Source organism: Aythya fuligula, chromosome 8 (genome assembly GCF_009819795.1).
Source record: "Aythya fuligula isolate bAytFul2 chromosome 8, bAytFul2.pri, whole genome shotgun sequence".
NCBI classification, from domain to species: Eukaryota; Metazoa; Chordata; class Aves; order Anseriformes; family Anatidae; genus Aythya; species Aythya fuligula.
The window spans coordinates 8,939,033-9,077,429 of NC_045566.1; the positions used below are offsets into that span (position 1 = coordinate 8,939,033).

The 138,397-nt window shown below is 47.9% G+C and overlaps 8 protein-coding genes across 9 annotated transcripts; 6 read left to right on the plus strand and 2 right to left on the minus strand.

Annotated features, from left to right (window-relative positions):
- Positions 1–352: 352 nt before the first annotated feature.
- CMPK1 (cytidine/uridine monophosphate kinase 1) lies at positions 353–13,882 on the minus strand. The gene is made up of 6 exons (XM_032192383.1): positions 13,779–13,882; positions 5,932–6,078; positions 4,891–5,043; positions 3,356–3,432; positions 3,180–3,276; positions 353–2,692 (listed from the first exon to the last, which is right to left on the minus strand). The coding sequence occupies exons 1-6, from the start codon at positions 13,851–13,853 to the stop codon at positions 2,651–2,653; spliced, it is 591 nt and encodes a 196-aa protein (XP_032048274.1). The 5' UTR covers positions 13,854–13,882; the 3' UTR covers positions 353–2,650.
- A 759-nt stretch (positions 13,883–14,641) lies between these two features.
- STIL (STIL centriolar assembly protein) lies at positions 14,642–32,980 on the plus strand. The gene is made up of 15 exons (XM_032192812.1): positions 14,642–14,733; positions 16,408–16,523; positions 16,627–16,814; positions 17,817–18,064; positions 18,870–18,953; positions 19,112–19,198; positions 20,853–21,000; positions 22,123–22,232; positions 23,065–23,179; positions 23,993–25,048; positions 26,386–26,551; positions 27,356–27,581; positions 29,541–29,730; positions 30,329–30,579; positions 31,549–32,980. The coding sequence occupies exons 1-15, from the start codon at positions 14,642–14,644 to the stop codon at positions 32,372–32,374; spliced, it is 3,903 nt and encodes a 1,300-aa protein (XP_032048703.1). The 3' UTR covers positions 32,375–32,980.
- Positions 32,981–36,340: 3,360 nt separating this feature from the next.
- Positions 36,341–44,061, plus strand: TAL1 (TAL bHLH transcription factor 1, erythroid differentiation factor). Its single transcript, XM_032192555.1, has 4 exons — positions 36,341–36,402; positions 39,073–39,504; positions 40,137–40,228; positions 43,639–44,061. The coding sequence occupies exons 1-4, from the start codon at positions 36,389–36,391 to the stop codon at positions 44,055–44,057; spliced, it is 957 nt and encodes a 318-aa protein (XP_032048446.1). The 5' UTR covers positions 36,341–36,388; the 3' UTR covers positions 44,058–44,061.
- Positions 44,062–57,434: 13,373 nt separating this feature from the next.
- PDZK1IP1 (PDZK1 interacting protein 1) lies at positions 57,435–62,977 on the plus strand. Its single transcript, XM_032191872.1, has 4 exons — positions 57,435–57,501; positions 61,199–61,307; positions 62,552–62,650; positions 62,905–62,977. Exons 1-4 carry the CDS (start codon positions 57,435–57,437, stop codon positions 62,975–62,977), a joined length of 348 nt encoding a protein of 115 aa, XP_032047763.1.
- A 12,601-nt stretch (positions 62,978–75,578) lies between these two features.
- On the minus strand, positions 75,579–85,227 carry LOC116492196 (cytochrome P450 4B1). The gene is made up of 12 exons (XM_032192753.1): positions 84,984–85,227; positions 81,504–81,648; positions 80,640–80,684; positions 80,295–80,422; positions 79,334–79,458; positions 78,875–79,026; positions 78,061–78,167; positions 77,443–77,633; positions 76,996–77,129; positions 76,838–76,902; positions 76,244–76,326; positions 75,579–76,076 (listed from the first exon to the last, which is right to left on the minus strand). Exons 1-12 carry the CDS (start codon positions 85,161–85,163, stop codon positions 75,908–75,910), a joined length of 1,524 nt encoding a protein of 507 aa, XP_032048644.1. The 5' UTR covers positions 85,164–85,227; the 3' UTR covers positions 75,579–75,907.
- A 1,596-nt stretch (positions 85,228–86,823) lies between these two features.
- EFCAB14 (EF-hand calcium binding domain 14) lies at positions 86,824–104,853 on the plus strand. The gene is made up of 11 exons (XM_032192133.1): positions 86,824–87,202; positions 87,516–87,664; positions 90,979–91,124; positions 92,942–93,040; positions 95,769–95,879; positions 96,775–96,855; positions 97,728–97,919; positions 98,586–98,666; positions 99,986–100,097; positions 100,724–100,855; positions 101,682–104,853. Exons 1-11 carry the CDS (start codon positions 87,018–87,020, stop codon positions 101,855–101,857), a joined length of 1,464 nt encoding a protein of 487 aa, XP_032048024.1. The 5' UTR covers positions 86,824–87,017; the 3' UTR covers positions 101,858–104,853.
- Positions 104,854–104,982: 129 nt separating this feature from the next.
- On the plus strand, positions 104,983–114,378 carry ATPAF1 (ATP synthase mitochondrial F1 complex assembly factor 1). 2 transcript variants are annotated; one of them, XM_032192772.1, is made up of 9 exons: positions 104,983–105,197; positions 105,764–105,872; positions 106,442–106,492; positions 107,165–107,227; positions 108,553–108,603; positions 110,468–110,515; positions 112,110–112,205; positions 112,755–112,862; positions 113,784–114,378. In XM_032192772.1, the coding sequence occupies exons 1-9, from the start codon at positions 104,983–104,985 to the stop codon at positions 113,976–113,978; spliced, it is 936 nt and encodes a 311-aa protein (XP_032048663.1). In that variant the 3' UTR covers positions 113,979–114,378. The 2 variants fall into 2 exon arrangements, with proteins under 2 accessions (XP_032048663.1, XP_032048664.1); XM_032192773.1 differs by lacking the exon at positions 104,983–105,197 and adding an exon at positions 105,480–105,671.
- A 10,852-nt stretch (positions 114,379–125,230) lies between these two features.
- Positions 125,231–134,407, plus strand: MOB3C (MOB kinase activator 3C). Its single transcript, XM_032192542.1, has 3 exons — positions 125,231–125,693; positions 130,985–131,187; positions 134,044–134,407. The coding sequence occupies exons 1-3, from the start codon at positions 125,273–125,275 to the stop codon at positions 134,071–134,073; spliced, it is 654 nt and encodes a 217-aa protein (XP_032048433.1). The 5' UTR covers positions 125,231–125,272; the 3' UTR covers positions 134,074–134,407.
- Positions 134,408–138,397: the final 3,990 nt, after the last annotated feature.

The following is a 138,397-nucleotide window of genomic DNA, read 5'->3' on the forward strand; positions in this document are numbered from 1 at the left end:
TAAATCTCTAACAGTAGCCACACAATAGGATCAGGTTTCCTGGTCCACTTCCCAAGTCCCATTTCTTTCACAGACGTTCCAAACGAATTACTGCTGCAGAACTGTAAGAATGTAGTAACTTGACAAACCTATATAATCAAGAAAAGGTCAAGAAATCAAGAAAGATTAGGGAAATGCCTGCGGAGTTCTCATCTCTTCAGGACTTCAGTTCTGATGCTGAAAGCTGAACCTTTATAGACATATCCGTGTGTGTTTGTCCATGCAAGATATATGAAGTGTACATATATATTAGCAATGTTATAAGGGATGTTTTTCATAAATATGTACAGAGAAATTAAGCCAAGCACTCCTATTAAGCCACAGAACAAAGTTTATTCGATCTTCTCAAATTCTGTGTACAGTTTTGCTGCTAAGTGGGCACAACACATTGGCATATTACCTTTAATCTTCATTTCAATTTTAAATCCAACTTGAAAGGTTTTGTAACATTTAATGGCATCTTCAATAAATAAAAGGACAAAAATAACTAGTCTTTGTACAGACATTACAATCCACTCCAAATTCAGTATTGCCAAAACATTTGTCTTTAAAAAAAAAACAACAAAAAGAAACAACTTGCTCTAAAGGGTTTTTTGTTTGTTTTAGCACTTAAATACATAGAAAAGTATATGATGAGAAAAAACAGATATTCTATCCTCAGCAGAATTTGTAAGAGCCAGTAACTGAGAAACAAAGATAATTAAATCTCTAAGGAGATTAAAGAATCCTGCCTGAAGTCTTGAAAAAAGTCCTGATTTTAGCCTTCACATCAGAAGTGTAGTTTCACTGGGTCCTATCCTATGTCAGCATACTTAAACAATAAGAATTACATTCCATGATTTACTTATTTATTTTAAAGGAAAATTCATAAAGCAAAAGCATTAGCCTCCCATACTAACAGAAGTAATCATGGTCCATATATTCTGCAATAGTAAACAGGTATTTGTGCTCAGTCCTTTGTTTGAACTACCACCATACTGGAAAAGACCCTGTAGTTTACCCTTTATTTCTGTATCCACCTCTTCCCCAGTCCAACAGTAGCAGGAACCTCAGTAAAACGAGTATTCATGCAATACAAACCTGCCTGCACACATCAGAGCACAGGATGAGGACCAACAAAACTAATTTTAATTAGAACTTGGCTTAATTTAAAGCTTTCTTTAAATATAGAAAGTCAGCAATAAAGAAAAGCTGAATCCTCAGATTTTCTAACTGCAATTCCCTGTAATTTGCAGCCCATCACAAACCAATACTAATGTCAGTTAATGTAGCAAGAAGAATCCTATCACTAAAATTAGTTAAAACACCCATCCTCAAGCCTTCTTGGGGCTTCTTCAGTGAAAGCTCAGGGTGTGCAAGGAATGCATGGTTGGGCCCCTATGCACGCTAATCTTATGGGGGGAGGTTACTTTAAACAAAAGGTAGAATTACATCACATCTGTACAAACGCTTAAAATACCGTTTTTCAGCTAGTTATCTGCTTCTCCCAACTATTATTGCTGCTGACTATACTAATGCAAGAGAATGTGATAAAGCAGGACCCAATCTGTTTAAGAGAATGGGACTTTTTCTGCAGATATTTTCCCTTCAGCTGACCACATAATAACAAAAGTGCAATCATTTACAAACTTTTCAAAGCAACTATTAAAATTATATACTTTTAGGGAAACAAATTCGTAAGTTTAACCATAAAAATATTTCCCCAAGTAATAAACCTTAAAGCATTCAGTAACACAGTATTTCAGTAATACAGGAAATCCCTTCCACTTGTTACAAAAGACAGAACTATTAGAAGATTTTGCTTAATGTACACTATTTAAGAGTTTTGCACCTTGTGAAGGTCATGCCATAATTAAGAACTAAACTATCATTCAAAATAAATGAGAATGGAAAACTGACCTGACTTTGAAATGATATTCTCAACTTTTTGGAAACGAAGACAAGGCAAAGCCCAGGGTCGAGTCATCCAGATAGTCAGGAACTTACAAGACAGTTTACACCCAGAATCATAAGACAGCACCACTTTCCATAAACTACTTTGTATGCCTATTGCTGAACAGCATATTAAATAGTTTTGTGAGAACTGCTAGAACAGATTCTCATACTAACTGTAGATTTACTTACAGAATACACGTTTGGGGGCAACAGGGAACTCTGTGACAAAAATTATACTCTGAAAAAAATGTTTCCTCAAATTGGTCCAAACATCCGAAAGATAAACACGGGCACACAGGTCCCTCATTGCTTAATGTTGTTGTTTAGTTGATCCTTAAGAAAGACAGGTGCATGACAATAAAGAAGGGCCGCCCATGACAGGCACAGAACTGTGACAGTACAGTCTCTTCAGAGATGTGTTTTAACTACGATTTTGCCACATGAGCAACTGAACTTATACTAATGGAGAACCCTGAAACTTGTATACTATAGCCACGAGAAATTATTTCCTATCAAAAAAACAGATCCGTTTGTAATTAACTGCTTTTTCAATCATCAATCAATATGTGAAAAAACAATAAAAAAACCTTTTAAAACAATTACAAAGAGTGGACTGCAGTAGCAGCTATTCAAGCAAGATTCAAGCACAAGTTTAAACGAACTTTCAAGCTGGGAATTAGCCTTCTTTGTCAAAAATTTGTACAACTTTTTCAAAAACCTAAAAAGAGAGAGATTAAAACATTATTAATTTTATGAAGTGTTAGGTAAACAGTCACTTCAAGTTAATCCAGCACACAATAATTGATAGTATTTAAAGATGTTTTTCTTAAAATTTTCATAGTGATTCTTCAGTAGAAAAATTGGCACCAACTCTGGGAAAGCGGGACATAAGAACAATAATAAATATTTCAGAAAAGCAAGATCTCATGAAAGTGAAAAAGCCAAGAAACTGCTGAACACAGAAACAATAAAAATCTTTTTAGTCTGGCTCATGTTCAAGCAGAACAAATTGATTTCTTAGTTATTCCTATCTCAATTAGTTCTTTACAAGTCAAAATGAAAGTTCCGCAACCTCCTTCAGTAATAAACTCATTCAGAAATCACTGCCTAATTAGCTTCACTGACCATACATACAACCAAGAAGAATGCCATAAATATGTAGCCCACACACTGCCATCCCTGTGTTTTCAGGCTTACATACTTACTTCATCAACAGATTTAGAGGCATCCACTTTTCTGACTTTTCCCATTCTCTCATATAAGTCTATTATAGGCTTAGTAGACTGCAGATATGTATGAATTCTAGGAGAAAGCAAAGAATGCATTTATTTACATAATAACAGTAAAACAGAAGAGAACTAAAAAGTTTTGGATATAGTACCTTTTTTCCAGACTCTCTCGATTATCATCGCTTCTACCACTGCTCTTGCCTCTTTCAAGACAGCGACCAATACATATCTACAAAAGACATCAAAAGGATGATCATAACCGCAAACACAATGTGCTTACCTGAAAAGCAGGAGCAAAAAAAAATAAATTATGAATTAGTAACAAATCTAGATAGTCCAGACATACAAAATATTGTCCAGATCAGATATATTTAAGCCAGACTTCACATAGGGAGTTAAGATTATTCCACAGAAAAAGGATGACAGCTCTATATTTCACCAGTTTATTAAGATGCGAGTTCTTAAAATGGAATTAGGGTCAGTGGAAGCAAAAGCAACATCAAGTTCTGTGGTGTGAATAAGACTCCAACTTGAGATATTTAAAGAAAATGATCTGATTTTCATGGATGTGTTCTGATCTGAAAAGCACAATGTCAGACTAGACTACCAATATATGCTTACACTGAAAAAGAGTTGGTGTGTTCTCTCAAAAATTTATGTAAGATGACACGTTAATTTATTCGAAGTTATATTATTTTTACTTGTCATTGCCATAAGAAGATTTAAAAAGCAAAGTCTCAGGAAAAATTACAAAACCATACTTAAAAGCTGCCCGTTGAACTGTTAGTTTTGAAGCCTAAAGTTAAGTAAGCAATGCTGACACGTGTACACCTCATGAGTGTATTTACCTTATGCATGCAAGAGGACAATAGTTAGGTGACTTTTTTTTCCTACAAAGTACATCTATAGTAAAAATTAGAATCTCAAAATTAACACACCCCCAATGAAAGTTTTCACTTAACCTTTTATTTTCTTTATTAAGCAGAAAAATAGACCCACACTTGTTGAGACTAAAAAACTTTGCAATTAAGAAAAAAATAGCAATATTTCTTAGAAAACTGGGAGAAAGGAGGAAAGCCAGATTAAGATGTTATTTTACGATCAGTTTTTATCCCTCAAGGGCACTGTCATATTAAAGAGACAGCATATCATGGCATTTGTTTAATTAATATAATGTATCATTGTCAAAAAGCCCTTATAATTAATGACTTGCTGAATACAACTTTGATTATGAGGTATCCTACAGCACAGCTCACAACTATGAAAATTAAGACTTACGCTGTCAGCACTTTAGAATTAAAGCAAACATTGCTACCAAACAAGTAGACTAAAATCTTTAAGAGTAAACAGAGCAATGTTTTCTGAACATGAATCAAATGATTGTTTAATATATTTAAAGCTTTTATAAACGCTCCAGAATGCAATTCTTTGAAGTGCTTCTTCAGTAAAATTTATTTGCAGACGATTGTACCAAGTGTAATTATTCACTTGCTATTGCAAAAGCCTGCAGTTCTTCATCTGCAGAAACAAGTTGCCAAAATGCCTGAAACTCACAAATCAAGTTTTCCTTCTACTCCAACACCAGTCCCTTGATATTGAAAGATTCACTACCCAACTGAGTTTTATCGTTCTTCAGTGAATCTCACAACATAGCAAGAAAAGAAGTTAGGCTAACACACTTCATTACCTCGTTGTCGCAATCAAAAAACAGAACAAAAGAAACATCCGCCTTTCCATCCATAGTCTTATTCCAGCCTTGAAGATTATCTTCATTTCTGGGAAATCCATCAATCAAGAACTTGTTCTTCTGAGAATTAGCAGCCATTGTTTGATCCATAGCCTGCCAGAAGAGAATTCATTTCAAGATCCCCTGCACATGCAATTATCTAGCAACTTGCTCAATCACCCCCAAAGTGTTCATATGGCAAATTAATAAGTATTTCTCTTAGAGTTATTGCAGATTTACAGAGTGGGTTTTTTTTGTGTGTCACCTTCAATGTGTTCTATTTATTTCACTGATGAAACAATAGAGCCTCCTTTTAAACTGAATACACCATTTTATAAAGCTCAGTATCTCAAACTTTTAAAGCTGGGCCTGTTTGTTATATTCTGCAATATTGTGTAACAGCACATACCAGCGTAAGATGCCAAACTGTCCCTGGTCTAGAATTAAGCCTAATGGAAAAAACTCCAGAGAAAATTAGTTGCATGAGCAACAGAAATTTTTTTCTGTCACAAAGGAGATGCCCTGATTATTTTCCTGGACATCTAAATAAGGATGAACACTGGAGTTTCTCCTTCCACAGAAACATTAGCAGGTGCTCTTCCCCTTTCCTTCACCTGGCTGTCTATTTTGTTAAAACTTACAGAAACTTAATAACTTTAATGCCTTCACCCTACACTCTCATATGACTGATCTGACCACTAAGCCCTACAGCGTGCTACGGGAAGTGAGAAATACAGAACTTCATTTGTTTCCCTAGGAGAACCCAAAAAGAAAAATTTAAATTCTCACAGATCCCTAGGTATCAGAGGCCATCACCCACTGCCTCCCAGCCAGCAGCATGACTAATTGCCGAGAGGAGCACAGCATGCAGCGTGCACCTGTGTCTGCTATTCCATACTGCTCATACTACATTGGAGAATGGGCAGTTCTTGAAGAATACTGCCACTGCTTTGTCACTTAGTCTGCAAGAGCGAGCTAGAAAGGAAATAGCCCTTTCCTCACCCTCTTCAACAAGCTGATTGTTATTTCAACTGGTACGATTTCTCCCTCCTTAATGTAGTTCTCAATGAGTTCTCCATACTGTGAGCCCGGCCTTTTTCGTTCGTCTCGAAGGAGGTCGCCAGCAGAAAGGTGTGTGTAGCCGTATTTCTGAAACATGCAAAAAACAGGCAGATGTCCTTGAATTAGTACACATGCAAGGTTACATCAGTCAACACTATCAGTGACATTTATCCTTGTATTACAACAGAAAAATATCAGAAATAGCAGCTTGCTAGTGGCAAATCTGTTCCATCTTCAGGACACACAGCAAGAGAGATTCTTGGGCTAAATGGTTCACATGGCCTTGGTCAGATATTTGCATCCTGTTTTCAAAGGTAACATCCCATTTGGAAATGAGAAAGTCTCAAAGTGCCCGAGGCACTTCTTGAAACATTGCACTGTGCATGAGACATTTAACAAGCACCAAACTTGATAGAAGCTACACCCCATCCTACACAATTCCAGTACCTCACTTCTCCACACGGTAAAGCCAGATTTGACCTACTGACTGACGGCCTCTTCAAAATTTTAAGACTGTCTTTCATTGCTAGGTTTACACAACAGGTAAATCAAAAAAAAAAAAAAAACAACAACAAAAGCACACAAACCAATTCCTGTTTCTTTGCAGCTGGAGGCACGCTTTAAGCACAGCAGTGTCCTTATTTTCTAGTTGTAGGTCTGACAGCAACTTCCTCCTCTGCCTTGGTCGCATCACTTATAACTGCATCTAAGAGTGCAGGTGCACAGATACCTTGAACCAACAGAAAGCACTGCTGCCAGCAAACAGTCCTGCCCACACGCTGCTCCAAACCCAGCCCCGCACACCTGCCCTGTGTTCGTCCTTCCCCAGAAAGGAGGTGACCAGAGGGCTGCCCTTGGGGGAGGCTCAGATGCAGGCTGTGAGCAGATTAATCGGTCCATGGGAGATCTTACCAAAGAGAAACATGTTGTTATAAGGGAAAATTCAGATCACAAAACAATCACTTGCTCAGCTCATTTAACATCACAAGAAAACTAACCAAGTGTACTCCTTGAACAAATATAGTCCTTAAAAACAGATGTAAAGACATCTCTTTAACGAATGCTTAAGCTAAACAGGCAATAAAGACACCTCCTGGGCGATTACCCAAGCTATCTATATACCCAAGACAGAGTACACCTATACATACTTGTCCTGAAGTTTTTGCTACAAAACAAAAGCAGCAGCAAATTAGTTCAGGGTTATCAGCTCGGCTGCAGCAACATCTGAAGCAAATTTCAAAAATGGTGCCTGAGCAGCATAATAATGTGCCTAAATGCTTTTTCAGGCTGTGAACTTGGGATTTAAAAACTTGGCTACTGGACTAAGTACAACAGAAATATTACACAACCCACTAAGTGGCTTTAAAAACATTTCAGTTGCTTTCCAATTTCACCCACAAAAGCGTGGAAAGTTAGTTCTGCATAGTCATAATTTAAGAAGGGATATAATTACCTAAATCTCCAAAACTCTACACATCTGGAAAGAAAAGGAAACAAGATTTTGCTTTAAGTAACTGTGAAGAAAAACCTCCACAAATATCTTCTGTAAGCTCTCTGTACTCCTGCTTTCATGTGCATTGCATTTGGACATGCCTATTTAACTGCAAATCTACATATTAACTATGGACTACAGAAGCCGTAAACCCAAGTAAATCTTTTCTCTTAAGCAGGAAACCTTACTCTGCTGAACCCCAAATTAACATGCAGTCCTTGGTGAAGTAAAGACCGATGATGTTTTTCACATTAAGTTTCAACGAAGAAGAAAACAGGAGGAAAAATATAATCCCTTCTGTTTTAGAGGATTACCAAACCATTTAATTTTCCTTGGCATGTCCCTTTTCATGCATGAAAAGAAACTTGAGTCAGACAATTTTTGGAATTCTCTATCCTTTGCAGCAGCAAACTAAATTATTTTTTAACGGCTGAACGGGAAAGTAAAAGATAGAAGTGTTTTAAAGTGCTGCTGTATAAATAGAGTTGTTTTAGATAATAGTAAATTGTCTTCTGGAGTAACCTTCAGAACGGATTAACCAGGCAATAAGGAAAACAAACTTCTCCTTCAGTGGCAAAACATCTATTTGTTAACTGCTCTGAGCGCAAGAGCCAAAGACAACATGTCAGTTTAAACAACACAAACAAGCACAGAGAAAGGCCTGACTGCGAGTCTATATGCAGCAGGCTGCAGGGACGTGGTGCTCATGCTGCTCTTGCCAGTTTTAATCAAGCCATGTGCCCAGGACACAAAGTTTTCTTTCATCTTCGGCGAGACAAACCCTCAGCAAGCATCCTGAAGCAGACAAAACCTTAACTTTCCCCAAGAGCTCGCAAAAGAGATTGTAATGTTACTGCACCACCAGGGTAAACGCTCTCACGCCTTGCAAGTTCGCATTGTGCCAGCACTTTCCAGCAGCGCCAAGCCCATCGCGATGCAATCCCCAGGATGGAACCTGTTGCAACCACTTCTCTGAAATCAGAAAGAGAGGGCTGTGACTTCCAAACAATGAAAAAGCAGTTCCTCCAATTCTCCCAGGAGAATGCATACATTCTTTTAGAATAGATCCATAACATTAGCTGACGGCTGAAAGGTCGGCTTAAAATAGCAACCAGGTTAAACAAACAAAAAAATAAAATACTTGGATGCCATGCACCTAAGATCTAGACAGACTTCTAGACCTTGGAAAATAAACAATTCACTATTCTAAAACATATTTCATAGATAATGTTTTCCACTATGCTAGCTGACAGGCACACCCTTCTAGAAGAAAAAAAAAGAAGAAATCAGCAGAGAGCTACCATATAAGCTGCTCTCATTGTTTTCAAAACTGTTTTCACATTTGGAGAACCATAACCCCAGTCTCTACCAGAAAATCTGTTTTCAGTGTAGGTACCTTCCTCCCTCGCTTTCAAAAAGCAGACTGAAGTGGAAAGGCAAGTTCAAGTTTCTAGCAATCCCACCTGAGAGGTGGTACTTAGAACAGCCCTTAATGATGCTCTGCAAGAGAGCGAAGCACAGCTTGCTTGTTCATCGCACAAAGGCTTGGGAAATCAGGCTCCACTCAGCAGGGCAAACTGGGACGCACAATCTGGATGTGCCACATCTCCAAATGAAACCCCAAGCCTGCCGCCTCTCCAGAACGCCCTTCTCTTCCCTGCACCACTGCCACTTGATCTGTCATCTGCCAGCCAGGATCTGCAACATCCGCCTGCAGCCAGCACAAGCCTTACGTTGTGTTTGCTGAAAGGTGAGTAGATTCACATGAACTGCAAATGAGAGCAGAGGGCTCGTATCCGTGCCACACCTGAACGTGGCAGAGCTCAGCCTGGCCGCTCCCTCAGCACAGTATGAAGGAACCAGGAGTGTGGATCAGCTGCTGCTGGGACCCCGTGCTGGAGCTTTCACGGGGCACGAGGTTTGCTTCCGATTCAGCCCCGTGTGGTCCACCGCTCTGCTACACAGTTTGGAAGTTCCTTGAGTGCGCAGGAGCCAAGAAAGAAGCTAGAGCAACACAAATTACTGCTCTGACCTTGAATCCTATCTTGGCTTATCGTTGTTAATCTGCAAATGAAAGTCAAAGGGCTGAACAAATAAAAAAACAAACTTTTATTGCCCTAGTTCTGGCCTGTCATATCTTCTGGCAACTTTCAGTTGCTTCGTAAGGTTGCCCATTTTCTCAGATAGCCTCTTCAAGAGCTAGTAAAGAAATAAAAATAGAACCGCGTAAAGCAGGCAGCCTTCATGGTGTGGGGTTTTGGGTTTGTTTGTTTTGCTTAAACCTAAAAAAGTTTTGTCTGCCCCGTTGGCAATCTGCACATAGAAGCAGAACTTTGAGGTATAAATCATCGTGCAGTAGCAGCCCTTCTGTCTGCATATTCCAGTAAAAAAATTAAAAAAAGATTTCCCTAGCTAGAGATATATTCTTGCTTCTGGGGGAAAACAAAACAAAACACAAGGCAAAACAAAACAAAAAGCACAAAACCCACACTAATAAAAACAAAACACACAAAGGAGATCCCACTGATAGCGCCTCCGGGGGAGCAGGGGGCAAACAGAACACCCCAGTGCTTCAGGAACGCAGAGCTGAACAAAAGACACCCAGGATGGCTGGGAAAGTCCTAAATTCAATGCCCAGTGAGCGAGCCTGGGTTCTGTAAAATGGAAGCATATAGGGAATTTTATTTTTTTTTTTGAGGGGGGTTAAATGATCTCTCACCATGTTTCACAACAGCGCCACGGTTCAGAAATATGAACTGACATTCCAGCAAACAATTATGAGAACTCGGAGCTAACTGGACTACTAGTACGTGGCACTCTTGGAAGAGATTTTGAAAACTGAGTTTAGAGCAAACAACTCTGAAAACGCTTTTATTTCAAGAAAGTTACTGCTGTCTCTCTGCAGACTTCCAGAGGACAATTAACACATGACAGCAAAAACTAAATCTGCTGCTGCTGCTTCCAGAGGAGTGTTTCTGATACACTGCCTTCTTCTTTGCAGTTTTCTTTTCCTCTGAGAATCTCTATCACACATCCCAAAACAACTTAGCACCTTTTCCCCCTTGGATTCTCATTTACGATCTTGCAGAAAGAAGAGGCTCAGCATCCCACCTTGTGGGCTGAATTTTAAACAGAAATATCCAGCTTAGGGCTGCGGTGAGAATTAATTACATTTTGCGTATGCAGGGAGGGGTGTTTTGCATACCCCAAATCCCTGCAGAGTCACCTTGCCAAAAAAACAAAGAAACAACAACAAAAACAGCTGACATCTTGCTTGAAATAAAGACAGATTATTTAGTTATGCTTTTTTCCCCTCTCCCAAAGGATCTTTGTGTTTCAGGCAAAGGTTGTAAAGATTTAAAGTTTAAGTTAATGAAATCATATTTTGTGCAGATTTGAGGAATGTGGTATTTTTCCTTGACTGTACCATAACTACTTCATTAGCAAAGTTCAAAAGTCAGTAATAAAACATTAATTTTGTCCTATATACGCATAATGACCTCACAATCACAAAAGATAAATGCTGTGGAAAGCATGAAGGTTAGATCTCAAGAACATGCACTCAGATGCCTTCATCCAACTACCTGCTCCAACATCTGCCCCATAGAGAGCCCTGCCGCATCCCAGCGATGTCGAACGCTACCTCAGGCAGCCGTGGAAGGCTGTGGGAGTTAATCTGCAGGGCGGGGAGAGAGCAGGCACTTAAGAGGGAATTCTGCTTCATCCCCTCCCAAACAGGAGGAATAGAGCAGCATTTCTACTGGATTTACATTTCAGTGACAATTTTGTGAGCCTAGGGAATACACGCACAAGTCTCCCCTCCGTATCAGAGGAAACCAGCCTCCTTCAGCTGTCTCTTCAAACCTTATCTGCAAAGATAAAGAAACCTAATCACTTACCTGCTGCTCCCTTTTGTACACTGTGTCAATACCCATTTTCACTTGCTATTACAAGTTCTTCCCTCAAATCACTTCCCCATTTTAGTCCAAACTTGATACAAATACACGCCCGGTCCGTAATGAGGGGCTGCGATCTGAACAGCCACGATGCAGGCTGGTACTTAGGAAATCCACATCTTACCTGTAATGACTGATGGCTATCTCCCTTCTCTGGGAGGGTAAAACACAGTCAGCGAAGCAATTACAACACTTTTTGAGAAATTGTTCCCAGGTAGTACTTAATGCCAGCTCCACAAACCACCTACAGGGGCTTGTGGTTTTGAATAAAGTCATTTGAAGCTAAAAATCATACCGGGTCACACCTCAGCAAAGCGAGGCCTCTCCACGTGACGTGCTCCGTCCCACATCTCCAGCATGTACAGCAACTGAGAAGTATTTATAGCTCATACTGACTTTTTGTTGAGCACAAACTTCAGGTTTAGAGCAAGATACGGGATCGGATTCGTTCCTAATGTAAACTAATATTAATCAGCCCATTTATACAACAAGGATGAATGAGGTTTATTATTACTTAGCTGCAGCCCCTTTTCTCTGCGGCAAGCTGCCAACGGGGTTTAAAATCCAAACAAAAATACACTTTCAACCTGAAGGCAGCACTGAGTGCATGAAGGCCATTCAACTGCCTGCGTTAGGGCTCTCTGGGGGGCTGTGAGGGCCAGGCCAAGGGTGTGAGCTTAAAAAAAAAATCTGGTGCTCAACAGTGCCTTGATTGCGTTTCATCCATACTTCCCTGTTCATGCTCTCTCTTTCTGAAGTTTTCCAACAGACTCCCCCGAGCCCAGCCCTCACTGGAGCCACCCCAGACCTTCCCTCCCTCAAGGCTTAGCCAGCAAGTCCTGCAGAGTTGCCCAAGGGAGTGGGAGAGCCAGACGCTGCTGTCAGCAGCCCCTTGTGCTTCCTGCAGTCAGCCCACTGCACAGGCCGTCAGTAACGTCTTTCCACGCAGCAAACAGGATTAGCAGAATTACAGCAAGTTCCCATTTATTATCTTTTGGACTTCTCTTTCTAGGCTTAGAAAGAAAATAAATACAGTACAAGCAAAGTTAGTTTTCCGTTTTTAGCTGCAACTACAATTAGGGTAGCAGTGATTCATTTGAATCCTTCCTCCTGAAGTGGTCTTTATCCAATTACCGCAGCCTATCAAGCCAGAGGCATTCATACTTCTGAACACAGGGCAGCAGCCACAGGAGGTTCTTCAGCCCCGAGGCTATGCTAATGGTTTGGTGAAAGCCATTAATGACAGCTTAAAAAATTTCCCTACAGTTTAAGCTCATTTGTTTGCTACGTTCCAGGGACTGAATTTGACCTTACCAAAACGGCTTTATGAGCGCTATGAACATTTCATCCCACCGCTTAATTTAAGGAATAAGCCAGTTTGAAGAGTCCATAATTTGAGGTTAAGATCCTTCAGAACTGAAGTCTGAATGGCATTTTTCAGTCTGCACCAAATTTGCCTAACCCAGTTATAGGTACCAAGGCCTGGGTGTGATGGCAGCACGCAGAAACTGCAACAGCACTGCCAGGGCATCGCCAGAACTGAAGACCTATTAAATGTGCCTGTGCTGGAATTTATGGTTGGGTGCTTTGTCCTTTTTCCCTCCACAATCAGCAGATTCAGAAACACGGGCATTACTACAGTTCTGTCATTTTTATTCATTGGGGCATGGATACATCTTGATCCTTCAAGGCTTTCCATGAAAAAAAAATAAAATGCATGTGCTCAGGGAACAAAAATGCCTCAAAGCCAACACGCACACGTCCGGAAGCATCAACTACTTCTGTAATTACCCACCTGAGCGCTACGCAATTATAATCTGATTGTTTGTTTTTTAGGCGGAGAATATTGCACTGTGCAAGAGTCACCCTTTCCTCTTCAGCATCTGTTCTATCTCAAAGGACTGTAAAAATGTATTTGGAAGAAGAGAATCGTGAAGAGCAGAGCAGAACGCCTCGTCATCCTGTGCCACCAGCTTGGGGCTCTTTGAAATAAGAGGAGACGAGGTTAGCTTCTGGGGGGGCAGGACACGTTCTGACCTCTACCATAGCGTAGCACTGAGCCAAATTTCAGCCTAACGCTGTTCCTTGGGCGCTACCCGAGGCGGCAGAGGGCCACACGGCCAACCCCTGCCACGTCTCCCCGCCGGCAGGGCCGTGCCCAGCACCACAGCCCCGGCCCCAGCACCCAGCCCAGCCCGCCCTCGGCAATGGGGGGGGGGGTGCAGCCTACAACCCCCAGCGTGCCCCGCGGCCGCGCCCGCAGGAGCCCCCCGCAGCCGTGCCGCGGGGCACGCTGGGAAGTGTAGTCCCCCCCCTCCCCCAGAGCCCACCGCCCTCACCTCGACGATGCGAGCGCACTGCGTCCCCTTGCCCGCCCCGGGCCCGCCGAGGACGAAAACGACGACGGGCTTCATGAGGAGGAGGAGGCGGCGGCGGCGGAGCAGCAGCAGGACAGCGGCGGCGGGGCGGCGACCGAGCGGAGAGCGGCGGCGGCGACGGCAGCCGAGACCGGGGGCGGCTGAGGGCGGCTCGCGGGCGGTGCGAGGCTGAGGCGGAGCCGGCGCTGAGGTGGCCCCGCCGCGGGGAAAGCGCTTCCGGGCGCCTCAGCGCCCCGCAGCACCCGGCGTGCCCCGCGCGGCCCGAGCTGCCGGTAGCCGCCGGTGGGGGCAGCAGGCCGCGCTCCGCCAGGCCCGGCCCCCAACATGGCGCCCGTCCCCTATCGTCGCCATGGCAACGGCGCCGCGCCGCAGGGCGCATGCGCGCCCCCTCTCCCCAACCGTTTCTTCGCCCGTTTTTAAATCCCCCCCGCCCTGCGCGCGCGCGCTGGCGGTTGGCTCGGCGGGGAGGGGGCGCGCCGCGATCGGGAGGGAGGCGGCGCCGTCCCATTGGCTGGCGGAGGGCGGAGGGGGCGGGAGCGCGGCCGGTTCTGCCTTCCCATTGGCTGGCGGCGGGCGCGGGGCGAGCGGCGGGAGCGGCGGCGGCGTCTCCCCTCAGGCAGCGCCCTCAGGGCCGGCGGCGGACCCCGGCCCGCAGGTACCGCGGGGAGCCCACGGGGAAACGGGGGGCTCCGGGGCAACAATTTGTTGTTTTTTTCTTAACAAGTGAGTCCTTTGCTTCTTCTGAAAAACGCTAACTGAAAATGGGGGTGAACTCGGCGCTTTACTTTGTCTCTTTGCCGTCTTCGCAGCGCTGCCGCAGGAGGATGGTTCCCTTCAGCTTCCCGCTGGCCAGGTGCGCGCTCTGGGACCCGGCGCCCATGGGTGACGCCGTGGGTTCGCACATCGCCTACTACAGGTACGGAGAGGCCTTCTTAGGCAGCTGGTGGCTGACATAACGCGACAATGACGCGATTCAAAGCTTCATTTCATCTTCTGAGTATAGTGTATAAAAAACACAAAGGAGAAAGAAACAACCAGTGTGTTTGTAATAAGCATATAGGATTTTTCATTGAAAAGAGTTAAGTGTTTAAGAAGTTTCTCTTTCTGTGGGGTAATTGCAGTCAGGTGGGTTGGAGGTACCTTCGTCTAAACCACAACTGCATTCTGTTCGCTTCCTACATGGAAAGGTGTAGAAGTAACTGCATGCTTGTAGCTTTCTTTAACTTGCTTTTCCTTATCTCTAAATATCCAAAGGAAAGTATTTTTTTGGCAAACTAAATGCAGATAGCGTGCTTCAAGTAAAACTCGAAGCTAAGTGTTTTGCTTGCTTCAGAAATCAGGGTTCAAATACCAAAAGTTTTTATTTATTTATTTACTTATTTATTTGTTGTTAGAATGTGTCTGGAGGAAAATCTGGAGCACTTGTGAACTTGTAGGGCGGGATATTCCAAACCTGACTTTTAAAATCAACAGAGAGCAAAAATTGATCTTTGTTACTTAAGACAATTTTCATACAGATATATCTACAGCAAGATCTTCAGTATTCACACAAGTATATGAAGATCATTGTGACAGGAGAAGGATATAACCCATTTACTTCATATATGGGTAATCTTGGTAAAGAGGTGGGCAGCCCTTACACACAGGTCAGAGCAGCCTCCACATCTCCTTTCTACATAGTGCTTTGTGAGTTTAAATTTAAATCTCCAAGTTTTAGCCAAGTTTAAAATTAATTACTTTAATTTTTATGAAGGCACTTTACTTCTCTAATCTTGATAAGAGGATATGAGTCATCTTCACAGTGTTCACATAAATCAGTAGCTTCTCTTTGAACTTTCTCCAAGTCAATAACAGATAAGCTATGATGAGCTAAAATAATGTTGATATACTTAGTAACCCAAATTCCAAACTTTTTACCATTTTACCTTTTTTTAATGAGTTGTGATTTTATAAGTTACATAATTCTTCTCCTGACATTGCTGTGTCTTTGAGCTCAGGCTGCTGTAGCTTTTAAATCCGCATTCAGTGCTGGGCTAAAATGATAGGGCACCCTGTCAAACTTAGTTAAGCTTTGTTTACTCTCTTTGTTTATTTACTCTCTAGATTTATGAAACTTGAGTTCTGTGTTTTAGCCTTAATGTTTCTAACTTGTACACCTTATATTAAAATAATTCACTATCATGCATCTTAGTTCTATAACAATGTTGCTCTTAAGCTGAAAAGGCTCTTCTCTCTTCTTGTTATTTATTCTCCAGGGGGAAAAAAATGTTTCCACTCTGACCTTAGTTTGCAGGATTAATCAAGCCAAAATATTTTTGTTAAGATAATCGTATAAAGCATTCTGTGAATCTATTCTAGTTAAAGTGTGTTCTTGAACGTGAATGATTGATTGGGGTGATGCACAGAACAAGAGATAAAATCCCATGAATATTTTATGCAATATTACTAACTTTTATCTTTTTGCTGTTTAGAGCTTTGGGCTGCTTCTGTATATTTTCTTTTCAAAGGAGGATAAAAGATCCGTAGGCTAGCACAATAAAGCGCGTTAAAAAAAATTCGTGCTTTAAACTTGGTTGTTGTCTCTCTTTAGAAATCCAAAATTATTTCTGATGGAGAAAACCTTGCGACTTGCCTATCGCCATGCTAAGCAGAGTGAAAAGAAATTATTTGCCTGTTTTTTACTTGGGACTCTTGCAGTGGATGAAGGTAACTTTAAATATCAAGTAGACAGACAATAGCAGTTGGTTGAATAAGCCTTTATCAAGGAGCCTGAGTTGTTGCTCTTGGACTCTTTTTGTTTATTTTCAAGATGGGGAAGGCATAAAGCTAACAATAGACCGTTTTGATCCTGGCCGAGAAGTTGCTGGTGGATCGGGCAAAGTTCCAACTGCATCTCTTCCTGGAGACTTTCTGATTCGGTGTACAGTTAGTGCCTGGGGACCTTCTTCAGGCAGCATTATAGTCCACAGTGCTGAAGATATCAGCTTGGCTTTTAAGGTAGGCAGCTGCTGGCAGCTTTTGGGTTTCTTAATAAACTGCCATCTAGGCAGGAGATTGGACTATGTACAGGTCTTAATTTCCAACCCCACCAATTTAAACCAAAACTAGAAAAGTAGTGCCTGGAGGAAAACTACTTAGTTGGTGATGTCAAATGAGCTACTTGAGTGTCACTGAAAAGCACACTGAAAACTACTCAGAATCGGTGGTCTTCACAGAAGTTCAGGGATTATGCTTTCTTTTATCTTCGACTAAAATCTTGCTGTCTCACTGTAAGTTTTCAGCTGGTCTGACCATGAAAAAGAGCAACATGACTGTGATAGCAACACACTTATTTAAACAAGCAAGAACAGCTTTTTCTTTCAAATCTATCACGAGTGAGTTGTGGTATTTGCATTAAAGTTCATTAAAAGTATTGCTAAGCAAGTGACTTGCAAGAAAACCTGTAAAGGCTATGTAGGCTGGTAGGTATAGCTGAAATGTGTAAACTATTCTGTGCTCTGTGGATAAATAATCCAGAAAAAACACCTATTTCTGTAATCATTTGCCTGTAGTTACTGCAGTGATACATTCAACTATGTATTTTTTCATACAAATAGCACTTTACATTGTTTTTCTCATGGTGATACATCCGCATGTCAAAATATAAATTTCTTGAATGCACGTAGGAAAGCTTCAATGGTCCACTTTGAGCCTTCTAGTTGCTGTTAATTTATTAATTTTTATATAATTTAAGTATCCCCAGGTTTCTGAATATATTATAAAGCAAGGCTAGCAAATGCATTTAAGATGTGTTTAATTTCAAATATATTTTACATTATTATTCATTATATTCAGAATAGCCATGAGCTTTGGAGGCATGGCTTATCTTTTTTCATACGGTGCCTACTGCAGCACTGGCTAATGAATAATTTGAGTTCTTACTGCAGTAAAAATGGAATCGTAGTAGTAATATGAAGACAACTTTGTATGGTTTAACTTTTTTCTTTCCCTTACTTGTAGGATCTGCAGCACAGCCTGTGCAGTAAAGATTCACTGGACCTGTCTAAACTGCTCACTGTTAGAGCTCACATTGTTTTCACAGAAAACCTGGATAATCTAAATTTCAGTTTTCACTGGGCTTCTATTACCACAGCAAATATCTTGGAATACACCCCTGTGAAATCTGTCCCAATTATTCCCACAGCCCTAGCAAGAAATTTGAATGGTCCTATGAATATTGCACAAGTGCAAGGAACTTATAAATGCGGGTAAGTAAAGAATGACGCTAAAACACCTTAAGTGGCCTGTATGCCTTAGAAGAGGAAGGTAGGAGGCATCTCAGTGCTTTGCTTTTTAATAAAGTAACTGACATGAAAAGAACATGATTTCTGGTACCTAGAAAAACAGTACATTGTAAACAAGCAGGAAATGGGATCAGGTAAAAACCTTAAGTCGTTCAAGTAGGAGCTCTTGCTTTTGACCTCAGTAGAAGCACCTTCCTGCTGGGGCAGGCTGAGGCATGTCTAGTCAACAAAACAGCTACAAACAGCATCCAGCTTGTGTAACGATAGCAGTGCTGGCCCTAGAACGAACATCAGATGAATGTGAACAAAAGCTCTTTCTGTTAACCGTGCTTATAAGGATGGTGTTGGGGAATTGTCATTCTGACTGGTAACTGCTTTAATAAGATGAACTAAGGATAGAGCAAGAAAATAATCTGAAGCAACTGAATGCCATTTTATTTGGTGAGAGACCTTGTGAATGCCTTCCTGACAGTTATTCAAATTTAACATGACTTGCACTTCTAGTTCATTGTAACTACCAGAATATTAAGCAAATGTGCTTGATAATTTTTTGATTGACACAGGGAATTAGTGAAAAGCAGTAAGTATGGAGAAAGAATGGGTTTGACTTTTTTTTTTTTTTCTCAGACTTCCTTCTTGCAGTACTTTCTAAACTTTCATCATTCTTTTCAGGATTTTTCTGAAAGACTGATTTCCAAAATATTAATACTACTAATGGTGATGATAATAAAACAAACAACAAAAAAACACAACTTCTGCTTTGTTTCAGCTACCTTACTATGGACCAGACGAGAAAACTACTTTTGCTGCTTGAGTCTGATCCGAAGGCATATGCTCTGCCGTTAGTTGGAGTGTAAGTGTAGATTCATAAACATAGATTTGTGTTAATAAATAGATAAATATCTATTAATATATTAATACACATATTGGTTTGAGTGGTATTTGAGGGAATATGTAGTGGAAACTTGCTAATGTAGCAGTCTCTAATCGGATATTTCTTCTTGCTTGTAGTTGGCTGAGTGGAGTTACTCATATCAGTAGTCCTCAAGTTTGGGCATGCTGCCTGCGATACTTATTCAGTTCTTCAGTTCAAGAAAGGCAAGTCACTTGTCTACAAAACACAGAAACTATGCGATGCCTAAAAACGTATCTCCCAGAAATGTGTGGTAAATGGGTTCGAGGATATTTGGGGGAATTCTGTGATGTATGAGTTGTATAGGAGGTGGGTCTGTCTGTTTTAGTTGTTCTTCCTGGTTTTGACTTCTGCCTCAAATCTCTTGAAAACTATAACTGAAGCGTTAGCTAGCTGGGCCAATATCCCAAAGAAACAAGAAGGTAAATATTTACTGTCATTAAGGTCACTGCATTCTTCAGTTTAAATAAGATCTGGCAAGCAGGAAACACTTACATAAGGAGTGGTGTGTTTAGCTGTTGGGTTTTTTTGAACTTTTCTTATGGGTGCTTTTTGGCATGTGGTTTCTCCCCGCTTGTATCTAACCAACACATTGAAGCACACAGATTTGCAGCTAGTTCTGTCTTGTAATGACTTCCTGCTAAGTAGTCTATTTTTGTAGTTTTTTGCATTCTGATTTTTTTTCAGTGTCATGTTAGTAAATAATCATCCCTCGTTTTCTATATCTTTTCACCTGTAATATTGGCCAAGTTCTATTTTGTATGGAAGCTGGAAGGAGGGAGTTCAGGTCTTTATAGTTTTAAAATGTTCTTCTGGTAAATTAAACCTTAGAATATGCAGTATATGCATAAGAATTTCTTATGCTGTTATTCATACTTGCTTTTAAATTACAAAATGAAAACACATTTGGTGAACAGATGTTTGTAATTACTGAATAGACTTTTTTCCTTAAGCAATTTAAAGACACACAAATGCAGATAAGACCCCAATTAGATTATTAGATTTGGCAGTCAAGTTAGATGCTTGACTCTCATTAACTTTCACTGATTCTATCTTGGAAGTGGATTAGGTTGATTTGATGAACCATACAAAGAGAATTAACCTCTGTAGGCTAACTGTACAATCTGTACATCATATATTTTTAACTCTTAAGTTGTGAGAATCGTTTTAAAGTTGTATGGGAATGTGCTTTTTGAGCATCTTGTTCTTACTGCTTTCTCTATCCCAGATAGAACTGGAAAGAATAAAATAAAAGTATTCTGAAAGCAGCAGTACCTTTTTCCTGGAAATGCACATTGTTTTCGTTATCCTTGATCTTACTTCTGTGCTAATATTGACTGCTGTGTTGCACTGTCCCCTATCCATATAAAAACCAAAACGAACCAAACAAAAAACACCTTCAGTATACCTTTTATTTAAAAAATCTGTTTTTAATATTGATGAGCATTTTTAGAATTCTGAGGAATGATGAATGCTACATGTCTTTATAATCTCTTCTACTGAATTATGAAAAAAAACAACACTATAATTTTTATAATGTTTTCTTCTATACTATTATTGAAGACTTCTAGGATTTCATTTAAAGTACTAAGTGATCCTGAAGGGTTGAACTAGAAAGTATAAAAATTATTCTCACTGTTTCTCTACTTTGCTTTGATTCTTGCATACGGCATCAGTTGTAAGTCCCTCTGTGTTCTGTCTATGGCTCAGTACCACTCAAAATACAGTAAGTCACCAGACTGATAAATTGTTTGATTATTTGCCCAATATATTGAGAACCTGATGGTCTTCTTCCTGTTTCTTATTTTTTTAAGATATGTACTTTTGTTTCTGTTTTAGGGTTTTCTCAGAATCTGGGAGGTTTCTTGTTGTGCTTTATTCATTGACACACAAAGATCCAGAGTTTTATGAGTGTGTTCCATGCCGTGGACAGACTGAATTAGGGTTTCAGCTGTTAACTTGCAATGAAACTGTACACCTCTTTAAAGTAAGTGGCTTGGCTCCTTACTGCATCATGGTAGATTTAAAAAATCAACTTTAGTGTAAGTACTTAAAGGAGGGGTCACTATAATGTGACCCAAATGAAACTGCAGCGTTTAAAAATGATGTAGCTGTTTAAAGTTAGATGTGGGTTTTTTGGTTGTTCTTTTTATTATTTTTTTTCCCAGTGATTTATTGTAATTTGTGTCTCAGAGTGAGAGCACCACCCAAGTCAGGAACTGCTCACTTTTCCAGTGGCATTTAAGAGTCTGTCTTTTAAAAAATAGCATGCTGTGTTGGAATTTGCTAGTGTTCTTTCTTATTCTGATTTCCTATAGCATTTATTAATCTGGTATACTGTGCTGGATGCTTCCATTGACTGCTGTGGGTGATGCATGTTTGTATTTTCTTTCTGGAGAGCAAAGCTAAGAATGCAAAATGGAGTTCAGTGGCTGCTAACCTGCAGAGCTCTTCCTGTGATGCAGTAACAAAGCAGAAGCAATTCCATCTTTTTGCAAAGTAACTGTTTGAAAGAATGGGTTGCAGAGTCTGGGGAAAAAATAAAAGGTTTGCAGAAATCCTAGGAATATCGTTTTTTTTTAAATGTTTTCTTGGGTGTGTGCAGAACCTGAGGCTGAGTTGTTCATTTGCTCAGTACATGCTTCTGGGCTCTGGTAGAGAAGCAGTTAATGTTACATGTCCTGTGCTGTTCTACTGTGTGCTTTCTCCAGAAAAAGCTTTCTGAAGATGGCAAGACTTCAGTAACAGAGCCTTGCTTCTGTTGTTTCCAGGATTTTCCTAGCTGTATGTGAATCAGCATAGAACAGTTACTGTTTCTTCTGATGGTAAAGGCTTGTGGAAGAGCATCTAAGCAGTTACAGCAAGGAAGCATCTGCTCATGGCTATAATTAGGCCAACTACTTTACAGAGTAGCTGGGGGAACAGCGTTAAACAGGAAGGGAAGCTGCCTGCCTCCTTGTAGTGGTAAAAGAATTGAGAATTGAAAGTACAGGCCAAGCAACAAATAATCAGATATAAACTTCCTTAAAACTATGTCTTTGGGAGCAGTACCTCAGTAATCAAAAGTTGAAATCTGCGTGCTTCACAAATACATAAAATTCCATTTCAGAATGTTGAACCTTCGGACAAGATCCCTATCCGGTTTGAGTTGAGTGCAGAAAACCAAAACGCAGAAACTGAGTTCTTCAGCAGAATCTGCAAGAAACTTCCTATTAGAAGGTAAATCTTTCAGGTGTCAGCTGTGCACAAAAATCAGATATTTTTCAGATGAGATGTTTTTGATCTCTGCTGTGCAGGATGGCAGACTAACTCTGACTACAGTGATGATCTTGCATTAAAATCTGAATGGGCTTGTGTTTATTCATAGAGTTTATGTTCAAGTAAGATGGTTAAGCTGACCCTATAGCCAGAGAAAAATACTAATAGTTCTACTCTTCTTACTAGTGGTTGTAATTTATACAGCAGATATTCCTACAAATGTTTCTTTACTGATGGAGCTTAGTATTTTCACTGTATTAAGTTTTCCGTGTCCTTTGATCCAAATCTCTAGCTGAAATCTACTTAGGTTGGTAAAAATTCAGTTTTGCTTCTGATGTTTCAGAGCTGAAACCTAGATAGGTTGAAACTTAGATTTTTGGGACTTATATATAACCTGACTTATCCATCAAATTTTTGGTTATCTGTGGCTGTAAGACAGCCTTCAATCTCCTTTAAACAATCTTTGCTTTATTACTTTCTGTTTTTCTAACATAAATCAGTGCTTCAGTGTTAGAATGTCACTTAAATACTGTGGAGAGAGAGGATTAGTATCTTTTGGGGCAATTAAAAAAAAAAAAAAAAAAAAAAGGCAGCAAATGCATTTTCATTGCTTGGTCCCAGAGCTGTTTTCCATGCGAACTCCCTGGCTAACCAGGGAGGTGTATAACTATTTCTAGGAAAAAATGATGCTGGTATTTCACTGTAGACTGCACAGTGACAAACATGAAGATTCATATTAGTGCTGCCAAAACAGACAAGTAAAGATTTCTGTTTGACTAATGATGTTTGTTAGTCCTCCCCACGGCTGTTCACCTAGTAAGCTGTCTGCAAGTGATCACGACTCCGGTGTGGAAGATGAGGATTTATCCCCAAGACCCATTCCAAGCCCACACCCAGTGAGTCAACAGGTAACTAAGTAAATAATTGCTCTGGGCATCTCAGGTTTTAGAAGATGTGATACTTTAAGCAGCGAAGCTCATTGTAAGGGGGTCAGAAAACATAAAGCTTCTGTCTCAAAGTGCTAGCAGGAGGAAAAAAAAATGAAGAAGTGGACTGAGAGTCTTAGCTCTGTCTCTAGTCAGCCTGCCTTTGTGCCAGGGCTGTAGACACCGATTCCTGCATATGCTAGCATTTGGGAGCGGAGACAATAGGTTCTACTTAAGGAACCTGTCTAATATTATATGGAATAGCCATGGTGTCTAAGGTTAAGAATGGTGCTGCAAACTCCCTTTCTTGTATATTTCTGGGTTAATATATTTATTTATTTATTTTAAACTCAAGTGTGTACAAATATAATGAAATACCTGCAACAGAACATATCTGGTAATCCACAACTGTCACATCCTTATTGACCTCCTTATGGGGTCTGTTACATACTGGGTCTAACAATAATAAGAGGGAATATGTAGCCTGTCTCCGGAAGGGGAAGGATTCCTACTCCAGATTGATATAGAGCTTTTGTTTCGTAGACATGGCTATTAAGCTATGAGAAAGCAGTACTGTTGTATAAGAATTATCCTGGAGATCTTTTTTTCTATACCTGGATTCTCTAAGCTTTAAAAAGGTATTCCATATACAGTTGATTTGGAGCCAATAACAGTCAGATACTGGATCTAACTGGAAAAACTGTCTTGGAGAAACACTAGGAAAATTCTGCATGTGAAGAGCAGGAAGCTCACTTTAAAATGCTGTCTTAAACTTGCTTGTGTAATTGTCTTCAGGTTACCAGGATCTTTCCTTCAGTTCCTGAACTGTCCCTTGTTTTGGATGGGAGCTTTATGGAATCAGGCCAGTTGCCTAAGCCTGTGGGGACTTCAAGTGCTAAAAGTCTACCTCGAGCGCTACATCAGCCTATTAAAAAGAAATGGTGCTTGGGATCTATGTATTACCCCAGCCAGTACTCTGACGACAAACAAAACTTGCCTGATAATGTAGGAGATCCCTCTCTGAGGCAATTACCAAACCATTTGAATCAGAAAATTCCACCTTCAAGGCCTTCCAGGGGCAAGCAAGCTCAACTCCAGCAGCAGTTGCACTGTAAGAATGCCTGTCCTCAATCAAGAAAAAGTTCTGGATCTTCTCCTTCGACTCCTTGTAGTGGGCCTTCCCCAGAGGCGTCTGAGCATCAACCCAGAAGGCCACCACAAAGGCTTGCATTAAATCCCGATGGAGCTGCACAGCAGGGAGAGCCTCCAGTTCGAAGAACCTCGGTGTCCAGTTCCAGGCAACTTCCCGCTGTTACACAGCCAGTCCTCTACAACTCTGCTTTTCCACCGCAGAGCTGCAGAAGGCCACCAGAACTGCAGATGCCAGTTCAAGTTCCACCTTGCTGTCCAACCAGCGCATGCAACTGTCAGTTTCCTGCTTCTGTCCAATATAATCCAGTAAACTCCTGGCAAGGAATTGGTAAAATGAGCCCCACGCGTGGAGCAGAAGTCCCGTCAGAGATGGCTCAGCAAAATCCATGTACAGTGCTCCATCAAAATATCATTTGTCCAAATATTTGCTGCAATCCAGGATATACCACGAGTAACCCCATAAGCATGGGATGCCATGGGAAAATGGGGAACTGTTCTCTTGAAAATAGCTTGTCACATGGGATAAGACCACCTTCAAGTGCAGGCCCTTCTAGTCCACAGTTTTGTGGAGCCCACTCACCATGCCTGCACGCGCCTGCTTCTAAAGCAGGATCAGATAATGGGATGATGGGACTATCTCCAGATGCTTACAGGGTTCTTACAGAACAAGACAGACAACTCAAATTACTTCAAGCTCAGGTTTGTTGAAATGTCTGCCTTCTCCTCTGCCCTCTTGGTGGTTATACTTTGATAGTTTCCCCACCAGAGGAATTAAACTAAGTGTTTGTTCTCATGAGGACAAGAAAGCTCGTCATACCACGTCCGGTTTAGGGGTGGAATTAGCTCTGCTAATTGATGTCACTTAAAACAATGGAAACTTTTGACTTTGCTAATTAAGCTTTGTATTTTTGTCATAATTCCAAAACATGAAGGTTTGTTTCCCTTTCAGCAGACTTTTATAATGCAAATTGATGTGACTTCTATATAAATACTTTGTATATATATATATATATATATATGTATGCTTTTCTATGTTAAAAATTTGTGTGTATATGTGTGTGTGTATCCAGGCTAGAGACAGACTATAGACTTTGGCATTAACGTAAGCATACAGGTGAAGCACAGAACATTGTCACGTGTTACTTCACCCACCTTTAAAGCCTACAGCTTCCTGAGCTGTTGAGGCTCTTGATTAGAAAACTTTAACAGTCTGTTTGCAGTAAACTGGCAGGATTCACCAGGTGTTTGTTGCTGGGCTGGAAAATTGGGTTTTACTGGACTCACTAAGTTTTGTTTTGATACCAAGTCAAGTTCCTTGAAAGTACCTGCCTCGAGTTACACTTCTGCAGGGTGTGATTTAGGACTGAAGGGCTAATGTTTGAATTCTGCTGGTGATGAATTGATGGGAATAGTACAACTGTAGGCAATACATATTTTTCCTACCTAAACTAGAAAATTTAAGCTGAAATCTGCTATAGATACGGTTCCTGCTTGTAAAATCAAGCTCTTGAAGCATGAAGGAGGGAAACCACTCCGTATGGTATAAATACTTTGGAGTTGTGAATTAATCAACAAACGGTGGATAGAAATACTGGAGTAAAGATTGCCTGGGCAACCCTAATTTTATCATTTAAGTGCTTGTATTTGTGATTTAATACAAAGCTGGTTTAACACGGTGTAGGGACAGTTGGCATATTAAAAGCTTGGCTGGTAAGTGAGCAATAGGCTTCGTATATGAATGAAGGGGACAGAAAATACTTCCAACAAGTGTGGTGTAAATAAGCTTTCCTCAAGTTTTCTTGGTGTACTTCTGCCAGCATGCATAAAACCTCTTATTTGTTAGCTCTGCCAGTGTCAAAATTGATGTTTTGATTTATGCTGCATGCACGGCTAAGAACTGGGATGTTAATCAGACTTCTGTGGCAACACAGCCTGGATTTGAATCCAGATCTTAGAGGATTCAAATTTAATAATTCATTTCTGCCTCTTTATTATATTTTCCTGTACAAACGATACCATTCTGATAACTGTTACAGATCCAACGCTTATTGGAAGCACAGGCTCGTCAGGCTTGTTCCTCCGAAACAGCCTCATCTAGCAATGCTCAGCAGCCTGAGAAGCAAGGGGAACTTGTTACTATGGAAACTCAGCCCTCACCAGCTTTGCCCATGAGGAAAAGTGTGAGCATTGCTGTGAGCACAGGTAACACTTTATTCCTTAAGAACAGACTGGCATTGCTTTTTCTGGATATTTCTGTGATTTTGTCTGTAGAGAGAAGGGAATGTATTGCAGAAATGTTGAATGCTGGCAAACATATGCCTGGATACCAAAACCAGCCAAGTTTGGTTTGTTTGTGTTTGTGAGTTTAGGCTGGAGTTACTTTGGTCTTTGGGCTGCAAAGACTGTGATTGCCATCACTGGAGGAGTTATTTTTCCAATAGCTTTAGCAAGGTCTTATATTTTTAATTATTATTTGTTCTAAGAAAATATACACATCTTTTTTATTATTATTAATACACTATTTTGAAAAGTAGTAACTATTACCCTATCTGGTGTTCTATTAAATTCAATATTGATACCATGCTTTCTGTAACTCATGGAGGTCTGTGCATGGAGGGGAGACTGCATTCTTTTTAATTTTAGCAAATTATGCAGGTGTAACTGTAAGGTTACATATTAACGTATCAATTCCTGTTTAATCCATAGAAAAATCTTGGTTATTGTAGGAATTTGGTAAATTTTCCAACAGGTTCAAGGGCAGTATATTAAAACACTTCAATACAACCATTTATTTTCTTCAAGTATGCTTTGGGAGCATACTTTGTAACGAAGCACTTGAACAATGTTTTGGCAACTCCTATCTGTTCTAAACCTTAAATCAGTTTTGAAATGGTGAAAAAAACCTGAATGTGAGCAAATGATTCCTCTAGCTTTACAAAACCAAACGCTCTCAAAAGATAGTAATGACTTTCCTAAATGGGTAAAAATCTTATTCTTCTCTTCTAGGTGCTAGCTTATTTTGGGATGCACCCTCAGAAAAACAGGATGACTCCATACCACAAGGAAAGAAAGAGGATGCAGAGATTTCTAAGGAAGACATAAACATTTCAATTAATGCTGAGCAAGATGCAAGTAACACAAGTATTGCTTCTTCTTTAAAGGTGGTTGACATGCCCAGCTTTGTAGACAGTATTCATCTCGTGGAAGAAGGAGCTAATCAGAATACTCTCCAGTAAGTAACCAGAAATATCTCCTGTTCACATAAGCTGAACTACCTTGCAGAAGTTACTACTTTTTGTAATTTTTCATAATTCTTTTCAAGAATTATGAAAATGGTCACCTGACTTCAGTTGTGTTCCTTCCCTTCTTCTTTGTTGTGTGTTTTTTTGTTTGTTTGTTTGTTTTTAATTATGCTTTGAATTGTATGGCTTGCCAAAACACAGTTGTCTTCAGAGTTTGTATTTATCAATCATACACATTTAGCTGGTTTACCTATCAGCAAGAGCTGATGGCAAGAGCATTTAGCTTGGAAAAGCACGTACGGGGCTGGCAGCATTCCCTTTCTTACCTTAACTCCTGAGCAGAAAGGGGACACTGCTGTAGTTATTTGCTTTCCTACAGTGATTTTTCCTTTTCAGCATTCAGAACCATTTCAGTTCTGAGAGGCTTATGATTATGTGACTGATTATGATATGGCCTCTGAATTTCTCCGCATTTTGCACCTAATTACATTGTGTATGCAAGTGCCACGTTCATTGATATTAACTACATTATTTTTAAGGTCAGATTCTTCAAGTAGCAATAACTAATCTCAGTCTAATTTAGAAATATTTTTAGTTATCTATATGGATGTTATTTTTACACAGGGAACAGCTCAACAATTTGACACTTAATAATCTAATATTCCCTGAGTATAAAAAGCCAAAGGAGGGGGAATATCCTTCCAGTTAAATTAGGTTTCTAAAATAATCATATTGGGAAAGATGGATTATAATTAGGCCAAAATTTAAATGTTCATAGTCCTTGATTACAATATTATCTACAAATACGTAACACTACCAGTAATGCTACTGATTCAAATCACTGTTTTCAATATTATATTTTAAAGAAATGCCATCTGAAGTTTCTCTTCAACTTGGGTACATAAATCTGTGAAATTGTTTTCTAAGTGTCTTATGGCAGGAACACAGAGTATCACTCAGACTTCTTTGAAGAGGAGGGGGACATTTTTGGGACTGATAAATAATTGTTAGTATAACAGTAACTGATAACCTACATTGACTATCTAGTATGTCACGTGATTTAAATCTTATCGCTTTCAACACAGGCAATTGATCGTTTGGGTTCTGAAATTCCATTATCTTAACACTTGTCTCTTGAGAAGGGACGGGAAGGGGAAGGAGGGTCACTTAACGATCTCTTTGGGATGATAGTACTACTGATGTGTCTGGTCTCAAAAGGTTTATGCAATGTACACATCAGACAGCAGCGGATGCAGAGCATCGTTTAACTCATTCTAGAATATTACCCTTTATATCTGTAAACTTCAGGGCACATTATGATTTCTTTTACATTTGTTATTACAGAGAAACATTTCAACTAGGGGTGTTTGTTCTCAGTTCATTATATTTGGTCTGCATTCTGTATGTGTGTACTTATAACTCTTTGAGAAGTTCTTCCAATGTGGTCTTTAAACTTCAACAGGACTTTTTTTTAAAACCAAGGTGAATAAATGGTAACAAAAGATACCTTCTGAATAAGTCATGTTTCAGAACATATGGAAAATATGACTCATAAAGGCTTTAAGTGTCCATAAAGATATTGAAAACGTAAGACTAACTCCAAAATTTTAATGACTTATTTTATCTGCTTTAAGGGTAAGTCAGTGTCAATGAGTTTTAACAAATCCAGAGAAGCCAATGATGTTTTCAAATCATCATTTGAAAAACTATTGAGGCTGCTGTAGTCTTACCCTGCAGGCTGTGTTTCTTCAGTCCTCAAAAGGTTTTTGCTCCTTTTTGCAGTCATTTTCTTTCAAAGTTTCAGGCAGAAAACAACCAAGAAATGTTAGACTCTATCTCCAGTGGTCTGTTTTCTCCTTTTCTGGTATTCATAGACAGGCACCGGTAGCGATGCCTTTTGTTTTCTGTTTCAAAGAAATATATCTGCTTATGTCAATGGTTTCTTTCAGAAACGAAAACGTTTCCCAAGCACTTGTTCACAATTCATCCTCGCAAGAACGTCCGAGCATGTGCTTACAGGAAGAGCCAACAGAGGGAGCCAGCAACCATGTGGTGGTAACAAGTGAGCAAAACGAGCCACCCACCTCCTTGTTGCCCCGGCGTCCATCGGAGGATCAGAAGCTCTACCAGCACTTGCTGGTAATTCATTGAAATTTCATATTCAAATCTGAATGCAACAGTTCCAACAACACACTGCTGAAGTCATGATTGGCTTGACTGAAAACCCCATGCAATTTTCTAGTTTGTATGATATGCTTTACAGAAAAGTTCCAGGTGTGCAGATCTTCCTTTTAAGATCTAAATGGCTATTCCTCATTCTTCTGTGCATACATGGAGTACTGTCTACTGCCTAATATATAATTCTGTAGTTAAAAGATGATATCAGTTAACTTTTCCCAATTAATGCCCTTTAAAATAGCACAGCACTTTACCCTCAAGTCTCTTCAAGGATGGAGGCTTTAATCTTGAAGCAGAATGTCATGTTTAAATTCAGCACAGACTCTTACAGAAAGCTTACAGAAATGTAAGGTAGCACAGTGTTCCTGTACACTGATGTGAGTTTACGTGATTGCATCTGAACTGAATCTGAGTTTGGCTTGTCTGTCAAACAAGCCGTTAACCCATCTAGTTGTGTAGTAAATTACAAAAGAACAAAACAATTTGCTTTCGTGACAACTCCTGCACGTCATGATAATTTTGGCAATGTGGTCCCTTCCCTGCCCCCTTTTTTCTCTAGGGCCAAGTAAACCATCTCTTAAAGTCCTCAGAAGAGCAAGATCACTTGCCAGTAAAAACAGGATTTGTTAATGATGGTCCTAAGTATCAGAGTGGTGATGATGCAACAGAACAGAACTCGGAGGCTGACATGGGAGTGGTGGATAGAGAGAGTGTGATTAGCGCTACGCTCAAGCAACTGAGGAGTCTTGGAGTGACAATTGAATCACCCAGCAAAATGAAGAAAAATACACACAAAGTGGAGAATGCCAGGTAAAATACTGGTTATGTTGAGTAGTAACTTCTAGACGTACCAAGACTGAGTCCAGGTGTCTGGCTACTTCAGGGCTGACCCAAAGTTAAAATATATCATTAAGAGCTGCATTTCTGGAGGAGTGTGTTTGAGACATGGGTCTTGTTCATGTAGCTGCTTATGGATAGGGCTGACTGCCTGATACACCTCTACTTTCATCCTTACTGTGTTCTTGATACTATTGTGTAAGTGTTAGGTAAACCAAAACTCAGTCTCCTAATTAATCTTCTCTTCAGCTGTGTATCAAAAACTATTTCCAGTCACACAGTTTCTGAGCTCTATTCTGTCATTTTCACTTTAATTTCATCAGATACTTTTCCAGAATTTCTTTGCTTCCTTCTTGGCTGCAGTTTGTTGGTGTTCTTCTAGTCAATAATATGCTGATAAGTGAACCTGTAAGACAAAATGAGAATTCTTGATTTTTTTTTCTTCAAAGTTGGGGCAGGGGATGGGATTCTTCTTTCTGCCACATTCATGGTTGATAAATAATTCAGAGCAAAGGTCTCCAGCTCAGCAGAGAAAGAAACAACAGTGAAAGCCTGATTTCTGGTGGTGCATTTGGTAATTTCTCATTTGCTGATGAAAGTCGACAATAGCTCAAATCTGCTTTAGAAAACAATCAGCTCTGAAATCTGCTAGTAGAGGTTGGTTCTTCCTGGTAGCAGGGCTGTGGTCAGTATTGAATCAGAAGGGAATATCATCAGTTCTCCAAGACACTGTTTGAACACTGTCAGCGTGACTGGCTGGAGAGCTGCTCTGCAGGACGTGCAGGACGTCTGGCCTCAGCACTGAGCAGCCTGCTCAAGCTGTGGTGCTCAGGAGAAAGGAGAAATCAATGTGGAGAGCGAAATGAATAGATCAGATTATACTGTGAAATGCATATTTCTTTTCCTGTAACGCTAAACTAACTTTTTGCTGCTTTATTTCAGCATCCTAGCATGCATAAATCCTGAAGCAGTGATTCCTGGACTAAATTACATGTCGTTTGCCAACGTCAGCATGTATGGCTTAACTCCCAACGTAGTTGATCTGAGCATGGAAGCAAACGCTATAGCACTCAAGTATCTCAGTGAAAATCAGTTATCTAGACTTTCTCTCAGTCGCTCAGGCCCAAATCCTCCTCCCGATTTCTCTTTCCAAGACGCCTCACATGCAAATGTGGACAAGAGCATGGTGGGCCTTAGCCTAATTTCACCAAACAATATGTCCTTTGCCACCAAGAAGTACATGAAACGATACGGACTGATACAGGGCAATGACAGTAGTGAGGATGAAGAGGAACTGCACGTTCAAGGTGGCAGCTGTGGCACTGACAAAAGTGAAAACGCGCTGCACAACTGCACCCCTGTGTCGGATGGCTTCAACCACTGGACTGAATTATCCAAAAGAATTGATGAAGGACTCCCTGCTCATCTGAAAAGTCGCAGCAGAGAGTTGACTGCTAATGCTCCTCTGCCAGAATTAAACGGTCCTATGATAAGAAACATTACAAACGATTTTTTTCCTCCCAGAGCAGAACAAGCAAATGACAACTCGGTTGAGATTTTGAAGGATTTAAAATCAAACCACAAATTGTTACCTGGGAAGGTTGAATTCACTGAACAACCTGGCAGGAGATATGAAGGAGATATTAAAGTTTTCCCTGGAAATCTGCATACTTCAGCCCTTGACACATTACACCAGTCACACAGCATGAACTCGGTTGGCACCATTCTTGATGTAAAACAACTCAGGCAACTGCCAAAGTTGTTCTGAACATCTCCAGAGATAACTGGCAGATGCTGTTTCAAATCGAAGTGGGACCCCTCTGTAAAAGACTGCAGGAAACCAAGGATTAAGCTGTCTTTTATGAGGTCTCTTTGTTGTAGCAACATTAAAATTTGCAGAACTGAGCTTTCAGCCCAGTTTGAGAGCCACCTCTAGAAGCCTGGTCGAGTCAGTGCTGGTCAGCATTGAAGTATGTTTGCACTCGTGTTTACAGTTCAGCGTAATTTTAAAGTATCCAGGAGGTGAATCGACTTGAAGCCTTAATGAAGCTTTAATAATGATGCTTATTTAAATGCTCTTCTGTTGAATTTTTTAACTACTGACTTTTACGTGTGTGTGCCAACTGTGAGCCGTCGCTGTGGTGTGGCAGAGCAGGGGCAGCAGAGCTAAAGCACTAACTTCTAGAAGTCTGCTGAAACGTTTGGATTCCTGTGTGTGGGGTTGCGCTGGGTGGGAAGGGAAATATAACCATGGTTTTACTTTGCATGAAGTTATTTTGAATTCAGACAGGAAGGCACATGTAACAGACTCTGTATCATGAAATTTTATAAAGAAATCGGGGAAAACTAGCACTTTCATAACTTTTGTGATTTTTTTTTTCTGAATGAATGTTTTCTATTTATTTAATAACTACGAATTGCTCATAAAGGTCAAAGATTTCATTAAAAAAATAAAAAATCTCCAGTTGTTTGGTGTAGCCTTAATTTAAAACTTTTGGTCACTGTTCAGAATGACTAACGAAGTATGAGGATGTCACCTGGTAATAACTCTTCAGGAATCCCAGTGTTAGGCGGAAGGGTAAGCAAAATAAATAAATTATTCTTCATTAACACAGATCAGTCTGAAAGCTTTACAGCATATTATTGGGATTGCTATTATGGGATTATGGAAACTGAGGAATTCAGCTATTGATTTTCTGTTCAGACTTGGACTTCTGTACAGATGTTTAGGTGTAATAGGTACTCCTGGGATTGTGGTGCTGGTTGCGTTCCTCCTGGCTCAGGAAGCCCCAGGTGCCCAGCGCTGGCTTTGACAGCTCGGCTTCCTCTGGCAAGTCCTAAGGACGTGGCTCCACCAGCGTCACTGCAGCTAACGCAGCTCCCTTCTGACCTCCTGGTCTTGGAAATGAGACCGTGGCGGTGGAAGTTGCAATTTATTCCAGTTCCCACCATCCGTAACGGGGAGGACGGGGCCGAATGACATAGTGCCATCTGTTTTCTCCCTGGCTGTGGTGCATCAGCACGCTTCGGGCTTAATGGGAGTCTGAACAAACTTTGTTTTTATGATGGCATTGTCTCAACACGAGTTCAGCCTACGGTGCTGACCTCGTCTTTCCTGCTCCAAGGGTGTTAAAGCAGAAATTAAAGCAACCTCCACCAAAGTCCCAGGCTTTTCCCGTTCAGAGCTGAAGGGCTGGGGTGGCTTTGTTAGCTTATGGGATGTTTGATTATAGACTAATTGCTAATTAATTTATTACAGTAAGAGTTCCAGCACCTACCACCTTTATGGGCTAAGAATCAGGCTTGAATTAAGCCACTATTTTTTTTCAGAGCAAAGCTGAGCTGCCTGGGTATAGAGAGAGGAAGGCGGCAGCTTCATGCTGTGTCAGAATTTCTCCTCACAGCAGCCTCTTCCATCACCAAGACTATTCGCTTCCTTTCAGGAAAGCAGCTACTACTTTTCCGTGCCGGGAAGAAGGGGAGGCTTTCCCACTCCGAAGCGCTACTGGGTCAGGCACGAGCTTACAATCCAGCAGCCTGGTTTCTGCTGAAGTAGCCAAAAAATAGTTAATGTTTTTGGACATTCCACTGGGATGAATGAGGCAATTCATACCTCTGAGCTATTGTTGTAGGGTTTTGTTCTTTGTTTCCTATTGTAAAATGTCTGGAAACACAGGAAGATGACAGTTGTATTGGTTAATATTTTGAAGACTTTCTTCAAATGCTTGCAGGCGAGGAGCAATTTGAAAACAAAAGCCTCGCTGCTTGCACGCAGCTCGGGACGAGGGTGTGGTATTAAATTAAGTTACGCAAATCGTGTATGATCCTGGACAGCGAGCTGAGCCACTGAAACGTTCAGTTACTGCCCGAAAAAAATAAACCACCCTTCCCTAAAACCGCTTTTCCTTTCGCAGTGTAGGGCTGGGAGGTTTTGGGATGCCTGCTGCCTGCTTCCCAAAGCACCCACTGCAGCTCCGGGTCCAAATCCTCGCAGTTTGCTGGGTTTGCTCTGAGCCTCGGGAGATGCAGCGGGGAGGGGGCAGCCCCTTAGAGCTGTTATTTCCCCTATTATTTCCATCTCCCCTTCATCCTACCAAAACCCAAACACCTCCAGGTTTTGCTGCGCAGCTCCTGGCCCTCCTCGAAGCCCGGCAGGTGCCGGGGGGCTCGGGGAGGGACCCGGGGGGGCTCCGCTCGCAGCCGGGCAGGAGGAGGCAATGCTCCCCCCGGGTCTGGGGGCCCAGAAGATGCTCGGCTTCCTAATCTGCGCGGCCCAGCCCCGGCTGTTCTATCTTTAACGCTTCCTGTTGGTTAGAGGAGCCGGCTTGCAAATGCTCGTGTTTCCTGGCTGGAGGCACGGCGGGCTCCCCGCTTGTCGTGACCGACCCTGCCCGGCAGCCTCACGCACCGTGCCGGCAGCGTGCCGGCTCCCCGCATCGTGCCGGTTCCCTCTATCGTGCCGGCTCCCCCGTATATCGTGACAGCACCCCCCCTATCATACCGTGACGGCCTCCGCCACCCGAGCTCTTCCCCCGGGGGCGGGTGGATGGAGGGGTGGAGGGTGGGAGTGGGGGGGTGCCGGGGCGAAACCTCTCCCACGGCCGCATCCAGAGCGGGAGGCTGAGGGGAAGGAGTGAAAGGAAGAAAAACAGCCCCGCGATTTCCCGCACCCCCCCGGCCGGGGCCGTGCAGGTGGCGGGCACACAATAGCGACCCCACCGCCCCCCGGCCCCCGCCGCCCCCCGGCAGGTGCGGCCGCACCGGGCTCCGGCCCCGGGGTCCCCGCAGAAAGGATCGGGGCCCTTCCCGTTACGCCTCCGTCCCCGGTCCCGGCCCCCCCGTTCCTCATTTTCAGCGATTTCGTTGATTTTCCGCCGCCCGCCTCCCCCAGCGCATGGAGAGCCGCCCGTCCCCGACGGGGCGCGCTGCCGGTGCCGAGCCCCGCGCACCCCCGGGGCTCCTTCCCCCCTTCCCCGAGCCCTTCTCCTCGGGGCTTGGCACAAATCCCCGCCGCTCACATCCCAAATTTCCCAAGGCCGAGCTCCCCGCGGCTTCCCCATCCCCATCCCCCAGCATTAAGAAGGAGCCGGCCCCAATTTTAGCCAAGACACGGAGGGGAGGAAGGTGGGGACGGGGCCACTGCTCTCCAAAACGTCTCCTCTCCGCGTGCTTTATTTACCTCCTCTTGTCCCAGAGCAGCCCACACCCCTTCCCTCTCTCTCTCAGCATCTCCAACAATTTATTTTGGCTCATTAAATTTAATTAAGAACGGAGTAGGTGTTCCATATTTAATCAAAAAAAAAAAAAATGCAGGGGCATAATAACCTCCAAGAGGACTAAAATAAAGAATTGCTATTCAGATGCGGGCAGGCACAGTGCAATTTTTTATTACTCCTTTTTTTTTTTTTTTTTTTTTTTTTTTTTCCTCCCAGTGTCTTTTTAAGAGCATCTAAGCACACACACATAAAAAGCTAGAAGGCATGCATTCCGGAGTTATTCCTATGCATATCCCTGCAATAATTTTCCGCTTTCCTTCGATAAAATTGCCAAATAATAATGAATCATTTCATAAATAATGGGTTTAGAAGCTTATCAGGGCAGGCGGGCCACTGCTGGGGTTTTATCTCTCTCGGCCACATTGCAGTAGTGTTCCGCTCTCCATACTAAATAGGAAACTGGACGTGATGTGGAATTAGAGCCTACCCAGCTGAAGCCACCCAACACTTACTACAAATATAGCCGCGCCGCGTAGGCCACAAAATGGCTCCACTCACTTTTCCCAATGAAAAGCAAATGGTGAGTGGGGAGGGATCCGGCCCTACAGCCGGGCCGGGGCTGCTTGGGAAGGTTTTGGGGGTTTGGATTTATTTGTGGGGTGCTCGGGGGTTTCTACACCTTGCCAGGGACAGGGGAGGGGGGAGGAAAAAAAAAAAGAAAAGCTCGGCTTTTCCGCGGTTGTGTGTATTTATTTTTTTTAATCGTTTTGTTCTTCTTTGATGCGGGTGGGTGAGGAGGGCAGCAGCCTTCCCTGTGAAATTGGGGTGCGAGCCCCCCGCGCCCCCCAGGCTGCTGCAGCAAGGAGCGGGGGCTCCGCACCCCCCGGGCCCGCTGCCCCCGGGCTCTCCGGGGGGGCCCGGCCGACGGATGGGGCCTTTTTCCCCCCACACCACCCCGTTCCCTTTTCCCCCACCGTTTTGGGGTGATTTCTCCCAAAAAGGGTAAAGGGAGAGGTGCGTTTTGGGGCTGGAAATTTCCTGCCGATCCGCGGCTGGAAAACAAAAGGAGTTTGAAGAGCAGAAACGAGCGGGCGGGGAATTAATGCCCCCCCCCCCCCCGCCCGGCTCCATTTTCTCGATGCAATTCCACCCCAACGAACGCAAAACGCCGGATTTTTTTACTGTCATTTTTAATTTTTCTTTATTTATCGCTTTGTTTCTGATCTCGTTTTTGACGAAAACGGGAGGCGAGGCCGCCGGGCTGGCTTTATTTCGTTGCTTAACGAAAGGAAAAGCTCCCTGCTCGCCATCCCGGTGCCGGGGGGGGGGAACGGCGCTCGCCTTCCTGTTGATCCGCGGCGGGGCCGGGCGGGCAGCGCGGCCTCTCCCGGTCCCCATCCCGCTCCCGGTCCTTATCCCGGTCCCTGTCCCCGTCCCGCTCCCGGTCCCTGTCCCCCCGCACCTGCCACCCGCCGCTCCTTGCGAGCCCACGGGCATAAAACCACCCCCGGCCCCGTTTGGGATTTTCTCCCAGGGAAACCGGGCTCTTAACGTGTCCCAAAACCCACCCAATTCATCCCAAATATCGTGCTGATTTTTCCTCCGTTTTTATATTACACCTATTTTATTTTTCTTATTTTTATTTCTTATTTTTCCCCGCCGAGGCCGGCTGCGGCTGCCCGCCCGGGGGTGCCGTCCCCTCCCTGCACCCCTCTCCCCACCGGGCTCCGGCTCTCCCCGACCCCACGAGATCCACCCTCTCCTTTTTTTCTCCCCCCCCCTCCTCCTTTCTCTTCCTCCCAGGATTTAGCAGTTTTATCCCGATGCGGGTGTCCTTCCTCTCTGTAAAGTCGTAAGTACCTTGAGGTGGGAGGAGTAAATTCAGCCTGACACCGAGAGCGCTTTTGTTGAAACAGGAGAGACTTGCGGTGTCCCTACTTAAATATGACACATGTGAGTAATCTCTTCCCATACAATATCGGAATCGGCAATTAGATTTTCTTTCGAGAGGGCTGGCGGGGAGGGGGCTGGAGGGAAGGCAGAAAGCTCGTGCTTTGGGTTGATATTTATTTATTTTTTTTTTTTTTTGGAGATGGAGAGATATGGAGGGGAAAAAAAAAATAATGTTTTCTCTCTCAATTGGGGTTGAATCAGCCCAAAGGAAACGAAAAAAAAAAAAAAAATAATGCCCCACGCCAAAGCTGCAAGAAGGTCGGGGACGGGACGCGCGGTGCCGCAGCTCGGCGAAACCCGTTATTTATGGGGGGAAAAAAAAAAAAAACAACGAGGAGGGCGTATGGGGGCGAAGCAGCGCGGAACCGGTCGCGATATGGCTCCCCGCCCTCGGCTCGGGGTGCCCTGTCGCGACAGGAGTCGTTGGAGGGGCGGCAGCAGACAATGCCGGGGGGGGGGGAAGGCAGCGCCTCGCAGGGCGCCTGGCCCCTTCCTCCTTCCTGCCTCCCCGGCCAGGGGGGATTCGCTCCCCGCTGCCTGCCCTTAACCCACTCCCCCCCCCAAATCGCCACGCCAGCTTTGTTTCCGTCTTCAAAATGAACGATTATTAAAAAATAATAATAATAATACAGAGAGACGGGAAAAAAAAATAAAATAAATAAGGAGACGTCGCCGTGCAGGCCGGGCCGCGGTGTGTCCGGCCCTAGTGGCAGACCCTGCGGGCAGAAATCCCCCAAAAAAGGCAGAAATCCCCCCAAAATGGGGGGAGCGAACCTCACACCGCCCGTTTTGGCCGCGCAGCTCCCCAAATCCTGCGCCCCTCCCGCCCCGGGCGGGGCCCCCTCCGCGCGGCACGGAGCGGGTCTGCGAGGCGGGGGAGGGGGCAGAACGACACCCCCGATTATGGGGTTTTTGGGGGGCAAAAGGGGGGTCCTGGGGTGTGTGCGGGGCCGGGGCGCTCCGTGACGTCAGAGCCATGCATCGCTGCGTGGGGCCGGGGCGCTCCGTGACGTCAGAGCGCAGCATCCTTGCGCGCCGTCGGGGCGGGATTAGGGGACCCCCCTTTTTCCCCTTTTCCCCCCATTTTTCCCTTCCCCCTTGTGCCCCTCCTTTCCCCTTGCCCCACTCCTTTTTTCCCTTGACCCTAATTTAATTTTTTTTCCTCGCCTCCCTCCCTTTTTCCCTAGCCCCCCTCCTTTCCCCCTTTGCCCCTCCTTTTTCCCCCGGTCCCCCCCATTTTCCTTTACCCCCCCTCCCCTCCCCAAGGGGCCTCACTCACCGCCGCCTCTCCCCGCAGGACGATGGACAGGCCGCCCGCCCCGCCGCCCCCCAGTGACCCCCGCGATGCCCGCCCCCCCCGGCGGCACGACTCGGAAGCGGAGCCCACGACCGAGCCCGACGGCAGCCGGGGGGGCATGGAGGCGCCGCCGGAGCCCCAGCTGCTGCTCAATGGGGCGGCCAAGGAGGCGGGCCGGCCCTCCCCCGGGCCCCCCGCCGCCGCCGCCGTGCCCGTCATCGAGCTGGTGCGCCGGGGGGGCTCCCTGGACATAAAAAGCCGGGAGGCGGCGGGGGAGGCGATGCAGAGAGCTCCGGGCTCCGAGCCGTGCCGAGCCGCCGAAGCCGCCTGCGAAGCCCGCATGGTGCAGCTGAGCCCCCCCGCGCTCCCGCTGCAGCCCCCCGGCAGGGCCATGCTCTACAACCTGGGGCAGCCGCTGGGAGCCATCGGCAGGTTCGTGCCCCCCCCAGCTTGCGCCCCTATTTCTCTTTTTTGGGGTGTCCCACGCAGCGGTTCCCCCAGGGGAGCCCCCCGGGGCTGGGGAAGGAGGGAGGGATGGAGAAAGGGAAGGGGGGGGGCTCGGCTTAGTCATCGCGGGTTTGCCTGCTGGTAACTTCGCAAGAAAGAGGGGGGGAAAAAAAAAATCTAAACGAAAAACTGTCGTTCCTAGAAAACAGCAAAAAAAAATCCACGGCAGAAATACCGCAGGCAGAGCAGCCATTCGGGCGGTTTTGCGGGGGGGGAGGAAAAGGGTCTGATAAATGCTTTCAAGAACTGGGGTGCCCCCCGGGGATAAACGCGGGGTACAGAGACTGGTCCCAGGGCTGTGGGGCCAGAGGGGAGCCCCCTTCCCCCCTCCATGCGACTCGGCGACACGCGGGTGCGCCCCGACGGGGCGTACGGCGCCGGCCGCTGGGGGGGTTGTGATCAGCGACCCCCCTGCCCTCTGCCCGGCCCGGCTGCGTGTCCCAGCTCCGTGCAGCCCCTTCCTCCCTCCTCACGCCCCGGGCTGGGCTTCGTGAGCCTCGGGCATCCCCCGGGAGCTGCTGGTTTCTCTCACCGCCTCCTCTGCTTCTTGTTTGCAGCGGGTTTTTCGGCGAGCCCGACTCCTTCTCCATGTACGGCGGCAACCGGGTGAAGAGGAGGCCCTCGCCCTACGAGATGGAGATCACCGACGGTGAGCACCGGGGGGGCCGCTCCTGGCTGGGGGGCAGCGGCTGGACGGGGGGGGATCCCCTGCAGGTTGCCCCCTGCCCCGGGTAAGGCTCCGCGCAGAGTCCGGGGCTGGTGACCCAGCAGCAGTTTGTGCCGTGGGGGTTTAATTCAGCAAAGAGGTCCAGCCTGTGGTTAATTACCCTGCCTAATTACCCCGCTGTCCCGCAGACCGCTTTGAGATTCAGTCCGAAGGGAGCCGCTGTGCTCGTCTTTGTTGGAGCGCGGGGGCTGGATCGGGCCAGCGCAGTGCCCGGCTCTGCGTGCAAAGCCTGTCAGCCACCAGCCTTCAAAAGGCAGAGCTCAGCAAGGTCCGAGCTGCCCCCAAATTGCCGGGGAGCAGAGGGGAAAGGGGCGCGGGGTCAGCACCGCAATCATCCCGCAGCTGCCGGCACCGTGCTGCAGCCCGCTGCAGTCCCCTGCCTGGTCCTGGGGGGTCCCAAGGAGCGGGGATCCCCTTTGTGCTGGGGGGGAAGGTGGCAAGGGAAAGGCAGGGCAGGATTTGGCCACCTGGGCTGGGCAGCCAGCAGGGCTTGCAGCAGCCCGCATGGAGCAGGAGGATGCAAGCACACAAGGATGCTTGCACAAACCAACTGGGTGTGCGAGGCTGACACATCCACCTGCCTGTGGGTCGCCTTCTCCCTAGCAAATGTAAATGCTGTGTGTCAGCCGATGGACAATTCGCCATCCTTCCCTCCAGCTCCCTGTCCCCTTCTTCCCAATCCCAAATCAGACAAATCATAATCCACAGCGCTCTAAAATGACACAGCGCAGAATGATGGGCTCACTGCGTTATCTGCATTCATTGCTGCTTCTGTCCCCTTCCAGCTTTCCTTCCTCTTCCATCTGTCCAGCACATTCAGTCCATCCTGGTGCAGGAGCTGTGTCCCCAGGTGGCTCAGCCCCGCACCACAACCTCGTTTTGTTGGGTTTGGGCAGAGGCTGAGTGCTCGCGGCGAGGTCCCTCACATCCTGGTGCCTGCTTCGCCCTCCGGTGCCGTTATTAAATTAGGTGTTAAGGACTACAGAGATGTTTGGTTGTAACCGAGTTGTTGGCTCTGTGCTCACCAGGTAATGCAGGTCTGTAGTTTGGGCCTGATCCTGCAGATTCTGGCTCGTGGATTTGCAGCAAGGAGGTTTTGGTGCTGAGCATATGGGGAATGGGGACAGCAGCGTGCAGTGACTGTGCCACTCTTACAAAACAGATCTACACAGAGGCATAAATGTAAAAAAAAAAAGCCCTATCTGTGAGAATATTCTGTAGCTTTGGAAGCTCATCTTTCTGCCATTTTTTTTCCTCAGATTTGTAATTGCAATTAAAAAAGCATCGATCAATCAATTGGAACAAAATCCAGGCAGAAATTCTCAGCCAACCGCTTGGATTAATTATGAGGCGAGCTCCTTCATGAGAAATGAATCTCTTCCATTTTATTACAGCTATGGGGCATTTTAAATTTCTGCATTGCTTGACACGCTTTGACCAAAGCCTGGGCTCCTTTTAAAATACGTGTTTAATTCAGTTACTGGCCTTGATGTGGGATCAAAAATTGTGCTGGTGCCAGAATTTATGTTAGGGTCTTGAGCTTGTTTTGAGTGCCTCCAGATGAAATGAAGATGGCTTTCTATCTCGCTTCAAAATTTTAGGAACAGGAGCTTCTTAGCAGGCAGCCTTCAGTGAATGAGATGCAGGTTTGGTGCCTGTGAAGAGTGAGATTTTTTGAAAATTAACATTATCCACATTATTTTTTTCTCATACTCTATGTTCCTAAAAAGATTTTAAGCTGCATCTCCTTCTAGATGCAAGGCTGTTTGCTTGGTTTTGTCTGGGAAGAGCGTTGTAGTGTAGGAATTGTTGCATTTCCATAGGAGATGGCAGCATGTTCTCCAGCAGAGCTGGGTGCTGCAGGTGGTTGAGGTCCCCTCAGTCCCCACCACCTTCCCCATCACCCTGGGGCACAGAGGGCAAGAGACTTCTCCCTTCCCTGAGCTGTTGCATGTTAATTCCTTTGAAAGGCTGCTTGAGAGGGGAAAATTGGCTTTACCAAGGCATGAAACTGGGATCTTAGCAGCTGGAGATGAGTTTCTCCCTGCCGCCTGCCTCTGCGGTCTGTGGGGACTTCCCTGCTCCTCCTGAGCAGGCAGCAAGGGGCAGGGAGTCCTTTGGGTGCCCACATGCTGCAGAAGCCAACAGCTTTAGCCTCCTTGAATGAGTGTCCCCATGCAGACCCTATGACCGGGAGCATTTCGTGTGACTCATGGCAAGTGTCTCACAGGGTTACAGGGCAGAGACCTTAGGGCACGGCCATCGACGGGTTGTTTGCAAGCCTTTGCTTCGTATTTCGGGATGGTTTTCTTTGTCTGTCATGCTTCCTACTCCTACAGTGGCTTCTGCCATGGTCTTTCTTCCATAGTTTGTTACATTATATATATATATAATGCACTATATATATATATAATGCGTTACGGCATTGCTACTCCTGTAGGACCGTACTGTTGGGCTGATTTTTGCTCTGGGATTCCCCTAGCAATGCCTAGGTCATGCCAGCAGGAATTACCCTGATGAGCTGAAAGGAGAACTGACATTTTGGGCATCCATCCTGTGCTACGTGTCCCTTCAGGAATATGGCAGTGAAATTCACATGTAACTGAGCCAAATGGACAACCCTGGTGATCGAGGGTCCCTTCTCCAATTAGTGCCTGATAGGGAGCCCTTGCCCTGCGGTGCAGAGACAGCAGGTGGTCCTCGGGTCAGCTGTAAAACTTCATCCTCCACCCATGGTCACCCTCGCAGCAAGGGCACTGCTTTCACCCTGCATGACATTGGGTCGAATCCTGCCACCCCACCGCACAAACCAGCTGGGGGGCTGGTGGCAGCTCCATGGTCACTGCCAGCCCTTGGTCCTGGTGGCATCAGGGGCAGGAGGGAAATCTCTGGGTCTTAGTCCTGTTAAAGCCTCTGCTCCTGCAGATCCCTCTGTCCCACTGGTGTGTCCTTAAGAGACTTTTGAGATGGAAAATAAAACCATCTGGTGACTTAGCCTCTTACTAGGACTTTTTTGTTACTGAAATACCCTAAAAATACACTAGCTTTCTGCACAGGTCATGGCCTGAGCCTTTCTCCTTGGAGAGCTAAATTTAGGCATCTCAGAAGGCATCTAAAAAGATGCTACTCAACTTTTCCCTTACACTGGACCGAACAAAATTATGGCTATTGTGCCTCCTCAGGTAGCTTCCAGTTAGCTGGAAACTCCTGCCTCGCTGCCTTGCCAACGTGACTAAAATAAATTGGTTAATTTGGGAAACAGCAGCTTACTCTCTGAAGTATTTAATGACTTGGTAAGGGTCAGTCCTAACTGTGCACCGTTGCAACTGCAGGTCCTCACACGAAAGTGGTTCGCCGCATCTTTACCAACAGCCGGGAGAGGTGGAGGCAGCAGAACGTGAACGGAGCCTTCGCCGAGCTCCGCAAGCTCATCCCCACTCACCCGCCCGACAAAAAGCTGAGCAAGAACGAGATCCTGCGCCTGGCCATGAAATACATCAACTTCCTGGCCAAGCTGCTCAACGACCAGGAGGAAGAAGGAAACCAAAGGGGCAAAGGGAACAAAGACTCGGGGATAGTCCAGGAAGACCTCCTGCAGGATATGTTGTCTCCTAACTCCAGCTGTGGGAGCTCTTTAGATGGCGCGGCGAGCCCGGACAGCTTCACGGAAGAGCACGAGGCGCTGGACTCGAAGCACACGCGGGGCCTGCACCACGCCATCCTCCCCGTAGAAGGCAACGCGCAGCGGTGATGACCCCCACGGCGCTCCCCGAGCGCGAAGGGGGAGGCGAGACCTGGGCGGGTGGGATTTTGGGACGCTCTGCCCCGGGGCTCGGGCTCCCCGTCCTCCCGGCCCAGGACGGGGCGGGCGGCGCGTTGGCCGAGAGCAAGACCCGACGGGACGGACGCTCGGCATTTAGGTACGGGACCGTACGAAGAAGAAAAGCTTTGAAGTCGTCTTCGTTGTACATATCGCTCGCGGCGTGACTCTGAGGAGGGGAGGGCGGCGCGGCCAGCGCCTCTCCGGCACTTCGAGGGTTTTTCAGACCGCTTGATGGCCACTGAAGCAGTCACCCAGCTGGGACAGGAGACACTGAACTCCTCTTTCTCTCCAGCCGAGGCCATGGACGTGTCACTGGAGGCCGCAGGGAGCTGTGGGCACTGCTGCCTTTCCCCAGGAGCGCATGTGGCTTCTCAGAGCCAGGGCCACGGGGGCCTCTTGTCCGAGAGCTTTTGACTGTACCTTTTTAAAGAGGTGAAAAATGCCCTCAGCAAAAGAACTATTAAAAGGATTGAGACTTTTTCTTTTTCTCCTCTTCTTCTTTTTATTTTTTTTTCCTCTTCCTTTCCCTTCTGCCCAGCTCTGGATTGTTTGGGGTGTTGTATTTATGACGTGGGATTACTTCTGTTTAATGCCGTCACGCAGTGTCCACTGAACAAAAGGTACATGGGTGTTCTCTGCTCTCCACCGCCCTCCGCGTCCCCGATCCCTGTGCTGGTAACGCAGCAGGCGAGGTCCCGAGGTGGTCTCCTTGAGCTTCCCCGGCGCTTTCTGTAGGGCAGAGCTCCTCTCAAGGAAGATGAATGTCAGGCTTGGTAAGGAGAGAAAACGTCGCCTCCCATTGAACCAGGGACTTTTTTGGATTGAAAAAAGCCAGGGGAATCAATGATGCACCAGCAGCGTGCGTGTACATAGGGTTGTAAAAGGGTTTTGGTGGTATGCTTTGAATTTTTTTGGTTTTGTTGTGTGAAAGTGATGGTCGTGAGCCCATGCCAGTGCCCACAGGCTGGGCACAAGGAGGCATTAGGAGGCCCTTGCCTGGGTGAGGCTGTTAGGAGGCCTCAGCCTCCCCAAATTTCCTTGCATAGGGTGAGTGCTAACAGCACCATTGGGGTTAGCCTCCATCCCAAGTACTTAGGTGGCCGCATAACTGAGGGTTGTGATGGACCCAATCTTCTGATCCCTGCCCCAGGTGGGTGTTTGGGAAGCAGAGGCCAGGCACCGGTGCTGCGGGGTGCCCCCCTCTCAGCCCAATCTCTCCCTGTGCTCCAAGGCCCAGAAATTGCCACATTACCATAAAAAACACACATCCTCTGTAAGGGAAACAGCTCTCTGAGCAGGGATGCTTTCTATCACACTAATTCCTTCTCAGAGGTGCTGAGGTACAAGGGAACACAGGATTTGTGCGTGTGCCTGCCAGCATGCTCACGTTGTAGCCTGGTTGTTTCTATCCTCACTTGTTTTTAGGGTCTTTTTGTAAATAATAAGCATCAGGCTGACTTTTCCCACCGTGGGGCAAGTGCATTCACTGGGATGTGTTCCCCATCAAGGGCTCCAAGCTCAAACAGGGGTTTCCAGCATAGCCCCAAATCCTCAGAAATTGGCAGCTTCCCACGTTGTATATTGGGGAAAAAGAGGAAAATGCCCTCTGGGGTCCAGACCACCCATGCCAGGGGGTGCTGGAGCGATGCTGGGCGGTTACCGGTGTCCCTGGTACTGGGGCAGGAGAGGAGGGCAGTGGGGATGGGCAGGGGGCCCAGGGGCTGGCAAGTGTCTCTTGGGACACTGCCACCAGCACTGGCCCCCAGGAAGGGAGAGGGATGCTGTCACACGGGTCAAGCAGTTCTCAGTTTTCAGCCTTTGAAATAACCCCGGGTCTTACTTTTTATTGAACCACTGCAAGAAAAATCACCGACACTCCGAAATTCCTCATTCCCCACAATTTTATTTTATTTTTTCCCTCCCTTTTCGGTAGCTGAACAGTTGACAGAATGGTACAACCTCCTCGACACCTGCACGCACACCCACCCGCACGCACGCCTGCCTCCAGCCTCGTAGCAGGGCGCGCCGTAGTCCTCCCGGGGTATGTACAGTCGTACTTTAATTGTGATTTGAATGGTACATTTCCTCCACCCACCTCCCCTCCTGCCTGCTTCATGTCTTGGTGTGTGGAACATCGCCACGTTTCTGTTCGAGACGGCACTTTGGGTCAATGTCGTACCGTGTGATTGAATTCTCTCCTTGCCATGATTTTTCTTCCAGCCCCGTCCCTCTCTCTGCTGCCCTCCCCTTGGGTTTCTGCATTTTTTCTGCAGAAACGAAGTGACCAGACCTGGTACCCTGATTCTCAACCCACTGTGGATGTGCTATTTAGAAAACACATTTGTTGTAATGTGTCTGTATATATAAATATATATATATAATGAATATATCGAGAATATTTCTAAATAAAGTTTTACAAAGCAGCCTCCACTCGCTCTCCTCTCTCCCCTCTCCTTGCTCTCACCCACTGGTATTTCAGCTCCGTGTGCTACAGGACAGCCCATGCCTGGCCACCAAAAGCCATCTATGGCCAGCAAAGCCCTTGCAAAACAATTTACCCGTCCCGACAGGGCGGGAGGCCGGGGCAGGCAGCAGGAAGGAAGACGCGCTGTGGAGCAATCCCCTGCCGCGGGCCGAGTGGGCGCAGCACGACTGCTGTGAGTTATTAGCAGGTCCCCCAAAGTCCCCAGCTGGTGGCCTTGCCCCTCTTTTGGGGCTGGGGCTGCTGGGGGCAATGCTGCTGTTTTCAGCCCCCGGCAGCGTTTGGCTGTGTCTTAATAGGCGGTGACAGCAATTCCTCTTTTTCAAAGAAACAAATAAAAACAAAACAGAAAAACAAGAAGTGGTTGTCACAACCATGTGCAGAAATGCTAAAAAGCTGGTGAGCCGGTGACGTTAATCATATATATATAATGTTTATAGGGCTTATATATAATATTTATAGGGCTACCTGGTGCATTGAAGATGTGTGTGCAGCTGCAGCGCGCTGTGGCCAACACCACTCCTATGACAAGGAGCAGGTGAACAAAACCAGTGCTGGTATTTCTTGGCCTGAATTTCCATGACTTCTGGAGTCACAAACTATTTCCACATGCTCTTTTAGAGCATCCCTCGCTTTTTCAAAGCATCCCCCAGAGCCGAGCTGCTACAAAGCCCAGCAGGCTCAGCACAGCCCTGTGGTGGGTGCGGGACGGGCGTTGGGCTGCAGCAGGGTGTTTATCTACTGTCGTCCCATCACCGCTGCACAGATGTGTCAACCCCGTCCCGGAAGGAGCCGATAGCCCTCACGCCGTTTATCTCTCCCTCCCACGTCCCAGCCTGCTCCCTCCCTCCTGCCGCCAGGACAGGTCTCCCTCTACCTCCGCCTTCTGCTTATTTTTTTAAATGAAAACAGCCCGCTGGGTCACGCAGCCCTCGCTGGCAGCACGACGTTTTATTTGGGACACACACGCTCAAGGTGAGGGTTTAAAACCTCTCCCTGCACACATACATTTAACACAGGGCTCTACAGAAAGGGCTGGGGGGCGATGCTGCCCACTCGCCAATGTGTGTCGCTCCTGACGGACCCTCTCTGAAAGCTGCTCTTGCTTCTGTCTTCTGATGGAAAATTTAATTCTTTTTCCATCAATCCGTATTTTTTCTTATACAAAAGTCCTGCCTTGCAGGTGGTGGTGAACACTGCCCTGACTCCAAATATTTTACAAAATGACCGGGGTCTCCCCACCTCCTGCGTGAGTTTGGTGTTGGAACCACACAGTCACACGAGTTCAAATACAAGGAAAAAGAAAACAAGCTGCTTTTATCCTCTGTATTTTTTAGGGCCCAGTCTTGAACAAAAATGATGTCTGCAGAGATGGGGGTGATTTTGTGGGTGACTTTGCCCCCAGCTTGTCAGGGCACGTGGAGGAGCCTGGGGCTCATTGCTTTGGCCACCAGATGCAGCTAGCTGGTTACACGCTACTTTGGGAGCGATGGGGATTTTGGTCTGCCTCACGCTGTGGGGAATTTTCGTGCAAAAAGTGGTTTCCTCACAAACCAGAAGCAAAAGCATTTAAAGGCATTGTGCTCAGGCACATTTCTAACGTGACATGTGGGCATCCAGTGGCAGAAAATCCCCCTGAGGCTGCGCTCGTGAGATGGCTGGGGCACAGATGAAACTGGGGAGAGAGAAAGGATGGGAAAGTGGCACCAGTTAGATAAAATTGAATTAAAATTGAGAGAGAAGGTGGGAGAGTCATGCTTTTTACAGCCAGTGAAACATGAAAATTTGTGCCTTTTGTCACCAAAAATTTGAGCTTTTATTTTCCAGCCTCGTTATCTGGTTTTAATTACAGCCTTCCTGGAAAAGCCATGCACCAGGGCAGCCCGAAGTGGGAGCAGCACCGCCAAAAAAAAAGAGCAAGCACCTGCTTTATAAAAGGGCTTCCCACGTTTGTCAATTAAAATATGCTCATAGGAACGTCAGGACCCACACGTTCCCACCCGTGCAGGCGATGAGAAAGCTTCACCCCTTCATCACTGCGGGCATCGACAAGAGGAGGCAGTAATTTATGGCCGGCGGGGCTGCTCAATGCACTGCTCGTCCCATGGGGCTGCTGGGGCTCAGCCCCACTGGCAACAGGCTCGGCCCTGGTGTTCCCACCGCTGCACAAAGGCTGCAGGTGCCCAGGGGACACGGTGCTGTCACGGGCAGCTCGGAGATGAGCCCAGCATATGCAGCGATTAAGTTTGTCCTCCTCCCATCCCTTTTCTGCATCCCTGGTTCTCATGCCTCTCCTCCTGCTGCTTGCTTCCCAGTTTTTCCGCTTTTACACCTAAACGTTGCTTTGGGTTTGCTGAGTTTCCACCATACAGGATGAGGCTCAGGGTGATGGCCAACCCCAAAAAGGCTGGAGGTGGCTGGGGATAGATGGGGATGCTCCATGACACGCAGGGGGACCTCACATTGGGGGTCCAGCCATCACCTTCAGATTCGTCCCCCCTTGCACACATTCATTTTCCCCTGCTCCTGGAGCTATTCTGAGACGCCCCAGTGACCTTTCCGGGGAACAATTTACTATTGTGTTTGGGTGAAGCCCGGCCTCTATTTTTACACTCTGTTTTGCTGATGCGGGCGAAGGGAGCGAGACGGGAATCCAGCAGGAAATGGGAGGGAGCGTCTGGAGCACAGGGAAATCTGCTCGGGCACTTTGAAGTGCCGGGACCAGGGTTAGGGCCGAGCTGGGACTGTGAGAGTCCAAGAGAGTTTTGCTCCCATCCCTCTGTCCAGCCCTGCACAGTGTTGGGAGCAGCGGGAGCACTACAGGAGCACTGGGAGCCCCAGTGGGGGCCCCAAAACTGCCCTGTCTGCCCCATGTTATGGGTGCAGAGGGGCTGGGGGGCACAGAGCTGCTCGGGGCTGGGCCGAAGCCCACCGAAACGAGAAACAGACCCTCTGTAATTAACCAGAGGGAGCAGCCAAACCCTCACCATGTCCCATTTTGGGAACAAGGGGACGAACCCGGCCGCATCCCCCCCCCCCCAAAACCCCCGCGGCCGGCAGGGAGCGCTGCGGGGCCGGCACGGGGCTGCGGGCTCCTCCTGCGGGCTGCCTCCTCCCGGCCCCTGCCCCTGTCTCTTTTTGCCCTTGCCGCCTTCTTCCCTCCTTTTCTTTACCCTTTTCTTTTCCCTTTTTCTTTTTCCCTATTTTCCCTTTGCCCCCATTTCCCGTGTTTCCTATTCTTTTCCCTTTTCCTATATCCCCTTTTCCATTTTCCCTATATTTTCCCTATTTTTCCCTTTCCCTTTTTCCTATTTACCCTATTTCTCCATTTACCTTATTTTCCCTTTTTCTTATTTTACATTTTCCATATTTTCCCATTTCCCTTTTACCTGTTTACCTTACTTTCCCCTTATTTTCGCTTTTCCCTATTCCTTCTTTTCCCTTTTTCCTATTTTCCCTTCTCCCTTTTCCCTATTTACCCTATTTTCCCTTTTTCTTATTTCCACTGTTCTCCTTTTCCCTATTTCTCCTATTCTCCATTTTCCTCTTTCCATTCCCTTTTTCCCTTCCTTTTTTTTTTTTTCCTCCCATTTTCCCTTCCCTTCCATTCTCTTTTCCTTTCCCTTTTTCTTTCCCTTTCCCTTCCCTTTTTCCTTCCCTATTCTCTCTTCCCTTCCCTTCTCCTCCTCTCCTCTCCACTGTGCTTTTGGCAGCACCCTGTGAAGGCTTGTCGTGCTTCCAGGTGGAAGCTGCAGTGGCTGTGTCAATGCCCTGCTATTAACCCACTTTAATTAATCGCCCTCCCAGCCGTGGAAATGGCCCCTTCTCCTCCATCCCAGGCCAAGGCATCTCCCAGGAGCCTTCACCTTTTGTCCTTGAGCCCTTTCGGGGCTGCGTTTGAGGGCAGGGCTGCTCCCAGCACCGGGAGCAGGTGACGTGATTTTCCCCATCTCCGCTACCCGCACCTGTTTGCTTGGGTCGCAGCCAGAAAACTGACTTCATGTTTGATTTTTTTTTTTCTTCTTGATTTTGCAGCCAGCCAAATGCTCCTGCCTGCTGCAGAACCCAGGGTGGATCAGCCAGGCCAAATCCTGCCCCTGTGTTATGGTAATCGCGGCTGCCACCCAGCAGATGCGGGCTGCTGAAATAATGAGGCTGTTCAGCAGACACGGAGGAGGAGAGGGGAGCTTTTGTCTGGCACTTGCCGGGGTTGGAGTACACTTGTCGAGCAACAACTGGAGCTCGTTGAAAAGAAGTGGAGGTTATTAGATGCGTTTCGCTCGCTGCCGATGGCCCCGTTATTTTTTTTTCCCTTCGGATGCCAGGAGGAGGCTCTGGTGCTGGGAAGGAGGAGGAGGGAGATGCCACCTGAAAATGTGCTTCTTTTGCTGAGGATGAGGGAAATGAATCGGGCTGGAGGCAGCTGGCAGGGCTCTGGCAGCTTGGACCCCATGTTTCAAGGATGCTCTATCTTCCCCAGGGTAACTGGAGATGGGAAAACGATCAGATGGGTTGTGTCCCATCCATCCCACTATCTGCCCTGCTATCTCTCCCTCTGTCTCGATGCACATTTCTCTAACCCTCTCCCTCTGATCTGAAAAAAGGCAGCAATCCCCGTCAGAAGCCAGGAATAAAACAAATATCTTCCCTCCCCAATTCAGGTAGCTCCTCATAAATCTTCCCAGCTTCAGCCCGGTCTCCTAGGACTCCTGGGGCAGTCGGGAACCTATTTAATCAGCCTGGACCATCAGCGCAGTTTGTCGCTCCCCAGTTGCCGAAAGGCCCTTTGAACCCTTTGTGTCTTTATTGAATTATCCCCGCATCCCCTGGCGATTTAACCAGGCTGGCCTATTCTGCACGCTGCCTCCCAGGTTAATAACCCACCGAAGTCTCTCTGCAGGCACAGAGGGACGGGGAGCATCGCTGCCCCTCTGCCAAGCCGCTTATCGCCGCATCTTCCCACGTCTCCTGGCTGGGCGCTCCCACGCGCTGCACATTTCCATGAAAAGACACAAAATGGCACGGCCAGCGAGGAGGGCTGGGAGCCAGCATCAAGATCGTTCCAGGGAAAGGCCTGCCTGGGGCTGGGAGAAGAAAAGTAAAACTTTTGGGAGCTTCAGCAAGGGCTGGGGTGAGAAAAATCACAAGTCCCCCTGGATGCAGGGGTCATTTTTAGCACAGTTTAGTGCACTGTCATTTTTAGCCGAAAAGGACCCAGATATCCTGGGTACCCAGGGTATGACGAGTGCTGGCTTCTGGCAGAGGGTTCCTGTGCTGGCCCAGCCCTTGGGAGCGTGGGGCTCAGCGCTGCTCAGGATCTGGCCTCCTGGAAGCAAACAGAGAGCTGTCCAAATCCAGGAGGACTCCTTCCACCAACCTGAACTGGTTTTCAGCCAGAGAAATACCAAAGCATCCCCTTCAACAGGCAGGTTTCTCTCTTGAGCTGCACTGAAGTTCTCCTGGGGATGGTTTCTGCCTGCCCCAGTGTCCCCAGCAGCCTCCCAGCCGCCGATCATGGTGAGGAGCAGCCAGACCTTCGCCTCGTCCCCTCCCAGCTCTGGCCACGGGGGCTGGTGATCTCCTTCTGAAGGGTGCTGCTCGTCAGGCACCACAACTTAGTATGGACCACCATCAAAACTGGAGAAGCAACCTAATCTACGAGTGCATTAGGGTGTCAGAAAACAATAATCCAAGAAGGAAACACATTATCTGGCCTTGTTACTTTACAAAGTAATTTAAATTAATTTTTCCCTAGAGTGGTTAGGGAGCACTGCAACTTGCCCTTGTCTATTCTCTCCGGCTAATGAAGCTTTACCAGAGACTGCTCGTGAATTCCTATTAAGACCTCATCTTAGAGGTTACAGGGCAAAGCAATTTCTGCTCCCGGGAAAGATGCCTATGAATTTGTAATTGTAAGTCCGTGTTTGATAGGGATTAGCATCTGAAAGGGGTAGAGTGGTGGGTAGCAGAGAAAACATTATTTCAATTAGCAGAAGAAAAGCAACTTAACATCTGATTATAGTTTACACTTCTAATTTTCTCCCAGTCTGGCATCTGGGATAATTATTTCCTGAAGCCATCCGCACCCACTGAGCCAGCCAACTCCTTTCTTCTCCTCCTGGTCATCTTGGTTGCGAGTGACATGGGAATGGCCGAGGAGCTGGGTTTTCTCTTTCTGCTCTTCTCCCCATTAGTGGCCAGACTCCTGGAATTTGGGGATGGAGGGGGGCTGCTGTGCAAGCCAGGCTGAAAGGAGATGAGATGTTTCTCTTCACACCGAGGAGGTGCAGGACATGGAGGATGGGGCTTTGCTCAATGGGCAGGGTGGTGGCCAGCAGCATGGCATGGGGCAGCATGGCATGGCACGGCACTCCCAGCTGAAAAAACGGTGCAAGTTGGAAAGCTTTTGGGGAGCCCTGGGGAGAGAGCACAGGGTCACACCCTTCCCTCTTCATCTGGCAAAGAAAGAGGGAAGGTGTCCTTTGAGGGATACATTTCTGTACTCAGAAATTCAATCCAATTTCAATCATCCAGTTTCTCCCCAGCTTACAAAGGTGGGTGCCATTTCTGGGGGACTTGGCCCTGGCAACAACCCACGGTCCTGCTCCTTTTTCCTGGCTGATTGGCCTCCTATTTCCGAATGATGATGCAATCAGTTGTCAGATGGGAGATTCCTCGTGAGGAGGCTTGTTGTTATTTAAGGAAGATCATGAAATCCATCCTTAATGAAAGGACAGGAGAAAACCCTTCCACCAAGTTACACTGGAGCCTGAGATTATCATTTTTATGGGTTTCCAATCTTTCCTGCCTTATCAGCCAATGCAGCTGGAGGCTTCAAAAACCCTCCCAGCTTGCTGCTGATTTTATGGGACGAAGATTAGAGATGATCAGATAGTGAATTATTCATTCCACTTGATATCGCGGGGCAGGAGGGAATATCCAAGCACGAGCCAGCTCCCTTCTCCCTCCCTGAGCACCTCGTGGTGGGATCCCGGCTATCAGACGCCCCAGCAGCACAGTGGCAGTGCTCTGAAATTATCAGGGGTGCACAAAGACGAGGGGGAATCGATAATGTGTGTCCTTCCAGCAGCAGTATGGAAGATCGGGTGGTTGTTTTCTTAGCCTAATGTCTCCAGCTTGGATGGGTGAAGTTATTGGGGATGTGTTTTCAGAGCCCCAGCAGGCACTGAGCCTCCTTTGCTCTGTGGGCCCAGGAGCTCTCAGAGGGTGAATCCTGGCAAACAGGCAGCTGGGGAGAGGAGGGAGGCAGACTTATATTGGATATAAGGGAGAAATGTTTCGTGATGAGGGTGGTGAGGCACTGGAACAGCTGCCCAGAGAAGCTGCGGATGGCCCATCACCAGAAGTGTTCAAAGCTGGGCTGGATGGGGCTTTGAGCAGCCTGGTCTGGGGGGAGACATCCCTGCCCGTGGCAGTGGGAAGGACTGGATGGGCTTTAAGGGCAGACGGTGGGGGCCGCCAGGTTGGTCCGCCACTGAGTAACCAGTGGGTGAAATAGCTCACTCATTGCGGGAGGTGAGTCCTGCCAACATTGTCCTGCCTGACCTGCACAGGAGGCCAGGCAGCATGGGAGGAGGGGGGGAAAATCCATGAAACCCCCCTGCAAGGGTCCGTTTCGGCCCCTGCTAAATGAAGGCTTGCACTCAGAGCCATGCCATCTGCAGCGGGAGCTCCACCTGAGATCATGAAGCCACTGGCAATAGGAAACTGGGGAGTTCTGGGGCAGGCTGGGAATACTTTTTGATGGAAAATGTAAAAAAAAAAAAAAAAAAAAAAAAAAAAAGGAGCTTGTTTTTTTATGTTTTTTTCTTTTCTTTTTGGAGCAACCATTTAAACATAAATTCACTGATCTGATTTTTAAAGGAAAAATACATTCTTTAGGGGCTGTTCAGGCTTGCTCTTACCTGTTTTGTTTCTTAATGTGTTTGTATCTTTCTGATGAAGTGGGAGGAGATGGGGAGGATGAAGGAGGGAAGGAAGGAGGGAGGGAGGAAGGAAGTGAAGGAGAAAGGCAAATAACCTCCATCCAAACACGGAGCCCCACAAAGGTTTTTGAAGAGGAACTGGCATCTGCGCTCTGAGCCATATCACCCAGGAACACATTTGAGGCTCAGGAATGCGCTCTGAGCAAACGTTCATTTTGGCTTAAAAAAAAAGACATCATTTCTTTGGGGGGAAAAAAAAAATGTCAAATTTTGGAGGATATCAGCATGAATCCCAAAATACCAAGACCTGGCTGTGCAGGAGGGTTGTTGTATGGGCAGCAGCTCACAGGAGGCCCTAGGAGAGAGCTGGGCTGGGGCTGGCTCCAGCCAGGCTTTGGCTGAGCGCTGCCGAAGGGACTGATCCTTCTGTGCCTCAGTTTCCCCCATCTGTAAGATGGGCCAGAGGGGTTTGACCCACCGCATCTCCGTGCTGCTGGGAGCATAAATGTGAGGGCTGGTGAGATTCCCAAAGTGGGAACGTGCAGCTCCTTGTCTCTGCACATCGCTTGCTTCCACTGCCAGAGTTATAAAGGGACAAAGCAGGTGGAAAATTATTTGCTGAAATTTCTGACTTGGCCCCTGCGCTAAGCCCACCACCACTAAAGCTGCTTGCAGTTTCTCATCCCCCCGGGGCAGAGCGATATGCAGCCCTGGTGCTTTGAGCCACAATGGTGCACCTCTGGCCACAAAGGTGCATACCTCCCTAATGGCTGCCATGGGCTCAGCAGATGCCTTGGAGCTTTGTAAGCTTTGAGATAAGCAAAGGAATCATTCCCTGGCCTCATGACCAAGGACAGACCAAGAGCACTTCCTTAAGTGTCTTATAAACGGTGGAACGTGTGATGGTGAAGTGGGTTTTGCTCCTAAGGAGGGAGCTGATAGCGAGACCCCCACCTAGCAGCCCTGCCTTCACCTCTTGGTCTGCCATGCCCCCTATTTTAGGAGACATCCCTACCTGTGGAAAATCCCCCTGAAACCCCTTGGGCTGGGCTGGGCAGGGGTGATGAGATGTCCTGGAGTAAGGGTGGAGGAGGGACAGGGAAACCCCACGAGCTCTGCTGTGACTGCAGGGTGGGTAGCAATTAGCAGGGGGTGTCTCAGGCACCGAATTTTCTAAAGGCAGCGGCAGGACTGGGTGCTACAGGGCTTCTGCTGCTAAGGGCTTCTGCTCCAGATAGGTTTTATTTTTATTTTTATTTTTATTTTTACTTTTACTTTTACTTTTATTTTTTTATTTTTATTTTTATTTTTATTTTTGCCAGGGTTTTGCTAAGAGACAAGCGACACACAGTCAGCAGTGATCACAATCTCTGCACATTTCCCTGGAACGGGAGACACGCCAACAAGTCCTTGGGAAACCAAAGTTCACTCTCATTATTATTTCTTCGTAAGCCAGCTCATCCCTTTTGATTCACAGCGGGATTGCTTTCACAGGACCTTGCTATGGGCAGGTCCCGGTTATCCCACGTCCTTCCCAGGTACACGGGGACAGTCCCCACCTCGGAGAGTCCCTCCCTTGCTTCTTGCAAGAGACGTCAGCAGGGTTAGCAGGAGGCTTACCTGTGCTGCACGTGGGGATCGGGGCATGGCAAGGTGCCCAAAGGAATGGTGAAAGAGCTGGGAGATGGTTTTCAAGCCAGCTCCAGCCCATTTCCAGCATAAATAACGTTGATTTTAGGTCCAGGGGGGAAGAGGAGGAATGGAGAGGGGAAATCCTGCAGGTGTGCAGGCACGGAGAGGGATGCTCACACCTGGCTCGTGGGAGGGCTGGGAGATGCAGCGAGAGGAATGACGATGACACCGCTGGCTCCCAGTTCCAAAATTCCCTTGGGGAGTAACCAGGATTGAGCAGCCACGAAGCCAAGCAGCTCCAGCTCTTCTGCAGGCTGACCTGTCAGCTGCCCACAGCCTGCACCAGCCCCAGCCCCAGCCCCGCGCCTTCCCAGCCCTCAGCAGCAGCTGTGCTGCTTCCTTGTGTGTTTCTGCCTCTTCTGGTGTCAGGAGAAATCTGGAAACAGTCCCGCAGGCTCAATAAAACGAGCGCTGTGTTTGTGATGTTTGACAGCCTCCCGTTTAACAAGGCATGGGGCAGGGGAGGGAGCAAGCAGCAGCTTTAATAAAAGGAGGTTTCTAAACCACAAATGTGTTTTCCTAGGTTGTTTATGGCACTTGCTGAAAAGAACAGGAGCAGTTCTTTCTCTTTGCACCCCTCTTTCTCGGGCTGAGCAGCGAAACGAGGGGGTCCAAGTCGGGATGGGGTGGCTCCTCCAGCCTCCCAGCCCCAGGGGGATGGTTGGGGGTCCCAGGCAGGGCCCTGCTCGGTGGCAGGGAGGGAAGGGGAAGAGGGGAGCAGGGTCGGAGGGGTCTCAGCTCTCAGCCCGCATGCCCCAGGCGTGATCGGCAGAGATTTGCGGCTCGGGGCGGTGCTGCTTCCTCCTGCACCCATGCAAATGTCGGCTGGGCGGCTCGGCTCCCTTCCAAGCCCGGAGGGGATCGTCAGGTTCAAGTCGCCTTGCCCCCAAATTCCCCGGCAGCCTTGGCTCTGGGGCAGCAAAAAAAAAAAAAAAAAAAAAAAAAGAAAAAAAAAAAAAAAAGAGCCACCTCCTCCGCCCCCCCATCCCCAAGCCCTCCCCTTCCCGGGGCAGGGGTTTGAATAGCCAGGTGTGAGCATCAGCCTCCCTGTTAATGAGTTTGATAATTTACCCGGCTCATTCCTGCGGGAGGGAGGGCGCCGAGCGCAGCGCGGCTCTTCCCCGGTGAGCAGGGGCCGCTCCGCAAATCCCCGCACCGCAAATCCCCGCACCTCAGTCCCGCACCATGCCGGCCCTGGGGCTCGTCGCCCTCGGGCTCCTCCTGGCGCTGGAGCCCGCAAGCTGCCAGCAAGGTAAGAGCCGGCAGCCCCCCTGCTGCCCCGCGCCCGGGGAAACTGAGGCACGGGGAGCGCGCTGGGGAGGCTGCGGGGGCAGGGGGCAGCCCCGGGAGAGTTTTCTGGGAATGGGAAAAGCGCCTCAGAAATGGGAAAAATCCCTTGAGGGAGCACACAGGCTCGCTGCTCGCTTCACCTGGCTCTGGAGGTGCCGACAGGAGCTCAGCTCTCCAGGTTAGGCGGTGACAGAGCGGCTCTGATTTATCCCCGCAGCACCGCGCACTCTGAGGCGAGCGGTGTGTTGTCTTAAGGCTTTTTTTTTTTTTTTAATTATTATTATTTTTTCCTTATTTCTCGCTCTTGACCCCGGGAAAGCATTCCGTGGGGTTGCTTTTCCTTCTCATTCCAAGAGCTCACAGGTTTTCCTGTAGTTTTGATCGCTGGTGAGGTGGCAGGGGGGAGATATTTCCCTCCGCAAATTGGGCTTCCGCTCCCTTCCCGAAGGCTTTAGAGAGAAACTTCCTATTGCTATGACATTATTTTCATGAAACGCAGGGGAAGACTTGTCTGACACTACAAATAATCAGGAGTAATTAAAACTAATGTGATCCTGCCAAAGCGCTGGAAAATTCCCTCCCCCTTTCTCCTCCTGATGCCCCAGCCTTGACCCCTCTTCCTGTATTTGTTTACCAACTTGTGAAGGATTTAACAGCGTGGGGTCTCCACCGTCAGCAGGATTGAAAGTTTTGCTGTTGCTTTGAAAGAAAAAAAAAAAAAAGCCTTTAATGAGGAGTCAGAGCCTGGCACAACTTTCTCAGACATAGCAAAACTCAGAGCACAGCCGATGCTTTCCAAGCGCTCAGGGAAGATGCACCAGAAGTTGTCTGTGTCTGAAGACAAGACTGAGAATGGAAATGGAGTTACGGTGTGCACCAGGGCTTATTTTGGCATCAATGCTTTCCTCGATCTCAGCTGGAGCTGCAAAGGGATGGGCACATGCCTGTCAGGGAGTGCAGAGGCTACGCCCCACGTTGGTTATTTGGCTCAGGAGTTCTTGTTTGCTGTAGAACAACCCACCAGAGGTGGTCAGGTGCCCTGGGAGGGATGGCTCTCTTAAAAAATTGTCAGGGAAGGCAAGTGAGAGTCATCCGTCCTGCCTGCCATCCCTCCCAGGCCAAAGTGTGTGCTCCAGCCCGCGGCGGTGCCAGGCAGGGCTCGCATCTATGCACTCACTCCCTGATAAGATCTCACCAACCCCTGGGCGCAGACGCTTGTCTCTGCCTGACTCCCAGCCCTTCCTCTGTATGGATGCGTGCAGCCCCTGCCCCACGGGGATATTTCAGCCTGCAGCAGAGGCACCCCAGGGCCCACCCACATTGCTGGGCTCTCTGCCTCTGCTTTGGTGTAGGATCTGGGTCCCTGCTAGATTCATGAAATCTCAGAATAGTGGGAAGAGGCCTCTGGGGGTCACTGCTCCAACCCCTGCTCAGGCAGGGCCACCCAGAGCAGGGTGCCCAAGACGAAGTCCAGATTTGAAGATCTCCGAGGAGGAGACCCCACAACCTCTCTGGGCAGCCTCACCTGCACAGCACAGAAGAGTTTCCTGATGGTCAGATGGAAATTCAAACCCAAGTTGACCTTGAACTCCTTTAACCCCAGCAGCGATCTCATCCTGGGCTGGACCTGGACCTCCCTTCCTGGGCTCGGACTGGAAACCATGGTCCCAGCAGGAAAAATAAAACACAAATAATAAATAAATCTGGCCAAGAAAACAGCCAAGGACAGAGCGAGGGAGGAAACAAAGCTGGTCAGGCCTCGGGGTGGGGGGTGAAAGGTGTCTTTGGGGCTGTTTGACAGGGCAGGAGCATCTCCTGCCCACCAGACTGTGCAGGTGGGGACCGAGCCCTGCTCTTCCCCCTGCCACCGTCCCCACACCATGGGCATTGGCAGCCCACAGATTTGAGGGGACTGCAGGCGAAGCATGCTGCTGACACAAGAGGGAATTTCCGCCTGAATTCCTCCCGGCTGAGTTTTGGCCCTGGGACCTTGCAGTAAACACACTGCGGTGTCTGTGTGGGGAGGGAGGGCGAGAGCCGCTGCTGGGGCTGCTGGCACCCGCTGCTCCACCGCGGGGTCACCACTCCCCAAAACCTGCAGGCGGTGAGCCAGCAGCCTCCCGAAACACAGCACGGGTGGGAGAGTTCGGGTCTGTATTCATATTATTTAAATAAAAGCCCCTTGGGGTAGGTATTCAAGGAGCTGAGCCCAAAGCAGAGCCGGGAGGCGGGATGGCAGCCGGCAGCAGAGGTGGCGTGTGGCTGCCTGGATGATTGGTTTGCAAACACAGGGTGCACAGCGCCTTTATTGCCTCTGGTGAGGACTGTTTGCAGCTTAGAGCAGGGATCTGTCTGGACAAAATGTTCAGCCAGCGAGAGGCTCTGGTGTCGGGCTGAAGTGGCTGTGCTGGGGCTGGGGACGCGGTGGCAGAGGCGGTGACATGGGGCTGCCTCCGCCAGCCCCATCCATGCATGCCAGGGCTTCCTTCATGGGTGAGGAGCTGAGGAAGAAGAAAAGCCTAGCCTGGGTGAAGCAGTAGTTAAATCCTGAAGGGATGCAACTGTGCTGATGAGCTCTGCTTTTGGTGCTGGAGCTGACACCCAGGACGGTGCTCAGGCTGGGGTTGGGTATGTCTGGGTGCTCCCTTGTACCCACAAGAACCGAGGAGCAGCCATCGCAGCAAGGACTGAGACAAGGGTTCCTCCTCTTTCTGTCCTGCCCTGGGGTTTCTCCTGTTTGCAGGAACACGTCTCACAGCCGTCCCACCCGTGGCCAGGTCACCACTTGGGCATGGCTGCAGAAGAATGACTCCGTGTTCTCCCGACGCTCCTGCGAGCACACGTGTTGAGCCAGACTCCACGTGAGCAGCACCAGCGTCAGACGAGGGGCTGCAGGTCAGGGCTTCAGCTGCTCCTGGTCCTCCTCCAGGAGCTTCATGTGCCCGCAGGCAGCTCGGGCAAAGGCTGGAAAAAGACTGGAGGCAGGGGGGGCTCGGCTACGTGCCCCAGGGTGATGGGGATGCCGCAGCTCCCCACCACCCCCCCGGCCCGTCGCCAGCCCCGCCTGGTTTTTGTGCCGTTGGCTGTTGCTCTGAACCGCTCGGCCTTCAATTTCCCGTCGTAAATCAGTTTGCTGCTCTGGAAACTTGCTGAATGGCGGATTTTACCCAAATCCACGGCGGCAGCGGTTTGCTGCGAGAGTGACAACGGAATTTTACAGCGTCACTGCTGTCACTTACTGCCCCGGGTGGTGTTTGGAAAACAAGCCGGGAGCAATGCCTGGGGCATGTGTGCTCTGAGCCATTTGCTGGAACCCCTCTGCCTGTTATTTTGGGCAAACAGCCTCCTGCTGCGCTTTGCCACCAGTCCCAGGGGCATCCACATCCCTCCTTTGCTCTCTGTACATACGTGAAAAGACACAAGAGGTCCCAAATCTGCAAGGCACTGAGCTCTGCATACAAGTACCAGGGAGATTGATGCTATTTGCACCCCATGTTGGCACAGGCAGACACATAAACCCGCTCTGGGCTAGCAGCAATGCCCTCTGCTCATTTTTGTAGGGTTGAACTCTTGGCTGGACGTTGATGGAGAAGCTCAGCTCAGCAGGCAAAGCACACGCACGCATTTCATATCACTCCTGTCCTTGTTTTTCCCTGCAGCCAGGGGTAAACTCCAGCCATGGTCGCAAGGTGTCATCGCAGCGGTGGTGTTCCTGGTGCTGGTGGCGATCGTCTTCGTGGTCAACAGGTTCTGGTGTAACAAGAAGAGGTGAGTGCTGGGCCCGGGGATGCTCAGGGCTGGCAGGGGGCACATCCAGTACCTCTGTCACCGTGCTGGTGCTGGCAACACCATGATCATGGCACAAAAACAAGCATTTTGGGTGAAAACAAGCCCCAAACGTTTTAATTGGTGAAGCAGACTGAGCCAAGGCAGGAGAGGAGCCAGCAGCAGAGCGAGGCGGCCGAGCAGCCCCGGTCCTGGGCCAGCAATGTGGACTTGACCCATGGTGGAGGCGGCACGGGGCTGGCACCTCCTGCTTGCTGCGTGCTGAGCTCGCTCAGCTGACCCCTGCCTCACTCGGTTGCAGGAACTCGATCTTGAACCCGAGCCCAAAGTCGGCAAGGGACAAGGACTGAATGTGCCCGGCAGCCTGCGTCCCGGGGGGTTTGGCACCAGTCCCTGCCACTCCACATCCCCCCCTGTGCCCGGCAGCCCAGGCCAGGCTGCTCCTTCCCAGCCTGGAGGCCCCAGCGGCAGGGTTGGGGGCAGCTGGGGGTGGCAGATTCATGAATCTGACCTCTGTTCAGAAGGGACGGCAGCAAAACACGGCAGCTGGGTGCACTGCCAGCTCTGCACTGCCGCCTTGGTATCAGCTATGGGCTTGAGATGCTGCCTGCTCGAGGCTGTTCCTTGGGAAAGGCTGGGGAATCGCCCATGGGCAGGCACCGGGGTGGCAGCTAGGGGTGAACCCGCAGGCTCTGGGCTGAGACTGAGCACACATTTGCTGTGGGATGGCTTCTTCGGGAAGCTGGGCAGCCTCACGCCCAGGAGGAAGATGCTCAGCGGTGCTCACACGGGGCCGTGCACACACGGGGACGTGCACACACGCATGCACACACCCTTCTGCACCAGGGCACGGCCCCCGCTTATCTGCCTGTGTCGCTTCTGACTGCGGGTGATTATTTTGCAACGGATTACACAGGAGGCAACTGGAAAAACCAGTCAGCAGGAGAAAACAACCCCACGTGTGCCAGATACGGTGACCCCGGTGCCGGGAGCACCCCGTGGGGCTTGTGGCTGGGGTTCCCCGGCAGTGCCTCCACCCCGAGAGGCAAATGTGAGCTGTGGCTCTTGGCACTCAGGGTATGGGCACAGCCCTGAAAATCCGCCCAGGTGGCTCAGCCTCTGCTGTCCCACATCCTTCTGGGTGCCGTCAGAGCCACCCAGGGCCATGGGTTTGGCTGCTTTTCTCTTGCCCTGCTAAGGGACTCTTTCCTCTCCCCCTGCAGGAGGGATAACGTTGAGTCAGGGGTGACCACAGGGGGCAAGGAGGAGGCTGTCATATCCAACGGCCACGAAGGGAGATACGAGAGCACCGCAAACGACTTCAGGTGAGGGACGTGCCCAGGAACCCCCTCCCTGTGGCTCCTGGGCTCACGCAGAGCCACAGCCTCTGCCCTGCTCTGGGTCTCCCACCCCATGCACCTGGTTTTGGGGTTTTTGTCCTCCCCATGGGGAAGCAGAAGGTGGTGAAGGACAGCAGTGCCCGCCCTGCTCACCACCTCCTGGGGCTGCCGCGGCACAGCCTCACCCAGCCACGGCTTTGGAGGCGAGCTAACAGCCTGTGCTTCTCCCCCCACCCCAGGTCCAAGGAGAGCAACCACGCCTACGAGAACACGCTGGAGCCGGAGGAGAGGGTGGTGACCACCGCCATGTAGCAGCGTCCCCCTGTCCCCTTCTCCTTTCTTCACCCCTTGCCCTGCCTCCCATGGCCACGCCGGGACCCTTTGCCCCGATGCCCCCCGCACGGAGCCTGTCCCAGCCCTGCCATCTCCATCCCTTTCTCCCCACATCCCGGCTGCGGGACCTGCTGCTCTGCCCCCCTGCCAGCCCCACTGGGGCACTGCGGGGCCGCTGACCTGATCTGGACATGCACGGGGGTCCTTGTGGGGTGTGTGGGATCCCCTTTTTCCCCCCCACACACATCCCCAGCTGCCCTCTGGGAAGCTGGCGATCCAGAACCCGCTCTCATCTCACTATCTCACCCTCCTTTATATGAGCAAAGGCCCTACAGCACGTGTCTTCGTTTCAGAACAAATCTCCTCCCCTGTACATATCTTCCCTGCCAGCAATAAAGAGGATTGCTGTGCATGCGGGGTCATTTCCCTGATCACCCGCAGGACTCTCTGGCATCTCGCAGCGCTCCCAGCCTCCGGGCGCTTCGGGGAAGGTGGTGCAGGGTGGGGAGGGTGCTCAGACAGGGGCCAGCACCCCGTGATCCCCCGGGTAGGATCTGTTCCTTATTTCCTAGCTTAGATGAAGCCAAAACCACTTTTTCCTACGTTGATGTGTCAACAAAGGGGAGAAAAAGGAGATGGACTTTTATTTCGCTCGGTGTAGGGGAGGCAAGCATCACCCCCTGCCATTCCCGAGGTGGGGAAACTGAGGCACAGAGCCAGCCCAGCACTTCCCAGTGCTGCTCGGTGGGTGAAGAGCACAGCTCCCCGAATGCCACCATCCGCAGGGTGCAGACCTGCAGCAAACTGGGAACCATTTCCAGGCTGGGCACGAAGCACTCACTTCCCCTGCGTTGCCAGGCAGTGGCTGTGGGGCTGCTCTGCCTCCAGCCTCTCCCCCCCAGGCTGTTTGTTCATTAACCCGGCTCCCTCCTGCCGAAGGGATGGGGTTTTCTGCAGCAGGGACGGTGCCTGGGAAGCGCTCATGGGGGTGCCATCGCTTCCACGTATGTGCTGCTGAGCACTGCAAGCTCCTGCCCCGTGGCCAAGGCTTCCCACAGGTGACACTCGATGTCACCATGAGAAACCAGGCACTGCCCCATGCCTGGGGGTACAGACACGGGGCTGGAAGTGAGCCCCCTCAGCTCGCCCCCTGGTCAAGGCTGCTCCCCTGGCTTTTCTTTCACGGGTGCCAAACTGCGTGGCTTTGACAAACAAGATCCCCAGGGTTCACCGGTAATGATTTGCTCAGCAGAATTTGCCGAGGATTACTCATTTCGCCTGCCCGCTGCGTCAGCACTCCAGCTTGCGGCTGGGGGGTGTGGCGAGAGGATGGGCACCCATTAATTTTTACCTCCCGGTTGCAAAAGAAGTTATAAACAGCATCCTTATAATGAGTAACGAGCTCGTTCCCTGCCTCGTGCGCACCCTGAATGAGCCATCCCTGGGTTTGGGGCAGGGGATGTGGGGTCAGTGCTCAGCTGCTCAGCATCCCCTGCCCCTCGTGGCCGTGGGTGCTCCAGGAGAGGGTTGGGGCTTTTGGACAAGGCCAAGCAGCCTCAAAAGAACAAAAGGGAACGAGCAGGAATGAAATTTATTGTTGGAAAAATCTTAATTAGATTTGAAGCCCCAAAGGGAGAAAAGTGAGGTATTATCTGACACTGCTAATGAGTGTTAAGGGTCTATTGTTGGATTTCTTGTTTACCTTTCTGTGCTGGCTGATACGGCCTGGATCCTCGCCTGTACTGCCATAATTAGGATATCTCATCTCCCGCTGATAGGGCTGGGGATGCTGCTTAAAGCACAACGCTGCCGCATCCCTCCCTGGCAGAAGAGCATGGCTGGGAAGACGACTTCTCCAGGTGTCCCAGCACCCACCCCATTGACCCCATGAGCTGGGGCTGCCCTCCAGGGCCACCAGCAGCACCTGACGGTCCCCAGGTGATTCCCTGATCTCCTTGAGCTTGGTGAGGCTCCCCACCTGCACAGGGTTAAGATGTTTCTGCTCCAGCATCATCCGCAACCCTGGAGCAGCGTGGGCAGGTGGAGACCCACCTGTCCCTTGCTGCCCATGCACAGCCTGTTGAGGAGAACTGCACGAAACCACCAGCAAAGGAAGGTTAGTGCTGTATAACCCTGAAGATACATAAATTATTCCAAGGTGGTTTAATTAAAGACTTGCTGTGTGCAGGTGAACCACTGCTGGAAGGAAGGCCAGCTCCAGCCTTGGCCCCATGCAGCATACCCTAGGGTTTACATGCCCTTATTGGGCTCCTCAGCACCCAGGCAATGAGATTTGGCCCTGCAGAGGCAAAAAGGGAGCCTGGCACCCCAGTGGGAACAGGGTGAAGCTGGCAGAGGCTGTGGGCATGCGGAGGGGACTGTCACAGCCCCTTGGGATGGAGCCCGGTGGCACCGGAGAGGCCGGTCCAGGTGGAGCTGGGAGAGCAGGATGGATGTGTGTGGGCAAGGGGGCTGCGAAGTTTTTGGTCTCGATTCAAGCCCCTGAAAGCCAGAAGTAAAATACCATCCATTGTTGGTTTATACACCCGTAGTAGCCAAACAAACATCCCCGGAGCCGGTCCTTATCACTTTATTACACCTGCTAGAGTGAATAGATTAAAGAAGACGGGGGAGGGGGGAGAAAGCAGAAGAATCCAGCAAAAAAACCGGGTTTTGGGATTGTTAATTATTCTCTGGGGTCTCTAATCTTTAACTGGCAAACAGCATCACTAACTGTCTTAAAGCCCCTCCTGGAACATCCTGATAATAAGCCATCTGCATGAAGGCACCCCGTTATCTGCCCTCCTCCAGCCGTCTGTGACATGGCTGGAGCGGGAGATAATGAATGTGCAGCGTGTAATAACGACACGTCATTCATGATTATCGGCCTGATACCCAACCTTTTAGCTCCATTGTTTGTGCTTCAAGAAAAAAAAAAAAAAAAAAAAAAAGAAAAAAAAAGAAAAAGGGAAAGAAGAAAAGGGGGATTTTAGGTGCTGCGTGCGCAGCCTGGGGTCTCCGAAGCGTCTCCGTGCCAAAGGGGCTGGCTCTGGAGGCATCTCCCCAAGGGTTTGTGGTACCCTGCAAGGAATCGCCCGGCCATTGGCAGCTGCTGTAGCTATGGTGATGGAGGGAGCGAGATGAGGCAGTGCAGAAATGTCACCGCCCGGCAGGGAGGCATTTTGGGGCCAAGGCTTGGCGATGAGGTCCCCGTCACCCGGCGCTGCCGGCTCCTCATGGTGCTTTCGGTGCCCTCAGAGCTGTTTAGGCTCTGCAGCAGAGGTTATCTCACACTGCTTGACACGCTGCTGTCCAGAAGCTGCCAGCATTTGAAGGTGGGAGGGCTGTTTGGGTCGCTTGGTTTAATTGGGATAATCTGAAATGTAGGATTTTCTCCTGGCTGTGACAGCCCAGTGATGCAGTGGCAGGGTGACACCTTCCCCCAGAGCCTGCGTCCTCGTGTGGACAAACTGCACACCTGGGTTAAGCGTGCTTCTGTCCAGGCTGGGACTCTGAAATGTCTGGTTCTGGCTCCTTCAATTACTGTCAGAATCACCTGGAGTAATGACTTGGGGTTTGCATAAAAAGTGGAGGTAATTCTGCCTCTTTCCAGAGCAGATTTCCCACTGCTTTTCTTCCAGGGAGGGTGTCTGATGGATGTGGTTGGGGTTCAGCCATTCAGGAGAGCCAGGAGGAGCCTGGCAAGCCAAAGAGGCAGTCAGTGGGGTGATCCTGAGTAGCTCATCGCCTCTGTAGGGATGCTGCAGGGACATCCTGGAGTGCCAGCTAGTTTCCTTCCCAACCAAGGAGGCAGGGCCAGGTCTCTCTGGGTCTCCAGGCTCACTGCCTGCATGGCCAGCAGAGCTGCGAGGTGCCTCTCATGTTCCCTCATCCATGATCGAATCGTCTGACGTGCAAGGAAGGTGGCAGAGCAACACCAGCAAACTGTTCCCATGCAAACAAACCCTGTGCGCCCTGCAAACAACCGCCCGGCTCCAGCAGGCAGACCCTCAAGGACCGGGTTTTTTTATGCTTTCAAACAGCTGCTTAGCAGGGCATCCAGGAGAGGAGAGGAACCCTGCCTCCAGCTGCCTTGCACAATAAACACCAGCCACACCTTGCGAGGGGAGGCACAGCATCCCGACCCTTTAGACGATATCCCAACGAAGGTCCGGATCCATCCCTTGAGCCCCCTGTGCCTCAGTTTCCCCCGCTGCCTGCTGAGTGTGGGGCAGTGGCAGCTCTCCCTGGCCCCCAGCCTTAATCCCCTAATCCCCCACAGAGGGCACAGGCGGCTCCTCCGAAGCCAAGGTGGAAGGAAAAAAAAAAAAAAAAAAAAAAAAAAGGAGGATTTGGGGTTTCCGCATCTCCCACTGCCACCTAGCGATGCAGCGCGGCCCCGCAGCTCCCCAGGAGCTGGGCACGGCCCCTGCCCTGCCGCTGCCGGTGGGGACACCAACTTGTCCCCGTGTTTTATTGTCTCGCCACCACCTGCGTTTTTTGTCATCGCCATCACTTTTCGTGGGGGAATTTTCCTCCTGCTGCATTCAGAGCCAGGCTGTTGCGGTTATTTCCTTACCGCAAGACACCGACATGCTCCAGGGCGAGGGCTCGGTGACCCGTGGTGTGGTGTGGGTGTGAGCAGCCTTCTCGGGGACAAAAACCTCCTCAGCAGCCTTTGTGGCTTGGGAAAACACAACTGCAGGGCTGCACCTTCCTGGGCTGTAGGACAGGGGCAGAGCAAGGGGCACAGCCCTGCCTCTGGCTGCCGGCCTCATCCTGCCCCCAGGTGTAAAGGGAGCTGAAGGCACACTCTGGGAGCACCTCTGCATGGCTTTCTTCTTGTTTGGGGGAGGACAAGCCTAAGCACACACAGATTTGAGTGTTTTTTCCAGGTTACCTGTCTCCTGAGCACCCTCAGCTCAAGGAAGTTCAGCGTGCGGTCAGAAAAACCTGCTGGCCTGCGTGTCTGTGGTGCCCGGCACAACGCCAGCCCGCAGCCCGTCAGGGGATGGTTTCTCCCTGAGCTTCATCCGGAGTGATCCTGGGCTGCAGGGAGGAGCTCTGCTTCCCAGCACACCCAGGCTGGGGGCTAGGGGGTGGACACATGGTGCTGGGGCAGCAGGCAAGCTTTAGGGACCTGACCAATAACCCCACTCCAGTGGGGAGCAGGCAACAGTGCAAACACGCTGGTGGGTGATGGAAACCCCAAGGAGACAGCAAGGAAATGAGGAGGACACAGAGGATCCTTGGATGTCCAGAAAATCTAGGTGTCTCTTCTTCTGGATGTTGTCAAGCTCCTTGTCACTGGAGAGCAATAACTTTCTTTCTTTTACTACTTTACCTGAATAGAAGAATGAGCAATACATTAGATGCATCCTGCCCTCTGGAGAGAGTATGTACCGTACTGGGTCAGTGGTTTAGACCCTGTGTAACGCCTAATCCTCTGGTCAGTGCCTTCCTAAGGCCCACTCTGAGCTCCAGCTGCAGGAGGATGAGAAGTTTAGCTGGGAGAGAAAGGTGGAGAAATACCTGTGTGTGCATAGGCCAGCTTGCAGGGATCCTGAAACTTGTGGCCTTGGCGAGTCGAGCCATAGAAGGCATCTCCGTAAGGTAAAGCCTGTATTCTCTTGCTGACAAGGCAGCTCAGTTCATAAACAGCTCTGATATAATAGTCTGAGTTGCTGTGAGAGACCAAGGTTAATGTTGGTGTTGGCAGTTGAGTGGGGTAAACAGGAGTGCTTGTATTCCCAGAATTTGGAGGTTTGTGCACTGACCTCTGGGTCTGGCAGGCGGTGCTAGAGCTGAAGGCACACTTCATGATGTTGTCTAGCGTCATCAAGCTGATGTCTTGAAACACCTCCACTGATTTCCTCTGCATGCTGGCCTTTTCCCATTTATCCTAGTGGTGGAGAAAGCACATGACAGGATGGACTTCTGCGGACTCAGCCACAGTACAATCAGGTCCTATTTCCCTATCCCTGCCTCTTCCCAGATCCACACTGCCAAGCTAATTACTCTGTTTTCGCCAACAAAGAGCCTAGTTCAATGCATATCCTGTGAATTTAATCAAGCTGTTCTGTGCATTTATTTTTCCAAGTTTACTATAGCAGTTGATTTTACTGGAAAGCAGATGAAAGATGAAAGTGCAACAGCCAGAGGAAGGTGGAGGGAGAAATTTCAGAACTTCAAAAATCCCCTCAAAATTCAATGAAATTCTAGGAGCAATCTAAGTCCAGTCTCTTTCTTTCCCTCATTCCCACACCTGTTTTCATTCGTGCACAGTTACAAGCTTAAAGTGTCAGGAATGATGATCCTCACCAGCATCACGTTGATAGAGTCGAACGTCAGGGCCATGTAAGATTTCAGCACGTTGTAATGAAATGCAGGAGTGAGCAGCTTCCGATGCTGAGACCACTTGGTCCTATTCAGGGTCAACAGCCCCTGCCCTGGAGATACCAAAAGCAGTCAGCTTCTCCAGACTTTGATCGTGGCTCTGACAGCCTTTTGGTTGAGCAGCTGGTTAACGTGCAGAGTCTGGAAGGAGAAGGATTTGGTGGTGGAGCCTTTTCTCCAGCCTCCCTGAGGCTACCACAGTTACACTCTTTGGATGGAGGAGAAGCATGTCAGCGTGTCCTGCACTGCCAGCCATGCACGCCCAATTTGCTCTGAAACTGTCTCTCCCCCAAATCCGTGGTAGTGAAGGCATGGGGCTTGCTCTTGGGTTTTCTGCCCTAAATTTTGCAGCACACACTGCCTTGAGCAGGCTTTCTTTTAGCTTTTAGTCTAAATTAGACCACAGCCAATTGAAGGCAGTGTTTTTACTGCAAAAAAACTCCTGTTTATCTGGTGTTCATTGTCCAGATGTGTCCTTTTTATAGTGGCAGAGACCTGGAGATCATTGGCTGAAATGAATCTGCACAGCCCCAGTGAAAACATTTAAACTCTTTAGACACAAAGTTTATATGGCAATACCTTACCAGACCCATGAATTACCTGACTCCATGACAGTGACTGAAGGTTAGTGGACTGAGAAACTTTTCCCTCAGCTGGCCTGTGGCATATTAGTTAATTAATGATTGCAAAGACAGAACCCTGGGTACAGGTTTTAATATTACAGTCCTGGGCAGATTTGAAGTGTCCGGCAGCTGTGAACCCACATGAGGGCTGGTGGGTACGTTGCTGGGCTGTTGCACATGAAAGCAGGCTGAAGTTCACCACGTGCTGGTTTGGGTGTAGCATGGGAAAGTGCCCAGCCATGAAAGCTGGACTCATTCTGCATGATGATCCTTTTTTTTTTTTTTTTTTCCTTTTCTTGGATGGGTAAACTACTGCACAGAGCAGGAAGACTCAGCCTGAGTCCTTGCTGGTCTTTGCAGAAAAAGCGATTGTTTGAGTTCCTCAGCTGGGATAGGATGACCGAGCCAATATTGCAGCTCTCCACAAGGCACTGAGCTTTTGTTAGCATGGCAGGAAGATGTGCTGCAAAGAGACAATGATAACAGCTGATAATCTTTTATATCTCCCCAGTCTTGGGTGCTTCTGCTGCTTGAGCCCCGTCCTACCACCTTGCTTCAGCTCCTCGCTGTGACCACCCCCCTGAACTGGACCCCCATAACCCATACTAAGATGGTACCTATGGTTTCAGGCTAGGAGGAGGAGGAAGATGGGGGTATATCCCCTGCTGGCTTTTGTCACCCTGACTTCTTCCCCGCACCATTGCTAACGTGCTGCATCGTTGGGCCCAGAGCCTGGTAAATCATTAGAACCACATCAGCCAACAATTTTGAAATTTAAAGAAGACACAGGGACTCCTTGTAAGGCAAAGCTGTGGATTAAGCTATTGTCTTGGAGAACTCCCCTGGCAGGCACAGAACAGAGTTAATTTTTCACACACTTGGCCAGCTTCCTGATGCTGAGTGCATCTTGTTATGCCAAGCTGGCTGAATCCATGCAAAAGTTCAGAGGAGAATGAAAAGTAGTTCAGGAGGCAGGAGATTGGAGTATGTCAGACCAAGCATTAGGGAAGGATTCCTTAGGGAAGGATTTGTCTGCAGCCCAAGCAAGAGAGACCCAGTTTGCCTTGACAACTTCACACCCCTGAGTACAAGTTCCTAACTCCAGGGACCTCATGGCTATGGAAGATGTAGGAGACACATCTCCTTCCCTTTTTTGCACAGCACCCCTAGCTCTTCCTACAATCATCCTCCACTGTCTGCAGCGTTGTGATTAACAGGCAATTAGGAGAGGAGGCAGAGTGGGCTGGCTGTCCAGCTGGCCGGGAGGAGGGAGGGTTGCAGTTCATCAGGGCTCCTGCTGATGCTTCTTGACTACTTGAGGATGTGGAGAAGGAGGAACAGGCAGCATGTGGAGCCACTTTTGGGATGCCTGAGCCACATCAATGGCTCTGCAAGCTGCCTTCAAATGTGGGGCTGAAGGATGTGAGGAGAGTTATGTTACCATGAGCTTCTCTCACTATCAGATGGGATCACAGAAAGGTGAGGACAGGTCTGTCATCATGCTTGGGATTAACCTTGAAGTTCAAGTGGTGCATGCTGCAAGAAAACCCATTGCCAACCTACAGTGTGTCATGGACTCTGCTCGACAGCTGTCCTTCTTTCCTCCAGACTTTTTTAACTCTCACTCAGCCCTAAAAAAGTTTTCATATTTGTTCAGAGAGCCCCTCCAGGGAACAGTCCACCAACAACTAGCTTCTCCTCTGGCCTCGCCTGTGACTATGGATGGGAGGGAGGAGAAGGAGAGCTCCATGGGGCTGAGGACTTGGGGGCAATGGCTTCTGTGAGTCATTTGTGCTGAAGACCTCAACACACTCATATATCGCTCATGAAAGTTGAGTGCCTTGCCAGGGCCACGTAAAGGACAGAGGGAGAGATGGGGATGAGCCTTTGGCTAGCACAAGTGGAGCTGTTTTTGGGGTGCCTTACCCTATTACCAGACTGAGAGATCTGAACCTACCTGGCCGCTTTCAGCAATCACCCACAAAATGGAGCAGAAATCCCTTGAGACCCACAGGTGGAGGAGCCTGGCTGGAGAGTCTCCAGACCTGTATAACTACACAGACATTCTCATAGCTGACAAAGTCCCTGGACAATAGGTTTCATTATTACCAGGCAGGGTGGATTTTTACCCATCTGGCTCCCCGGTAGTTATTTAATAACCAGTATCAACTTCTGGGCATGGAGTCAAGGATATATGGGTTGGTCAAGGGAGATGTAGTGCCTTGAGCTGACGGGGAAAGAAGAAAGGGCCTGGGAGAAGAGTGGCTAGAGCCTCATTTTTGGGGATTAGGAAGAAGAATCTGATCCTGAGTGACAGCAAACCCAGGTTCCTCTGAAGGGGTCTGGCCTAATCCAGCCTCCACCCTCTTCATTTTCTGTTTCACCGGTGGGGGGGGGGGGGGTGTAAAACACTTTTATCACAGACTTCGGAGGTTTGGGGCCTGCTTTGAATGTTTGGTCTGATACTCTTCAGCACAGCCTGGGGAAGATAGCACAGGGAGTTTCTGCAGGGAAAGAAATTGTGGAAGTTCAAAAGGGAAAGTGAAGCAGCCAAGGAGCCACAGGCAGAGACACAGGGGACAGTGCAGGCCTGGTCATTACAAGGGACTGAGGCAAGGCCTACAGCCCTGCTGCTCCCACACATCCCAGCTGAAGTGAGGGGCCTCAGAAGGAAAATCTCAGCTGGAGAAGGAGCTGCAGGAGCCTCTTGATAGCCCGAGAGGTCCGTGTGGGTTGGCACAGTGAACAGGGGCTTGGCTTCACCTTCTGGGCATCTGAGGCTAGCAGAGCTACAGGCGGGTGCTAAAGGATGCTTGGGAGGTTGTCAAGCGTTTGCAAAGAACCTGTCTGCTTTTCACTTGGTGCTGTGTATGCTTGCTTAATGGCAGTGTATACCAAGACATGTCATGCTATAAATTTAAAAAAAAAAAAAAAAAGTTACACTAAGGATCTACCATCCTGTACCACAGCCTTCCACACATCAGAAAGTTGTTTTCAGGGTCTTGGGAGTCTCCACACTTAATTTAGACACCTAAAGAGAAGAAAGGAAGGTTCTTTCTTAGTGGCTGGACACATACTGTTAGCAGTTTGCAAAGCAGCTGAAATTTAGGTGGCAAATTGGTACTTTGCCCCAGAGCTCGACCTTGCAGCAGCTGCTTTCCTGGGTGTGCCTGTGTTTATTTGGATAGGAAGAAGAGCCCAAACCATCTGTCCCTGTGTGTTCCTGCAGCGCTTAGTGCTGAGAGATGAAATGTGGTTGTAATGCCAAGAAAAATAATGTTCCAGGCTTCCTAACACATGATATATGAGGAAATCATGGCAAGAGCCCAGCAAGTGTCGCAGAGTAATGTGAGCTGCCTGGATCCCATCTGACCACACACATCCCCAGAGTGAATTTATATCTGGAAGCATTCAATGCAGCTGTCTTACCAGTATGTTGCAATACTTATTTAATTTACAGGTGGCTCCCACTGCAATATCCCAGTGGGGTTTAGATGAGGATTGCCGGTAGCACCTGATAATGGGTTTGCCCAGAGAGCAGCACGTGTCCTGCACAGGGATTGTGTTCCTCAGGGATGGGAGCAAGCCACTGTCACTGCTGGATCTGCCAGCCCTGGTGTGCTTGGCAGAGAGCAAGAAGGTGACAGCACCAGGCTGATGTGAGTTATTGAAAGGCCATGGCTGCTGCTGTTTAGCTGTAGCAATGAAAGAAATCCAAGATCTTTTTAACCAAAATGAATCCTTACCCTGCTGCACCCAGCAGAGCCCCTTAATGAACTCTTGATAAATTCGTTATCTGAAGGTCTGAATCAGGCAGCCCAAGGTCAGCTTATCATCTTTGCAATTACCCTTTTGGCAGAAAGTAGAGAAGGATTAAAAAATGAAGTAACCTCTCTGCATCTAGTATTTAACTGTCTTTATCGGTCTGGGTTGCACATCCCATGTGACCAGGTCTTTTCTTTACTCTCAAGTGTCTTAATATCTAGCAGAGGAAAGGTAACTAGCAGGAGAGACACCCTCAGAAATGGCATTCGGGAAAGATCTGGCACCAGGACCGCGTTGTCCCAGCAGCCTCAGCCTGAGTGTCCAGTTCCAAAGCAGTGCTGCCACTGAAGATATGGGATGCAGGTTATGGGATGAGGGATGTGGGATGCAGAACGGTGTGGGAAGCTGTAAAGGCCTTGGCTCTGTGCAAGCACTGCTCTGCTAAAACATCATTGTTTTATCAGCATTATTCTCATCCTAAATCCAACACACAGCACCATAGCAGCTACTAGGAGGAAAATTAACTCTAGCCCAGCTGAAACCAGGACACCATGCCAAGAAGCCATGGGCACAAGGCAGGGAGAAGGGTAGCAATGCTGCAGAATAACTTTCCTATTGCTCTTCAGATATAGAGAAGCAGATTTTTAGCGAGTCCTAAAAGTCCCTAGTGACTGAACAAGGCGAAGGCAGGAGCAGCCCAGCCACGAACATGTATGTCAGCTGGGAATGCAGCAGAGCAGCCTTTCTGCTACCCCCAGCCCATGCCCAAAAGACAGGCAGACCATAGCTGTCCTGCTGCGGCCCTACATCACACAGCACATCCATTGCTCTCTTTGGGCATTCGGATTCTGCTGCAAAAATGGTGACCTGCTCTTAAAAGCTCTGAAAATGGGGATTTCCAGGCAACCTACGTCAGTGCTCAAGAAACTTCACAGATTGCTTTGTCATATGTAATCTGTGTGTACACAAGTGCAATTTAGCAGAGGACATTTATTTATGTGAGGACCGTTGTGACAAGGTCCTGTGATCTGATCCCCATTTACCTACTCCCATTCAGCGGGTGCACTCTTGAGTTCAGCCTCGTGCTCTTGCTAATCTGATGTTCTTGCTTTCATTTTTCACTTTTGCATGCCAAGGTTCACCCACATGATGGTATTTTTTTAAATCTTATCATGAAACAAAACTGAATCCAATAAAGAGATGTATGTTGTTTGCTTCTGGTGACCAGCTATTTTGATTAAAAAAATCTCATATTACACGTGAGAATATGAAGGCAAGGTATATCTTGGAGTAAATGTAGTTGCCTTTATGCTTGAATATGGTTGAAGGGCAGTGTCTTTTTTCATCTAGTAAACGGAGATGGAAGGGAAAATTTTAGAGAAATATTATATAAGTATCCAAGTTTGGTGTCTGTGTTGGTTACAACAGCTGGATATTATTGATTCATCTTACATTTATAGTCCTCCATGTCTTCAAAATACCTTTTTGGAGAGGCTGCAGCCCCATCAGTCATTTCCCTTCATGATTTTGTGCAGTACCTATGTCTGCTCTTCTGCTTTGTGTGTCCTTACAGAGCCACATCCTGATAATTTGATCAGTTTTTCCAACTTATCAAGGTGATTCTGAATCCTAATACCACATCTGTTTTCTGAACTACTGGGAGAAATCTTGTTTTAGTCACTTTGGCAGTTTTTGCAATGGAGGTGGTTTATTCTGTGGGGCCCATGGGAGGAGATTGTGGGGCAGCTGGTATGACCGAACTGGTGAGCATCAGCAATACAAACCAAAGCAGTGGCTGGTACAGGAATTACTGGTTTATTAATGCAAAAATTACAGCATATTCTGCAGTTTGAGCAGAAGTTTGTGGCCCAAACTATAGTCAGTGCATTGAGTGTAATCAGGCATTGAGCAGGAAAAGAGAGGCGAGGTCTGCCCCAAGCTGACCTGCAGGCACTGGGGAGGTGCGGGCACCGAGGTGACCATGGGGACACATTCAGCTGCTGGCAGCAGTGCAGGAACGAGGAATCCTCATCCCCAAAGCCTGCTGTGCACCTTTTGTCCCAAGGAAGCATTGTTTCCGTCTCCACTCGGTCCCTCCTGCTGCCTCTCGGGCCATTTCCCAGCATCAGTGGATTTTCTTTAAGTGCAGGTGAATGCCGTTCTTGGAGCGAAGGATGATCTGAGGTATCTTCAAGGGGGGATTGGCTGGGTCGGGGGACAGCTCGAAGCGGAGCAGGGTCAGGGCCAGGGCCACTTTCAACTCGTTCATGGCAAACTGCTGCCCGATGCAGTTCCTGGGATAAAGCAGCTCAGCTCAGCCTCCGGGCACAACAAGCACCCAGAGGATGTGAGCAGGGGGGACTGGGGAGAGGGTTCCCTGGCACAGGCTCCATTGGGCTGAGCCGTCCCCAGGGATGCATGTTTCCTTTCCCCACTTCTCTTCCAAAGTCCAGTACTTTACCTGATTCCAGCAGCAAAAGGCAGAAAGGCGTGAGAGTGCCTGCCAGACGTGTTCTCTGGAGAAAACCGCAAAGGGTCGAACACCTGGATATGGAGTATTGACAGCAAGAAAAGAAGCGGTTATGTAAGGAGGAAAGGTACTGACTGGTATCCTCAGAAAGGCTACACCCCATAATTTCTGAACAACCCCATTGGAGAGGGGATGTATTTCAAGACGGACTGACACTCATCCACCAGACCCCCATGGTTTCCATGGAGCTGTGCAACGGTGTTGCCAAGACAAATCAGACACAGCAATGATTACAGCTGAATTCACCACCTATAAGCTGAGCAAAACCATCTTTTTGTCTGTTAATGCGAGAAGCTTTGTCTTGCTGGTGGTGCAGCACCCTGTGAAGAGGTGCTAACGCTGCCGTGCGATGACCACCAGAGCCTGAAACACCCGAAACACGGCAGCTGCTTCTCAGCATCCCAAAGATGCTGAGAAAAGATGTGCAGCAGCAAGAGGGCCCTGCTGTCCTAACATGCAGAGCAGAAATTCAAAGAGGTGCAGCATAGGGTGGGAAAGTTATTAGAAGGGCACTCCAAGACTTACCAAAGGATCTTTCCATACCACGGGGTTTCGGTGAATGGCATAAATGCTAATCGCGACGACGCAGCCTGTAAAGCAGTCCAGGAGGAGAAAAAGGGCTCAGAGGTAAAGGCCAAATGATTTTACTGCTGTGATGTCAAGCGGACATGGGACACACAAACCTTCTGGCAGGGTGCGTCCGTCATGGAAGGTGATGGGTTTGTTGAGCTGCCGGGACACGCCAGGGACCGGCGGGTAAAGGCGAAGGCTCTCCTTGATGCACATGGTGCTGTAAGTCATCTTCCCCAGGTCCTCCCTGCAGAGACAGGGTAATTAAAGCCACTCCCTCCCTCCCACTGCCCTCTTGAAATGGATGGGGTGCATAGAGGGAGCCACAGCATCCAGCCATGGGCTGCTGCAAGCTGGGAACTCCACCACCTCTGAACAACTTTATCCTTTCAGCAAGGTTAAGCACAACATGACAGTAGGACACAAAAAGCCAAGACTACGTCAGCAACACGAAAAATTGGTCCCTTAGCATTCCAGCTTTCAGGACATGAAGACAATGCTTGCTTAGGAATAACCATAATGGGGAAAAAGTCATCAGAGGGGGAAATGGTCAGCCTTACCACTGAAGCGTCTCCCGGTCGCCCAGGATGCCCTGGATCTCCTCCCTGCAGCGCGCCTGGTGCTCGGGGTGCAGTGCCAGGCAGTACAAGAGCCAGGAGATCCCGCTGGCTGTCGTGTCGTGCCCCTCGAACATGAACGTGTCCACCTCAGCACGCAGGTCCTCATCAGACAGGCTAGCTCCATTCTCGTCCTAGCAGCCCAGAGAGAGCTTCAGTGGCCCCAGCTAACCCAGGAGGGGACACTGCAATCTTTCAGCTATTGATGAGTGATGATGGCTTGGGATATGTAAAATCTCTGTTTAGACTGAATCAGGGCCCCTTTTCATTTGTAAATCCCTTTGTCCCCTTTATATTAAGACTGTGAAATCCCTCTCGGGGTTGAGCTCCCCAGCAGGCACTGCCAACATCTCAGTGGCTGAGCACCGTGTCACCTCAGTCCCTCCTCAGCTGGGCAGGACCAGGTATGGTGTTTTTGACTGATCTAATGGCTCGTGTGGCCCTGAGTACCTCTGGAGGTTTGTGGCACCCCCACAGGGGCTGGATTTTGCACTTTATGGTCTTGCCTGCTGCTGAGTGTTCTCCTTGGCCAAGATGAGCCATGCACCCGTCAGCACCCACCTTGGCACAGAGCAGAATGTCCAGGAAGTCCAAATGCCTCTTCTTCTGGATCTTCTCGAATTCCTGTTCATCTTTAAGGGACTCCTTCCGCTCATGGATCACCTTGTCTGAGCAAGGAAGAGTGTAAGGTTCAACAGGGACAGGAGATGCTGAGCCTGGAAATCACCTCCTGAATGCAAAGCTCGCCTGAGGGGATGTCTCCTACCAGTTCATGATGCATTTGGCACATGTATTTCTGCATCCCTGACAGTTTTATTTTTTTTTTAGGAGCATGATAACAAATGACATATGCATTGCCATCAACCACAGTAGCAGATCCTTTTCTGCACAATTCTGTGCCCATGACAGACCCCCTGGTCTGTCCTACCCACCCCTCCCGCACTGAAATCATGCCTGGCCTGGAGAGGAAAATAATTCCTGCCAGCAGTGTTGCCCGCAGTGCTCATCCCTCCATCTCGCCAGTCTCTAGTCATGTAACAGGAGCGTTCCCAGAGGAGAACCCCTTTGAGCCCTCTGTTAACCCAGTTTAATAACCCAGGAGCTGTCAGACCCCTTGCTTCATGCCCAACACGAGCCATTGCTGCAAGCTGCTGCTCTCTGTGGATGCTCGCAGGATTGCTACATGGACAAGGAGGTAACTCACCCAGGCTCTCATAGAAGTACCTCATTCTCAGCTCTGGATGGGTTTCTTTGGGCCAGAGGCTGCAGCAGTGCCAGCTGATGTGGCAGATGCAGAGCCTGGACCATGCCTGCTCCCTGGAAAGCTCTTCCAGCCACCACAAAAGCTTTGGGAGCTGATAAAGACAGGGCATACCTGTGTGGTCGTGAGCGAGCTGGCAGACCTTCCTGAACCGGAACCCGTGGGGGCTGAGCCAGTAAATGAAGTCGTTGTGGTAGGGGAAGATGCGGAGCCGCTGGTGCACCATCTGGCACAGGTCGTAGACGGCCTGGATGTAGGTGTTTTTCCTGGGGAGAGGGGAAGAGAATTACACCACTGCATGAGCTGGGACAGGCAATATCACCAGCCTGAAGCCCTCACCATCCACAGCCCACCTGGGGTTCCTGAGCAGTGACTAACCAAGTATTTAAGGCATAATGGCATCAGAAAGACTTCTTTAAGCCTAGAAGGCTGCTGTACTTCTACTTAGCAAGTGCTTGCCCAAGTGACTTGAGTCTGAGTGGTCAAAGTGGATCTGGGAGCATCACAACAAGCAATTTGCCCACTTCCCTTCTGAGCTGCTTTCCGCCAGGCCTTGTGGCAGCCAGCACTGACCTGTTGGTCTGGCAGTTGCTGTTATAGCTGAAGGCACATTTCATGATGCTGTCAAGAGTCATCAAGCTGACGTGCTCAAAGAGCTCCACTGGTTTCCCATCAGTGGCCAGCTTTTCCCATTTATCCTAGGGGGTAAAGGAGACAAGAATGAGAAGACAAGGGGCAGTCCTGCAAGGTCTGCACTCAGCCTCCCATTAGGCGAGTGCTTGGCCTTAGGTATGTCCCAGAGGAATGGAAAAGAGAAAAACTGCTGTCAGAATCCCAGCAAGAGGAAGCCAGCACCTGGCCTGATTTGTCTCAACAGCTACCCACGAAACTGGTGGACCCAAAAGCTGAGAAAAGGAGGAGAGAGGAGCACCCGAGCTCTCAGCATGAAACCAGGCTGGGAAATAGGGCTTGGACATACAGCTTTATGTCTCTGGTAAAGATTGCCACCTTGTGGCATGGCCTGACACGGCACTTTGCACTGTCTGCAAGTGCGAAAACTGCACCAACTGCACCAATGTGCATTGCAAAAGCCTTCGTGGCTCTGCAGCCCCTGAGCCCTGGCTGCTCCCTGGGCTGGCAGGAGGGAGAACAGCAGGGAGCTGCTGGGGGAGAGCTGGGCAAAGCCCTTGAGCTGCTCTGGGGAGGCTGGGTGGAGGGGGACAAGAAGGAGCACCCGGAGCTGCACCAGATCCTGCCTGCCCAGGGGCAGCTGTGCACAAAGCCTCCAAGCCCTCACCTCTAACTCACCCTGGTGTCTATCATGCCCAGCACTGAGGGGTGAAAGGACACTGCATCTCCGTGCATTGGGCAAGCCAGGGGCTGCAGTCTAGCTGAGGGTAGGATGACAAATGACAGCCTTTAACCTCAGGTCACGGTGTAGCTATGCCCCAACCGTTATATTTTAGGGACTTGTTGTGAAATTTTATTTACTTTGGTTTTTCATTTACAAAAGTGCCTTCGGCATCATCCCTACCAGCATCACGTTGGTAGACTCTGCCATCAGGGCTACGTAAGGCTTCAGCACGTCGTAATGAAACCCCGGCGTCAGGAGCTTTCGATGCTGGTGCCATTTTGGCCCGTGTAAGATCAGCAACCCTTTCCCTGGGGAAACACAGGCAGTGTATGTTTCCGTAGGCACAAGCAGAACAATTTCACCTGTCTATGGACACAGCCCAGCTAAACATGCTAAAAAGTAATAATTTCAGAAAGCTTTTTGCCATAACTGCATCAAGGAACAAGTGCAATGCTGCTTATTTATAATGTGTTCTTGGCTAACTTCAGGGTCATTCCTGGAAGGCAAAGTCCTGGGAATACTTACCAATCCACGGGATGAGGTGTTTATAGCTGATGTTATCCTTGGGATCTGTAAAAAATAAATAAATAAATAAATAAATAGAAAAGAAAAGAAAAGAAAAGAAAAGAAAAGAAAAGAAAAGAAAAGAAAAGAAAAGAAAAGAAAAGAAAAGAAAAGAAAAGAAAAGAAAAGAAAAGAAAAGAGAAAGAAAAGAAAGAAAGAGAAAATAAAATGGTAAACATTTCACCAGCATCAATCTACCAGTTCACACCTGAAGACTGGCCCTAGGGTATTACTTCGGGTTGGGTGTGAGACAGAAGTGGTGGCAGCCTTGCAGCACTGATCGCTATTCCATGCCAAAATAACACTGTCGGGCCCAGTTGTGAAAAACTGTATAAAAGCAGATGCTCGGAGTGGAATAAACAAGAATATTGGTCGTCCAAAGTCGAATGGATACGCAGTAGGATAAATGATTAACCCTCCCAGACAGCACTGTCTAGCACCTCTCCCTCTGGATGCACCAAACCAACAGCTCTGCACGGTGACCGTGGGTCTGAGCCAACACCAAAGCTCCGAGTTGTCCTCTCCTTGCCGTGATCAGGCACCAAGAAGATGACTTTTCAAGGAGCACTTGAGGAAGTAAGATTTGTTGGCATGTTTCAGGTGGTTTTGAGGGCCCCTGGTCCCTTCCAGCCCTTGGTGGGCCATGCGGCTGTGTGCCTGGACCATGCAGGACAGGGCACACAGGAGCCAAATATCTCCGTGCCTTTGGATGATTTCTGCAAGGCAACTTATTTGTGAAACCCTGCCTTGCTGTGAATTGTCATCATGGCAGGGGACAGCTGCAGTCCGTGACTGCTCCCCACAAGGGGATGCATCGTCTCTTACCTCCTCTGGCAAACAGGGCCTTGGCATAGTCGGGGTCGGTGACAACCAGGAATGCCGAGAAGCTCCCAAACCAGAGAGGGTGGGCATACAGGTACTTCTGTGACCACACCTCTACTTTGTCCAGCGCCTCTTCCTCTTTGAGAAACTACAGTTGTGGAAAAGTGAAAAGAGAAAGAATGCTCAGATTCGGTGAAAAAAAATAAAATCTCCTAAGCCACTGTCTTAAAAAGCTCGTGGTTTCCCTGCACCACGAAACCATCACCAGCAAGGGGTGGTTCTCCCTCCAGGCTTCCCTAGCATGAGAAGCAGTCATGCTTGTTACTTTTGAACATCATATAAAGTAATTCTTCCTTATCAATTAATCCTAGCCATGGGCAGGCGTGTGCTGCCTATCTGCACATGCGTGTTCGGTTCTCTTTTTTCACAGCCACTCCAAAGAACTCACATTTACCCCAGAAAAGACTCTGAGGAGCAACACGTGAACACCATCACCAATAGCAGTGGCACTGGATGGTTCATTCTTTCAAAGTGATCATTGTTTTATTGCTTTTACAGCTGGTCATGTTGTATATTAAACAGGCAATAACCAATGACCTGGTTAGATGGCTTGGTGGAAATGTCTGGAGTCGCAGGCAGGGAAGAAAAGATCGCAGAAGCAAAAACATGCCCAAGTTTCTTTAAACAAAAGCTGCTCTGACAATCTTGCCAGTCCACCCACAGACCTAGTCTGGCTGTGACTCTACGCAGAGGGAAGGGTTTTGGTGAGCTAGGGCTGAACCAGCAGCTGCTGCGCTGACCAAGCTGAAAGTCTAATTACACTTGCAGTGCAATGAATTTGATATGGTGTAGCAATTAGCCACAATGTCACGTTATTTACTGAGTCGAGGGAATGTTTGCTCGATTACTTTAGTGCTGACTTATCTTGGCTTGGCTTTTCGTGCGTCGAGTGTTTCTCAGGCTGTGGTGGTTGGTGCTCAGTTAGCCACTCACCCAGCCTCACCCTCGGGAGACACAGCGGGTGTCTGCTCCATGGGGCCAGCCCCAGCTCAGGATTTAGGACTTACTAAAGAGAATCACACATTTCTCCAGTTTTAGGGGGCCAGTTTTCCTCCTAAAGGCAGCAGTCCTCCCCAGCACCTATCTGCCAGCCTATACCTTAGGAAACGTCAGCAGAAAGGGGACTTGGCACGGTGCCTTCAGACACCTGAGCAAGTGCCAGTCCCTCGGACACAGCTGCTTGGGTTTCCTCCTGTCGTGCAATCAGAGAAAGCATAAACATGCTGGCAGTAACTGGGACAGCAGTTAGCCTCGCTGTGCTCGGCTTTCCAAGGGTGGCAGAAGTCCTAACACCACAAGTCTTTGCACCTAGCCTTCTGTCTGGAGCATCGGCACCCAGTTTGATCCACGCTTCTGAGACAAATCCTTGCGCTGGCAGAGAGCAGAGCGAGTTCTGTGAAAGGAGAGATTGCCCCCAAGGTGAACCACCTCTGCCTGTCGTGCAGAGGGGGTTAAAGTCCTGCATGTTGCAGAGGAACATCAACCATCAGCTCCTGCTTCCTAACCAGGGCTCCAGATATGAGGCATGCATTTAGTGTGTTTTTTTTTAAAAAAAAAACAAAAACAAAAACAAAAACAAAAAAAAACACAACAACACTTCTATTTCTTCCTCCCTTGGGTGCTTTAAAAGACAAGTATAACCCCTGCTTGGTTCTAAGGAAGAAAGGTAATAGCCCGATCTCACGCCGAAATGCAAGACTTGGAATGGATCCAACCTTAAAAGCATCTGGGAAGAGGCGCCTAAAGGCATTTTTAATGACCACACACTGATAGTGAATGGAGCACAGGAAACGCAGGAGCTGAAATCTGACCACTGTGCTGCACTAACACAGCTTAGTCAAAAATAGGCTTGCTCTCCTCCATCGGGTGCTAAAACAGGCGAGATGCACACAGAAAGCTGCTGAGGGACTGACATCCTTCCTGGACCATGGGCAGCTCCCCTGAGGATCCCAAAAATTGTGACTGGAAGTGCAGCCAGGGCCTGGCACTCTGGGTTTTCACCAGGTCATGCCACTTCAGCGAGACAGAAGGGCTCTGCGCCACCTCTCCTGACACTAATTTCCACCAAGTGACTTGGACAAGCAGAGCCTAACACCTGAAAATGCTTTAAAACAAACAGTGATGCATTCCCAGGAGAACTACCTGAGGCACCACAAATATATTTGAGATACTGACCTGAACCAAAGCTGGCACTTCATTACTTTAAATCGATGGAATAGGAAATCTCGGTGTTCTCCCTGAATGCAGCTGCCAGACATCCCGTTAGCTCCTCCTCTAGGTGCACATGGATTTTGTACTCAGCATATGCCTAGGGCATTTACAGCTTCCTCGCTGGCTCAGCGAACTGTTGGTTTTTAGTGAATTTAGCAGCACTTAACCAGTAAAACTACCAGTAATTCTTCCTCAACAAAGCAGAAGCTTGTCAAAGGTAAAAGGTTACTTTAGTCCAAGGTAAAGTTGACCTGTGAACAACCTAGCAATGACGGGAGAGAGTGATCGGCACCAGGGAGTCAAGTCCCATCTCAGTATAAATTGGCACAGCCGAGAAACTGGTGAACACACTTCATTAACTGCAGTTTTAAAGTCTAATTGGCAGCACAACAAAACCCCGAACTGGCCTGTCTTCACATTCACGTTGCCAAAAGCTGAACTGTCCTGTCCAGCACAGCAAAACTGGGGCTCTGCGGCGCGGACATGGTCTGTCGGAGGTCCTGCCTCCAGCAGAACTTCTCCACCCCTATTTTTGGGGTGTCAGTTATTTTTGGGGTGCCATAGGTTTGGTCAGGGTGGGGAATCAGCAGAAGCCAGGAGAGGTCAGGGTGATTTTCGAAATGCAGAATCGCAGAACAGGCCGGGGTGGAGGGGACCTTAAAGACCACCAGCTTCCAGCCCCCTGCCACGGGCAGGGATGCCACCCACCAGATCCATTTCCCCAAATCCCCATCCAGCCTGGCCCTGAAGACTTCCAGCGGGCATTAAAAAGCTCTTCCACCTCCTCGTGAATTAAAAACCTTTTCACACGGGGCAGCCCCCCTGCACCTCACGGAGCTGCCGGGGAGCCGCACCATGCTCGTACGCTGATCCGTGCCAGCAAGCACGCATCTTGGGATTAGTCACGCAAGCCACAGGCGCTTATAACGGGACTTTTTGTGCCCACGGGCGTGTTCAGCCGTGGCTTTAACTCTTCCTTAGGAAGACACCTCGCATTACTGCCTCCTTCCCCCCCAGCCAGCCGCCGCCTGCATCCCCCCGCGTTTTGCAGGCACCGCAGCGTGCGGCTCTCCCCGGCGCCTCTCTCCACGCGTGTCCCCCCGTCCCCACGCGGGGTCACCTCCCTGCTGCCCCCCATTCCTCCCCTGCCACCCCTATTCCCCCCGGGGGACCGTCTCCCACCCGCATTTCCCCCCCCACACACACACGCACCTCGTGGACGTGGCCGAGCAGCCAGTGCGTGGGGTGCCCGGGGAAGGCGGCCAGAGCCCGGAGCAGCTCCCTCCGCCGGTGGTAGAGCTGGATGGCCTTCAGCAGCACGCAGCTCAAGCAGAAAACCCCGGCCAAGTGCAGCACCCGGGCCACATCCACGCCCAGCCAGGTCGCCTTCATCACCCTCCGCCCCAAAAGCCGAGCTAGCCGCGGCTCCGGGCGGTTACCGGCGTCCTTGTCCCCACCGGCAGCCAATGCAGGGCGGGGAGGCAGGGCCGGGAGACCGAGTGGAGGCCAAATCACGGCACAGCTTGTTGGGAACGGAGCTGCCAGCCCCGGGAGATGCCGCCCGCCCAGAGTCTTTCCCTCCCCCGGTACCGGCGGCGAGCCCCGCGCTGGGCTGGGGGGCAGCGGGGCTGCGGGGGGCCCGCAGGTGCTGGGGGGCTGCGGGGGCATAAAATAAAGGGATGCGGGGTTAATTGTCCGAGAGCAATCGGTTTTGTGCCAGGGGAATGCAGGGTGTGTGTCTGGGAAAAATTGGGGTTGGGGGGATTCAGGGTTTCGCTCCGCAGAGATGCTCTTAAGTGCTGTGTGAACAGAGCACTTCACACTGTGAAGGTACAGCTTAAAGCTGGCTGGGACAAAATCTGAAGATGTGGCCACCACGGTGAGCTAGGAGTCTGGCCATGGGACTGGTACTGGGCATAAAACAGCCCCCAAAAGCCCCAAGCTGAGGGATGTGTGAGGCTGGGTGGCTGGGTGTTCCCCACAGCGAGGGGCTCAGGGGCTGTTGTAGCCAGGTTGTGGGGACAGAAAGTGTGTCCCTTCATGGGGACAACCCCATGGCATCGGGTGCTGGCTGGAGGATGCACAGGAGGTGTTTGGAGATCACCAGGCTCTCCTGTGCCATGCACCACACAGTGTTGGGCATGATGAAGACCATGGAGCTACTCCTGAGGGCTTGTAGGGGCAGGCTCAAGGAAGCCAGCACACACTGAGGGGACATGAGGTCCTTCCTTGCTCTGCCCCAGGGCCCTCAGACATCTCCCTGCCTCCCTGCTGTGCGTGGATGAGGCTTAGGTTGGAAATGAGGAGACATTTCTCCTCACAAAGAGCAGTCAGGCACTGGGACGGGTTGCCCATAGAAATGGTGGAGTCACCATCCCTGGGGGTGTTCAAGGAAATGTTGGACGTGGTGCTTAGGGACATGGTTTAGTGGGTGACATTGGTGGTAGGGGATGGCTGGGCCAGGTGATCTTGGAGGGCTTTTCCAACCCTAATGGTTCTGTGGCAGGTGTCACTGTTGGACTGGGGCTGCAGACGGTTTAGCGCTTGTGACTTTGAAACTGGGTCTGAGGCCAGGTGAGAGCTGCAGAAGGAGCCATGGCGATGCCACATGGTTTGTGCCCTTCGATTAAACCTCTTTTAATCATCTCCTCAACCGTGCCCTTGTCCTAAACCACTTTTATCCATCTCAGTTGTTTCTCAGACCCGCTCCTGCAGAGGGCAGAGGTTTTGCTTTCACCAGGCTAAACACTTCAGAGGGACCACAAGCCTCACTTACAGGGGAGATTACACACGTAGTGGAGACTACACATACAGGGGAATCCCTCACTTATAGGAACACCCCACTTATAGGGGAAAGAAGAGGCCCCCTATTTCAGCACCGCCATCCCGTCAGAGGCGGGTCTCGAACCCGCGTCCCTCCCTCCCTCCCTCAGCGGGCTCCCCTGCGAGCGGCGGGCGGGGCGGCCCGGCGCCGCCCAATGGGAGCGCGTCTTGCTGGCGGGTGGGGGGCGCGGCGGGGCGGCAGAGCGAGCAGCCATGGCGCGGGCGGGGCGGGCGGCGGCGGCGCGGCGGGGCAGCCCCGGCGCCACCAGTACCACCAGTACCACCAGTAACATCGCCACCAGCCGCCCCCAGCAGCTCCTGTAGCCGTCGGCGGAGCTGGCGAGCCGGGGCTCGGCGGCGGCAGGCGGCGGCGGCGGCGGGGGGGGGGCTCAGCAGGCGGTGTCCGCCCCGCCGCCCAAGAGGATGAAGAAGCGCAAGGAGCTGAACGCGCTGCTGGGGCTGGCCGCCGACGGGCGCCGCAAGAAGGCCGCCAAGAAGGGCTCCGGGCACCGGCTGCTGCGCACCGAGCCCCCCGCCTCCGACTCGGAGTCGAGCTCCCCCGAGGAGGAGGAGGAGGAGCTGGGGGGGGCGCGGGGCCGCTTCGCCAAGTGAGGGTTTGGGGTGTTGGGGGGGGTGTTAGGGGGGTGGGGGGGCTCCCCTCGGCCTGCCCGAGTGGGGTTGGGGTGTGTGGTGTGAGGGGTGGCAGTGGGGAGGGTGTTTTGGCTAGGGAAAGTGTCTGAAGTTGAATGTGAAGTTGGGGGTGCTGCGTGTCTGCTGCTGCACCCTCACTTAGAAAACCTCCCCCTGAACTCCTGTCAAGCAAAGCCTGCATGCTCTCGCCTTCCTCTAACAGAGCATTTAAAGTAAAACTTTGCCATGTACTCTTGAATGCTCACCGTCTGCTTCCTTTCTCTTACCCAGGGGAGACTATCTGCGATGCTGCAAGCTCTGTTACCCGTTATGTGCTTTTGTCATTCTTGCTGCCTGCGTGGTGGCTTGTGTTGGCTTGGTCTGGATGCAGGTAGCTCTCAAGGAGGATCTGGATGTGATAAAGGAGAAATTTCGAACTAGTAAGTATACCTTCCTATGCTATTTCACATTTGCTTTGGGCACTGGGAAGAGCTGTAGTCGCCTACCTGCTTATTCAGAGTGGGAAGGCACTAAGACAAACCCTCTGTGACTTTGAAGAGTCCTCTGAACCAAAAATAACGAGGCTGAGCGAATCTGAGGCAGGCATTATGTATTCCTGCCTGTTCGCTACCTCCTGAGGAGCAGGAATGCTGGATTCAGTGGGACTTTGCTTGTACGTATGCTTATGAAATTTCTGACTTTGGGCTTCAGAGAGCTTCCTTCCAAAGCCACTGTTTAAAAAGAAATACAAAGTTCTGAAAAGCCCTGTGGAAGTAGTCTGGGGTATTTTGATGCTTCTCTCGAAATAAAATTAATGGAAAGTGATGTTCTTGTCCTGAGCTTGTTTAAAAGCCTCTAATACAGGCGGTTGTTCTACTGCAATTGAAATGTTTTTTAGGTATTATATTTTTTCTTGTGTATCTCCGGAATGTTTATCCGGCTTTCATTTGCTGAGTTTTGTTCAACTTTTTTGTCTTGTTGCCTGCGGTGTGGGGTTGTATCATGTTGAATACTTTGAAATGCATAGTTAGCGTGAAGCATTTTGCTGGGAGGTCTCAGGTTTCCTCTGTCCACGTAAGACTTCAGTCCTAAAACTGCTTCTGTAGTGCAGAGATACTACAAATAATAGGACTCATGTGTAACATGCACTTGGGTCTCTATACCTTACCTCTGGATACAAGGTACATCTTGGTGCCTTATTTTAGTGGTGTTTAATATCCTATATATTGAAAAAGGCAAGGATAAGCTGAGGAGCTGTGTGATGATAGTGAAGCCTGAACTTCCTGTGGTCTGTGGATGCTTCAGGAGGGTTCAGTAGGTACGGTTTGCCTGAAGAGCGTCATTATTGACTGCAGATTTTGACCTGTGGCTTTGGTCTTAATTTTGTATATAATAGATATATATTATTATTATTTTTTTTTTTTTTTGCTTAGGACATGAAAAAGACATTAAAAACAAGGCCAGAGAGTTCTTGAAATTGACTTGAAAAGTAGGAGGGTTCTAGGGCAGGAGATAAGCAGAGGGCTTGATCAGCTAATGGGGGAAGGAGATACTGAGGAAGTGTTGGCTGTTCTTTGAGGAGCTCTGTGCTGTTGGTGTCCTGGGCTTCCTGTTAGGGTGTGTAAGGTTGCTGCCAGGTGGGGAGTAGCTGCTAACCAGCTGTCTGCCAAGGTGAAATCTTCTGGCAGGCTAAAAGAAAGGCACTGCTTGTCAGGTGAACTTTTTATATTAACTGACACCGACCCCCTAAAACTAGGCTGAACTGGGGGACCCAGTTACAGGCACTGCAGTGCCTGTTTTTGTCACGTTCAGGGCAAGCCAACTGCTGCTCTTCATGGACTGATCTAATTTAAGCAATAGAATCTGCTGGCACTGAGAAGCCGTGTGTGATGACACTTGTTGGCTTTGGTGCAGTTAAGTTTCATCATTCCTGTCCTGCAGACTTCTTTGTTAAGAGGTGTTTGCTTTGAGCACGCTGTCTGACGACCACAGATGTATCTGTTGTCTCCTTACTAGCTGTGAGAGAAAACCAGTGCGTCTGGTCCTCTGCGTGGTGATAAAATAGCCCCCTACTTCCTTGTTACTGCAACAGCAGGCCTAGGAGCTGGATGAGAGTCATGTTATGAGACACAGCTTTAAAAACAGTATCGACAACAACCAAAAATAGACAGCAAGAGTAACCTGGTCCCAAAAGGTAAATTCCGCTTTGGTGAAACAGGTGGGTGAACGGAGGAACAAATGTACACGAATCAGTCCTTTGGCTGCTCTGGAAAAAGTCTTCTTCCTCTGAAGGTTCATTGTTTTTTGTCTTTTTTTTCCCTGTAAGAGCAGATTCCCATGGCAGCACTTGTTCTGCCGTCCTTTGAACACACTGAGTATTGTATGAGAGCATTTTCAAAAATAAGACTTGTTTGCATCTCTAGTGCATTTGGGGTGGGGAGAAGTCATTGTAGTGTTGTTAGTAAGGGTGCTAAGAATGCATACAGTATTTAACCCTCTAGCACTGTAGAAAACTCTTAAGTGGAGTCTTGCTGCACACCATGAGAGTGGCAAAACAGGGAGTAATCTGGCTGCAAGAGCCTCTGAAACCTGAGAAGGAGACATCAGGTTGAGTGCAGGCATGAAGGTATGCAAATGCGTGATCAGCTCTGAGCCTGTTTTGGCTGTGATGTGCCTTTTAGGATTTTATTCAACCAGAAGTGTTATTTGGGTCGTGAGTGATCGGTACAGATTACTGCATACCTATAAGGGACTTTCGAACTTGTTTTAAGTGAAGTGGCTTTTAGAAAACACGTGGGTTTCCAGTTCTGTCTGTTTAGTCAACTCCTGCATGGGCCAAAAGCACTTCTGAAGGGCAGCTCCTCTGGCCCTGTATGACCCACAGGGGGATTTATTGTCGGAGCTGCCAGATGCGCACCGTATAGGTAGTGCTGCTCTCAGTAGTTATTCTGGGGTCTGAGAGATGGCAGCTTGTTGGGGAGCGCTGTGTTGCAGAGTGGAGGTGCAGGCTTTGGAGAGCTCTGTCATCTCCATCTCAAAACCTTTGCTCACTTGTTTCTCATACCTAGGGATTTAGGGTTGCTTAATAGTACTTGCAGCTAAACAGCTTAGTCACTGCAGACCTGGAAGAGCTGCATTTCTCAGGCTCACAAGAACTGGTGAGAGCCATGTTTTCCCCCTTCTGTAGTACCAAGTGCAGTAAGAACTGACTTTATTTCCAAGGCACTTGTTTATTGAGTTGTTTACCAACAGATGTTTTGCATTTTTTAAGTTGTCTTTCTGTCACATGGAAGAGCTGTAATCATGTTAATCTCTTTGGAATTCACTTCATCGTCAGCAACCCCTTTGTAGGCTTGAAAAGGGCATGGAGGTTTGTTTCACATGCCTGCTCTGCCCTGGTACTTCTGGCAGTTCTTGTTTACGTTTCTGTTACTATCTTGTGTCCCCCATGTGAAAGTAACGCAAAGTAACTGCACTAAAAAAAAGACCTGCTGAGGCGTGCTAGAGTGCTGTTGCAAAGTGTTAAATTTAGTACGGTCTTTCTGGATTCTGTCTGCAGACATTTGCACTCCTAAAACAAAAATGAGCTGTTCCAAACAAATGCTTAAATCCGAAGTGGCAGTAAGCTCCTGCAGAAACTGTTACTGCTGCCTTTGACTGTTGCAGACGTTGTTCCTTGCAATTTGTTTCTTGCTTATTCAACATTGTTTACCTGGACTTCTGTTGATTAAATTTATTTTTTTCCTTTGTTTAGTGGAATCTAATCAAAAGACGTCATTCCAAGAAATTCCTAAACTCAATGAGGATTTGGTGCAGAAGCAAAAGCAGCTAGAACAAATTGAGACTGGAGAGCTGGGGCTAAGTAAAATTTGGATAAATATCACGGAGATCAATAAACAGGTGAGAAGAATCACTTTATCTCTAAACCTGCTAGCAGAAAAAATGCTTGGGTGTTTATGTAACTAAGAGCAGTGGTGAGCTGTTCTCCAAGGACTTCTGTGACCAGATGCCAAACTTTTATTTTTCAAGTTGAAATAACGTATTCTTCTTAAACAAAAGAAGGTAGAACATCCAGTTGGACTGGAGACTTGTTGCAAAAAGGAAGAATTATGCAACTGGTGGGAAGGCTTGAGGAGGAATTTCAGGAAACCTAAGAACTGTACAGTTCTTATTTTCTTGCCAAATAACTGTGATGTTTACGAAGAGAGATTTGACACTTCAAATTTAAGGAGAGTATCTGCAAACATTTCATGTGCATAGAGTGAAGTTAGCCTGAATCAGTGCTAGTTTCGTGCTGCTACGAAGGAAGTACTGATGTCTCGTGAATGTAAAATCTGCTAATACACACTTGGAACCTGAGCTGGTGTAAATCTTAGCCCTGTTTACTGTGATAGAACTAAGCCACTTAACAGAAAGCTGTTTCCTCAGCTGATGTATTAGCTCATGCTTCAAACAAAGCATCCAGCAAGGCTCTTACTGAAATTGTTGCCTTGGAGGGTAAAAGTTTGTAGCTGCTCGCAGTTAGTGGTATCCATAGGTCTGTGTGGGGTGGCCCTCTCTGATGCTGGGGCTTTGGGTTAAGTTTTAAAGACACTTGAGGTGCCTGCTTGGATTCATTTATTTGCAGTCCCGTGCAGTGGTTGAGTGCTTATGGGGGGCATTTAAATACATTTGAAAACTTGACTCGCTTTCTTTAGCATCTGACAATATATGTTATCCACAGATGTTTGGGTGCCTCGTTGGACTTTTGAAAGGCAATTATTATCTGCACCTGGATGTTAAAGCCACCCGGGACATGGTTCCTGCTGGCCCTCAAGTTTCTTCAGGGTCTGGTTCCAGTCTCAGCCAGAACTCAGTTATTGTTTTTTCCGTGAATTGTTGGGATACACTGTTGGGAATTATTTCAGCCAACATTCACAGCTGTGGAGCTAGAGACTCTCTAGGCCAGCTGGTCAAGGTTGGCCTATTATAAAACTAGGGTCTTGCCCCTTTTCTCATCTTGCAAGACAACTTTAATTTTTAACTAGAAGAAAGTGTGTTTTATCTGTTCTTTCTCACTGTCAAGTATGAGAAAAATGATTCTTCATTTGTTTCAACTACTTTTGGCTACAAACTGATGTTGAAGTGCTATTCGTAATTAATGACCAGCTTGTAGGTGTTTGTAATTTGACAGCGTTTTGTGTGGGATGAAAAATTAACTTGAAGACTTGTAAAATCACTTGTAATCGGGGTAAGAGAATTGACAGAAACCACTTCTGCAGCAGAAGGTTTGAGTGATACGTGCAAATTCTTTGCCCAGCGCTCATTTAGAGAAGTTGCATGGCTTTACTGGGTTTTGCTGGGCAGGTTTGTGATTGCTAAATGCAGAAGTAGGTGTCTGCTTCCTCTACGTGAAGGTTTCTTGTGCAAGATAAAAATAAAAAAAACTTTCTTGGGCAACAACCTGTCCCTAAGGGGCTGAGTATAAAATGGGAAGGCGGTACCATACGTTTTTTATTCAGTTCAAAAAATTTTGCTTCTGTTGCAAGAGGCAGGAGACTTTTCATATAGCCTAAGCAGAACCTCTGTCCTAGAGACCAGGGTGTTTTGTGTGTGTGTATGTACGTATCTTTTTCTTGTGTCTTATGTTTTGGTGTTACAACTTAAGCCATTAGTATTGGGAAAGGTCAGAATCAGGATTATGTTGGCTGATTGCAAATATTCCTCTTTGTTTTTAGATTTCCCTATTGACCTCAACAGTAAATCATCTCAAAACCAACATAAAGTCCGCTTCTGATCTGATTTATCTTCCAGTCACAGTAGAGAAACTTCAGAAGGCAAGTACTGTACATGTGGCTATCGCTGAATGCGTTGTGCACTGCTGTGCTGCAGCAGGGCTGTTGGGGACAGCAGTAACAATGGGAGCTACAAGAATTGCTTGTGTGAAATAGTGGCTTCTCTGTTGTTTTTAAATTGTGGTTCACGTAGTTGATAGACTATGGTCCTAAGGTGATGTATGGCAGATTTTTTTTTTTTTTTTTTTAAATAAGGATTTGGCTCTCCCTTTTTGGAGATGTGTGTTTCTGGCTGTATTATGTGCTCACTTCTTTACCTTGGAGGTTGCTTTCCTTCAGGTTGCTAATCTTTCTAATCTTGTTTAAGACGCTTGCAAAAAGTCTGTCTGCAGCTTTACGATGGTGGTTGCAAGTAGGAAGGGAGTTTGACTTTTTTTTTTTTTTAATAAGAAATAGAAATTCATTGCTTTCTAGAAACAGTCCTGCTAATGAGCAATACAGTGCTACATCTGTCTCTGCGTTCGGTCTTGAGGCAGGCAGAAGGGAGTAGTGTGCCTGGAACAGTGGCGTGGGAGCTTTCTTGGTGTTCAGCAGTTCAGTACTTGCACAGTAAAACATACATTGTACTGAGATTTTTTTTTTGACAATTCCTTGAAAGGCGTGCCCAAATGGGTGACACAGGCTTACTTATGAAGTGACCTCTGTTAATACAGTGTCTTACTGTGTGCCTTAGCTCAGCCCTCTTTTCCAAAGAACTGGCTTGTTCGTTTTGGTAAAAAGAAAGGTTTGTTGAAACTTTCCCAGGTCTTCCGTGGCAGTTCTGTTATTTAGAAATAAGTATTTATATCGGGCTAACAGCTAATGTCAGTCCAGTTCTCGTTGTAGCTTTTATGGGTTTCCACTTCTCCTTATGTCCTATCCCTACAAAGTTCATGCATAATCAGCAAGCTGGTCATATGCAAAATAATTAGTGTGGTTTGGCTGCTCAGTTCTGCTAGGAGTTCTTTTTCCGGGGGGAATATAAAGCTGTTCCTAATCTGCTGGTAGGAGCACGCTGGATTTTCACGGCGTTATGTCAGAAGTCGTAAAGAAGTGCTTAGAGTGTAGAACCCACACCTAATTATGTAATAACCTCGGTGTGATCTTGCTGCCTTCACTGCAGTACTGTCAGGACAAACTGTTAGGGCCGGCAGGTCTCGGCTTGCAGCGAGCTGCTGAACAGCAGAGCTTCTTGTTCAAATAACCCCACGTTTGGTCACACTCCGTGGAAAATCAAAGACCTTGCATACGGTGCTGGGAACTGTCGGGGTTCATTTCAGTCTCTGCTGCTGAGTTGAAGTAAGGTGCTAGATCTGGCATCTGTTTTCTCTTCTCTCTTGGTGCCATCTTGCTTGCATGTACATTTCAGAAGGTTGATGTTATAAAAACCAAGCTGGAATCCTTCTAGAAAGTATGTTTTGAGCTTAGAAAACTATTCTGCGGTTTAAATACAACAATTTTAATGTTTTTTCCAGTGTCATGTTAATGAAGAGCAATAGTTTTCAAAACTCAGGCTTCTTTTAGACCTCTGGCTGTGTGCATGCTGCAGCACCTTCTGTCAGACAGGAGAACTTCAATGGGTATAGGCGAGTGGCCTGGCTTTTGATAGGTCTAGAGAAAATGTCTTGCTCAACTGCCTGTTGCAATCCACTGTATTTGGAATCACCTGCCTTGTTTTCTTCTTTGAAGAAAGGGCTGCTATTGGAATTAAATTTATCTTTTTTAAGCCCTCTTTCATCAAATCATCCTGCAAACAGGGAGCTGCCTGCTGGTGTTAGTCCTGAAGGGTTGCTGAGGGAGTTGCTCTTGTGCAGGGGCTTGTGTTCAGACTGATGAAAGGTGCTAAGAGTGTTCTGAGGTCCTCTAGGGCAGGGAGATTGTTCAGACTTGAAAAAGAAAGAGGTGGAGGAAGGTTTGTGTGGATATCATTTGGATACACTCTGGGTAGCCACAGGGTCACACATGTGCTATAAGAACTTGTGAATGAAATGGGCTCATAGGGAGAGGGGGTTTTAGATGGGTTTTATTTGTTTTGATCATTGAAGAAAGTATTCAAAATGGAACGAGAAGCACATGGGAGAGCTCTGTCCTATTAAGTCTGTGTTCGTGTCTTACCTGAGACTTTGACTCCCATAGCAGCTGTGCCACCAGCTAGTAAAACACCAGTGCAGAAGCAGAGGTGGCTGTCACAGCACACTGGCTGTACCTGTTGTATTCATGGGGGCTTTCCTGATGCTTCAGAGTTGTTCTTTCATTTTAAAAAAGCAATATTTGGAAATGTAGTCAGCAGCTTCTGGCAGACCAGTTTTGCAGCGCATGACGTGTCTGACAGGTAGGCCTGAAAGTCAATTAAGGCAGGGTAAACAGATGATGTCAGCATCCTTGTGTTTAATACAAATACTCCATGCAGAGAGGAAGACAGATTTCTTCATCTCAGGACTTTTTTAATGCCAGAACCTTTGCATTGCTCTGGGAGTATTAAGCCTGTAATTTTGGCCTTCTAGCTTAAGTCGTGGTATAGGGTGTGTGTGCATTTTACTGGCCTGGAGATGCCCTGGGTATGGTTTGCTGTTTTGCCTGCGAAGGAAGTTCTGCATCCTCCAAACTTGACTGCCTGTTTTTGTGGCAGCCTGCCTGCTATTTCATTAACAAACATTGTGTTTAGCAAATGGAAACGTTGGAACAATGCAGCTGAGGAAGGCTGAGATTTTTGTCTGCTCCTTTCTTCCAGACTGTGGCCAACATAGGTAGCACTCTTACCAGTGTTTCTCATGATGTTGAAAACATACAGACAGCTATTGAAGAGTACAAGAAATCCATAGAAATACTCCAGAATGATGTGGTAAGAAAATGCACTGATTTAACTCTGTGTAAAGATTACCTGCTTAATATAAAACACGCCTAAGAACTCCAAGTTCTTGTTCTACATCTTTGAAACGCTTTCTAGGTCTCGGTAGGTGCAGGTTGATACATTAATATACTGATCTTGTTATCCTGCGTAGCATCTCCTATATGGTCCCAAGTGTGTGTTTTTCTAGAGCCAGAATAGTTGCTTCCTACTCTATTTTCTGTCCTGCAGATTTTTACTTGCTGCTACACACATGTGGAGCCTTGGGAATCTTTCCTGCTGTGTGATACAGAGTACTGCTCATGGTGTAACTCTCTGCACCATGTCTTAAGAATGGTATGGTGAAAGTGTTGAGACAGTTTGCTGGTTGAATTAAGGATGTGTGTGAGAATGAAATTACTGACCATCTTCAGCAGAAACTTTTTGCTGTATTTATACTGACCTCTCTTGCTTGGGGTTAATCTAGTGGAAAGAGTCAACAAATATTTTTCCAGTTAGAATACAATACAGCATTGCTTTGAATAAGGTTTTTTTTTCCTCTAAATATTCTCATTAGACACCTTTTGAAACTTAATCTAGATAGTGGGTACTACAGAAACTTTATAGGTGTAGCCTGTGTAGAAGTGGTGAAATGTGTATCGTAATACTATGTTAAAGGAGAATACGTAATTTGTTTAATAACAAACAAACAAAAACAACCCCAAACCTATACTAGGATCCTTGGTATTTAAAAGAGAAAACTGTATTAGTCTGGTTAAGATACTGCTTGCACGAGTGACACTAATTATAAAAAAAATAAAAATCTTTACCTACATTCTGCCAGTTCTTAAAAGCTTTGTGTTTTCTGTGAGCTTGTGGTAACATAATTTTCTGCTTTTTTTTTCCTTAGAAGGAATTGAAACAGATAACTTCATTTCCTTCCACTGCTCTGCCAAGGACTGAGAGAAATCAGACAGAAAATTGCAAACAGGTACTTTTCTCCCTTGCGTTTTGAATATTGGTACAAGTGGTACTTTTTGTGTGTTTTACAATATCTTAGTGAAAAAAGTTTGCCTTCATAAAACCATAATACAGATGGCATAATTCAAAACCAAGTATAAGATAACTTTACTGTAGTTTGTTCCTGTGCATGTGCGAACAGGAAAGTGTTCTAGCCTGAGAGTACCTTTTTTCTTTGTCTTTTGGTGTGTTTTAACTGTGTGAGGAGTAGAATGTCTGAAACGGAATATCAAACAAGTTACCGTGTACTTTGCTCATGTAAATTTAAATGATTTAAAGGCTTTTTATTGAATGGATTTTATGGCAGGTACTTGCCAATCTGAGCAAATCTGGGAGTGGCGTGTGTTGAGTCACCCTCAATGTAATGAAGTGTGGAAAGTGGAGATTAAAAAAAGAAAAAGGTGATTAGTTAAAATGGTCTCTAATGGAATTACTGCATTTATTTGTGTTTAATATAATTATTATATTCCTCAAAACTGAATCTTATGTACAAATACCTGCTTCCTAGAGTGACCCTCTGGCTACCCAGAGTATAGCCAAAAATAATTGGTGTAGTTACCAGGCTTGCTCTGGAAAACTGGATGAATAGGCTTTGTGTGTTTGCTGGCACAGCTGAATTGATTACATGAGCAACAAAGAGGTTAGCCCTGAGGAAAATCTCAGCTTCAAACTTTGAAAGCTGGAACAACTTTCTGGAAGCTTCCAGTTGAATGTTTTCAGCCATTCTGTGGAGAGCCAGCCTGAAGTCTTCCCGGTTAAACTGGGTCAGTCACCGTGTTGTTAATAGCAGGAGTGCTGCAGAAGCGAAGTAAACTGACATGTTCTGGCTTTTTTATATTTCAGGAAAGCCAGTCACTCCATGCAGCTTTGGAGGAGCTAAATAATTCTGTAGTGGCGTACCAGAAGTTGAATGACATCAAGCTTCTGAATGTGGATTCAGCCATTGGTAACCTCAGCCGGAGGGTTACGCTGTTGGAAAACTCTCCCTTTGCTGTGAACAAACTGGACAAAAGAGACAACTTGTCTACCAGTGCGGTAAGTGCAACCATGGGTGTCTGTTAATTTCAGTTCTCTCTACACAGTGCATTTATAACTTTTTGAGGCCCAACTGAAGAAGTGAGAGTAATACTTAAGAGGCTTAGGATTTCATTTAAAACAAAAAAAAAGGAGTTTGATTATCTGATCATAAATATGTAACTTAATGACCACTTCGAAGAAACTCCTATCTTCTTTCCTTCATAATCTGCAGGAGAATATCCTAAACATTCTGATGTTTAAGACTTAGAATCCCATCCCATTAAGTAACTCAAACCTTTTTAACTGTTAGGGCAAGCCTCTCCAATGCATAGGGCATCTGTCAAGACCACCAGGTAGTTAGGTGGGCTTCTGGATTGTTCAGCAGTACTTAAATGTGCTCAAAAAAGCATTTAAATATGTTCACAAATCTTTCCAGTCCTTTCTGAAGGCTGTTCCAAGTCCAGACTCTAAGAACATGTTTTGTATACTTAACAGCAAGAAACATGCTGACATTGCTGTGGTAAATTATATAATTCACTGTCTCGATATTTATTCTAGCTTGTACTTGTCCTGTTTTCATCCTGCTTTGTGCCTGGCATATTTGAAGGAAAGAAACTTTATTATAGAAAATTAACATTAATTAAGTACGTGCATATACTCAGCTCCCCTTCATTTTCACTCTAGGGAAATGATACAACTACCTCTCTAAAAGTGGAAAATGAAGATCAACTAGATAATGAAACACATTCAAATAAAGAACTGAAGGTAAAGTAAGGAAACGCAAACTATACTGGGTTAGTAGACCCTGTCATTGTTTTAAAATCATGTTTTAAATGAGACTTGAGAAAAGATCTGCAAGTAGGCTTATCTGATCCAGTTTCTTCTAAAAGTACAGTGTGGAAGGACAGTTTACACACCCCATTTTGGGGGCAGGAAGTGAATTAGGATGGAAGAAAAGTTGTGATAGTTTTAAGTTTTGTTGTTCTGACTATGGGATAACACAGCAGAACTGCTGTAATATCCTTTCGTGCAGCTGAAGTCGCTGGAAGTTCAGACCATGGTCCAGTGCAGTGAGGGATTTTTGGCAGCTGGCTCAGTTTGAGTTCCCATGGTCATGCCCTCAGGAAAGTTGTCCCAGCTATTCTGGGTTCACACTCTAAGTGGTGTTATGACGTTTTTCCATGTGTAAAAACTTGGGCTATGTTTATCCTCAATAAACATAGTGCATCATAGGGGAAATCATGAAAAGGTGAGAGGAGGGAATTCAAGAAGATAGTGCAGAGCTGCCCAGGCCTGCACAGTCCCTGTTTGTTTTCTAACTTCAGAGCTGCAATTTCAGGAGCTAACAGCCAGAATTTGACTTAGAGGAACTTTGTACTAGTGAAGTTCACATACTGATGAAAGTCTTCTCTCAATAATGATCAAATAACTGACTGTGAGCAAGTTTAACAGACCTAACTGAATGGCCAAGCTGTGGGTTAGGGATGATGGGTAGTGTTGAAGTTACTTTCCATGTTCTGGCAAGAAGGCAGATGAGTGAACTGACTATGCTGTCGTATCAGGCTTGGATTGCTGTGAACTCAACCTGTAATCGAGAATTTTATCATAAGAGATCCAAACTAAAAAACGTGATGGTTGACAGTGATATAGTAATTCCTACCCAACAGTAGTCAGTGCTGCAAACAAACATTTGAAACAACAATGTCATTCAATTAATGTATAAACGTTCATCCCAAGTACATTTGTTGACTTTCCATATTATCATCTGTGAGTATCTTACTCATTTGTATAAGAAATATAGAAATGTCACATTCTTTTGAAATTGGTGTCTGCAAAATACTTGCCTATGTTTTGGGTTGAGTTCCTGATTCTATTTCTTTTTATAGAACATGTAAATTTACTCCTTAAATCTTTCCATAGCTTTTTTTTTTTAATGATAGTGCTTTTCCAGGCTGATCAAGTTTTTAAATGATTAAGTCAATAAGTCATTCAAAAGTACTTGGATATTTTAAGTGAATTCTTGTTCTGATCTCCTGTCTATTGAAGGGGGTGCTTTTTAAGAAAATTATTTTCAACATGTGCAGGAACCAGGAACCAGAGATTCTCAGGTATTAAAACTAAGAGAGAAGCTTCAGATGATCAGTGCTCTCACAAACAAGCCAGAAAATGACCGTCCCAATGAGGCATCAAAAAATGGTAAGAATGTTGTACAAGAGTAATCCATAAAGGTTAAGGTTCCCTGTGTAATTAAAATAATAAGTAATGAAGGTGAATAAGTTTCACAGCTTTCTAAAGATTTTTTGGTGAAGGTGAGTTCAGTCGGGCAGAAAATAGCTCTAAGACGTAGAAAATGACACGTGAATACAAAAGTTTCCTTAGCAACTTTCCAACAATTGCTATTAGGGAAGTAGACAATGATACATCCCCAGAGAGGGGAGGAGATGGTAAAAGCAGCTCAGGTGGGCTGGTGCAGATTGAATTACTGAAGTTTCTTCATCGCTTTCAGAACAGGAAGTAGAAAGCATTTGCCAGCCAGTCATTCTGTGTTTGAGGTTTACAAATACATATCCACAAGTACAGCATGAAAGGTTAAGGCTGTATAACTGTTTAAAAATAAGCCTTCATTCCTTCTGTTCTTCTTTTGGTAAAAGTGGATAACACTACTATATCCTGAAATAATTTTGCACTATTCTTAGCCCATATTCTTAGCATCTGTGATGTAAAAAAAATCTTTGAATTGGTTCTACTGGATTTTTCCTGTTTTGTTTCTGCTGACTAAATCTGTGGAATTAGTAAGACTAACAGAAATTGTTTTGCAACAGTTGAAAGTAGTTTGAGTACTACGGCAAAGCCCACAGACCTTTCAAGGCTGGCTTCAAGGTCAGCTGATGACAACACAGAGAAGAACGGACAGCTGAGACATCTGTCCTTGCCAGGAATTTCCAGCATAGAAGGTGTGTCCTCTCTAGGCTGACCTTTTCTTTTTGTAAATATTTCATATGAATGTTCAGGAGACATTAGGTGTAGCTGGATTTATGTTAGTGTCTGGACAATCTGGGAGAAATTTGGTCAAGTTGAAAAGGTTGAAAACCACAAAGAGAAGAGAATAGCATATTAAAAAAAATGGGGATTTAAGCAGGAGTGTGCATTAAGGTCAGTGATGTGTTCTGAGTGCCAAAGTACTGTGCCAAGTGCCCAACAGATTGGGAGAGCAGTCAAGGGCAGAGCTAGGGTGCTGAAGGAAAACGAAGTAGGTGTGAATGCGTATGTTGTTTTCTTTTCTTTTTCCTCTTCGATTCTTTTTTTTTTTCCTTTAAGAGAATGCTGCCTGGTGGAATGAATGGCTTCTGGATCTCGCTGTTCAATCTCTTCAGCCACTGAAAGGGCATTGCTTTGCTTCAGGAAATGAATAGACACTTTTCCCTTTATATGATCTGTGCTGTTGGTATAGCAACAGTCATTCAGAGCTTGCTTTTGTGGAAGATAACTGCATCTCTGTGCAGTGGGTAATGGTAGAATGGGCTATTAGCTGAGGCTAGAAATAGGGATTTTTTAAAAAAGACTTACTGTAATTTAATTCAGAAATGTTGATGTTCATGCTTTTTACTTCTGAACTGTTACTGACAGCTTATGACAATACAGAAGGCAAGCTGTGTATTTGGGGATGCTTTACTTAATTACTAGGTAGTAACACATAATGTAGTAAAACTGGAAGAGTAACTTACACAGTATTTCCCTGTACTTCAAAGAATTACTTCTAAATCATTGTTCTCTTTGCAGATCTTCAGAAATTGTTTGAAAAAGCACCTGAAGATGCTGATGGGAAACTGTCGTTTGAAGATCTTCAAAAGCTGCTTGGCTCTACAGCCCAAGAGTCAGAGATCTTTAAGAAATTTGACACAGATGGAGATGAGAAATACTCATTACAAGAACTGAGATTAGCTTTAGGTATATAGGAGAGAGATATATATATATTTAGAAATGTGATATTGATGGACGCTACTGTAGCTAAAGGAAACTACGGGATATGAAAAAAACTGTCTGCACTTTCCCAGTGTTTTACTGATCTTTGGAGCGAAATTACTGTACACATTGCCACCTATTTTTTTTTTTTTTTTTTGCTTTCATTGAAAACAAATTACAAGTTTAGATGTCGACAGGACATAATATTGGGACTGTTAAAATCCAGAAAATTCCCACACTTGTTTAGAAGCATTTGTTGGTCATTCTTTCTGAGGGAGTTCTTGATTTTTAATTTAAAATACAAAAATAAAACTATGGTTTTATATTTCACTGAAATTTGCCTTAAATTAGAGAGTTGCACTTTATGTAAAGCAGAAAGAAATCTGTCTTGTAAAGATGGGCTTTCTCTGCTTGTAAATATTTGGAATAGAGTAAATTATGCATATTTAAGGGGAGGTTTGTGTCAGGGGCTGCGTTGGTAGTAAACTTTATAATGAGAGATTTGACTAAAAGGGGTGGTTGAGAACTTCAATTAAAATTCTAGTTTTGACTAAGTGTATCCATGAATGAGTTTGGACTCACGCAGAGGAAGGGAGGAGTGGTAACCTATGCCCATCTGTAGCAGGACTTATTTTCAGAGGGAAGAGTTGAATGTGTTTTTATATCATGAGCCTACAGGAGCAATTGCCTACCAAGTGCTTGGGTTTTCACTTCAGCATTCTTTTTAGCTTTGCTGTATTGCGTCCAGATTACACTTTGTGAGATGAGCCTATCTTTGTTTTGTTTTGTTTTTTAAAAAAAGCTACTGAATAACAGATACCTAAGAGGTAAAAATCTACAATGCAGCCTGCTGAGTAGCACCTGAATAGTTCATACTCCTGCACACTGTGCAGGGTGCAGTCAGAGGAGTGTTGAGTCTCGATGAGTGGTCACCAGAGATCTTGTGAATGAGGTTGCCTGTGCTGTGGCTTCTTTCACCTGCTGTTGGTGGGGTCACTGATGAAGAGCCCTGAGTGAGGCTCCTTGCCAGTACGATTGTGAGTAGGTGGGAGTGGCCTGGAGGAGAACTTGTGGGTTGTTTTCTGTCTAATGTGCTTGTGATTGCTTCTTGGTACCTAACTTTTGTCTCTGTCAAAAAAGGATGCACGAGGCAGGAAAGGATTGTGTAATCACATCAATGCTCTCTACTGATGAGTGCTTTTTAAATGAGGTTTCACTAGATTAGAGGAATTTAAGGGCGTGTTTATACTAGTGGATCTAAACACTATAGTGGATCTAAACACTAAGCGTGTTTAAAACCTTCCTGAATGTAAAAAAATAAAATAAAATAAAATAAATGCAGAAGGGATTCTTTTGCAGGCCAGGTCAGGGCCAAATCAGGTGATTTTGCTGACAGTATCACTGATCTTGTTGGGAGTGTTTTTGCATGATTAGTGAATTGAAATTACCCACCTCACAGAAACATCAGTTTATGTGGAAGTCAGTTGATAACTGTTGAATTTTGTGCAACTTTGGATTGGATGTTTATAGTTTTATTAATAATTGTATTCTGGAAGTATGTATCAGTGAAGGAATGCGCAAAATGAAACCCTTTCATTCATTGCTTAGGCTTCTTTCACTGTTGCTCTTCTGTCCTATTTGGGTAATGCAGATGTGACCCACTAAGGAGATGCTTTTGATGTGACATTTTAAAACACAGTATTTAAAAACAGATTAAAACCAACCAACCTTGGCTTTAAGAGGACAAGAAGCTAATACCTGCTTCTTGCAGCTTCCCATACTCTTTTATACACTTACATATAATTCCTTAACCAAATAATAAAAGGAGCAATAAAATGTAACCATTCTGGTATTTTATTTGTACATAGTGTATCATAGCCATATGCCAGAGTTTGCAAAATATTTTTGGAAGTTTGATTTGTATGAAAACTACCTTAAAATATAAGGGATTATTGCACTGCCATGTGGATCTACCAGTGTTTTGTTTTGATACAGTCTGCTTTACTTTTGGAAGGCTTTTCAGCAGCAATAGTGAAATTTGTCAGCTGAGCTTGCCTTGAGAATAGCGTGTGCTGCTCCAGACACTGGTGTCGTGTCCGTGGCCAGGGAACTGAGTCGCAATTGATGAGCGATTGGCGTTCAGGCACAGCTGTTCAGTGGTGCTGCTTAACTTGCATGTCAAGAGCATGGTCAGTTGCTAATTGCTGTAGTCACTGCAGTGTGGGATGGACTTGTGCTTTGAGTTTAATGAACCATCATCATCTGGGAGTGCAGCAGTAGCTTTTGCTCGACCTAGCCTAGCCGGCAGCTCTTTGTTGCAGCCTCAGAGTGCGGTGCCGTGATCCCTTCAGGTTTTATGCCATGCCTTCGGTCTCTATCCCGCATGCTTCTCGCTGCAGGGTTCTCTGCTCTCATGTGTTTGTGCTGCAGAGGGCACAGAAGTCAGGGACAAAGAATATACCTGCCTGGATCTGTGCTGGCAGCGAGGAGTTGGTGGGATGTTTGTGGCTTCGTGTTGTGGTCCTAGGAGCCCCCAAACCTTTGCCCTGCAGCAAGTGCTGGAGGAACAAGGGCTGAAATCATGAGGTGATGTGATGGCAGTGGGCACGGTAGGGATAATTTAGGACTCTGGGGGGTGAGCAGGAGACATGACCCTGTGTTGTATGGTCTTGAGAGGCTCGGGGTGCTGTGACAGGCATGTCCCCGTCCCTGGCACAGGGCTGCTGGGGGACAGGCTGCTCCCAGGTGAGACGCTCTGTGACACTCGTTCTCATTTCCAGCTTGTATTCCTTCTATATTTTCGGCGACTCCTGTGTCGGGACCACTTTGTACCTTCCCTTTGCCCAGTTTCCCTGCTGTCCTGTACCCCTGTCGGAACCATGTAGCGGCTTCACCGCTCCGCGCGCGAGCTGACTGGAACCCCACACCCGTTCCCGTGTGCCGCGGCTTTCCGATTTACCTCAATAAAAGCTCATTTTTTTTGTTTGTATTTTTTTTTTTTTTTTTTTTAACCTGCGTGTCTCCTCTCCCGGCTTCGGCGGCGCTGCCCCTCAGCGGAACGCAGCGGCGCGGCATGGCGGGGCGGGCGGAGCCGTGTGGCGGGCGGGCCCGGGCAGCCATGGCGGGGCCGCTACTGCAGGCCTGGGGGCTGGGAATGGGGTTGGGACGGGGGGCGACCCTGAGGAGCCGAGCTGCCCTCCGGCCCCTCGGGCTGCTGGCTCCCCCGAGCCGGGCTGTGGTGGGGACGGGGCCCCGGGATGGCCCCGGGGAGGCGGCGTTGGAGGAGAACCCCTTCTACGGGAAGTATCGCCACAAGATCCAGGAGCTGCGCAGGTGGCTGGGATGGGGGAGAAAAGGGGGAAAAAAGTGGGGCTCGGAGGGTTTGGGGTTGGGTTTGGGGGAGGTGGGGGGAGTCTGTGTCCATGGTCTGAGGTGGGAGACACGAGGGAGGTCGTGGCTGTGGGAGGGTGCAGGGGGACACTGTCCTTAAGGGGCTCGGTGCCCTAAAAGCCAGATGAACTTAGAGCCTGCCATCCCCTTGCCATCTGTTTTGTGGGGCTGCACCATCCCTACATGTCTGGAGGCTGCTGTCTGTCTGCCTTGGGGCACCTTCATGCCCGTAGGACTAGGCTGAAAGTCCTTTAGTTTATCCTTGTGCCCCTCTAACCAAACAAAACCTCAGGCCAAATGCTGCCTTGAGATTCCTTTACGTCGTTGCCTCCAAATAAATGAGAGAGTTCTACCCCAACGTGATCAATTTGCTAAGAGATAATTTCGCTAACACAGCAGCAGAAGAAACTAAAACAGGTTAAGTGTATGGTCAGCACCACAGGAAACGCTTTAACGCCATTTGGCCTTTTAATCACTTGGCACCGTTAATAGTCTCTTCTCTGATTCAGAGCCAGCCCAGATGTGTTTGAATCCCGTATGGAAAAAAGAAATGAAGTGAAAAAGCAGCCAGTGGGACACTCCAAGCAAGCCGAGTTTGTCAGATGTATGGAAGAAAAGGCAAGGCCAATTTTTCTTTGTAATTTGCATGCAGTGAAGCTGTAATTCTGTCATTTACGTAATATCAGCATAGAGCTACAACTGTACAGCATTCTTGCTGCTAAGGAGCCCCAGAATTTTACTCTCTAGTGGCTAAGAACATAATTCTGTATTCCAACATGTTATTTAGCTATTTTCCTAGGCAGTAGGCTCTGAGCTTGAGGGCTTAGTTAAATATTTAATTCATTCCAGATTAGTTTGGCCAGATGGAGTGACATCAGCTTGCATTTATCATTCTGTAGTGAATTTAAAAAACAAAAGTTCAACAATACCAGATCCTAATTAAATAATATTTTCCTTTGACTAATCCTTTCTGACCTTGTAATTCATAATTTGCATGAAGTTACTGCTTACCTTTCTTTACCAATAACTTACTACAGTGCATTTTATTATAGTAATGTTTAAGTATCTTAAATTTGAGCTTATACTTGGAAGATTTTGTCAGCAGGCATGATATGCGTGCCAGGAAAGGCAAATAAATGTTACTAAAGCATCAGCTACAAAAATTAAAGAAGGATGTTTTCTTCTAGGCAGAAGGCTTGGGCATGAAGATGTCAAAGGGAGGATTCACACGGGATAAGGTGAGGGAGATGAACCAAAGCGTTAGAGGATGTGCCAGCAAATAAAGGATGGATGTTAATTTGTAGTGTTACCATCAGTACTTTGCCCAAGAGCTTTTTGAGGTACAAGTAATGTTTCTTATGCTGCACTTCATAATAAGATTTTCATTTACTATTGGGATTATGTTCAAGTCTTAAACCTCTTTGCTCTCTGGGTTTTTATTATCAAGTCCTTTCTCTCAGATATCCTGGAAGTTCCTGCTAGTTAGAGAATCTGAAAGCTTGCAGTAATACATCAAAATGGTTAAGCTGTCTCTGCAATGTTTAAATATGTTTCCAGCATTCAGCCAGTAGAGGGACAAGAGGATGGTTTTATTCTCTTCAATGTTCCTGTATTTTAGCTATCTTTGTAAAGCTGCCAACAGAACGTGTGTCTGGAGCAAAGTGTGTTCTGTGTCCTGACAGCATCTTTTATATTCTGCTTCAATGTATGAAACCACTTTTCATTGTGTCACTACTTAATTATTTACTAGTTTCTATGGCAATTAAGAGAACTAAGATGCATTGTAAATTGAATTAAGTTCCTCTAGCTTGATTTTGTTCTATGTAGTTGCATCCATCCATTCATTCTGGATTCTCACTTGAATCAGAGAACTGTTAACTGTGCCAGATTCCTTATGCTCTCTCTTGCAGACACTTGATTCGATTCTTAATGTGGAGATGGTGAAAGACAAATCAGCAGAGGAAATAAAACAGGTGATGGATTTAAATAGACTGAACTTTGTTCTACATCTGTGGTTAATAGTAATTTACGTGGGAGAATGGGAATTTTACTTGAAAATAAGACTGAAAGTAAAACGTGGCTGTGGCTGTATGTTTATAAAAAAAAAAAAAGTACATTCACATGTATATCAATAGTAGAAGGTATTTTTCTATGCATAGGGAAGTCCACCTAGAATGTACCCCCATGATAATAGTTTACATTTGGACTTGATCACTCAAAATCTCTCTGCTGTATCTTACCACTGCCATTTAATGTGTAGCTGTTTAACTGGCATCAGCAAGATCCTGCCAGGTTTGAAGACAGGTAGAGGAAAATCCTGGCAGTAGCTCATGTGGATTTTGCTGTGACTATTTTGCAGGAATTAAAGCTTTTGCAGTCTTCTATCTTTCTTTGTATTATCTGTCGTTCAGGAGCCTATGTACTCGTACTAAAGATGGTTAGGGTTAGAAGGAGGCGGATGTGTTTGTTTCAAGGACAAGGTGAATCGAGTTATTCTCCCTAATATCTTCTTGCTTTGCACTGCATTCCCTTTTATCTGGTTATAAGTAATTTCTGTTCCATATTTCTGATGTTGCTTGAGTTGGGTCTGGTAGGTTTTTCCTAATCAAATTGTATGCCAAGAAACTTTATGTAGGCATGCTCATTAACGGGCAGCAACATATACAAAGGAGCCTTCTGGCAGGGCTTAAAGCAGACACCTTGATGCTTTCCTGATAGCTTGAAAACATTATAGAAGCGATTCTGTTCTGCAGGGAATGACGTGGGACCAGTTGTAGCTGGGAGTGGATTCAATAATTTATTTCTTTTGAGTTTCCCCATTTCATTGTTTAAACATTTTACTGATAATTCTCATTAGTCATGTAGGACTAGTCGATTTATTAAGGACTTCATATGAGCTTTTATGCAGGTATTGCCATCAAGCTGTGTTTGAAAGATTGTCTGCTGTTGAAAATGGTTTCCTTGTTCTTTATTCAAAACAAAACCAAAAATCCTCCAGACATTGCTGGCGTGACTGTTGTAAAGAATATAAGAAACAATTCTTGTAGCTAGTAAATCTTGAGCTGCCTCTTGAGTGCGCTGCTTTTTTCTGTTATCTAATGGAAATCTGTCATTTGGTACAAGTACTCTGCAATGTTAGAAGTGTATTGCATTAGCAGGAGAGTCAGTTGGGCTTAACTGAAAAATGATCCCTCGAAGTGCGTACAAAGATTGTTTGCAAATGGAATTCTTTTTTAAGCTTTTAATGTTACTGGTGGATGCTTGATTTTTAATGGTAGATTTCCTTTGTTTCCTGCAGATTTGGAATCAGTACTTTTCTGCAAAAGATACGGTTTATGCAGTTATTCCTGTAAGTAGTTCCTCTGTAGTTATGCTCTCTGAACATCAGCGTGCAAAGCTTTCTTTTCTGTTGCGGTTTAACCCTGCAGGCAGCTCAGCACCACACAGCCCCCTCCCAGTGGGATGGGGGAGAGAATCAGGAAAAGAAAATAAAAGTAAAAGCTTATGGGTTGAGATAAAGGCCATTTAATAGGACAGAAAAGGAAGCAAAACCATAATGATAAGTGCAAAGAAAGTGATGCACGATGCAATTGCTTACGACGCGATGCCCAGCCAGTCCCCAAGCAGCAGTTGTCCCCTCCCCAGCCAACCCTCCCCATTTTTATTGTTCTGCATGGCATGCACACTATGGGACATCCCTCTGGCCAGCCTGTCCTGGCTGTGTCCCCTCCCAGCTCCTTGGGCACCCCCAGTCCCTCACTGGCAGGGCCATGTGAGAAGCTGGGAAGGCCTTGGCTCTGTGCAAGCACTGCTCTGCAACGACTGAAACATCAGTGTGGTATCAGCATTGTTCTCATCCTCAATCCAACACACAGCACCGTAGCAGCTACTAGGAGGAAATCTAACTCTAGCCCAGACAAAACCAGGACAATTTCTAGTTGTGATTGTGGTAACAATCATTGAATGAAGTAACCATTGAAGGAAAATGAGAGTTCAAGAAAAAACTGTCTTTCCAGGATGAGTGATCTTAGTGCCTGGAATAACGGCTTTTGTTTCCAAAAGTGTTTAACCTTTTCTCTGCGATCAGTTGGTCTCAAAGCTAGTGCTTCTTTCTGTACACCTGTTCTGAATTTCCAGACATACTTTATTTAAAGTATCCAAGCTGAAGTTGGTGGGAGGCTGTTCTGAACATTCAAAGTGCTGTATGGTCTGTAAATCACATTCTGGGGTTTGAAATCAAGCGGCTTTGTGTTTCAGTGTGCCCATGCAAAGCAGCATTCAGCACTCACACATGGATGTTCTGAAAACAATTTCAATCTTACGTTTACTGTAGTGGAGGGACAAAGCAGGGACTTGAGTTAAGGTGGTGTAGGCCTTTCATTAGTGGGGCTGGCAGTGTTCTTTGGTGTGCTGTTTTAGGAAAGCTTTGGAAGCTTTTTAAAGCTTTAATGCAGACCAGATTCTAGGCACACTGGGAGGTAGTTTGTGGTGTTATCGAGGGGGGAAAAAGCTGGCTTCTGCCAGAAGTTTTCTCTTGGCTGCAAGAAAGGCTTTGCATAATTCTCAAACGCTCGAAAGCATACATGAAGGAATTTTGTGTTGGTAAATGACGTATGCTTTATTTCCTGAACACCACAGAGTAGGTATTAATATATGGTGCTGGCAAGAAAAGACCAGGCAAGAGATTTAGGGGAACATGGAGAGGACATGTGAATGAGATTGCCAGCTTCCATCAGGGATGACTAAATATATTTGTGGTTTTCGTGTAAAACTGTTCAATAAGCGTGTTATTTATATATCCCATTGCATTTTAATACTGAAGAACAGATGACTGTGATGTAAAATCCATAATTTGGGGCCAAGGATGTGTCATCTCATTCAGCTGTTGATGCCAAATGATGCAGTAGAACTATTACTAAAAGAGGTTTTAATGTAAGCCTAAAGTGTGGGACTCCGTCGTCCAACAAGTAAAGCTTTGGATCCAAGGAGTTTCCTTCTGCCTCTTGGAGAAAGCATTGTTAAAATAGGACACCCATGACATTTAGGTAGCTGAGAACTAATATAATCTTCTGTGCCTTCATTGTTACCTGTTCCCTCGGTGAGACCTTCTGTAAGTAGAAGTTGTGCCCTGTAAAGGTTAATGAGACAGTTCTGAACAACTGTGCATCCACATTCGTGTTGTGAAACTTGAATTTCTTTCTCCTTCCCCAAAGGCAGAGAAGTTTGATTTGATGTGGAAGAGAGCCCAGAAATGTCCGTCGGTATGTATGGCAGAGGATCGCGGTGCCTTGATGTATAGCTGCAATACATTTCTCCTGTCTGAAGCCTAATTCATAAACTTTTGACCCTCCTGTGTTCAGATGTATTGTATCAGCTCAATTAGTAAAATCCAGGTGTTGGAATATTTGTCTTAGTGTTCAGATAAAAGCAATGGCTATTGGGGTATATCAAACAGATTGATCTAGAGATCAGGTATCTAGATATAAGAGGTGTGGGGTTCGGAAAGGTGAGCACAGAAATCTCCTAGGGAATGATTTAGCTACGTGCTTTCCATTAATTGATGTCTTGTGGTTAAATCTCTTCCGTGCAGCGTTGTGAAGAGCCAGACCTTTTAGGCCAGCTTCAGTAATGTTCCTGTATATTTTTCATTGTTGCTTAAAGCATCCTTGTTTTAACCTGGAGGAACTGTTGTGACCTATAAGCTATGTGTCGCTGTTGTATTATGCGGAGAAAGTGAGTTCTCGTCTTAACAGTCGAAGTGCATAAAAATACTGAGGATCCCTAAGGCTGAGGTTCACAGTTTCTCTTGGGGCTTGGGTGGATTTGTGGTAAACTTCAATTGGAAAATTGAATTTCAATTAGAAAACGTGTGAATGAGCATGCTGTTGCTTTAAAGAAGTTAAACTGCAAAAGACAAGAACAGCTAACAAGATAAAGAATACGTTTCTGCTGGTTTGTTCCACATGCTGCTGGATTAGTATTGTTTTCTGTTGAAAGTAGCGTGCTTTTAGAGTAATTTGTGCACTGAAGCATGGACAGTGAAAATCGCACGTTGCTAAGTCAAATGAAATCCTTCACTGCTTTATAAAATCAGAAGGTAGCTAGACTTCACGGAGTTGAGTGCTTTGTTTTACATCTAAATGGGAAACTTCACCAGATTGACTTGATCCTGGGTATTCCATTTGCCACGCTCAAATATGTCTGACTTCCTCAGCTACTTGGAGCTTGGGAAGTTGTTTGTAGTTTTAAGTGCATTTCTGTAAAGCCCACTGGCTTTACAGTCAGGTATTCTGCTTGTTTTTCTGCCCCTGTATTGTCCTCCTTCCTGGTGTGGGAAGATGGTATGTGAGCAAGTCCTGTACAGGACTGCAAACTCTGAATGTTCCTCATCTTACATTTGACCATTTCTGTTGTTAATTTATTTTAGAAGTGAGCTACCAGGTCAGAGTCTGAATATTCTCTACAGTCCTTTCATTTTTTTCATAAAATACTGATAAAAAAAAATACGTCCCAACATGGAGGATTTCATAATGAAATAGTACTGATAAGGTAATGCTGTTTTATTGCCTGCTCTGAAAATTAATGACCTCTGCTCGTCCACCAAGCAGCAGCGCAGGCTTTTCTGTATTGGTCTGAGGTTAAATTTGAGCCTTGGGGCAGTGGTTATCAGACTGGAGTCACTCTCCTGGGTCATGAAGTCTGGTTCCTGCTGTCCTATCATTCTTAGTAAAGCAGAGAGACCCTTTTTTCTGTTGTGCTCCTCACTAAGGAGTTTATGCTGGAGGCCAGTATGACATGGGTGTTCTTGTTCATTTTATTTTATGAAAAGGAGAATTATTTATCACTTCTCTGCAGTTCCTGTACGCTTTGCCAAGAAAAGAAGGCTATGAGTTCTTTGTGGGGCAGTGGTCAGGAACAGAATTGCACTTTACTTCTCTAATAAATGTCCAGGTAAGTAATTATCATAAAAAGTTGAAAAATGGATTAGGATCCAAGAATGCAGAGTGTCAGAATATTACGATATACAATTGCTAAAGAATTTAATGAATAGGTTTTCTAGCTTAACTTGAAAATAATTCTCAGTGAAAAACTGCCCTGAATTATCGGAATTCAGTAAGTTTATGAGTACTAAATGTCTCTTTAAAGAATAAGGTAAAGTCAAGCAGTCTCAAAATACAATAGCCAAAAGTGTTAGAGCTGTTTGCACAAACTACTTAGAGTACCAGTTGATGGTATGAAATGAAATCTCTTTCTAGAAGTTGTAGGTTATTTTAATTGTAAAATGGATTCTAGTTAAGAACTCCAACCTGAGCTTGCAAATCACTTGTTTTCTGTAAATACCAGGAATAATGAACTATTAATTAGAACTGACTCTTAAGCACTGAAAAATAATTGTCTCCACAGCAGCTAATACTCAAAAGTTTTATAATTAAGCCTCAAAATCTGCAATAAAGCTGAAGTTCTTTATGGGATACGAACAGATTTGTTTACTTCCTTCAGACCCAAGGTGAATCTGCTCCGAGCCAGCTGGTCCTGTACCATTATCCTGAGTTGCAGAAGGAAAAAGGAATAGTACTAATGACAGCAGAAATGGACTCCAAGTTCTTGGTAAGAGAAATCTAATCACTGGCTCCCTTCATTTTATGCTGCCATTCCTCCTATAATTTTGAATTAAAAACTAAGTCTTGAAAAGACAATTTCCCAAACAGTGGTCGTGCTGGATTTCTTTAACTTATCTATTTAGTAAACTAGGGAAAGTTTGGAGGAAATCAGCATTTTAACCATCTGGTGTTTGCAGCTCGTACATACTTTTTTTTTCTTTTTCTTTGTATTTTATTGTTGTAAAACATAAGCAAAATTTAGAGGTGCTTCTGGTCTTCTTGCTAGTGGAAGCAATTTTGAAAGTGGTTGCTACCTGCTAACAAGTTGAAACAGTGTTTTGAAACTTAATACTGATGGACAAAGCAAGAGACACCCAGAGCTTTGTGTTAAGTTTCTGTGTCTTTGCTCTTTTCCCTGCGTGTGGGCGTACTGTTATTTGCATATCTGCAATAATGCAGTGCTAGGACTAATGGCACCAGGGATTATACCGGTGGAACAAGATGATAACTAAAGCATCCCACCTCTAATTGACCCTCTTACACCACTTCCCAAACTGTGTGGTAATATATTTCCCTGTTGTATTTCAGAGTAGACAATCAGGATTTGCAATATGGGTCAACCGTAGGAGGAGAAAGATGTGACTTTGGTAAATCTCCAGTGCCTTAGAGGGGTTAGGGATCATGACAGATAGGGTGCACCTTTGACCTCTGAGGTGTGTGCTCAGCAGGAGACCAGTTTGTAGGCACGGTGCTCAGGTGCCTGAGTAGGTCAGGAACAAGAGGGAGATGGTTTTGGGAAGAGACCTGCAAAATGAGGATGACTTCAGATTGAGTCTTTTGATGAGCATAACTTTGAGTCCCTGAAGAGTCCTTTTCAGTGGGAAAGAGCAAAACCCAATGTTAACAAATTCTCTGTTTAAACTTGCAGGTGGTCCACGAAGCCCAGTGCTTGGCGAATCAGGTGCAGCTTTTCTATGCAACGGATCGCTCTGAGACCTATGAATTAGTGGAGACCTTCAACCACAGATCTAACGAATTTAAATACATGTCAGTTATAGCAGAGCTTGAGCAAAGCGGACTTGGGAAAGCACTGAGACCTAGTCAGGTTTCTGACAAGTCATAGAGACTGACCTGCGTGTGAAGCAAACCAGCAGCAGTCAAAGGGTTTCTTAGCTGGTTCCTGTCTCTTCCATTTTGTGGAGTTGGACTGGCTACAGGAGGGATCTGGAGACATCCTGGGAGTGTGATTGTTCAGCCTGCCTGGCACTGATACAAGCTGAGGACATGGATCATTTGAGCAGTGGTAACAAATTGCCCAACTGGAGCACTGCTCTTCAGGGTAACGTTGTCAGAAGGAGCTGTTTTTCCTTCCTGTAACTTAACTGCTGCATGCTGTACTTCTGAGATCTGAAATAAAATGTCAGAGCAGGAGCTGTATCGTGGAGTGTACTGACATCACCACAGAGATAACAATCGGTGTTTCTTCTCAATAAAGGCATTTTAAATGCCCTCTGCCATTATAATTGCATGGTCCAGCGCTTTTTAATTTGTGTGGAATTTATATAGCCTCGTCTGTCAAGAAAAGAGAATGGGTCTGATGGTCTAAAACAGATTCCTCTTTGTTACCTTGTGTGTGAGGTTCCTCATACAGATGTATAATGCGGCCTGCGTGGTTTTTCAGGACTAAAGAACAGAATGACTTAGATTTGTTCTGGGAATGTTGTGCTTCTTAATTGATATATCCATTTCATCCTGTTGCTGGGTTTCTATCTCAGAGTTGTTTTTCTTGAGGAATAGGGTATTATAAACATGGTTTTATTTTTGTATATTTTTGAGTAGTGTAGAGGAATTATTGTGTGCTTTATAGCATGTTTTTTCTCAGACTGGCATCTACTCAGCCAGCTCTACAAACGGTATTTAAAGGGACAAAAATAGCTCCTGTTTCTGTATCAGGAACAGCACTACTTATAATAAAAGCAAGATGAAATGGTATAATAACAGAGCTAGAGCCACCGACCAGTTCTTCAATTGCTAAATGACAACTCATGGAAAAAATGCATTAGTGTGGATATGCACAGCCACTTTGGCATGTTTGTAGCAGTGTTTGCAGGAACCTGGCTTTACAGACTGCAGTGGGGTGGTGGTGTTTTTTTTTTTTTTTTTTTTTCTTTAACCTGCTTTCAGCAGAAGAATCCCAAAGAGTTTGTGCTTTGAGCTCCTCGTTTTCTTTCCCAGCAGAGGCAGACAGGCCTCTGTGGGCAAGGGCAGCCTGTGCAGGGATCATCCATGTGCCACCACTGCACATGTTGGTAAGTAAACAGAAGACAACCAGGAGCAGCACTGAAATAAGTCCCCTGTCCACATCACATCACTGACACAAACTTGGCGTTAGAGCTCGTTATCCGTCATGTCCAGCCCACGTTACACCTTCCCATCTGCTTGCTGAAGCTGGCAAGCATTTCCTCCTTTGCCAAAGAAATAGGGAGGAGGAGAAGCAACTTCTCTGTCAGAAAAAGACCAATTTTGGGGGCAGGCCTGGTAACAGATTTTTTTATGCTACCCTTAACCGTGACCTGATACAGGTTTGCTTAGTTACAAAGTGCCCTTACACAGTCTGTTAGTTAGTGTAATTGCAGGACCCTGTTGCTGTAATACTGTCACAGCACACTTTGAGCCTCTTCCTTGGATGTGAACAGTGTTCAACTAAGCACTAAAGGCAGATAGTGAGGTTTTACTGATGAGATCTGGTTAACAGTGATTTTTGTGTGTTAGGCATGAACTCTTGTCCATTAAAATATGTTTCTAGGAGAGGTCCATCTCCTGGGGCTGTGCTGCAAGGAGATGGTTTTGTTCTCTGGTATTGCCATTGTTTCTGATTGGGTTGGGTCTGAGAAAGTGTGCACAGCAGGGGAGTAATCAAGGGAGGTGTGGATAGGGCTGTTATAATCTGAACAGCCCATCACCTTTATTAAAGAGCATTTTTCCTTCTGTTTTTCAGCATTCGTGCTCCGTTTATCATTTTCCCCTAGCTGAAATAAGAGCAGTTTTGATTCATTATTCACTCCCTGCTTTGAAGAAGTCAAAGTTGCTGTATTCATTTTTAATACAGCTATAATACAACATCCCTGGATGAGTAATTGCTAACAGGAGTGAAACTCAAGGCCTCCAGATCCACGCCTGAGCCTCTTTCTAAGCTTAAAAGACCAAAGTCTCCAGTATAAGGCTGTGAGCAGTCACTACCTGTAATTTGAGTAGGTTTTCTTCAAGCCATGGGGTGATTAGTCATAAGCTAAGAACTTCTCCAGGGGTTTAAGACAGAAAAAAATGGTACAATATAAAGGAGGAAACTTTTTTTGTGTTGCACACCCTGGATGTATTTTTGAGTAAGGCCCTACCTGAAAAAGCAAAGCTGATCATACCACTCACACCCATGTTACTAAGAGAAGGGGGTGACTACCTTTTCTGGCCCTAGAAGAGGTGGGATCAACCGATGGAGAGAGCAAGTGCTTTTTTCTTCAGGTATTTTCATGTGCCGTAACATGTTTCCTCCTTGGGTCAGGGTGAGACCACTGGGCACGGGAATTCCTGACTGTGCTGATGACCTGAGGTTGCCTTGTGTCTATACAAACTAGAAGAGCCAAGAGCTTGCTAGGTTTGTGTGTGCACAGTGGTAGGAAGACTTGCTGAGGGCTTACAGAGCTGAAAGTTGCACAACCTAGGAGCTATTCCCACCTCTTCCACTGATGCAGCCTTGGCATGGGCTGGCCACAGGCCCTCTGCAGCTTGGCGCACATCAGCAGCTACTCCAGGTCTAAGCCACTAAAAACTCACGTAGGGTTTGTCAGACACTTGTACTTGGGGTGTGTGACGAGCCTAAGAGCTGCTGAAATAAACCTTTTGGTCGTAGCTTGGGTAACCGTGAGAGACGCTGTGCTGTGTGACCACTAGAGGGAAGATGTCCCTTCGCTCTGAGCACACAGTTTACACAGCCTGTCTGCTCAACTTTGTTAACTCAGGGTGAGTTTTGTGCTAGGAAAGCATATAGCCACCCAGGCTGACCTGTGTGGGCAAGCAGCAACAGAAGGCAGTGGGGTGTAATGAGCCAAAGGGTCCCACTCCCTCTGGGAAGGATGCAGGGCCCCAGTAACTCCAGCAGCAGTTTTCCAAGTAGTTTTTGCTGATTTCCAGCCACTTGAGGGCCAGGGTCTTCCTGAGCTGGGTGCGTCTCTCTTTAGTAGCCCTCAAGGGGGCATGTTCATGGAGGAGAAACCCAAACCTCCTCAGGGCCCTGTGTAGACCTCAGCTCCTGCAGCAGGAAGCTTGTGGCTGAGGTGGGTGCCACACGAACCGTGACCTCGGTGCCACCTGCATTCGGGATGTGACAGCAGCTCCTCTTAGGAGCAGAGAAGCCAGTTTTACAGCCAGAAGCTCTTGGTTATCAGCACCTCAAAACCAGGGCTTGCCCCCACCCCTGTCGCCCCAGGGAGATGTGCCTCACGTCACCAGGAAAGCCGGAGGCCATCCCGCTCCCCGGGGACGCACCCTGCCTTGTCAAAGGCGACAGTCGAGGAAGTGCAGACTGAACAATGCTCGTGCCCTTGTTTAAAATGCTGAGCCTGGTGCTTTTTCATCTGTGTCTGTTTCTTCCTGTGCTTGGCGATCGAAGATTAGAGGCCTGGAGAACAGCAAGGCTGCGGTCCCTGCGCAGGAAGTCCCCGCGCGCTATCTCTGAGTGTCTGAAGGACTCCGGCGGGGCAGCTTGCTCTTCCTGGCGCTGCACGGCCCACGCAAACTTCTCTGGAGGAGTCCTCTGCCTCTGGAAAGAAACAGAGCAACCCCTGCTCCCTTTTGTGTTCATTGGGGTGTGCTGTGCCTTGAACCATGTGAAGTCCCATGGTGGTGTTGGGCCTCTTCCCGTGAGCGTCTGCAAGGTCTGGCAGAGCCATCCAGCGCTCCGGGCCCGCTTCCTTCCCCGCTTCCTTCCCTCCCTGATAAATTCAGCCGTGCACCTGCCTTCACGAGCAGGACCAGAACACCCTCTTCCTTCCTCCGGGATGGACAAATGCCCTCCTCACAGCGACACAGCCCCCTCCTGCCCCAAACCCACAGCTGGGACCACGCGTGGCTCCACTGCCTCCCTGCTCTGGGGGGTTTCCGAAACCTGCAGCCTTGCGTGGGGTGGCTGCTTTCACCTCGCCATGAATTCCCTCCGGGATCTTTGCTGCCCATCCAAGCCTCCCAGCTTTGGATTTGAGCCTTCTCATCAGCGTTTTATTTGAAAGGTTCCTCCTGGCTGGGCACCAGCTGCTGGAGAGCTGCCCCAGCCTCTGTGTTATGAGGTCCCAGGACGTTTTGGGGTTTCCCGCATCATTTGGGGACAAGCATGGACTCGGTGCCTGTTGGGTTGCTGGGGAAGAAGAGAGCAGCATGGCATAAACCCTGATAAAGAGAAATAAAGAGAGCATGCGGTGCTGGGGATGTGTCCCCAGGTGCTGGTGGCTCTGTGGGGCAGGAGGATTTGTCCCTGCCAGCTCACCCCACCCCACTGGGGGAAACTGCACCCCACGGTGCTCAGCAAAAGGAAAAACTAAAAGATTTTGCTATTGCATGAACTCACTGAAGCAAGAGGCAGGGCTGGTTCGCCAGCTACCAGGAAGAGCCTGCCCAGCTGATTTTGATGGTGTTGCTTTAACCCGAAACCACTGGCCCTGACCACGCGAGCACTGGCCCTGCCTCCATAAAACATCCCGGGGCACTGGAGAGGGCACAAACGTGGAGCTGTTGTATTGGATGAGCTGATGATCACAAGCAAGCTGGACAGATAGATCTGACAGCTCTCTTGTTTTAGGTTTAATTATTCATGGCTATATTTTCCCCTTTGCAAGGCTGCGGTGCCCTGTGGTTCCCTCCAACCCCAGCTCTGAGCGTGCAGGTTGTTTCACCTCCTGATTTTATCTTTTCTGCAGAAACGTGCTGCAGCTGCGACACCTCAGCTGCCTCACATTGCGATGGGTGCCAGCTCCGTGGTCCTGCCTGGGGCCAGATCCCAAGCACAGGTGAGTCCTGCATGTCCTTGGTGTGTCCCCACCCCATCACCTGGCCACAATGTGCCCTTCAGCCACATCCCTGCTGGCTGATCGGGGACATTTGTCATCACCGGGTAGGTGGCTTTATTTTTAAGGATTGTCTCTGAACCTCGTGGCTCCAGGGCAAACCCTGGCATCACCCACAGCTGTGAAGCCTCTGAATGGGGGAAAAAAAAAAAAAAAAAAAAAAAAAAAGCTAAATCCTCAGGAGCAACAGGCAAAGCCCCCATCCTACACCCTCTCCCTTCATGCAAACATTCACAGCACCAGGATCCTCCCATCTTATGGCAGCAGCATCAGCAGGAGCATCCCAGAGCGGGGAGAAACCCTATTAGTGCCACTCCCCCCCCCCCAAAAAAAAAAAAAAGTAAAATAAAAAATAAAAAAAAGCAAACAAACAAACCAATTGCTGTAGTACATTGAAAATGTAATTGAAAATACAACTTGGAAGCACCTGCATCTCAGCGGGGACCCAGCGCTGCTCCCTGGGGAGGAGGAGGGGATCGGGGACAGGGAGCTGGGACACCAGCACCGCTCAGCTGCCTCCTGTCCCCCTCAAACACCTGCCGGCTTCACGCCGGACCTGTGCTAGGTGTTTTATATCCCTGTTCAGGCAGCCGGAGCTGAAGCCAGCCGTGCTCCTCCCGCAGCCCTGGCCGTGCCAAACCGTCCCACGCCACTCCTGCCGTGCCCACCGCGCTGGCTCGAGCGGCACTGAAACATCTCAACACACTTCATAACTCTCCCCACCTCTCAGACTAACAAAAGTAAGTCCTGTCTGAAGCCGAAGGCTTTCTTGCCTTTTGTTCTGCTGCTTCTTTCTTCTCTCTCTTTTTTTTTTTTTTTTTTCCTTGGGAGGCGCCCAGCTCGTCCCGGCGCTTTCCCCCTTTGGCGGATTTTTGGGGTGCAAAGCGGGGAGGGATGTGCCTGCATTTGCCCAGACGTGCGTGTGGCTGTGTGTGCATGAGTGGGAGCTGCTGGTGGAGCCGGGGGGGCCGCGGGGCCCGGGGACAGCTGCGGCTCGGCAGGGTCAGGATGTGACATCAGCGGCGGCACAAAAACCCTCGGCCCCGCTTTCTGCGACGAGAGCCCGGCCAACATCGGCGTGCGGCCGCTCCTCCCGCCGTGGGGCATCCCGGCGGGCGCTGGGCTTTTGTTTTGAATCAGGTTATTTAATTATTTTTTAATTTTTATTTTTTTATTTTTTTTTTATTTTCCCTAGTAAGAGAGCAGCAAGCGCAGCGGGATCGTGTGCTGGCGGCTGGGCGTGCCGGGGATGAGGTGAGTGCTGGGCTGGGGAGAGGAGCAGCACCAACGTCCCGGTGCTGTGTCCCCCACACCCCCAAGGATGCTCCTGGGGTGTTTCCAAGGCAGGGAGGGCAAACCCTGGGGAGAAACGAGCCCCCCCTACCCGGCTGGGACACGGGAGCCTGCGGAGACTCTTCCCCACGCTGCCGGTGTCTCAGCTGGGCTGTGAGTGTGTGAAAACCGAGGGGTCCTGTGCCTGGGGTGTGGGATGGTGCTGGGCTGGGGAGCCTGGGGGTGTGTGGGGCATGGGGGGAGCCCACGGTGCAGGTGGACACCCCACAGCCTGGTGGGGACGGTTCAGGAGGTGGCTTTGTCCGTGTCCAGGGGAGGGCAGGGGGAGCTGGGGAGGGCGAGCGGTGAGGATGTGCTTCCAGCCACTGGTGTGTGTCCCGCCAGAGTTCCTGGCGTTTGGGATTGTGGCTGTGATGGTGGGGGGATCACCCCATGGGACTGATCTCCCTGGGTGCCACAGGGAGACTGTCTGCAGGGCTCCGAGCAAGTCACTGGTGGCTGCAGCAAAATCCCAGCCCCAGGAGTGAGGTACCCCCAAACAGCATCACCCCAAAGTGAGCTGGATGTGCCACCTGCAGCACAGAGAGATGGGGCTTGGTTTTCTGGGGTCGGGGACACAGAGGGGACAGAGAGGCTGGTCTGGGGGTGAGCAGAGATGTGAGTGGTTCTGTTCCTGGAAACCACGTTGCTTTTCACCAAGTGGGGATTTCCGAGTGTCAGCAGAGCTGAGGGAAGTACCGGCACAGAGAGCAGAGCCCCGCTGCCTTTGGGAGCTGGGGCCTTCAAAAATAGTTGCTGGGGACTGCCCTAAATGCTGCTCGTGCCTCTCACAGGGCTCGGCAGCACCAGGAGCTGTGCCTGGCGTTTGGGGCTGGTGGGACCCTGCCTCCAGCCCCTGGCTCTCCACAGCCCTGCTGTCTGGCGTGCTGGCCCTCGATCCCCTTCCCGGCATCTTGTCTTGGCTCGTCTCCTGGAATTTTCCAGCGTTTGGGTTATATTTGGGATCGGCAGCCAATAACCCCATTTCTCACGGACGGCCCAGCTGGGGCTTGGCTCCAGCAGGAAGCCCGGGGAGAGGGAGCGGGGCCAGAGGCCCGAGGCCGTGCCCCCAGCACCTTCCTCCGGCACTGCCCCTCCTTTAAAACCAGACGTGGCCATGGGGAGAGCTGCAAAACCTCCTTGGGGAGCACTGCCTGCCCACAGCCCCTGATGGGATGGGGTCTGAGCTGCTGACAGGGATGCTCGGGGGAGGCAGCTCAGCCTTCAGGGCCTTTCTGGTGCACCTCAAGCTCCCCACAAAGAAACCCCAGCTGTAGGTGCTCCAGGACAGGTTGAGCTTTGCAACAGAGCTTCTCTGGTGCTCGTGGGGAGCTGTGGGGTCAGGATGCAGACCATAACACAGCCATGAGCAGCAAAAAACACATCCGAGCCCCTTTGCCAGCAGGCAGCTGGTCAGGCCGGCCGTCTGGAGGCCATCTGGGGGCTCAGGCTGGTGTCTGGGCTAGCACCGGCCCCGCCATGCAGGACAGTAGCAGGAGGGGAATTTTTGCCCAGACGGAGCGGCCTAAGGCCAAAATCCACCAGGGGAAGCAGAGGGGGGACACGTGGAGCCGGCAGGTTTCATGGGAGCCCCGCTACGTGGGGCTCGGTGGGCTCAGGGCCTCGCGGAGGCTGCTGCCGGGCGGTTTCAGATGCCTGTGTGCGTGTGTCAGCGTCTGGGGCTGCGTCCAGGGCTGGCGCAGGCACCAGGCCCGCTGCCAGCTGGAGGTGCCGCTGCCGGCGCCTTCCTCCCCCTTGTTATTCCCGACCCCGGTCAGAAATAAGCACTGCTACGTCCCGGGGGCACTCGCAAAGAGCTTTCCCCCTCCCCGAAGCCAAGTCATTGACTTTACAGCCCTAAATATAAAGGGAGAGGAGGGAGATGAGCTTTGAAAGCAGGGAAACCGAGGCAGGGAGCGTGGCACTGTCCCCACCAGAGCCCAGTCCTCATCTGTCAGCCCCTGCTGGTTTTGGGATTCGAGCTGGTTTGGGGTCAGAGATGCCGGCCTGCACTGGTGGCCTTGCTGGGAGCACGGGATTGTTTGCAGTGGGCAGAGGAAGCTCCCCTCCCTTCTGTTTTGCCTTTTTTTCCCCCTTTTGTTTTGCCAGTTTCTAAACAGCCCGTTCGGTGTTGTTCTTAATTTAAAACAAAGCCTTTGTCTGGCAGTGCTCTTCTGTGGTTTTCAAGTGATTTAAAGGAAAAAAAAAAGGAAAAGTATCCTCCCCAAATCCGAAACTAAGGGCTGATCCTGACCCTGAACTTGTTTCCCCCCATCCAGTTCATTTCCTTTCTCCCCTGGCCCTGCCAGCCCTCTAGGAAACCAGGATTTTGCACGTCCCAGCCTGCTGCAGCCCCACCGCACCCCTGCAGCTTCACCCTGCACCGACTTGGCTTTCACTAAACCCTACAAGTTTCTCTCCTGATCTGGTAAAATCAGGGGCACGGCTGAAACCAGCAGCCTTTGGAGCAGCGGAAGGGTTTCACTGGGTGTTAAACCAACCCCTGCAAAAAACGAGGCCATTTCAGGCAGGTGGATGGGGCAGGCACCGAGGATGTGAGCACGCAGCGGTGAGGATATGGAGGGCATGGGACCACCACCGAAACCCCGAACATCTCGCTCTGGAGGATTTGCAGGTGATTCAGGACGGGACATGCGGGGTGCCGGCACCGCCCTGCTGTGGGAATCGCAGGGCAGCCGTGCCTGGAGAGCCCGGGGGCAAGCTTTGATTTCGCACGTGGGAACTGGGGGCTGCCCGGCACCACGCCAGGCCCCCTGGGCACCGACGGCAGCGGGACGTGCACCGTCACGTTGCTGCCTCAGCCTGCTGGGGCACGGCTTTAGGATCTCCCCAAACGGGCATCCCGTTAGCGCTGCCTCATGCTCTGCTGCTCTAGGTTGAAGGCAGGGAGTGGGAAAAGCTGGTCCTGCAAGCAGCCCGAGGCCGGGGCCGCTTCCAACAGGCTGCTCTCTTGCCCAGTGTCCCCATTGAAGGGCTGCACTGGGTGTTTAAAGCCCCGGCCCTGGCCTCCCCGCTGCTCCTTCCCTGTGCCTCTCGCGTCTTTTCCTGCCCGCCGAGCAGGGGAAGCCTTGGAGCGAGGTTGGGAAAGAAGCCGGCTCTTGGCCCGGTGCCTCTCCCCGCTCCTTTCAGTCGTAAATCCCAGGATGTGCTGTTGGCTTTGTGTTAAATCGGATTTCTGGAGAAGAAGTTTTCTCCCCGATTCCGGTAAGGATTCACGAGGCCTTTGAGTGACTCGGTAATTCAGTAGCGATGCTGGCAGGGACCCCGAGAGCAAACCCGCCCGTGTTACCCAGCTGTGCCCGGCTGCCTGCGAGCTCGGGAGGGGGCTGCTCCCAGCACTTGGGCAGCGGCGCGTGGTGCTCCCTCATTGCTGCCCATCCCCAAAAGATGCAGGAAAACCTCCCGCAGGTGCTGAGCAGGGTTCTTGCCTTGTTTTTTTTTTTTTTTTTTTTTTTTAAATTGGGCATGGGGCCTGTGTGGGGGAAAATCACCTGCAGACACCGTAGTATTAAGCCATTGCATGATGGCATGGGGCAAAAATCACCTAAAAACACAAGTTTCGGGGCTGGGTACAGCAGGGTATGGCAGGGCGTGGTGCCAGCATGCCACAAGCTCTGTGATGGTGACAAAGCATTGCTGCATGTGTGGGAAAGGCTGCGGCTCGTCCCCACCAGCCTCCGCAGCACTGGAGGCTCCCACAGCAGGGATTTCCCCTCGCAGCCGTGTGGCTGTGGTGTAGAAACCCCCTCAGGGCAGATCCTGCACCCAGGGATGCCCCTGGGGTGGGCTCTGGGGGAGCACAGGGCTTCCCTTGCCAGACAGATGGCTGATCTCTGCTGGGTTAAATAGGATTTGCCTGTGGCTTGGGACTGAGTTAACAAAACATTGAGTTTACACAGCAAGCTTTTGGCTAAAAGATGTCTTTTTAACGCTGAATGTGCACCCAAGCCTTGCTTGGCCACCATTCCCTCCTGCTCGTGACTCTGGGTAAGTCACTTCCCCTTTCCGTGAACAGATTGATATTTTTAACTCTTTCTCCACCTCCTCCTCTCTGGGGGAGGCTGTCTGGGGATTTTTTTCCTCCCCAAGCCCCAGCAAAACATTTGGCACGCTGGGGCCTCCTGTTAACAACCCTGACGAGGCACACAGGGAACTCCAGGCAGACCCACGAGTGCTTCTCAGCCCGTCCAGGACACTCCGGAGCAGGCGGGATTTCCAGCGGAGCTTCAGGAAGGAAAAAAGGGAAACGCTGCAGACCTGCTCCGTGCTGGCCACCCCAGGCCGGCAGGAAGGGATGAGCTCAGAGTGGTGACTTCCAGACCTCGTCCCCTGTCCCCGGGGTGCTGCGAGGCTGGAGAAGTGTGGGGAGCTGTGGGAGCCCCAGCTCCCGTGCGCATTGTGCACCGGCACGGCCGCATCCTGGCACCGGCGCGCTCGGCTGCTGTTTGTTTCCCTTCTTCGGATGCGGGTTTTGTTCTTCCGAACAAACACACGGGGCTGAACAACAACAAAAATCCCCCCTCTTCCCGTTGAGCCGGGCGCTGGGGCTGTGTGAACCAGCGGCCAGCTGCGGTCGCAGCGTTGTCCGCAGGGCTGGCTCACAGCTATTTTTGGGAGCTGCGAAATCCCTGGGAAAGAGGCACGTCTCCTTTGCCAGGAGGGGATAAAAGACGCCAGGTTGGGGCTGCTGGGGTTGGTGAACACCACTGATATCACATTTTTTTGTTTGATGGCAATATTTACAGATAAAGGCCCGGAGATAAGAGGCTGGCTGGCTCCTCACTGCTGCCGTTGTGGGGCCAGCAGCATCCCGGCACTAGTTCGTCCCTGCGAGGCGCATGCACACAGCTCTGTGCATAACCAAAATCCGTGTCCTTCTCCTCCCAGAAACCTCCATCCCTGAAGATCCGTGGCTTTGACACCACTGCCCTCACCCTGGCCAGCCCAGCCCATGATGGCACTGTGTCTCAAGCAAGTCTTCAACAAAGACAAAACGTTTCGGCCCCGCAAGAAGTTCGAGCCTGGCACCCAGCGCTTCGAGCTCTACAAGAAAGCCCAGGCCTCCCTCAAATCCGGGCTGGACCTGAGGACGGTGGTGCAGCTGCCTCCCGGCGAGAGCATCAACGACTGGATCGCCGTGCACGTGGTGGACTTCTTCAACCGCATCAACCTCATCTACGGCACCATGTCGGAGTACTGCACCGAGAGGAGCTGCCCCATCATGTCGGGCGGGCTCAAGTACGAGTACCGCTGGCAGGACGATAGCAAGTACAAGAAGCCAACCAAGCTGTCGGCCCCGCAGTACATGTGCATGCTGATGGACTGGATCGAGATGCTCATCAACAACGAGGACATCTTCCCCACCAGGATAGGTGAGTGGGCCGTGGTTCCTCACAGAAGGGCTCTGCTTGTAACCAGTGCGGGTTCCCAAGCCATCACTGCAAACCTCCGGGTGGTGCTGAATTTAGCAATCCCAAGAGATTGGGGTTCCTCATTCTGTTTGCAGGAAAAAATATTCTTTTATTCGGTGCTTTCGTTTTTTCCATCTATGCTGTGATTCTGAGAAATGAGGGCTGGTAGGCTGTCTGCTCACCCATCCTCGAGGAGCTGAGCTGCAATGCTGCTTGCAGGTGGTCAGCCCACCCCCTCACCATCTTGTCCGTTCTGTCTTGATGGACCAGCTCCAGTTCTTTCTGCTTTTCTAAGCAGGTTCACGCTCCCAAAGTCTGGCCTTTGTCCTGCCTTGCTGCGTCACTTCTCAGCTCCTTTCCACTCCTGCTAATTCATCCCAGCCCTGACGATACATCTCATCGTGCTGTTTAGCTAAGGCGTCTCCAGAGCAGAGGCCTGACTGGGGATCCAGCCTTTCCAGCTGCTCACCCCCTGCATATGATGCAACCTTGCAAAAAGTTTGGCCTTAAGAGCTTGCAGCGGCTGCCAAAGGCAAAAGCAGCATGTGAAATAACCCCTCTGCTGCTGACCTGCTGTGTTTGGCAGCTGATATTGGCTCTGCTGCTGAGCTGCTTTCTCATTTGGGGAGATGTGCAGGGGCTGGAGCTGGTGTGCTGGCTGCTGGGTGCTGGTGAAAGACATCTACCACCTCTTCCATTTGCTGAGGGGCTGCTCTGGTTGTTTCCTGCCATCTTCATGGAGCAGAAAAGATCTATAAATAAGCTTTCGCCCTGCCAGTGTTCAAGAGGCACTTGGATAATGTCTTTAATAACATGCTTCAGCTTTTGGTTAGCTCTGAAGTGGTCAGGCAGTTGGACGCGATGGTCTTTGTAGGTCCCTTCCCACTGAACTTTTCTGTTCTGCTCTGTCCCACGGGATCTCTTCTTTCCCTGGGTCATTTGCACCAGACCTGGCTGCCAGAGTCTCAGTTGCTGCCCGGGAGAGGTTGCTTTCCAGAAAAAAATCCAAAGCCACTTGAATGGAAAGGAAGCTTTAGGGATCTTAGGGCGAAATGCAGGGCTTTGCAAGTCTGTTTCCCCAAGCAGCACAGCCGACAGAGCTGGATGAAACCACTGCAGTTGTTCTTAGGATTTTTATTAACATGCTGAAAAAGCCTTGGAAACATCGAAGAAAATGGTCTGTGTGGGATTTCTGGCTGCCACTAATTCTCACAGCCCCGTTTGGCTGTGCTGGAGCATCTAGGCACGTGCTGCTGCTTTTTTGGGGAAAGCCTCTGCCCCTCTGGGCTATGAGGCTTGGAGGGGTGACAGCTCTGTGCAAGCAGGAGAGAGGCAGCACATGGAGGCTTGGCTTGCCAAAATCTTAATTTCAGCCTTGTGGGATGGGGCACCCGGTCTGACCCGGCTGCACGGGCTCTGCTTGCAGTTAGGGGAGAGGCTCCTCTGACCGGGGGGCTCCTTCGTCCTGGGCTTGGAGGCTCAGCTGGAAATGAAAGGAGATGGTGAGGGTGGAGGAGATGCTGCATCTTCACTGTCCACAGGGAAGTCTACCCACAGGGCTCAGTCCCACTGAAAGGCTTTGCTGTATAAATCCTCCCTCTGGAAGGAAACCTGTCTGCCACGATGAGACAGTTTCCTGGCTGGGGTGAGCCTGGCTGCCATAAATCACCTCCAGCTCTCCCAGCCCACCCGGATCAGTTAACATGCGCTTAGCGCTCTGTTTCCGTTCTCCCAACCAACATAGCTGGCCTGAAAAAAAAAATAAAAAAAAATTAAATGCAGAATAAGCATTGTTCCCATGCAGGGATTAGAATAAGTGATTCTACAGGCTTATTTTTACCAGCTGGTAAAGCTATGTCAGTAGATTTCTTCATGAGCGAGTTACCACTGGGAAAATATCGGCTCCTTCTGGTCATCGCCCTGCCCCATGGTGCCTGCTGATAGCTGGGGAAATCACATTTCATGTTCACCGAGAACCTGCCCATGGTGAAAACCCAAACTTGGAGGGTTTGCAGGGCCACCTGTCCCATGCCCACACTGCCCCGTGTGCTGAGACGTCTCCGTTTTTAAAGCAGCATGGACGTGAGGCTTGGACCAAAAGCAGCGGCAGCAGCACCCGCACTGTCTGCCAGCCCTGCCCGTGGCTGCCAGGAGCATCACTTGCAGGAGGCTCTGGGGCTGTTCTTGGAAAGCTCTCCCAAGCCCAACCCTGCCATGCAAGCGTATTCCCAAAACAATGACAAAAAGCAGAGAAAACTTGATGCATAATTATCCCGTCCTTTCTCCCCGTAACAACAGGAGAAAAATGTTCAGAATTTGGCTAATTGTTGCAGTTTTCTCAGCTAGCTATTTTTTACACAATTTGCCTTTTATTTTCTCCCTTCTTTCTTCCCGAATTAATGCCACAGCAGCTTGCAGCTGCCACCGTGCTGTTAGTTTCAAAGGAGCTTTAAAGACGTATTTTTAGGAAAAGATGAATCACCGAACCATCCAGCGGCCAAAATGGATTTTTAGCAATAATATTAACGACGATAATTCATCACGTCGTTCACTGAATTACTGCTCTTGGAGAGGAAAAAATACGACTGCCAAGAAGCAAAATAGTTTCACATTACTGATTCATCATGAAAAAATGGAATTGGCTGGTGCACAAGGGCTGAGGAAGGGAGAGATGGCAGGAAGGGTCCAAGACCCGTCCGCCTTCCCTTCCTGTAAGCGCAGGCGCTTCGTTGCCTCTCATCCTCATTTCCTTTTCCTCGCGGTCCCACACGGCTTCCTTATGTTTTGAAGCAATCGGCGCAGAGGGTGGAAAACAGACTCCTCGGAGCATTAAATCACATCGTGGGGTTTCAAGGAAAACATCCAGGAATAACTGAAGCTGCTGATTCGTGTCAGGGCGGTGAGTCACGCTGCTGGCAGCGATGAAATCGTACCTGCTGCTGCGTTTACAGCCCTTGCCCTGCCTTCCAGCACGTCTGATGCTCTCCGTTTCCCTGCTCGGCTCCTGCTAGGACCATTTCTGCAAGCGGAGAGATGCGGGGAGAAGGAGCCAGAACCCAACCCTCAAAATCCCTGGGCCCAAAGGACCGTAGCAGGTGGCGGTGTCACGACGAGGTGACCCGCTGAAGTGCATGGGTGACAGCCAGCCAGCACGGCAGCCTGGCGGTGCCCGGAGAGGACAGCCTGACACTGACACCTTGTGATGGACACAAGGAAGAGCAGCCCAGCTTCAGGGCCCAGGAGCTGATGGTGCTGCTGGGTTCATGGGAAGCCACAGTGGTGGGGTAGCCCAGAAGGGTACCTCGAGCTCTTGGCAGCCCGATGCTCTCTCTGCAGGCATCATTCGGAGTGTGATAGCTCAGCAGCTCCCACAGTGGCTGTCAGCCACAAGCTTTGTGCTAAATCTCTGTTCCCTGATGCAAGAGATGCTTTTGGAGAACCCAGGTTGGAGCTGGATGTGTCTGCCCCTCCAGCTCTCCAGCCTGTGCACGAAGATGTTGCTGGCAGCTAGGACAAGAGAGTTCCTGGCTAACCTCAGGACAAAGGCAGAGGAAAGCCACCCGGCAGCTCTGGAGGTGGATCCTCCAACAGCAGTATCAGGACCAGATGCCATCAGCCCTGGCAGTCTGAGCCCGTTCTGTTCAGAACAGCCTGTGTTTCCCAGCTGGCTTCTGGGAACCTGCGTTCATCCGAAATGACTCGCTCTGATGGACTTTTCTTTATTAAAAGAAATATTTCTTGACTGGTTCCTCAAAGGTGTGCTCCGCAGGGGCCACCCTAATGGCTTGTCCCTGCCCCTATCCGGGTGATTAGGGCTTTTATTTGCTTAGCAAATTCTCACTCAGTGCAAAAAGCCCCAGTGAAGCCTTTGCTAAAGCACAATGCCCTTCCTGACGGCAGGGAAGCCCAGAGGTCTGCTCCATGCTCCCTGCCTCAGCACACAGCAGGCAGGGAGAGCTCCGCGGTCACGGGGTGAGGGCAGAAGCAGATCCCCACGAGAAGAGGGGCACGGCACTGCTGCTGGCAAACAAAACTGCCAGGAGCCAGTGGGAAAAAAACAAGTTAATTGCCTAGCGGGGCTGATGAGGAAGACTCAAATTACCATTTTTATTGTGTTTTTTTTTTTTTTTTTAGCCGAGAGATTTGCTGATGCTTTCCGCAGCATCATGCGTGAGCTGGCCACAGTTGAGCGGAGATTATTTGGGAAGATTTTTAAGAGGTTAAGTGCTGTATTAGTAAGAAGCTCGGGGAGGAGGTAGGTACAGCTGCGGGAAGGGAGGATTTAATTTTCTTGTTGCAGATTTGCATTGAATTGCTCAGGGGAGAGGAAGAACCGTTAGGAAAACAAATCATAATTGTTTCATTTTCCACGTTCCAAAAAAAATATTTGCAGGGGTTTCAAAAGCCAGGCTTCCTTTAGAGATTTGCTTGCTGACACGGACCCTGTTATACCTCTGAGATTTTCACTGTGATAGTAGTGTGTTTAGGCAAGGGTGGAAATGAAGAATAAGAAATTGTGTCCTTGTGCAGGACAAGGCCAGAAGTATAGAGTAAAGTGTGGTGGGCCCAGTTCCTGAAGAACCTGGGAGGACATTTCAGTAGGGAGCATCATACAGGCACAATGGCATGACTACGCAAGGACTGCCAAGCCAGGCGTCTCTGTTCCTGATTTAGTGACACAATTGTTTGAAACACGGCTCAGGAGGAAATCTGGAACCCCACCTGTTTCTGTGGATGCATCAGAAGTGATGTTTGAGGGCGTGTGGAGGAAGAAAGGTAGCACAACCCTTGGTTTTGGTTCTGAGGAGCAGGGAAGGTTTCCGTCCTGCTGAGACAGGTTTTGTTCTGTCGTAGACTTGGGTAAAGACATTTTTGCTGCACTGGGTCTGCTCAGGTTTTTGTGGAAAGGGCAGGACAGAGGGATCCAGACAGGGAAAGATGTGGCCTCCTACACTGGATGAGAAATTTTCTCTTCTAGGGAAACTCCCCAGATTGCCAGAATTGCAGAAAATTGCTGGTCGGGCGATGAGGAAATTGGGCAAGGGAGAAAGCTGGATGGCACAGTGCCCCGCTGGAGCTGTCACCTTGGCATTGGCCAAGGGAGTCTTTCACCCATGGCTCCCTGTTAAGCACAGCAGCAACATTTACACTCTGGCTGTTGTTTTGTTTTGTTTTCCTGGTGGTGGTGGGGTTTTATTTTCATTTTTTTCCAGAAATAGTCAAACGTTTTCCAACGTGCTTCTGCTTTGCAGGTGTCCCCTTCCCCAAGCAGTTCCAGCAGGTTTGCACTAAGATCCTCACCCGCCTCTTCCGTGTCTTCGTCCACGTCTACATCCATCACTTTGACAGCATCATCAACATGGGTGCCGAGGCTCACGTCAACACCTGCTACAAGCACTTTTACTACTTCATCAGGGAGTTCAGCCTGGTCGACCATCGGGAGCTGGAGCCTTTGGTAAGGATGCCCCAGGTGGGGCCGGGCTCTGCCCCCTGCAGTCACCCTCTGTGGGCTCTTTCAGCCACCCAGAAGCACACCCACGGTTTTTGTCTCTGCACCACAACAGGGTGTCCCTCTGAAATCTTGGTAGCTCTAACAAAATTTGCACACCAAGTGTTGCCAGGCACTTGTGTGCACGCGGCTTTCTAGGGTCAGATCTGAGCCCAGATCTCCTCTCCAGGCTTGAGTGTTCCTATTATGGTCTAAGGTCCTGGCTTCAGCTCCAAGTGCGAATTACAAGGAGGCTGGAGGAAGGCGAGCCCCAGCAGGGCACACAGCTCCAGACAGCAGCTATCCAAGCCAAATGAGAGAGGCCTTGCTGGAGCTCCAGGATCTGCTGCAGCCTCCCCTGGGAAGCAATTAGCCAGGCAGAGACCTTGGAAAAAGCAGGGCTGGGCACCAGAGGAAGAGCAAGACAGGCCCGGCACATAAACCAGAAAATGTGCATGTTTTTGTAACACAAGCAAAGGTGTCACAGGCAAAGTCATGTGTGGTCTGACCTAGAGATGATGTGTTGTGATGGGGAGAAGAATTAATAGGGAGCCCACTGTCACTGCGTCCCGTGTCCTTCTTCCTCCCCAGCACCCCTCATGACAAACCTCGTTAGCATCGAAACACAGCCCGTGATGGTGTCATCTGCTTTGGCTGATGCTGGCTAACGTAAATAATTAGCACTAATAGCCAAAGCAGAGGCTGACATCGCTAAATAGCCTTTCAATGCCACTGACTCATGCAGCACGGGATCATTTATGGGTCTGGATGAATTGAAGATGAATAGATTTTCCAGCGTGATGCAACCAGGGTTAAAGTACAAGGAAATGAGGTGTGTTTCTCTCTGGTCTGTCTTGTTTCTTGGTGTGCCCATTGCCTGGTTTGCACTGCTGGTATCCAAGCCCTGCGGGAGGCTCAGGCACCTCCTTTCCCCGGGCGATGCCTGGCTGTAGGTGTGAGCGAGTGACCTGCAGCCAGAGGGTGGCTGTGCCCTGGATGTAGTGCTGTGCTGGGGACAGAGGGACAAGTTCCTGCAGCTTATGGGCAACTTTCGAGGATTGAAAGCCATTCTGATCACCCTGTTACCCCAGGGAGGCTGAAACTGGGCATTGGGCCCAAACTCTGAGTGGGTTAGGACATTTCTCTCTGCTGCACGCAGGGAAAGCTGCACTTGGACAGCCAGAAAACACCAGGAGACCAAAGGGGACAAAATCAGGCTTCTGTAACGATTCCTTCCCCCCAAGACACAATATCAGGCAGTCAGTGGCTTGCTTTGCTCCTCTCCTCACCGGGCTGTACCATGGCTGTTGCCCTGCCCCTGGGTGTTTTTCAGTCTTGAAGAACTCTTCAGCTGGTTTGACACACAGGTGAGGACAGACAGTGCGTTGCATCTGCCTTCATTGTAAGTTAAGAGTGTAGGATCTTCGTTTTGCAAGTCCTCAAAGGTTGCAGAAAGCTGATCATCTCTCATTTGGGATGAGATGAACTTTCCTTGAGAAGCTGAGTCCCTCCTGACTGCCTCATGAGCCCGGAGGACTGACCTCACCTTGCACTTAGCTGGCCAGTTAGCCTGCACTAATCCCATGGGAGAGGAGAGTCCTGTTCCCTGTGCGTGGCTGTGGAGGGCCACCAAGCACATGGGCACTTGGAGAGAGCAGGACAGCAGGTCTGAGTGCTGTACTATGGCTGGAGCTGCCCAGATGTGGGTTTTCTTCTGGGGAAGCCCCAGTTTGGAGATTTAGGATGGTGAGGAAAGAAAAATCAGCATCTCATCAGCCAGAGAATGTCCAGTTAGGCCCAAGTAGCTTGAAAAAAATACAGGGATTATGGGATGAAGGGGTTCTTGGTTTGAAAGACTGCCTCTGCCTGAATTTCCCTTTGCTGTCTCAATCAAACTTTTGTCAAACTTCTTTAGGAAGTGATTTCATAGCAGTGAATTGCGGGAGCCAAAAACGAGATAAGAGAAATCTTTTGCAAAGGCAGAACTGGTGACAGGCAGTGATTCACTCTTAGCAAAGGCCAAGTGCAGAAATGGGGGCTGAGGGGAGCTGTGCACTTGGGGGAAGAGGCAGCAGGTCGTGGCACTGGGCAGCAGCACTGGCAGAGCCCCAGCTGGTCTCGTACCAAGGCAGGGCGCAGGGGACTTCCATGGCTGCAGAGAAGCCCTCTCTTTGCCACTCCTACTCAATGGAGTTAGTCAAGCTCCTTAAGGTGAGAATAACTATGGCCTTCCACCAGCTGAAAGGTGGGCACCTTCCCAATGCAGCCAGCACTGTATGATTCCATCCTGGCTAAAATCCCCATTTATGAGCCTAAACAGAGCTTGCTCTTGTCATCTTGTCCCTCCCTGTGTCCAGTGCCGATGGCTCAGGCCTAGGATTTGAAGGTGAAGCATTTGGCAAGCGACAAGAGCGGTGACAATGAGAGGAGGGGACTGGCTATGGACGCTTGGGCCCGAGTGGCTGATGGAGGAGCTGATGAAACCGGGGAGCCCTGCTTCTGTGCCTTAGGGGTCCCACAAAGCACTAGACCCCCTGAGAGGGACATGAAGCAACCAGCACTAAAGGCTTCCCGTGTCCCTCTGCTGTTAGAGTTTATTTGCACAACAGTGTGGGATCCCTTGCCAAGGCCACAGGTCCTTCGGTGAGCTGCTGGCACCTCCTGGAGCGAGAGCTCTGCGTCCTGAGGCTCTGGGAGCAGCACTGCCTGCTCCCTTCGAGCCAGCAGCAGGCTACCTGCCAAGCTGCCCCGCGTGGCACTACGGTGTCAGCTGTCTCTGCACTTACTGGTTCTGTCTTTTCTTTTCCCTTTCTTCCAATGCAGAAGGAAATGACAGAACGGATTTGCCACTGAGGTGATGTCGGCGGGCGCACTCAGCCAGCACCCGACGGGACAAGAGTGCTGGGGGACCCCTCCCGAGGACCTGCCCTGGGAGTCTCAACTGAACTATGAATGCTGCGGAAGAGCCTCTTCAGGCCAGAGCTGGATCCCAAGCTTGCTAAACATCTCTGAGCATACATATTTTAAAAATTTTAACAGATCCCAGTCTGTCATGTGGCTACTGTCTTAGAAAGCCACTGACTTCTGGCGAACGGGGCAAGCTGGGTTGACTGATACACACTCTGGTCTCTAAAAACCAATCCCATGTGTGATAATATTTCCTCAGCTAACTTGCCTCTTGTTTTGTCCTCAGCTACATTATCTTCAAATGCTTTGTTAGCGATACCTGCCCTGCAAGCAGGTATGACCTTGGCTGAATCATGCCTGTGGCCTTGCCCAGATGCGGGGGGTTTGTCGTAACATCTGAGGTCAGCTCTGCAAAGCTGCTGAGGTTTGATCCCAGCTGACTTCACGAGGTTAGCTGCCAATGTCCTGTTTTTAATCATGAGCTGTGAATGTCTCTCCTTCTGACCTAATCCATGCTTTACCAAAGGGACCTTTTTTATTTTTTTTTCCTTTTTTTTTTCCTTTTTTTTTTTTCCCCAGGAACTTTTCACGCTTGGCAGCAGGGACTTCATGACTAATAGCAAGGTGGCCCTGGGACAAAAGGAAGTGAATTGGCAACTTTCCATTGTGATCAGCACAGTCCATACAAGTATTTTCTAAACTCAGAAACTGTGATACAAAGAGAGGGAAATAAGCTTGCCAGAAAACAAACAGTGTTTCCTGACATGTTGTCTTGGCTCAGAGCAGCAGGTGCAGGCTAGAGAAATTGATTTCTTTCCATCGTCCAACATTATAGCATAGAAAAACAGGTGAGGAAGGACTTTAAGAGACATCTCGTCTACCCTGATTGTCCAAAAATGCAAGATCGGTTCCCCTTAAGCCTTTCTGATCAGAGTTTCTCTAGCCCAAAAAAGAAGGCATACCATTGCTACCTGGTCTGTGCCCCTATTCCCCTGAAAGGCATCACATCCCAAAACTTCTTCCCCTTCTGCTTGCAGTGCCTGTTAACTAGTGTCCCATTCCCTGTGACATTTTCTTTTGACAAGAGTTGAAGTCTTTTTTTTTTAATTTTAATTTTATTTTATTATTATTTTTTTTTTACAATTTTGAGGGAGTTAAATTGTCTGAGCCACGGCGTTTTTATGTTTGTCTTTCCTGGCCTTTTTCTGGGAAAGTTTTGTACACCAGACCCAGCTGATATTTATAACATTTGCCCATTTGGGGGGGAGGAAGGGGATGTGGCTAGAAAATGTAAATATTTAAGCCAACACTAAAGTGCACAAATGCATTTTTAGTGCTCAGAGCACTTATTTTGTTGTGAAAATCTATTTTTTTTAATCTTGTGTACCAGATGTATATTTTTACATGGAAATAAAATGAAGCAAAATGGACACGAAACGACCCGATAAATCATTGCAATATTTTCACTGTAAAATAATAATTGAAAGTCCAAACGTTTTTGTTCTGTTACTAATTAAAGAAACATGAACAAGCCTCGTGTGCTTCACTCTTCCCTAATTCCTCTGAGATATGACATCATGAAACAGCACCCAGGATAACTCGAAGAGTGGATTTCCCCCAGGACTTGCAGCACTGATGAAGCTCAGAGCCACATCGAGACCTCAGCAACTGGCAGCTTTGCAAAAAGTTGTGCATGATGGAGAAAACTCTGTAACTGGCTGCTGAATAGTGGTTTGGGGCTCAGCCACCAGCAGCAGAGCCTTAGTGCGTGCTGTAAATGCCATGAGGGGTCTGTGGAGAAAGGACTGAGGAAAGTTCTTAAGTATTTGAACATCTCTGTAGTGGATCTGGCCACTGTTTTTCACTGATCGTGCAGAAAATTTCAGCTCTTGGTGTTTTCCCACAGCCTGCATCTCAGAAAGTGGCTGGTGTAGGCTCATGTTCCTGGTCTGCATCGTCTCCTTGCAGTTTTTTTATCAGCATACCACCTGAAGGTATTTTTCCAGCGATGCATAGCAGTGAGTTTGGCTCACTGCTTCTTCCACAGGTATGTGGTTCCTGAGCCATAAGAAGGGAAGAAATGGCCACCATTCCAGCAGGGTTGGGAAATGGGGTGGTGGTAGGGGGTTGCTGGACACAGTGGCATCTCCAGCAAGGAGCTGGAAGGTCCTAGGGTGAATGGTCATAACAATCATGATGTGATCTGGTCTGAGGTACTTTTCCTCTTTTGGTGAAAGCTTGTAGTCTGTAAGAGAGGACTTGGGAAGAGAGAAAAAGGAGCGGAGGAGAAGCTGTTGTTTCAAAGGGTTAAAAATCTGTCCACACTGGGAGGTAACCATGAAGCCACTGGGAATTAGAAAGGGGTAGGGAGGGTTAATGACACGAGATCCGTTCTTGGATTGCTTTCTTGGAGGAGGGAGAGATGCTGATTCCAGCAGAGAGTTCCACAGCTAGAGGCAAGAGTCTCTCTCTTGAATGCGTGCAGTTTTCCCTTCTGGCAGCTGATGGCTTTGTTAGCACAGCCTGGTCAGCTGGATTCCCTCATGCGGGTCAGGGAAGGACAAATGACTCACAAGTGTCGCGAAAACCTTGAAGCCGGAGTGTGGCATTCAGCTCCCTGCTGAAAAGAGACCCTGAGTCACAGCTGAAATGCCAGCGGTGCGTGGGGGACTACTGCACGTCTGCGCTGATGTAGAACATCATAGCAACAGCAAATGAGGTCTCCTGCATGAGAGAGTCTCTTCCTGTAGAGGTGGCTGAAGGAAAAAAATAAATAAAAAAGAAGGAAGCATGGTCTGGAGGGCAGAGGATCCCTGACTCCTCAACATATATGATTACTCAGCCTGTGTTAGAAGGAGAAGCTTCACTGCCATATGGGTAACCCTCCAAAAGCTATTTTATTACTACCTTTAATGAAGCTGTCCCACCTGGGAATAGCCATATTGCCACAGACCCATCTTTTGCCATTTAATATTTTAAATCCACCGGGCCAGTTGCCAATTGCTTTGGGCTATGCCCTAACGACAGAGTGAGGGCAGTGTTTTGCTGTCGTGGCTGTCAGGTGCGTGTATGTAGGAGCTGGCAGTCTCAGGACAACTCACTGCAGGCATCCTGGGCTGGAGGCCAGGACCAGCACTGCACTCGTGGTCTTCGCCCCTTGGCTCTTACTGATCTTGCAGCTTCCCAGCAGTGCCGGGATTCTCCACGCTTACATGTGCTGGAGGGAATAAGAGCTGAGATGTTCGCAGGGTCTCAGTGTCTCCAGTGGCCGTCCAAGGGACTGGCATAAGGGATAGCACGTGGCTTGTGCTTCCGCGTGCTCCCCCAGGCTGCACAGCCTAGGAAATGGATGGAAGGATTTGTAAAAGGGATCTTTGCAAAGACTTCTTGCTGGGTCTGGCAGCAAGGCGAGGAGCTGCAGAGGATGAAAAGCACAGTGTGCAGCATGAAGCCAGGAGTACTGCCAGCCCGGTGCTACTGCTGGGGAGGCGACAATGTGAGTTTCCAGGGTATTTCTAGTCACTGTGTCTTTATTTTAGTCACCGTGTCTTTGCTTTTTTATTTATTTTATTAACAAACTGGTCACTTCATCGTCCATCTCCAAAAGGTCTGCAAGAAGAGAGGTGACAGACCAGACCTGAGTGGCCACGTAAGCCCTTCCTGAGTGTCTAATACGCCTTCAGTGTTGCAAGCTTGCAGACACTGTAATTTGCTTGATATCTCCCTTCCCTTTTCATCTGGCAGCCCTATTTCCCTTCGGGCATCAGGCTGTGTGTGTCTCAAAAGCCACCGTGCAGTGCACAGCTGTATGGCCTGGGGGAGATGGGGAGTTTGGGGCTATGCAGTAACCATCTAATGATTGGCTTGTAGAGCAGAAACAAGCATTTTTCTCCTTGTTTTCAGCAAATTTGATTTGCTGGTGTCCAGCAGACCACAAATTTTCCAGATCCCATGTTACGTTGGCTTCCTATTAAATAGAGTCAGTTCAGGACCTCTGTCCCATCGGGCAGCGGACTGGCACCTTGTGAAGGTGTGAGAAGTCCTCATGGGGCTGGTTATAGGAAAAGCAAGTTTCACCCTGGCGTTCACAAACATCCATACCAACAATTTTAATTCACACCACCTACACCATGCTACACATGAATCATAAGGTTTCCTGAAAGAAACAGCACTTTTTTTTTTTTTTCTTTTCCCTGTAAAGAAGGGCTGTTCACCACAAAAGAGTGACACAGCAGTTTGATCCTGGCAAATGTGATTGCATAAGCCATTC

Excerpts from the sequence above, each read along its gene's own strand:
- CMPK1 (XM_032192383.1), bottom strand. The coding sequence starts at position 13,853 with ATGAAGCCCGTCGTCGTTTTCGTCCTCGGCGGGCCCGGGGCGGGCAAG. Across the intron at positions 3,277-3,355 it reads CGAGAGAGTCTGGAAAAAAG|AATTCATACATATCTGCAGT; the intron begins GTACTATATCCA and ends GCTTTCTCCTAG. Across the intron at positions 2,693-3,179 it reads CCTCTAAATCTGTTGATGAA|GTTTTTGAAAAAGTTGTACA; the intron begins GTAAGTATGTAA and ends CTCTCTTTTTAG.
- STIL (XM_032192812.1), top strand. The coding sequence starts at position 14,642 with ATGGTTCCCTTCAGCTTCCCGCTGGCCAGGTGCGCGCTCTGGGACCCG. Across the intron at positions 23,180-23,992 it reads CACACCCAGTGAGTCAACAG|GTTACCAGGATCTTTCCTTC; the intron begins GTAACTAAGTAA and ends AATTGTCTTCAG. Across the intron at positions 25,049-26,385 it reads TCAAATTACTTCAAGCTCAG|ATCCAACGCTTATTGGAAGC; the intron begins GTTTGTTGAAAT and ends TAACTGTTACAG.
- TAL1 (XM_032192555.1), top strand. Across the intron at positions 39,505-40,136 it reads CCGCTGGGAGCCATCGGCAG|CGGGTTTTTCGGCGAGCCCG; the intron begins GTTCGTGCCCCC and ends TCTTGTTTGCAG. Across the intron at positions 40,229-43,638 it reads CGAGATGGAGATCACCGACG|GTCCTCACACGAAAGTGGTT; the intron begins GTGAGCACCGGG and ends TTGCAACTGCAG.
- PDZK1IP1 (XM_032191872.1), top strand. The coding sequence starts at position 57,435 with ATGCCGGCCCTGGGGCTCGTCGCCCTCGGGCTCCTCCTGGCGCTGGAG. Across the intron at positions 61,308-62,551 it reads TTCTGGTGTAACAAGAAGAG|GGATAACGTTGAGTCAGGGG; the intron begins GTGAGTGCTGGG and ends CCCCTGCAGGAG. Across the intron at positions 62,651-62,904 it reads AGCACCGCAAACGACTTCAG|GTCCAAGGAGAGCAACCACG; the intron begins GTGAGGGACGTG and ends CCCCCACCCCAG.
- LOC116492196 (XM_032192753.1), bottom strand. The coding sequence starts at position 85,163 with ATGAAGGCGACCTGGCTGGGCGTGGATGTGGCCCGGGTGCTGCACTTG. Across the intron at positions 80,423-80,639 it reads ACACCTCATCCCGTGGATTG|GGAAAGGGTTGCTGATCTTA; the intron begins GTAAGTATTCCC and ends GTGTTTCCCCAG. Across the intron at positions 77,130-77,442 it reads GACCGGGAGACGCTTCAGTG|GGAGGACCTGGGGAAGATGA; the intron begins GTAAGGCTGACC and ends CTGTCTCTGCAG.
- EFCAB14 (XM_032192133.1), top strand. The coding sequence starts at position 87,018 with ATGAAGAAGCGCAAGGAGCTGAACGCGCTGCTGGGGCTGGCCGCCGAC. Across the intron at positions 87,665-90,978 it reads AAAGGAGAAATTTCGAACTA|TGGAATCTAATCAAAAGACG; the intron begins GTAAGTATACCT and ends TCCTTTGTTTAG. Across the intron at positions 98,667-99,985 it reads ATTCAAATAAAGAACTGAAG|GAACCAGGAACCAGAGATTC; the intron begins GTAAAGTAAGGA and ends CAACATGTGCAG.
- ATPAF1 (XM_032192772.1), top strand. The coding sequence starts at position 104,983 with ATGGCGGGGCCGCTACTGCAGGCCTGGGGGCTGGGAATGGGGTTGGGA. Across the intron at positions 105,873-106,441 it reads TCAGATGTATGGAAGAAAAG|GCAGAAGGCTTGGGCATGAA; the intron begins GCAAGGCCAATT and ends GTTTTCTTCTAG. Across the intron at positions 110,516-112,109 it reads GAGCCCAGAAATGTCCGTCG|TTCCTGTACGCTTTGCCAAG; the intron begins GTATGTATGGCA and ends ACTTCTCTGCAG.
- MOB3C (XM_032192542.1), top strand. The coding sequence starts at position 125,273 with ATGATGGCACTGTGTCTCAAGCAAGTCTTCAACAAAGACAAAACGTTT. Across the intron at positions 125,694-130,984 it reads CATCTTCCCCACCAGGATAG|GTGTCCCCTTCCCCAAGCAG; the intron begins GTGAGTGGGCCG and ends TCTGCTTTGCAG. Across the intron at positions 131,188-134,043 it reads ATCGGGAGCTGGAGCCTTTG|AAGGAAATGACAGAACGGAT; the intron begins GTAAGGATGCCC and ends CTTCCAATGCAG.